Below are 144,179 nucleotides of genomic sequence, written 5' to 3'. Positions count from 1 at the left end.
TACATCACGTCATGTACAGGTTCTCCAAATTTGAGGTATGTAGAGCCCCTACAGAATTTCTTATCATGTTGATTTTGTTTTTCTATTATGTTTGATTCATTTAGTAGCACACCAGATGTGTCCTCAAAGTGGTTTACTGTAAATGATTATTTCCTGGTGGGTGCACTTTGATACAAAGATCTCACTAGTCAACTTCTCTGGAAGTTTCTGGGAACTTGATTTTGCTTTTCAGAGCAGCCGTTATTTTATTTTCCGTCTGAGCAACACGTGAGTCTCATTGCTCTCTTTCAGTGGTGTGTGTGTGTGTGTGTGTGTGTGTGTGTGAGTGTGTTATCTGACCAATCATCCACCCACACTTCACTTTACAACATAAACGTACCTTCCACCCTCACCAAAAAACCAAAATGTACCCACAGCACACTCACCTGATAAGCTTCTATCTTTGAAGCAACCCGCCCATGGTCAATGACCTGTGAAGGCAGGAAGTGAAATTGGATGTCAGGATGTGGGACATGTGGCCTACTGCGAATAAAGCCTCCGCTCTCCAGGTGCGCTGTTGCTCCGTAACCTTGGAGATAAAAGACAATAAGAGAGGGAGAACAATGAACAGTGTCATTGCCAGATTTGGAACGCTCATTTCTCAGTAATTCATGGGGCCAATATAGTTTAATATAACAGTAACGTTATATGACTGTAGCAGGGTAAACATGTCATGTTCGTTAATACTTTGAAGGAAAAAAAGTGCCTGAGTGGTCTATGAAAAAAAAATCTGTCCTCCCTGGCCACATTATGTACCTCCATTTTTAAGAAACCATTGTGCCATAGGAAAAACAGCCATTCAGGCCATGTACACACGTAGCAGGGTATTTTTTAAAACGGGTCGTTCCCTCCTCGGGGTGTAGAAAAAAAATAGTGTCCACACCACCACGTTTGTAGAAAAGCAAACATCCACAGCTAACCGCATTAATGCGATTTTAAGTACGTTCATAACAATTCCAGACCTTAAGGTAGCAACAGTTCCCCAAATCCTATCCAATCAGAGCACGCCTCCGTCTGGCGACGCCACTTTCGTGAATTGGGCCTACAATGAGATGCATGGCAAGCCTCTATGTGGCAGTAGTTAGCCAAATACTGCTCATCTCTTGACATCACTTTACCATACGTCACACAAGCACGGACCGTCAGCCGCTGATCTGTATATAAGCGGATCAGTGCTGCTTTTTATTATTATTAACAGTCAATGAGTACATCATGAACAGAGCATAGAGGAAAACAAAGAGAATAAATACAAAATCTTAAAAGGCTTCACTTCTTTTTTTAACAACTTTTTTTTCCCACTCACTCACCGCACACATATACAAACATGGTCTCCCCTTGAGGTATGTGATTGAGAGTGACGTGTGTCGAGGACAACGTAAAATTTTGTTTACTAACGGACACACGCGACCGCGGAACCGGAGAAATATGCAAATCTTCACTTTGGCCGGAGTTTTTAGAAACCTTCGCTTGTAATGAAAAAAATCTCCGCGGACGTGTGGATGACAGGGCAAGCCGCAGAAAAATATCTCCAGTATGCAAAAAACCTGGCTACGTCGTGTATACATGGCCTCAGAGACAAAGCGTGACTGAGGTGTCAAAATTAGTGCCCAGTCATCATTTACCAACAACTATTCAAAAAGCTAATAAACAAACAGCTCGTTTTGATTTTTTATTGATTGCACCTTCAAAAAAGTAAAACAAAAAAAATGACAGCATTTACAAATAAGCCATCCTAGCTATGGCTAATGCCATTATGCTAATGCTAGCTTAAGTGCTGCTAGTTTGTTGAAGCTGGATAAGCACTCTTTGTGACTATTTATCACGACTGCGCTTTCTTAATTCCATGCCATGAGAATGCGAGGGACTAGTAAAGCGTAGCTACATTAAAATCTTGCCAGCAGCTTTAACAATAAATAATAATAATAATAAACTTAATACAACATGCAGCCTTCTGTCACTTTGTTGTAGTTCAATTGTGACACGGAATTAGGATTCATCAATAATTTGATTCGTTTTCATCAGTTCCGCTACGGCTGTGGTCAATCTGAGTGACTCATGCCTTTGACAGGAACTTCCTCGCCCAATATAGCCACCATTTACGTGGCCTACTCTATGCTACTATGCTGCTATTATCTCAATTTGTTCAATTCTGGAGTTGTCTCAGTTTTAGTCTTTTGTAAATAAAATCTTTTCTACCTGCATTTGGCTCCACCTGCCTTTATCTCCACCACAACATTGACACATTGTACTAAAAAAGACCCAAATCACTACATAAGAATTTGACAATTGTATGAGTAATTTAATCATATCCATTCAAAATTCCCGCCGGAATTTTTCTAGTTTAATCATATAATTATGCACAAGTGAGTCTTACCAGTGAACACAGAGAGCCACTCCAGACCTATTTTGACCATGTGGAAAGGTTTCTGAGCTTTGTACAACGTGATAGGCTGAGTGCACCTCTGCTGGACGTACAACTCCAAATGATCCTGCAGGTTGCTCCCCACACCTGAAAAAAAAAAAAGTGATCGTTTCAAGCTCTGTAACGGCGCTGCCGTGAGGACAAACGGTAAGAAACTTGTGCGGATACATTGAAACGGGCTTTTGTGTGGGCGGGGACCGAGTCTTTGAATGTTGTGAAATGCACCTGGTAAGTTTTGGACCACAGGGATGCCATGTTGCCTGAGCTCATCGGCCTTTCCCACACCGGAAAGCATGAGAAGCTGCGGCGAGTTGATGGCGCCGCCGCTCAGGATCACCTCTTTATCTGCAAACACCTGCAATGTGATAACAGCTGATTTGTGAGTTTGTAAATTGCTAAATTATTTGTATATACAGTGTGTCTTGAAAGTATTCACTGTACTTCACTTTTTCCACATTTTGTTTTAAAATCTTATTAAAAATTGGATTAAATTAATTTCACTTGTTACCATTTTATACACACACAAAAATGTATACACAAATTTTATACAAAAATGTTTATACACAAAAGTATATGAAATAAGAAAAAAAAAAGTATATGAAATAAAATCCTAATATATTCTGGCAAATGTTCTAAAATTTCTTATCATTCATTTATTTGTTTATTTATTCATTTAATTTAAAAAAGTACATATTTTGCCACAAAGCCATGCTATAGATAGTTTTCATGTGACGTCTCACACCGCCATGTTGGAGGTCAACGCATTGTTTAGTTCCGGTGTTTATTGATTCTTTAAATGCACAATCCTCTGAAGATCAACTGCCAATATGGCGGACTTACATACTCATGATTTCTTAGTTTGTATTTTTAATAAATTTGAAGAAGAAAAAAAAATCCAAGACATTTTTCATATGACCGTGTTTGTGTTGTGCGTCGATTTTTTTGTTTTTGGACTTGTCAAAATGTGGACAAAGTGAAAAGAAGTGAATACTTCCCTGGGCACTGTAGCAAATAAATGGAACTTTATCTCCCTCTGACCCGTTTTGTCTGTCCTTTCTGTACATATTCCACGCCCACAGCTCGGTGGCCATCAAACAGGATCTTGGTGGTCAGGCAGCGCACTTCTGTCTTTAGATTAGGCCGATCCAGGACTGGTCTCAAATAGGCGCTGGCTGTGCTCCACCTCTTGCCTGCAGATTTTCGATGCAGTAAACATGAATATGAGTTGATAAACTGTGAAGCGGGGAAAAACAACAACAATGTGTTGAGCTCCTTGTTAAAAACGCTTTTGTGGTGGCGGCGGACTATGAATTCAACGTAATACTTAAAGATCTCCTAGTTATAGTAGTTGTTTGGCTCCATGACCTTGAAAAATGGTCATGTCCATCCAGCCCAAGCCTTCTTGTTGGTATCCATTCATGTCTTCAGTGAACGGGTATCCCGCCTGCTGCCCTGCCTCAATAAAAGCTTTGTGAAGAGGATGGTTCGTCTTCCCCCGGGACACGTGTAGCGGGCCACTATCTCCGCGGTACCTGCCGGGAACACATTGAAGCGGTTATACAATCGATGCAATGATGATGACATGTCAAATCGGTAAAATTACCGAATGAACAATACTGAGCTCTCCAGGAAAAAAAAAAAAAAAAGAAGCGGTTATACAATGTGAGCATAATTTGAGTGAAATACTTGATGGACTTTAGCTTATATTTGATTTAGAGCACATGTTGTTGTCGCATACCTGTCGCCGCCCAGTTCGTGGCGCTGCGCCTTCCTGAAGTAAGGCAAGCAGTGGTCGTAATCCCAGCCGTCTGCTCCTTCCCTCTGCCACCGGTTGTAGTCTTCAGCGTGGCCGCGGATGTACACCATGGCGTTGAGCGAAGACGAGCCGCCCCAGACTCGCCCCCTCGGCCAGTACATGACCCGGTTGTCCACGTGGGCCTGCGGCAAAGTGTGGTAGGACCAGTTGTACCTGTTGGGAGAAAGATTAGTAAAACGGTAGGTCAAAAAAAAAGATATATTGAGTCTGGAAAAAACAACAACAAAAACAGGCAATGTATTCCCATTATTTCTTACATAGAAAAATTATTACAAATCCAAATGTTAAACAGCCTCCTAGAAAAGATTGTGTTATCTCATATTTTATATTACACTAGACACTTTCATAATAGCTTATATCATATTTATATCATACTTCAATATGACTGATATTTGTAACCCAGCAAAAGATACATCCAGTTTTTACTTCTATTGTGGTATGCAGTTTCTTAACATTGATTGAGATGTTTATTCAATTGGTTAGGATGTGACAATGAGTCATGTTGCTATGATGTCAAACTGTTCATGTAGCTGATGTTATCACCACCCGGCCTACATCGCCTCTACTGGAAACACAAGCCAGATCAAGATTCATCATCACCAGTGTTGCCACAAATACATTACATTGAAAATGTCATTAAGTTACTTTATGGATTAGTTGATTTTAAAAGTAACTAAATTACATTACAAGTTACTTTATTACTTACTTTCTGCTTAACATAAAAATGACAACTGCTTTAATCAATACATTATTGTACATTATAGGAAGTGAATTTTGTAAGATTAATGTTTAAGCATAATGTTTTTATTCCCAAAAAATATTTATTAAGACTTTTAAATTTAACATAAATAATATATATATATATATATATATTAGGGGTGTGAATTGCCTAGTAGCTTGCGATTCGATCTGTATCACGATTCATAGGTTACGATTCGATTAATCCCGATACAAATCTATAAATCAATTATTGTGATTTTTTTTTTTTTTACTCAAATTTAGAAAATACTAATCAATAAACTTGTACATGTACAGTGCAAGATTTGTATGAAAATGTACTTTAGGCTTATAACTGTGGTCCACCGTATTTAACAAACAAACAAATCAAATTTTAAGGCTTAATGTTGCATTAATATAACATTCTTCCATGCTTAAAGTGTGAACCCTAACTCTAATTAAGACATTTTGTTGAATATTTCCATCAAAAATTGATCTTTAAAAATCGATTCGGCTGCATATTGAATCGATTCGAGAATTGTGCGCTGTAATATCGCGATATATTGTCTACAAAACGAGAACCAACCTTCATATTGTCGTCTTTAACTGTCACAAAATCAACATAGGGACTGTATTTCCAGCTTGAAAGCATGAACGTCTCTACTTCGTAAGCATGCATGAGACATCAACGTGCTGATAACAGGACTTGGCATATGAGTGATGTCACCCCCAGCCGATGATTGGGCATAGATGACATCATCTGTTATGATTCCTGTTACATAGATACAAGTCTTTTCCCTGTACTTCTTTCTAGTTCCAAAATCTAGAGTTGTTTTTGTCTACCTTTTGGTTCGTCAAAGGTTGTGTTTTATATCTCTTTTATTTGATTACTTTTTTATTAGTTTGGTAACTATGCCGTGTCTTCTGCAGTCGTGGGCGATTATTGACTATTGTTTGCAGTGAGAAGAGACAAATTACAGTGTTATATTTGGCCGTGTGTCTGATGTGGCTCACTACAGTGGTCGAAAGAAAATCATTACTAGTGTCACTTCTGAAGATAAACATTTGATTCTACGGTTTGCTAGCTTTGTTTAATCACAACATAATGCATTCAATCTAAGAATAGTAACTTTAATTACTCAGACTACTATATTAGGAATAGTAACATATTACATTACTAGTTACTCAAAATGGCCGCTATTATTGAGTAACGTGTTAATAATGAGTTACTGGCATCACCGATCACCACACCATGATGAACTGAAATCGTACAACTTGGAATGTATGTAATAACTGACTAGCGTACTTGTCGTCACAAAGGTTGTAGGTGAGGGCAGCTGGCATGTGGATCTTCCACGACAAGCGTACGCTGCCAAGCAACATGTCTTTCGGCCCGGCTTCCAACAACAAGACGGATTCCTGGGCATCCTCCGTGAGGCGGTTGGCGAGAACGCAGCCTGCCGACCCCGCCCCGACGATGACATAACTGTACGATTTCTGATGGGCTGCCGACGATGCTGAAGATGATGATGACGCCGGATTCCGAAGAGGGTCTGTGGTACTGACACATCTGTAATGGTGGGTGACAAGACCAGGGCGGCGGGTCCTCAGAACGGACTGATGATCAGGCAAACGGGTAAAGAAGCTCCTGCCGTATGCTGACCATCTCCCACTCATAATTTGTCTGGCTCCAGCTAGGCCAGGCATGACCAAACACAACATACTGCTTCTCGCTGGGTTCTTTTCATGTATCGGTCAGCTGTCTGTGGAAGACAGCAAACATCGGAGCAATGATTCTCAGAGTGCGATACAACTACAGGCTCCCTTTTGTGGTATGCAAAAGAATCACTCAATTAAATATTCAAACTTTGTATAACGTTTGTACAGTGACTTAAACTTTTTTTTTTAAATCAGTACAGTACATTAGTTAGGTACAGTACATTTTCCTATATTTAAGCGCAGTGTTACTGTTCAAACATGCAGAATAATAATAATAAAACCTTTTTTTTATAACACTGTGCCTACTTTGCTGCTGTATTTCACTGATGGTGATATTTGAAAGTATTAGACAACACATGTAAACAGACTTTGACTAAAACAGTGCGGTCTAGAGAAAAAAACAATATGGACAAACTGTGTATGGGATGACTGTTTCTTGTAACACATTTGTTAATGAATGAATGTCTTCTTCTTTTTTTAAATGCACGTGCACGGTATAAAACGTCACTTTTTTCCAGGTTAATGAGTTCTTGGAAGTGGCACTTCTCAATGAAATTGTAGGAGTGGATTAAGTTGAAACCCAGCAACCAATAAATAGTAAACTCAATTCCATGTCCAAAAAACAAAACAAAAAAACATGTGCGATTGAACATGCGTGAGACTCAAAATCAGAACTGCTCAACTCTTAGACAGATTTGCTCGCCACTATTGCTCCATTTGACATTCAGACAATCAAATTTGTGGGAAAGTAAGACCTTATTACATTTTGCACATGACCTTATTAAGCTTCTGACCTAGATGGTCACTCATTAATTTCACAGGTAACAAATGTTTAACTCTGTCTGCTCTTGTTTGGATCTAAACAGGATTTTATAATGTCCTTTGCAGGACTAGTTCTTAAAGCAAAAGCTACAACAGCCCGGTGAATGATATTCTCAAGTGCATATAGACAGTGGCACATGTGTGTCATATGATATAACCAGTTTACAATTTCAACTTCAATTCAGCCAGCAGCTTCAAATGTCAAGTTAGTCTATTTATGAATAGGAAAGTTGTGGGGGAAAAGAAAGAAAAAACACAGTTCAGTATTTCATTAGTTAAATTTTTTTTTTTTGAAAGTGTACACATAGAGTCCAATTTCGCAACATTTAGCTTATCAGTGTCTGGGTTCATAGTGTGTTTCTTATTGTGTGTTTCTTATTGGCTGACCTATTTAGAATTTAAGACATACACTTTAAAATAAAAAAAAATGCAACCATTCGAAACCATGTGAATTAGGCTTTATATACTCAATGATTCTCTAAAGTTGTTGTCTGACTTATTAGTTTGACAGCCAAAGGCACGCATGCAGCAGAAATTAAAAGTGTCCAGTGGACCACCAGAAGTGCCTCAATCCCACAAGGTTAGGGTCATCATGCAAAATCACGTCAGTGTCATGCATGACAAACAGACAGTAATCAAATCCGAGCAGTTGCAGAAATAAACAAGCAGCCAGCTTACCGTTTGCAAGGCGAGCGGAGCACACGCCAGAGCGCCTCGAGTGGGCGGAGCCTAGAACCGAACCAGCGGACTGCCTTTTCTCTCCAAGCGTATAAGAAGAGAGAGGGAACATCTCAAATTGTGTTTCCACACTTTTAGTCATGCGGAGGCTTCAGCTGTTTGTCTTATTTTACCTTTCCGCCCTGGTGACGTCAAACGACATTGTAAGTTGCCTTACTTTGTGGATTGCTCCATGACAGGTCTATTAAAATTATATTAAAAAATAATAATGAGCCACATTGTGTTGTGTCTTTACAGAAAGTGAAGTGTCATGAAAATGATGGTACGTATGTTTTATTTTTCTTCTATGTATACAGTGAGCAAAAAAAAAGAAAAAAAGTGGGGGTAATGATAAATGTTTTACTGCCACTTGCATTCAATTCTCATTTTATTCGGCAAAATGGGGGGGGGGGGGGCTTCATATTGACTTCTTTCTGCCTCATATTGAATTCTTAAACAAGGCCATATGGAAATATCTATAAGTATTGCTTCATATTCCTCCATGTAGCTGCTGTTACTGTTCTTTTTATTTTTTTTAAAGAATACTTACCCCAATTATTTATTTTTTTTTGAGTCATCTCTCAACATACTGTACGGTGTCCTTGAGTACCAAGAAAGGCACCTCTAAATATAATGCATCCTTATTATTATTATTATTATTATTATTATTATTATTATTATTATTATTACTTAATATCAACATTTTGATAATAATTACGTTTTTGTGCAGAATTAATCATAATTATATTCCAGTGCATCCATTACAATATAATCAACATATAGTGTTACATCACTTGAACGGTGAAATAAAATGTCACTTAGGTAACAGTCGCACCATGTCAACAGAGTTACTCAGATTCTTTATTTTTTCATGGTTATGTCACCTGTTTCTGTTTGCATGGCCACTTATATAATATTGTTGTTAAGATATCAATCATAATTGGCCAATAGGTCAATTACTAAGTGCTTATATTCCAGTCACATCCACTCGACTAGGCTGTTTGAATGACAAACTAGGGTCTGAGCATGGTGGGGTTGCATGGCATAGAAAAGATTGTCATTGTGTTAAAAAATTTAAAAAGTAAACCATAAATGCAGATTAGGAGTGGGTGCCTTCATTTTGTGATTGTTTTTTAATCAGTTCTCAGTATTAAATGTATGACATACAAAATCTAGACTGGCAATATCAGATTGCCTCTCCTTGTTAGTTGCATGTCTTAACTGTAAATGGAATAGAACCCCATATGTAACTTCTAACATGTATGTGTTGTTCTGTTTACTTTGATTTAAAGGTGCTCAAAAAACAACAAAAAAGCTTGGTGTGACCTAAGAGTTTTGCACAAAGTAATGATCTGGTCATGCTTTTTGACAAACATATTAAAACTGTACATGTTCTTGCTTTTTCCATAACTACGCGTATTAAAAAAATACTACCATTTGAATAATATTTTAAATATTTTCTCCGCCAATAATTTTTATGAACAGAATTTCAAGGCGCAGCCGAAGCATTGAGGGTGTCCGGTTTGGTGGCCTCAGCATTGCATCTCTGCTTTTTGCAGATGATGTGGTGCTGTTGGCTTCATCGAGCTGTGATCTCCAACTCTCAATGGAGCGGTTTGCAGACGAGTGTGAAGCGGTTGGGATGAAGATCAGTACCTCAGAATCCGAGACCATGGTCCTCAGTTAGAAAAGGTTGCCCTCTCCGGGTCGGGGATGAGATCCTGCCTCAAATGGAGGAGTTCAAGTATCTTGGGGTCTTGTGTACGAGAGAGGGTAGGATGCAACGGGAGATCAGTGCAGCGTCTGATGTGATGCGGACTCTGTATCGGTCCGTTGTGGTGAAGAAGGAGCTGAGACGGAAGGCAAAACTCTCGATTTGCCAGTCAATCTATGTTCCTACCCTCACCTATGGTCACGAGCTGTGGGTCGTAACCGAAAGAAAAAGCTCCCGTATACAAGCGGCCGTAATGAGTTTCCTCCGCAGGGTGTCCAGGCTCTCCTTTAGAGATAGCGTGAGAGGGGGGGGGGGGACTCAGAGTCGAGCTGCTTCTTCTCCGCGTGGAGAGGAGCCAGTTGAGGTGGCTCGGGTATCTAGTTCGGATGCTTCCTGGATGCCTCCCTGGAGAAGTCCCACCGGCGGGAGGCCCCAGGGACGACCTAGGAACACGCTAGAGAAACTATGTCTCTCGGCTGGCCTGGGAACGTCTTGGGATCCCGCTGAAGGAGCTGGTTGAAGTGGCTGGGGACAGGGAAGTCCGTGCTTCCCTGCTAAAACTGCTGATCTAGTTTTGAGAAAGTGTGACAGATATTATTGAATGCATAAAATATAATTGTCTCTTTCTCCAGATTTTCCCACCTCAAGTGAGAACAGTCCGTCTCTGTTGGCAAATTTGAAAGTTGAGCTGGTAAAAGTGTCAGGAATAGACATGATCAACGTAAGCTGGGCTATCAACATTGATGGTAAGACTCATTGAGTTGCTTTTGGACTTAATAATAATCCCTTGTTGCATGATATGAAGACGAGGTAATTGGACCATGCACATTCAAAGTTAAGTTTTATAAATGAAGGTAAACTTCAACATGCAATAAGCCATAATTCATCGATGTGAAATTGAGTATGCTTTCCTCTCCAAACTCTTTATTGAAATCTGATGCATCTCTGCCATTTCTTGTCTCTGTGCAGCTAGTGTAAAATATCTGACTGGCACACGCATTAGGGGGAAGGAAGTCTACCTCTGTGAATACTTTCCACCTTTCTCTGAAATGAAGCTCACTGGGATACATCAGGTATTACAGCACAGATCAATTTACTGAATAATTGTGAAGTTTGAATGTTGTGATCAACTCGTGGATTCCTTAAAAACGTATTATTATAGTCGTCTACATCTGCTGCCACAATATCAAAGAGCGTGTGCCTCTCCTGCGCTGAATTTAAAGGGAATGAGCTAGTCGGCTTTGGTCACTCCCACAACGTCGCAAGCACACCTTTCGCCTGCCTACAAAAATAACAAAAGAAAGAAAACTTTACCCATGCACACAGTTAGACTCTACTTTGCACTAGACCTTTGCTGAGCACAAAAATACAGCTCTTAATCTGTTCGGTCAATAGCACTGTGCGTGTGTAAGCACTTATTGTTTGTAAAAGAGATGTGAAAGTTGCAAAAATGATATTTACAGTGTCAGTGTGTTTTCTGTTTGTCCCATTTAGAAATGGTTTCATTACTTAGTGAATGAAAACTATGGCTCCATGATCCAAGTGGCCAACCTTCCTTTGTCGCCACTGGGGAGCGGCCTTTCTTATAAATTTGCAAAAATCGTCACCACTCAACCCACTCAGCGTAAGTACACCTCTATCCACTACAACAATACTGTAACCATTTGAAATTATGACAAAAGTACAAAAGAAAAGGATGTTGTCATTGTGTGGCAACAAACCAGTGCCGTGCGTGGGAATCACAGTAGTTGACCGGGATGCCGCATTCATCTATTGTGAATCGGCAACAGAATGCCGCCAATTTTCAGCATTTTTGGTGGGCTTGGTGTTGCGGTGGCTGTGGATGTGGCGGCCGTGGCTCGGGGTGTAGAGACGGTCGTTCAGTAACACAGCAAGGCACTTCACACACATTGCCTCCAGTACTACTCACACTGGTGTATGGAAGGTGCGAATGTTTGGTGGTGGTCGGAGGGGCCGTAGGGGCACACTGGCAACCACGCTTCTGCCAGCCTGCCCCAGGGCAGCTGTGGCTACTTAAGTAGCCACCTCAGTGTGAATGTGTGAGTGCATGAATAATGTATCCATTCCATTGTAAAGTGTCTTTGAGTGTCTATAAATCCAATGCATTATTATTATGCCCACCCATTCCCATATGGATTCCTGGGGCAACTGCCTCACGCATATATATACACCCAGGACAAACAAGCAAATGGCAAAAATGATTTGGCCTCCTTAATAAAGGCCAAAGTATCAAAGCATGGCATCCAGATTGTGCAATAAAAAGTTTGAGATTAATGGCTGTGGTGGAGGCGGGGCCTTTCATTGGTGCAGGTGGGTCAAGTTATTAAGTCAATCATTTATTATTCTTTGACTTGCAAGGACACAAAACCGAACTGAACCGTGGAATTTATATAAATAGAATAATAATTCAAATGATCATACAATAATAATAAAAATAACTAGCTGTGAAAAATATACACTGTTAATTATTACTCCAAGACATAATACATTTTTCTAAAACTGCATACTGAACTGAACCGAAAACCATGAGCAAAATAAACAAACCAAACCGTGGAATTTGAGAACCGTTATATATATATATATATATATATATATATATATATATATATATATATATACATACATACTGGTATTTATTTATGTTATTCATGCATAGTTTACACATATTTGTTGTAAACGCAGCACACATTTGTTTCAGCATTTGAGATTTTTTTTTTCTTCAGGTCCCGCACCAGAGCCGACTAATTATCCAACAGGTGAGGAATCTGAAAACCATGTATACATAATGATAAAAATAATAGTGATGATGATGATGATGATGATGAGGATGAAGACCATGAACAAATGTGAGATATGTATCATTCCAGTTGACATCACAGATATTGCTCCAGGAAACCACTTTACAGGTATCACACAAAATAGTTTGGAAAATCTTTTTATTGCATATTGTGCCGGAATGAGTACATTTGAGTGATTTTGCATTTGTTCACTGGTTCAGATCCTAACAACAACTTCACCAGCATATTGGTGAACATTTATTTAGGACTGGCTGCTTTGATGATCCTAACTTCTGGATATGTTATCTGTAAGTTGAAAATCTCAAAACTTAAATTTTCATAAATGGCAGAGACCACACCCAATATTACATATTTTGTTTGCTGTGTAATAAGTGACTTACTTTTGAAACAGACAAAAAGTATGGGACAAACATATCAGTGGGGTTTAAAAGGTTACCGACCTCAGCTGAAGTTCCCATCCATGTCTTGTTGGTATACCCCCCTGAGAATGGAGCTTTCCAAAAGGCTGTGATGGCGTTGGCAGAATTCCTGCAGAAGCACGGAGGCTGCAGCGTTGCAATTGACGTATGGCAGCAGAGCAGAATTGCACACGTCGGTCCCATGCGCTGGCTGGCTGAGCAAGTCAAATCTGCACAGCGTGTCCTCATCATCTGCCCATCGGTAAGGCCTACAATCTATGTTTAGGCTGAATACAAAATTATGATGCAAGTGACATGTTGCATCTGTAACGGGAATTTTGATGTTTTCTCTGTACTTATGTGGGTTTTCTTACGGGTACTCGGGAATGATGATGAATGATTTGACATTATTTACTTTCATTGCAGTCAAGCCATCCTCCTTCCGTCCCCATCTCCACCACCACGGGGGGAACCTCGATACCAGCTGCCGCTCATGACCTTTACCCTCTGATCCTCAACATGGTGGCATGCCACGCTAAGAGTGCTCGTGAGCTCGATAAGTTCTGGGTGCTGCAGCTAGGCGGTCAGCAAGGGAAGAGGTCTGCTAACCTGGCACCAGAACTGAAGGCATGCAAGCTTTTTTGTTTACTGAAAGATCTAAAGAAACTGTGCCGCAGTCTGCACACTCAAAGACATGATGGTAAAAAAAGATTGAGGCTTGTCTTTGGACCTGGAGTAATCGACGATAGATGTAAGAGTATGGTGAAGTTAAAAGACTCTGTTGAAAAACTAAATGGACGTTGTTTATTGATTTCCAAAGAGGCAGTGTCAGTCAATTCTGTGATCACCTCAGTTTGAATACTTTCTTTGAAATATTATAGTAATGTGAAGAATCCATATAGTTAAGTAACCCTATAGAATTCTAAGACAATACAAATTATGTATTTGTTAAAGTCAAGTATAGAATATAGTATTCATGTTTTATTGAAATATGCACCTATTTATTCTGAATCAGAGAGTTTTCATTGTGTGGGGCTAGCTACAATATGTGTCTGGCTGCAATTAGTAAACATACATAATAATTAAAAAATACATATTACATGCAATAAAATAAAATAATAAAGATACCATCTGTACCAGAATGGCTATTTTAAAGTACTGTACAGTAGGAACAATACGAAGAGTAAGTGTTGTATCATTCCGTAAACTGGATAATACGTTATTTTAGGCGAAGTATGCATGCGTTAATGTTTGTGTTGATGTTTTTCCAATAAAGTTGGTTGAGCGGTCCCCTTGTGCTTTTTTTTTCCGGGGAGAGGGAGGGACTTATTTAGCACCACGTGACCAAACACGGAAGTACCTCGCCGGATCATTCGAGTGAAATCTTGATTGAAGGATTTGTGGGTTGCCTTTTACACCGTTTTGGGTAAGTTAATCGATCGAGTTAGCAACGGAACATGACCCAAGCAGAGAAAGAGCAAGATAATGGAAAAGAAAAAGAAAAAGAGCGCGACAAAGAGAAGGAGAGGGAGCAGCGAGGAGTGAAAAGACCCATTGCTCCACCGACCATCCCGGAGCCCCTCCAGGAGGTGAGCTGGCGAGTCATCTTTTTTAATTTTAATTTAATTTTTTATACATATAGTGCTGTGCCATTTAAAGTATTATTCTATTGGCTTTATGCTTCATAATGTATGTAACATATGACAGTGGAAAGTGCAACTCGCGACCGTGGCGTTATTAACACCACGCTCTAACCAGACGGTGGACTTCTATCAAGGGGGGAAAAATATAAAATTAAGGTTGTTATTTAATAGTTGTCGGTTAATTTGTTGCTTTTTAACAAATTAATTGTTGCACCACTAACTTTTTTTTAACAGCAAATACAGAGCAATTTTGTAATCGTCATTCATCCTGGATCAAGGACGCTCCGCATTGGCCGAGCAACAGACAACCTTCCGCTCACCATCCCGCACCTGATAGCACGCCGACACAAGCAAAGTGGCCAGCCCAAATATGAAGACGCCTGGCTGCTCAGGGATGGTCTAAATGTACGTGAGGTGTATAAAGACTGTAAATATTTGCTTTGTTGTTCCCATTGACTTCATTGCATGCTTCCTCGTGCTCTGCTAGAAACCTGAGAGTAATGAACAGAGGCAGAATGGTCTTAAAATGGTTGACCAGGCCATTTGGTCCAAGAAGATGTCCAATGGAGTGAGGAGGACGCCAGTGTCTGCTGAGCAGGTGTGTGTGATAGACTCCAGCTCACCTATGACCATACCGAAACATGCATGCATGCATCGGTCATGTTTTGAAATATGCAGGGTTCCAGTGGAAAATCTTGATACGGGTCTCCTGTTTCTGTTTAGGCGAGGGCATACAACTGTCAGATCCGTCCAGCCGTGCTAGACAGCAGTTCCAGGGTGAAGTGGACCAACACATCTCACCATCCCCCTTATTTGATAGGAGAGGAGGTAACTACAAGAATCTGCATGAGAATGAAGAAGTTCGGCATCTGCTCACTGTCTCCTCCTCTTCCCGCCATCACAATGCAGGCACTGTATGTGAAACCAACAGACTGTTACAACATCCACTGGCCGTTGGTTCGAGGTCAACTCAACGTGCATGCGGGTCCCGGAGGCTCGCTGACTGCTGTCCTGGCTGACCTTGAGACCATCTGGAGTCACGTTATTCAAAAAAACTTGGAGATTCCGCTCAAAGACCTGAAGGTAGAAACATCAGAATTATTATTATTATTTTTTTGTTTATAGTGATATACAATGTAGATGAAAGTTCAAGTCTTAATTGGTTGTGGATTGTTGGTAGAATGCCCCAATAAAATACTTTTCTCCTGATAGTGTATTTAATGAGGGCAACAGTTTACCAACCTCAAATCTGCCCCAAAGGTCTTTGAGAAAGCTAAATCTTTCACGTTATAAAAAACAAACAAACTGTATTAATGCCTTTACTTCACATAATATTTTATGACTGTTGACAGTATTACAGGTGCATCCTTTTGGTGCCTGACATCTACAACAGGCAGCATGCCAAGGAACTGGTCTCTATGCTGCTGCTTAATATGGGCTTTTCAGGTATTTCACTTTATGCTTTCAGGTCAGCTTCCGCTTTACAAAAGCGTACAGTCGGCTTATTTTCCCCCCATGTGTGTTTGTGTGTGCAGCAATCATCGTGCACCAGGAGTCTGTGTGTGCCACATTTGGCAGCGGGTTGAGCAGCGCTTGCGTCGTAGATGTTGGAGACCAGAAGACCAGTCTTTGCTGTGTAGAGGATGGAGTTTCCCATCGAAACTCCAGGTCAGGATATTTGTTAAGAACATTTTTAGTCGTGGAATTCGATTGCACCAACGTTCATATTGAATACGGTTATGATGCGTCGTCAATCATCACGTAATTGGTCTGAAAATTGTGATTGACTACATATAACATATCTTTGTTCTTGTATTTATGCCAGTAAAATACAGTGAAAGGCTATTTCAATCCAATTATTTTAATACTAGCATACCTAGAACAAAAAAAGAGACTAACATTCCCTAAGTCTGGCAAAGTGAGTACATCAGATTTGGTACTTTGGGTCTTTTGATCCTAGTAAGAAACAAAAGTTACTTCCTAAGTAGCTCACATTTTTGACCGAGTAAATATTTAATGATGGAAAAAATAAAATTTCAATTCTATCATCTAAAATTTTTTTTCAATTCTATCATCTATCCCTTATTTCCGGATGATTCATATTTGTTATTTTAACCTGAGAGCGCTATATAAATAAACATGACTTGACTTCACAGGTTGTCTTTGGCATACGGTGGCGCAGACGTGACTCGCATTTTTTTCTGGCTCCTGCAGAGGGCAGGATTTCCCTACAGAGACTGTCAATTGTCCAACAGGTTGGACTGTCAGCTACTACAACATATAAAGGAGACACTCTGCCATTTGGACCAGGTATGTGCTTTAAAGATTGCAGACCTGTGTGTTTTTACACTGACTACCCTCACTGATCAAGATGTTATCATCTTGATGATAATATGCAATAGAAAATCACATTTGATGCACTTGTGTTTGAATATTATAAGAAGCAGTACAAACACAATGTAGGTCACCATTGTTGTTTACGTTGCAGTATTTGTTTATCTTCCTATATGCAAATCAATTAAAAAAAAATTACCTGGTTCCCACAAGGACATATCTGGACTACAAGATCATGAATTCCAAACACGTTTCCCAGATGCCCCAGCTTTCCTCTTCCAGGTTCGCTTAGGGGATGAGAAATTACAGGTACTCAAGTCAACTCTATTTTGTGTTGGTTGCCACGTGTCTACTCTAGACTCCTCTTGGGGGGTGTTTTATTCTTTCCCTTGCATGAAATAGGCACCTATGGGACTGTTCTACCCCAGCACGTTTGGTATCGTTGGTCAGAAGATGACATCACTGCAATACCGGTCCCAAGGTGACTCCGAGGACCCTCACGATGAACTCTATTTACTGGCCACACACAGCAAACAGGACCAGGTAAAAGATAACTATTGTATATTATTATTAATAAATGGACACACTTGTGAATCAGTCAGGGGGAAGATTTATGATAGAATAGTCAAGATACGTGATAAGGTGATCATTGTTAGGATGTAGAAAATCAGATTTTGCTTACTACAGACGCTCCCCAACTTACGAACGAGTTACGTTCCGAGCGATCGTTCGTAAGGTGAATTTGTTCATAAGTTGCTTCAGTGCTATATTTTGTATTATAATTTATGTTTAAAGAGAATACGTACAGTACTGTACTACGTATGTTAGAGAGAGAGAGCGAGAGACACACACAGTATGTACATGTACGTAATAAGATAAATAAAATGAAGTTTAACTTACTTTTGGAAGATGTACTCGATGCTTAAGGATTTGATGGAGGAGGAGGAAGAGGAGGATTTTATATCATGAGAGGTTCTTCGTCGTCGCTGGAATGGGCTTCAAAAGTTACTTCCTCCTCCGTAACTTCAATGTAGGAAGAAGTTGAGGGTCGAGGAGAAGATGATGAGGGTTGATGAGTATCTTCCTTGGAGGATTTACTAGAAACTGGCCGAAAGAAGCGATCTAACGACGATTGCACAGTTTTCCATCATAAATGATGCGGTAGCACTGTATGGCATCATTCAATTGATTTGCAACCTTTGTGCAACGTTCAATATTTGGGTCTTGCTGCTCGAAGAGTGCGATGGCTTTATCTATGAGCGACAGGCGTTTCTTCTTCTTCCTCCTCCTCGACACGTTGCTGAGCCTCCAATGCTGGGTGAGCTCTCACAGCGCCAAGCGTCGGTATTAGCGGCGGAAAGAAGCACTACAGTACTCGGAAAAAGGTGCGCAATACAAAATCTAACTTACAGCATCTCTTTCCGAACATTTTTTGACATGCGCGCAGACATGTTCGTATGTACCGTTGTTCGTAACTCGAATGTTCGTAAGTAGGGGAGCGTCTGTACTTTTTAATACACTTGGCGCTTACTCACAAATCTCAATGTATTGCTAGTTAAATATCATTTCTACTGTTCCTCATTATTTATTTTGTATCTTTTTCCAACAGTCCTCCAAATCTGCTTCAGACCGCAAGACGCTGTCAAGACAAGGCGGCGCTTTGGACGGTGATGTGAGCGGTCAAGGGGGCATTGGGGAACACTCAGAACTGCCCAGGGGGAGCGGCGGCGGCGGCGGAGCAATGCAAGGGGAGACGGATATTGGGGCCAGCCAAGGGGAGTGCTTGATGGGAGTGGGGGAGGCGGAGGAGCCCCTCTCCACACATCTCTCCAGGAAGACTGCAATCATGAACCAGTTTGAGGGCAAAGCACTCGGCCTGGATAAAGCCATCCTGCATAGCATTGACTGCTGTGGTAATTAAACATAGAAAGGACGACATATACATACAGAGGGTTTGTAAAAAATAAAAGCGCTGTCTTGTTGTCTTTTGAAAGCCTCGGACGAGACCAAACGAAAGATGTACAGCTCCATCCTGGTGGTGGGAGGAGGCCTCATGTTTCATGGCGCTCAGGAGTTCCTGCTTCACCGCATCATCAACAAAATGCCACCTTCCTTCAGAAGGCTTGTGGACAACGTGGAGGTTGTCACAAGGCCAAAGGTAAACGTGGTCATGAGTCATATGTAAAGTACAATTTAAAAAAAAATGCAATTTATGTAGAAATTCCCCATGAATGGTGAAAAGCTGTGGATTTAATGAAATTGTTGAAATGAAGAATGTGAGACTTGGATTAGTCACGAAAACGTAGTAGGAAGAAAACCTATAAATTTGGGAATTTCATTGTGAACATTTATATATTTGCACACAGTATCACCTATTCACAGCTGTCCTAATGCACTGTTTGTTGACATGCTGTAGGACATGGACCCCAGACTGATATCATGGAAGGGGGGAGCAGTGCTGGCCTGTCTGGACACAACACAAGAAATGTGGATCCATCAGAGAGAGTGGCAGCGGTTTGGCGTTCGAATGTTACGTGAGCGGGCTGCTTTTGTTTGGTGAAACTACACCAAAGCAGAATCTGGTGAAAATCTAGGGACAAGACAAAAACAATAAAATTCATTTCAAATAAAACTAGAACACTGTTGTACACTTGAGTTAAACGTTTGGACAGCTTCTCAGTCAATAACGCTAGATTGTGCACCCTGTTAAATATTGGGAAAAAACTATGCATCAATCAGGCTATGTTCACACTGCAGGCAAATGCGACCCAGATCGGATTTTTTTTGCCCAAATGTGACCTGTATCTGTCTTATGTCAGTCTTAACGGCTCAATTCCGATTTTTTCATATCCGACCTGGGTCACTTTCATATGTGGTCTTAGATCAGATAGGTATCCGAATTTTTTCAATGCGACCGCAATCTGAACGGCCAGGTCGCATATATCCGACCTTGACGTCATCAAAAGTCCAATATGCGCTCCACGTGGGCGGGGGCATTAAGCCTGATTTATGCTTGACGCATCCGGGAGGTCCGCACGGCTCGGGAGACGTAAGTGAATCGGCAAAGTTGTTTCGAGTAAGAGTTGCGGCTTTATATTTAACTTTATTTTAATCCCACTTGAAACATGAAGTAGAAAGATGACATTTGTGGTGGTGATATTAGTAATTTCATCTATTCTCATCTATTAGGCGCGGCAATGACTTGACGTCATCGTTAGGGAGAAGAAAAAAAAGGAGAGGTCCCCGTGAGATGAGGTGCTGAACAGGCTCGCCTTGTTTTCACAAAATATGAATGTGGAGCCAGGAAGTTGGTGTATACAGCTTACAGTGTTTACAGCTGTTGAACCAAGATTATAGTATTTAGCATTAGTTTTAGCAAACCCTCTGGCCCGGCTACCTAAATGTCTAGCGGTGTTCATGCGTTTAGTTTAGTTTTTTTCTTTAATATCAGAGAAGGAAATATATATGGTATATTTAATGTATATCAGCATTCTTTTATTTTATTTTTAGAATTTAATATTTTTTCCCAATGCATTACAATGGCCATCAATTATGTGGTTTTTCGTTATGGCAGTGGTCGACTGTACAGTGCAAGTTGTTTAAATATATTTCTCTATCTTCTGATCGAATCGCTGATCGAGCAGTGTTTTTTTTTTTTCAAACTTGCTGATTAACCCCAAAAATCCTGATTGCGTATGGTAAATAAACAAATTATATAGATATATTGCTCCATCTTGTGATCGGATGTAAACTCACTGATCGGCCCCCCCAAAAAATCTTGATAGTTTAATACCTACTTAATAGTGTAATTAATTCTCAGATCATTTAGAATGAAAATGCCAATATTACAGCAAGCCGCCGCTTGAATACATCACACTCAAAATGTTGAAGATAATTTATTTTAATGAAGTGGGGTATGGTATGTAATATCTAACAGCACATATTTCCAACATTAACTCCAAAGAGGGTTAAAAAACAAAAAGTATTTTATGTAATGAAAACAACTTCAGTATGAAAAAGGGGTGGGGGGCGGGGTTTGTGGATCGATGAGCTGCCGGCTCAGCCAATCTGGTTCCTATTGTTAGGAATTCCCAAAAAGGCGTCAAAAAACTGCCGAGGCAGTGGCGGCTCAAGAAGTCGGGCTTCACCACCGTGACCACCAGTCTTCAGTAGCTGAGCCCACGCCTACACCAAGTGTGTAGGCGTTTACCTGCAGAACAGAAAACAGTGTCAACCCAACATAAATGCAACATTATATATTCATATGAATGAAGAATACAAATGTACATCTTTAGTGCTGCACAATCGAATAAGAGCCAATTCAAGAGCTGTATCGCAAATTGTACCAATATAAAACTCAAGCTTGACAAGACTGTAGTAGTAAAAGTAGTAGTTTGTTGTGTTTTAAAACTACTGCATCATAGTGACAACTGTTTCCAATACTTCAACCGAAGTAAATATGGGAAATAGCACAACACTAGATAAAACAGCAATAATAAATCATGGCAAATTAATACTTCTCTATGTAAAGATATTTACTTCTATATATGCCACTCTTGTGTCAGACCTCTTTAGGCTATGCAAGTGTATGTGCGCGTGCGCATGCACGTGTGCGTGCGTATAGCCTTACCTTCCTCATCCTCCTCCCCCCATCGGAGGAGGACTGGGCCCGCCACCAAAGTTTACTCTTCCCATCCGCCTTCGGCTGCCAGGGGGACCTGGAGGACTGCATGAGAGAACAAAGCAACATAAGGCTATATAAACATATACAGGAGTTCACTGTAATAACAGCAGTAATAATAATGACTCTTACATACCCTCTGCCATCAGAAAACCCTGATGTACCACTATGTCCATCTTTTGTCAAGTCAGGGTGAATTATTGTTTTAAAACTGGAGGGGAGGGAAAAATAAAGGATGCATGAACACAGTTTTATAATGACTTTTACCAAAAGCATATGTACAATTTACAAATTGTAATAGGCTACGTGTTGCAAATGCAACTTTCAGTCTAAGTCATGGGTGCCCAGGCAGTCAATCACAGTCAACTACTAGAGTGAGCATGTGAAAGCAATCGATGTATTGTGGCTGTATGATAAGGAGGTTAGTTACTGCATGCTAGAAAAGGTGTGTGGGTTTATGAATGTTGACGCTCTCAGGAGCTTGGCTGCTTGAAAAGTAGATCTTCAATGGTTTTAAAAAATAAAAATAAAAAAAAAACATGTTGAGCACCCGTTCTCATCTCTTTACACATGAATTACATCACTACAGCATAGTCATATAGTTACTGATTAGTTATGACTCATAATTGACTTACAACAGGCCAAAAAACTCCACAGCTCCCCAGAACAGGTCGATCAGTAAAGACAGTCGCCATGGTGACTGGCTTCTGCTATCCAGAACTTCTCCTGGCAAAGACAGGACATACAACAGTGTGTCCCGAAAGTCTGGACAAACGGGTAATAGACTCTATGCACAAATAGCCGTGACGTATTACCAGGAAAATCTCATAACGCACCGCCTTTTCCGGTAGTGCCATTGCCGTTTGTTTTCCTTCAGAGAACCTCGACTATTTGTCAGCGTTTTGGAGTATTTTTATATTTTTATGACAGTACGCTGAGTGATCACTGCTGTGTGCCCACATAGACAGGTTATAACTGCCATGTTTTTTCTCTTATGCTGACCACCGGAGACAGTTTGTTGTAACGTGCTGACATTCACAGGGATAACTATAGTTTGTTAACAATAGAGTTGTATTTTGAAGCTTAAACTTTGATGTGTTGTTACTCTGTTTACGAAATTATCGAATGTTTCTGCCTTTTTGACTTTTCATGTGCCTGTGTATATTATTCACATGCTGCCATTTTATTGTATTAAAAAACATGAAAATATTTATACAAGTCATTCTTGCACCGGATTTCCAAAGCAACCATTTTTCAGCAAGGCATTAAGAGAAATGTCACCATGGGATGACATAAAAAAACACACACACACAAAAAAACTGTGAAAAACATCTGGCTCAAAATATTGATCGTCGGATCCCGTCGACGAAGAGAAGGCGACCAGAGTTGTTGGCTGGTTGATTTATTTAACATATTAGCATTTAGCACATTACAAAATATAAGTTGAAGTTAAAATAAAATGTGAAGAAATAAATGTCATAATTTACATGTTCAAAAGGAGTAGGAAGCACAATAACCTATAAACAAAATAGCTTTAGTAGCTACTCAAACGACTTGTATTTACGTGTAATAATAATTTTAAGCAATGAGATCATTACCACAGCTCAAGCCGTTAAAATTACGGCTTTGGGTGATCTAATTAGTAGTTATAAAATTGTGATAGACATAGCGTTAAAGCAAGGAGCGACTCCTGTTCTTTTTTCAGTGGGTTAAAGATTTAGGCTTAGAGTTTTACATCACATCAACAGTGCGCTCCGCTGAAGTCTCCCCACACCGGAATGTTGGGTGCACTCATACGGCGAATTCGGAAGTACTTTGCGCATATAGACCATTGATGCAGTGTAGAATTATTGTACGAATCTAGCACAAAAAAAACAACCAGTGTCACCATTCTAACGACGCTTGATTGAGGCGACATAACATAACACAAGAACTACAGCGAACATACACTGGCTGGTAGAGTAATATTATATGCCGAGTGAGTGACGAAATAAAGGTCGCTGATGTTAGGCAGCACTGACAAGTTAGCAAGCAAGCTATTTAGCGGCTATAGCAACCAGCTCAAATTCCCTACTCGCCTTATACATTTAAGACGTGATGTAATTTGACGGTAAAACAGTTTGATAAATTGATGAAGCGTCCAAAGTGATAGAGACATCGTGTAAAAGATTAAATCGCCAGATGGTACCAGAAAACCACTCACCGTTCGACACGTACACCATCTTTATTAGGGAAACAATAACATACGCACCTATGACGTTCACTTCCGGGTTCATATGTGACGAAATACAAAATCAAATAATTATGAATTTTACGCTAAACAGAAAAATAATATTTGATTAATCTTTTAATTAATCTTGCTAAGTTTTATATTCATAAATGTAAATGTGTAAATTCGAAACTTATTTTTTTTCTGTTTTTGAAAGAGATGGATGTATAATTACAGTCCACCTCTACTTCCAAAAATAAGAAGGCAATCAAGACTTTAATTTTGTGTTCTCATTTTGATGTTTTTGATATTTCTTAGTTTAAGACCCCTGGCATATTTTTTCTTTTCTTTTCCCCCAACTTCACCTGAATGCCACCTGCTCGAAAAAAACGCAGCAGTGCATACAATAGTTTCAAAAACTCAAACTACTTTATCAATCTCATCATCACTTATCGATCCAACATTGACTTAGTGTCAATGATATTGATTATTTGGATTGATCTGCCCATACGAGCCGACCAAGCCAGCTTTGTTTTTTGGTGACTGTTGCAATTTGAGTTACAATCTGCTTGTCCAGTATTTCCAAACCTTTATTGAGCCGACATATTTCACAAAAAATATTACAAAAAAGTGAAATATTCAGGTTCAGACTGTACTTTCTGTCATCCAATGGAAGCACATTTGATTATTTTTCCTGTCATTAGACAGTATATTGCTGGGATAAATAGATGAACAAAGCTACACTGTAAATAATACTGAGACCAATTAAGTGAAATTGGGTAATTTCCTGTGACACAATAATTACTGTTTAGGGTCTATTTCCTATTTATCTAACTTAAGGCAATCGATAGTTAATGGCACAGACATGCTCTCTCTTTTGACATGCTGATTAATTGTATAGGGCATAATGATTAACTCATTCACTGCCATCGACGGCTATAGACGAAAAAAATTCATTTGAACTATTTCTATTAGTTTAACATTTTTTTCCACTTTTGTTAATAAGAGTGTGAAAACCTAGGATAAAAAATATTGTACATTTAGAACAGATATAACATTTGTGATTAATCGTGAGTTAACTATTAAAGTCATGCAATTAATTACAATTAAAAATTTCAATTGCCTGACGCCCCTCATTTTTAAACTTCATTTTTTTCTTAAAAAAAAAAAAGATAATTTTTTTTCTAGGTTTTCACTCTTATTAACAAAAGTGGGGAAAAAAGTTAAACTAATAGAAATAGTTCAAATGAATTTTTGACGTTTATAGGCGTCAATGGCAGTAATTAATATTCAGCGTGAAATATAGAAAATAAAAGCTTCATTGTGGCGAGCCTCAACCATGTACAGTATCTGTCTTCTATAATATTGGCAGAACAGTCAAGAAACAGATACATTTTACTTGTTTTATATACAGTGTTGAACATACTTTGCTTACAAAAAAAAAAAACTGAATTCCTAATTAACTGAAAAGAAAAACAATATCAAAAGAATGCCCTTATGTCGAGAGCATTTAAAAATAATCCTTGTAAATGAGAATATATTTCCACATGAACATAAATTCCACAAACACACACTTAGATTTGGAACTGTGTATAAACATTTGTTTTACTCATTTGGTTCTGTGTGGTGCTCAATTACTTTCTTGTCTTCATCATGTTTGATCTTAGTGTCCAGTAGAGGATTCCCAGCGTCACATTCTCCCTCATCAGAAGCTTTCTCCACTGCACCCTTTTTGGACTGGCCTTTTAGTTTTTGCTTCTTTCTGGCAGGTGGGATGTGTCCATAAGTGTTGTAGACACTCATCACTTTGATGACCGTCCGACTCGACACGTCACACAGCTTGGCCGAGTCGCGCACCGACATGCCTCCCAGTTGAGTGCCAACTATTTGGCCTCGTTTAAAGTCTGTCAACTCACTCATTTCTGGATCCAGCGTTGAATCGAGTGGTTTTCTTCTTTTGAGTTAAGTCCTCTGTGAAATATGGTTGAATTTTCTTCACTGAGGTGCAGATTGCGAGAAGTCAGGATTGAGTGTTGATGTCTGGACGGGGTGCACAAAAGTACACTTGTAAAGTTTCACATTAGCTATAGGCCTACATGCAAGTGCATCATAATCAATTAGTCTTGTTGTTGTTATACATATAACGATTCACTAAACATGAAAAGATTTTTAGGCCATTTCCTAACACATTTCTTGTCGTTTAGCTAGCAGCGATAATGATTAAAAATAAAAATGAAATATTTCTCTATGTATTGCATTGTTATGAGTTCGTACAATTAAACTATTAAAATAAAATAAAGGATATTCAGATTTATTAAGCTGTACCTGTACTTACACAAGTGGGTATCAATAATGAAAAAGAATACCTATTTAGCAGATTACAAGACAATAAAATCAATCAAAATAAGATAAAGTGGGAAAGGCAACATGTGAACACATCCGAAACGTAGGGTAAAATACTCATTTCTGAAGAAACAAATGTTAACAATAGTTTATTAACAATTTTGTTCACAAAAATCCATCAATCAGGTGAATATCAGTTTACTTCAACTGTATTTGCGTGTCAGTGACAGTCGAGGTAACAAAGCCTATATAGCACATTATCTGCCATGTTAAGATACACACTACTGTATTTGAACAAGAACAGCAAACACACGCAATTCAACTGTTATGATGCATCATGCCTATTTACTATTTCAGCGACCTAATTTATGGGGGCTAGCTAACAGCGTCAATCAAAATCCACGACAAAGCCAAAGAGCAAGCTACGCCTTGAAAAATACACAAAAACTCAACAGAGTGAAAAAGCTTTAAAACTTCGCACTTACAAAAGAAGTTGGAAACCATTTTCCGAGCGCTGTAAAATACGGGAAGGAAACATGTACACAAACTACCTCTACCATACCTAACCTTTATCCTATTTTTTTGGTTGTTTTAGTAACCATGGATTTCCCGGCTCTGACTTTTCAAAGTAAGGGCAAGCCCACATTTGACTGGAGTTGGAGTCACGACGGGCAGCAAGTTGCACTTCGACTATATAATATTATAAGCATTTCTTTTTGAGAATGAAAACAGATGCGTTTGCTGTACGACGAAAAAAAAAGGTCTACAACTCTCGGATTCCGATCACGACGTTTTAGTTTCTGAAAAGTACACCGGACACGTTTGACCGAGCAAGTGCCTCTTCTTTTTCTTCTACGTCACAGACGCCAGCAGGCTGCGCACATCTTTGCTGCCCTCCATTGGTCGGATGATTTTCACGCAACAGGAAAGCCCCCCCCCCCCCCCCCCACACACACACACACCAAAAAATTGTTTCTACGACTTTTTTTTTTTTTTTTAAATACCAAATGTTGTTGTGAATGATCCCCTGAAAATATTTTTGGGGGTAATTGGCCATGTAACAAATTATGGAAAGATGCTCATAATTGTATTTCTGAAACACATCTTCCTGCTTTAAACATATACTATACTAAGTGGATTAATTGACTATCCCCTTATTTTGGCTATATAGCTACAAATGATATACTGATCAAAACACACTCATTTGCATTTTTGAAAATGAAATACATAAAATATAAAATATACAAATCAGAAACATCTTTAATTGAAATCAAGAATAACCTTTATTACAAAAACAAATTGTTAAAAAAATAAAATAAATTACTGATGTCTAAAGCATGTTTGTGTGCTCTGCAACACCGGAGCATCATTGACGCAACCTTGCATGAAGTTATACGTCAGAGCCAAAAGTGGACCCAGTGGCTCGCTTTCGACAATAAAAAAGAGCAAGAATGCGACTACAACAAAAACCACAATTCGGATCTGAACGGGGACCATTCGGTGATCTATTTCTCTTCTCTCCAGAGTGGTGGGGCTGGCTGGAAGTTTTGGGCGGTTATACTCCACAAGCCTCCCCGCTGCACCCTTGATTGGCCTCCGACAGGTGGCACTATAACAAAAGGAATGCAAGTGTGAGGAAGATCACCCCCCCCCACCCCAAAAAAAAAAAAAATCATAGGGCATATGTTAGGAGTGTGCCAAAAAATCGATTCTCATAAGAATCGCGATTCTCATTTAGTATGATTCAGAATCGATTTTAACATACAAGCAAAAAGTCATGATCAAGTTATTCCAATAAAAGTTTTTTTTTTTGCAGTGTAGGATGTTAAGATGCTTCTCTGTATACATTCCTGAAGCGTTTTGTATGAACAGTCGTTCTTTTGAGTGATAAAAGTGCCACGAGTAGCGCGCTAATTAGCATTAGCGAGTCAGACTGGAGTAGATCATGACAATTCTTTGCATATCTATAAATTGAAGCAGAAATCATTGTCAATCAAATAATTCTTAATTTAAAATCATTTTGAATTGATAATCGATTCTGAATCGAATTGCAGACCCAAAAATCGGAATCGAATCGTGAGAAAGATTCCCAGCCCTAGCATATGTGTGTAGTTTTTAATTTGGATTTGGGATGATGACATTTGAGACCAATTGTTGGACCTCCCCACCAAAGTTTCTAATGCTCAGTATCAAAGAACTGAATATATGAAACAAATACTTGTACGGTATAAGTACTTTGTAAGATACAATGAGCCACTACGTCCTTGCTTTTGAAGGTGAAAAATGTTTTCACTACTGTTAAAATATTAGGGATAATTGGCTTTCAAACAAAATGTCAGGATGAAGCCAAGATGCATTATGGTTCTCAATTTTTTTTAATCCGAATAATCATTAGCCTTTGAGAATGGTGCATTGTGTTAAATTGAATTTACCTGATCTTTGTGCTTTTCGGTTTTGTGTCAGGAAGCAAGTCCTCTTTCATAGGGTCCTGTGGAGTCGAAGATTCAAATCAAATTACGAACAAAATTGGGTTAAGATGGAGACATTGTTGAAGAAAGGCCCAAAAGTAGTCAGAAGACATAAAATAAGATTTATATGAATTACGCAACATTTATAATCCAATAAAACAAAATGTAACCAACAGTATGTTCTTATAGCCAAAAATAAAACAGATAGGATGGCTGCACCTTCGCTTCCCAATTAGAAAGGGTCTCTTCTTCGGGAGTGAAGTACTGAGATTGCTTCTTATCCGCCACAAGCATGTCCAACTAAAAGACAAACGTAAACAAGACTTCCACTCCAAGTCCAAGTGGGACGATCACTTCTATATGCACTCACCCTGTTGGACTCAGTCCAAAGTTTGTGTACATCGCTCTCATTCAGCTCGCTGTCTGGAACAGGAACCATCCGTTTCTCCACCTTTTTTGTTTCATTATAGGGGAAATCATTGCGTGACCACTCCTGAGGAGACTCTTACCAAAAAACGTACCTCTTCAACCGCTTCAGTGATGCTGAAGTTCTCTGGGGAACAGTTTGAGTCTTGGATTGGTCTAGAGGAGACCTGCCAGATTAAATGGTATTACAGTATTTTTGTCAATAAACATATAACATATGGTTTATAAACTAGTGGATCAGGCACGCGGTGTAACATTTGAAGAGAATATTTTGCTGTTTCAATTTAATTATAACTGAAATAAATCCTTCGAAGGAACCTGATTCACCGATCTCCAGTCTGATTCTGAAAATCAACATTAAGAACACGCGGAAAATTTAAGGATCGTTTTCCAACACATTCCAGTGCATAACCGGTTACCAGATGCTAACGCTCTTAGCAAAGACTTTCCCCCAAGGCAGATCCATAATGTAAAAGTGTACCTTGGCTCCTAATCCTGAGTGTTGATCTAAGGCTGATGCGCTACTTTTCTCTTTGGGAGTCTGAACAGCGCCACCAGCCTGCGTCGATTGAGGAACTTGCTCCGAAGTCAGCTTGTGACAAACGTCAACATTTCTCGAAGCACAAGCTACAAAGTGCTACAATACAGACAAGACGCAAGTCATTGTTTTAACGTATTGGATTTAGCAAGAGGCAAAATACATGAAAACAAAAGGATATGAACAACATTTATTTACCATTCTGGACGAAGATAAAAAACACTGCTGGTAACCGGGTCCATTCTGAGAGAGCATGTCCACCTGTGGATAAACTTTTATCGTGAAACGCTATTTATGCAGTCTCTACTGCAGCTGCATAAAAACACATTTTAAAAGAGTTTTACGATAAAATTTAGCATCATAAAAAACATCGTGTTCCAATACTTGTCTACTTTGCAAATGTCAAAACTTTTTTCTACCTGACTGCATTCTTGCTCTTCCAACTGTTCATTTTCTTCGCTTGATTCCTCTGAACATATAAAGAAAACATCATGAAGGATAATTATCAAGTAATTGGATACTACAGGAAATATTAACTCATTCACTGACATAAATTCATTTTTAAAAAAGATTATTAAAAATTAGGGGCAAGAGGCGCTAAATTTTTTAAAATTGTAATTAATCATATGACTTCACTAGTTAACTCACGATTAATCACAAATTCTATATGTTCTAATTGTACAATAAAAAAATTCTAGGTTTTCATTCTCTTGTTAACAAAAGTGGAAAAAAAAATAACTTTTTCTTTTTTTCTTTCTTTTTTTTTTACTAATTGCTAATTGACATTTATAGCCTTCAATGGCAGTGAATGCATTTTTTTTAAACAAAGAAAATATAAAAAATTTGGGACGTCGACGATTAAAGTTTTTAATCTTAATTAATCGCATGACTTCACTAGTTAACTCGCGATTAATCACAAATTTTATGTACAAAACTAAATGTACAATAAATAAAAAAATCTAGATTTTCAACAAAAGTGGAAACAAATGTTAAACTAATAGAAATACTTCAAATGATTTTTTGACGTTTATAGCCGCCAATGGCAGTGAATGAGTTAAGTGGTCATTTAGCACCTGATTCACTGTCTTCATCGCTCTGGTGGTCCTGCTCTTTAAAAGAAACAACTTTCTCCGCTACATTTGAAGTGTCACTAACGGCCTGGAGCCTCGCCAGGCTTGTCACTTTCCTCTCATACAGAGTCCTGGTCGAGCCTTGCATACACAAACATTTTTACTGCAGATTCATGTAGGCTATTATTCACTGAGAGACGTGTGAAATCCTTAAAATAATGCTCTCACAGTGTTTGCAGAGAAACAAAAAAGATGACCTTACCCACTATTGGCCCAGCTTTGACCCCATACACAAGTAATGCAGCCCGAAGGTCGTCATCAGTCAGCATGTTCAGGTGAAGTTTTTGTCCATCTTCTGGCTTATTTTCCTGCAAAGCAGTATTACAGTGGAAGCTTTTAGAACCAATGTAAGATTCACAGAAACCATCTGAGAATGTGCTTATAAAAACTGAAAAACTTCAAACCATTTAAATTTCTCTTAACTCATTCACTGCCATTGACGGTTATAGACGTCAAAAATTCATTTGAACTATTTCTATTAGTTTAACATTTTTTTCCACTTTTGTTAACAACAGTATGAAAACCTAGATTTTTTGTTGTTGAATTAGAACATATATAAAATTTGTGACTAATCGTGAGTTAACTAGTGAAGTCATGCGATTAATTACAATTAAAAATGTTAATCTCCTGGCGCCCCTAATTTTTATTAACCTTTTCTTTAAAAAAAGAAAGAAAAGATTATTAAAAATTAAACAAAAAAATTGTTGTTGTTTTTTTAAAGAAAAGATTATTAATAATTAGGGGCATCAGGCGATTAAAAATTTATAATTGTAACTCACTAGTTAAGTCACGATTAATCACAAATTTTATATCTGTTCTAAATGTACAAAAAAATTATAGGTTTTCATACCCTTGTTCACAAAAACAGAAAAAAAATGTTAAACTAATAGAAATAATTTAAATGATTTTTTTTTAAATCTATAGCTGTCAATGGCAGTTAATGAGTTAATGACTTTTTTTCCCCTTGGGAATGACAGAGCTTCATTTTTTAATCTGCCCTGAATCTGTTACCAAATCACCACAACGTCGACATTCGGGCCTAATGAGAGCAATTCTCATCCAAATCGGCTTGATTATCAGATTTGAGTGACTTGTACTAACCTATTTTATGCAGTGTGTAAAGACAGGAGTGGTTTTCTTCCTACCTGATCAGTTGGGAAAATGGTCTAGGCCAACAACGGTATTTGTTAAACCCGTTTGATATTTATGATCGCAAATCTTTGTGTTCTAGTGATCAAACGTGACGATAGCCCATTAAAAAGTCACCTGAAGCTTGCATGGTTGCCAAACGCATACAGCAGGAACAGCTGGTTATGCTGACATATAGTATGAAGTGTCTCCCACATCATTCACCACAATAAAAACAACATTTTGAAACAGATGCGTGACACTCACCATGGTGGGCGGACCACCAAGACGTACTGGATTTTAGACAGCATGCACTAAACTGACCCGGCAGGCACGCACGTTCTCCATGATGCTGTACTGTGGCATGCCTGGGCTGCAGTGTGATGACATCGCCTTGAAAGAGGTCTGCTGAAAGCTTTGTGACATGGAGATGACGACCTGACAGCACATGTCATTTACACTCCACCTCGTACTACCCTGCCAACCAGTCGCAGAGAAATTACCATAGTGGAAAGAATGCGCCTTGTCCGTCGTCAAAATACGATCAAAACCTCTATAGATGAGAGACCAATTCAAAAGTTGGCTTTTTTGACTAAAGGATGACAGGTGCAACTACTTAAGCCAGAGCATTCTCGTTTGGTTGATTTTATTTCTCTCATTTGTATTTTGTGTTATTTGCTAGGGTTGTCACAAAACTTCATCAGGAAACCTTTTAAGGCAGTGTCACATAGGAGGATTGGACTCCAGAGTTCTTAAGGAGAAACTGGTTCTTGACACAAAGCATTGGAACGTAATGAACAAGTCCTAAATATCAAAAGCATATCCATGGCAAACCAAAGGTAAAAGTAATTTGTTTTTTGTTAAATTATCTTAAGTTCCAACTCATTTTTTGCCTTTACTCGAAATCACCCAACAACAGCAGGAGGTGATAAACTCAGATGGATGGAACCTTTTCTTCAGTTCTTACTCTTGTATTTAAATTGAGGTGTCACAATCAGGTGAAAACCTTGAAATAAAAGAATATTGCCATTGATACATGAATTAGTTCCTATACATACGTTAAATAAGGAATAGTACACCAACACTAACATGTCAGAAGCCAATGCTAAGCTAAATAGGCTACGGTTAGGCTAGCTTGGCTCCAGGTCATTACAAATGCAGGCCACATGCTAGCATCAACATGAAAAGCTATAATTGCTAGAGTAGCTTGAAACTTGAAACATTTGTTAGCATTAGCTAGGAACGTCACGTGACAGCACAATGTTTAGCATTCCGTTGTTGGTCTGATGTTACAAAGTTAGCTACATGCAGAAAAGAGAAAGAAACACAACTCCCCCCACCCCGTGCTTAGAAAAAAGTGTTTGCTCACAGGCCATGCATATTCAACGCGCAAACAACTTAATTTATTTGCTCAATGAAGAAAACAACCTGAGACTCACAGTCACACGGTGTTCTTCATCCTCGTGAGAGAAAGCAGCTATGCTCCTCAGGTAAAAATATTTCTTGGACAGTAAGTCTGGTTCATTCACTTTCTTTGTGGCCTTGGAGGAGAAAATCATCATATCCAATAAAAGCAAAGTGGCTCTAACTCATTTGACAACAGCTGTGGAAGATGTCTGACGATTGACAACCGCTTTAAAATGCAGGCCAATGAGGCCATCGTAAACAAGGTAACGAAGTGTAAAAGGGAGAACCTTCATAAATTAGAATAATGTTGGGGAAATATTGATAGAACATTCAAAGAAAATTGAAAATGTAAGGTGGAACCACATGACTGACAAAACAGTGATATTAGGCTTTTGGGTGAAATTCTAGGACAAATATAAAATCCAGTCTGTTACAACCTAAGTGCCTAAATTGTAGCCAAGGCAGAACAGCCAGTAGTGGTTCACATGGTTTTCTTCAGATACTGTATAATGACATCCCAAAAGCATGTATGTTCGATTCATTGAAGACTTGAAATTATGGATGTAAATGTGTAGTTTGTACACTGTTGCCTCCCATATTCCAAAAAGATGCATCTCAAATTTAATGAGGACTTAAATAGTCCCACAGTGTGAATGGTTGTCAACGTGCCTTGTAAACTTGTAAAACTGGTGCTCAAATTCAGCCTGACGGATGGATAGAATTTCTGAGTGTTTGAATAAAAACACAAGACATGTTTTCTTTGCTACTGAAACTTTTCATTTAATATCACATTAAAAACGAGTGCAACTTCTAAACAACATTGCTTCAAAATCAGGTGAAAAGTGCACAGGCTTGAAACACGTCTCGTAAACCCTGGATCATGTAGTTTTGATAGACCATGGGTAACTAACAACTCAATACCTATATTTCTTAGGCCAACTCAAATGTTTTTCAATTTATATACAGTAAATAAAAAAACATCAATTAGTCTGCAAATTCTTATCCCGGCTATTTTCTTCACTCAATTATAATTTTACTACAATAAGGTGAAGATAACATAAAAAAATAAAAATCCACTTTCACAGTAACCACTGGCTGAATAAAAAAAATAATTGTTCAATATAAAAAACATAGTTGTACCACAGTTGAAAAAAGAAGGCATTGTAAATATTGGCAGTGCCACAACAATGGTAGTGGGAATATGTATGATGAAATGGCCAAATGCAGTTCTTTTACTCCTTTTCTTCCGTGTGGGACTCGTTTACTTTCTTGTCTTCATCACGTTTGAGTAAGCTGACCTCAGTGTCCAATAGTGTATTCCCAGTGGTGCCTTCTCCCTCACCAGAAGCTTTCTCCACGGTGCTCTTTTTGGTCTGGCTTTTTACTTTTGGGTTCTTTCGGACCAGCGGGGTGTGTCCGTAAGTGTTGTAGACACTCATCACTTTGATGACCGTCCGACTCGACACGTCGCACAGCTTGGCCGTGTCACGCACCGACATGCCTCCCAGTTGAGAGCCAACTATTTGGCCTCGTTGAAAGTCTGTCAACTCACTCATGTCTGGATCCAGTGGTGAATCGAGTGGATTATTTTTTTTCCAGCCAAATCCACTGTGGTTGGATTTTCTTCACTGGGGTGGAGATTGTGTGACTTGATTGTGGATGTCTGGATGGAAGAAATAAAGATGCAAAGATTTATAAAATGGTAGGATAAGCCTCAACACAGGATACTATGCGACAACAAACTGATACCTTGATTTAGGAGTGGCCCAATTAACAAGTCATTGATGGCCAGTTTTGTCTTTTTTTGTGTGTGCTTAAAGCTGGAACTTTTTTTCTCTCCCCAAAAATAACTTTACAATAAGCTTTTTATTTGACTATTTATGACTGAAATGCCTTCTAATTAGTATATTAACGCCTTAGCTGTTCACAATGGGTACTCCTGCAAGCCTCTGGCCAATAGTTTTCAGACTGTATTCGGGTTAGAATTTCCCGCGCCCTGTCTGCGGATGTGACGTAACGTGCGTGGTGTGTATGCGAAGAACGGTATGTGCAGTTTCATTCTTCGTCAGCAGGTGGCAGTAGCGATTCGAAATGGAATATTCTACGTTCAGTAGCTTTAATGATGTGAGCTTAAACTAGCTGACGTAAGGGGGGGAACCCACTGAATTGCATGGAAGATGATCAACCAGCTATTAAGCCTCTTCCAAATGTGGTTAAAAATCCCATAATTATTGGATATCCTCCAACGAACGGCAGCGTTAGTTCACATACAGATTGGTGACATTTGTGTGTCTGCTCAATCAACACCAACAAAACCACAGGAAAGCTTAGCCAAACAGTAAAAACATGAGCATTATCAAATGTGCCCATCATTTAATAAAATATGTGCAAATGTGGGGCTAATTTAGAGGTTATTTATATTTTTCTTTCCTTTTGTGTTCTCACGGCTGATTTTGACATCTGTGCAGTTATTGAATTTGACGTGCAATTTGGGCATCTGAACAGCCATATCAGATATGTGTAACTTGAAATGTATAATTATGGAAATATAGACAGTACAAATTGGAATTGGCCACTAACTCTGCAGCCTCTAACTCTCCATAGACTGAAGAAAACAATAATAATTGCGTAACACAAATGCGTAACATGCGTAAAATTTATGCAAATACATAAATCAGCCAGAAACGTGCTAGTTGACGACAGTAAATCAAAGTCTGCTGCACAAGGATGACAATAAAGGTGGTCGGTTCAAATACATACGGATCGGGCATGACGCAACGGAATAAAACATTAAACAACATTACATTTCCCAGCTACATCCGAAAGTTAGTGTTTGGTGCATCATGTTTTCAAGCAATATTTGAGGCTAACGGGAGAGCTAACCACAACGTTAGCTTCCGTAAAAATACGAATACTAAAGGTAAAACAAAGATAATTCGGCTTAAAAAATAGACAAACTGAATCAAACCGTATGATGACTTTGGCATGTTGTACCTTTTCTACGGCAATATTTGGTCGATAGCATCCGTTTCAACAGTGTAGCTGGAAACATACGTCAACATAACACAAGCGTACATGCAGAGCAGAACCCAAAACAGACTGCTAGTACGACTTCCGGCTAACGCTTTAAAAAAAAATAAAAGTATTGAGGGATAATATTGTTGTGCTTAAAAAAATATAGGGAAAAAATAAAACTCCTTTCGAAGGATAAAGCAGTTACAACTAAAGTAATGTACTCGGACAATATGCAATATTGAAACGCGTTACATACACGATACTAATTGGTTACTGTATGTATGGTATGGTACTTTTGGTACACTACTACTACTATTTATTTTCTAATACTACTATTATTCCACAATTATTGTACTAGCGTACCGCCTACCACTACAATATTACCTCTATCTATGTAGACTCGACCCTAACTAAAACTATTTTATGTATCAAGCACCTGGAAGGTTAACTCACTTGACCACTAGAGGGCAGCAAATATATTTGAATAACTGCAACTCACACAAGGTAGGCAACAAGTGTTTTCTAGCCTGTAATACCTTTCAGTCAAGAAGTCCCAGGTTTGAACAATGACCTAGATTCTCCTGTGTGACTTTGCATGTTTTCTCGTTGTTTGTGTGGATTTTCTTCCAGTATTCCAGCCTGTGACTGGCTGGTGATCATCATCAGTCCAGTGCGTAGGCCTACACTGCCTCTCATGCACCCAAAGTCACCTGGCTGGGACCTTAATGAAGACAAGCACTTATGGAAAAAGGATGGATGTTTGATCAATGTATGGTCGTCTCCACCCCCCCAGAAAATCTTTCTGTTTCTTCAGGCGTGTCTTCATCATGTAGGCCTAGTGATAATATACAAATCTGTATTTTGATAGCGACCTTTCCGCCCTCTAGTCTCCCAGATGTCCAATTGGACTAATGAGTAAAAAAAAGAAACAAAGCTGAGCTGTGGCGCGGATCTTTGATGTAATCGTGCACGTGAGCTGATGGTCCTATGCTGCCGGGTCTGCTGGCCACGACGCTCAAACCAAAGGTGAAAGATCAGAAGTGTTAGACAAAACATGGCTACTTCTCAGTACTGCTCCAGGCAGGGGTTGTGGGTTAAAGTTCATTCATAACAAGATGTAAAAACAGTCTCAGGGAGAGAGCGACAGATCAGGACATTAATGAGCAAATGCAACAATATGTGGGGTGTGCCGCCGCAAGAACAGCTTCCATTATCAGCATGTGGGCCCATAAAGACAGTGTGAACAAATATTTTCACTCTTGGAAGGAACACTGGATCATCATTCAGTGATTGAATTATACATCGTCGATGTAGTGGACCATGCATGTGGGAAAGTTGGGTCCTTGAGAGTCCCTTATCCAGCCTGTTTTCCATGTTTCTCTCCACTAACACACCTGATTCATGATCAGGATCGTTATCAGGCTTCTGCAAAGCTTGCTAATTAGCTGATCATTAGATTCAGCTGTGCTGCAGGAGGGAAACAGAAAATAGACTGGATAGGGGCTCTCGAGGGCCGAACTTGGCCACCTCTGCAGTAGACTAATGAATGTAAAATATATGTACAACATATCATGTTTGATGGAATGTCTATGACAGGTCAACGCACAATACAGGGAGGCCAACTAATTGCTTTTCTATTGATTATGTATTTGAAAGATCTGTTTTCACTTGTATACTTTAAAACGAATTGTCACGACATTTTAAACAACTGATAATGGCTAAATTAATTTTAAAAAAAAAATCCACTGCATTGGGTTCCTACAATGACATTTTTACACAAACCAATAACTTGAAAATGAATTACTTGTAGAATATACTAAGTTAAAAATTAGTCTGAAACCCCAGTGAAGAAAGTAGTCTGGATGAACTAATTTTGAACTTGTTTGTGCTGGTGTAAGGGAAAAAACACAGAAATACTGCTATCTCATCAATATTTTAGTCATGCACAAACTTATCTGGGAGTCATTATGGTTGATTGTTGTTACGTGAGGATTGGAAAGAGCAAGGGTTGTTTGGCCTTGTTGTTGCTATTTGTGTTTATCACATGCGACATGCAGGTTTGTGGCTGGATGCTTTAAGAACTTAGGCCAACTTTTGTGCATTTGTGTGCACTTTAAAATAAGAGGAATTGGACTCGAAGTCATGTAGTATGTTAACTCATTCACTGCCATTGACGGCTATAGACGTCATAAATTCATTTGAACTATTTCTATTAGTTTAATCCCCCCCACTTTTGTTAACAAGAGTATGAAAACCTAGATTTTTTTTTGTACATTTAGAACAGATATAAAATTTGTGCTTTATCGTGAGTTAACTAGTGAAGTCATGCGATTAATTATGATACAATTTTTTAATCACCTTAAACCCCTATTTTTTTAAATAAGTAAATCAAATAATTGTAATTATTTTTTATTCACATTTTTATTAATCTTTTTTTTTAAGAAAAGATTATTGAAAATTGGGGGTGTCAGGCGATTACCATTTTTAATCGTAATTAATCGCATGATTTCACTAGTTAACTCACGATTAATCACAAATTTTATATCTGTTTTAATACAATAAAAAGGTTTTCATACTCTTGTTAACAAAAGTGGGAAAAATGTTAAACTAATAGAAATAGTTAAAATGAATTTTTGACGTCTATAGCCGTCAATGGCAGTGAATGAGTGGTTAATGAATACTGCTGCATGAAGATGATGATTTATTATTATGAAGCACTGCCACATAGGTTATTAGATGAGGTTCAGAACATACAAAATATTACACAAAGATACATAAAGAGCAAAAAATATACTTTACAATTGCACTGTATGAAGGGTGTAATATGATGGGACACATTTCGTAGGACACATTTCGTAGCGTAACAGCTAAATGCTGCTTCAATGCCTCCATTTTGAAGTCCTGTAAAAACACATTTATATTGTTATTTATAAATGTATGATCAATTGGTTTTGCTTGGTTAAAACTGTGCATGCTGCAGATAAGATGCAAAACATGCGCTAACATGACAACTATTATGGCTTTAAGTCAAAGATGCAGTAAGATAGTAGTAGCTTATTGTGCTGCAGAAATAATAAAAGCACAAAAAAAAGATAATGCAGCTCAATTGTGTTAGTGTATTAGTGGCACATCTTAACTTGTCATGCAAACATACACACATTTGGCACATTTGGCATAGCGCAGGCACTTGCACACATGCAAGCACACATGCAAACACCCATCCATCATTTTGACACACAAAAGTGCACTACACACACAGTGATAATGTTTCCCCCACTTAGGCTGTCCTTTCACGAGGTTGTAATGGACGAGTCCATTAGTGTTAAGTAGTGGGTTAGACTATTTTTCACACCCTCGCTTGTTCCAAAAACGGAACCACGCAGTCCCAATAAGAGCTTTCAACGGAATCATCACTTCACATGATGGACAACATGGGAGCAAGTCCGCACACTTATCAGCAGTTAACGCAATTCTCCTCTCCCAACATCCCGTCCACTCTACCAATATTACTTCCACATACTTGTGTAACACAAAAACATAAATCTCTCAAGTCATATATATTTTAATACAGCATAAGAAGTGAATTCAATCGAAATTTTTTGCGCTGCACAATTGTATTTAGTTTAACACAAAACTAGACGCGTGGTAACCCTTTTGTATTTAACTCTAAAATAGTTTATAAAATAAATATACTATTACATAAGATAAGACCTCATTAAATCTTGTGAAACGTCAGCTCCGTAAATTTCAGGTCTCTCTCTCTCTCTCTCTCTCTCTCTCTCTCTCTCTCTCTCTCTCTCTCTCTCTCTCTCTCTCTCTCTCTCTCTCTCTATCTCTCTCTCTCTCATAACCCTGAAGAAAACAAGTGGTAGAAAAAGGTTGGGTAGACCCTGCTTTGGAGAATACTTCCTGCCGTCTAGAGAACCCACTTTGATTAAAAAAAAAAAACGATTTCTGGCAGGACTCATTTTGTTCTCTCTCTCTCTCACTCTCTCTCTCTCTCTCTCTCTCTCTCTCTCTCTCTCTCTCTCTCTCTCTCTCTCTCTCTCTCTCTCTCTCTCTCTCTCTCTCTCTATCTCACTCACTTAACCCTGAACAAAATAAGTGGTAGAAAAAGGTTGGGTAGACCCTGCTTTGGAGAATACTTCCTGCCGTCTGGAGAACCTACTTTGATTCAAAAAACGATTTCTGGCAGGACTCATTTTGTTTCAATTAGGCTTCCTTGTTTGTCAGTTAGGGTGCTTCTTTGATTGGCTACATTCTGTTCATGTCACAGTCCACAAAGACCAAAGACGAGAGTCGCGAGAGTAGTTGGCTTTCTTTTTCCCCACGCACAAAAAGATTTTTGGTCGTAAATAGTGAACACATTTAATACTTAAAAGATCTTTGTGCAGTTTGTCACTCTTTTTTACTCGTGACTGCCACCTCTGTCCCAAAGCGTAACTGCAGCATCAGTGTCAGACTGGTTCATGGTGCGCGTGAGAGTACGCGCACGATCTTAAATTACGTTAAACTACTCCGCGGGAACGTGCATGACGTCACCCTCCACCACTATACCCCTCCCCTCCCCAAAGAAAATGTGGATAGTGCGCGTCTGCACACTCTACTATAAAGGAAAGATAAAAGCTGATAGGTACAGTCGTACTCATCTGGGCATTGGTGGAGCATGCGTGATGTAGAAAAAGCTTTAATATGACCTTTTTAAACGGCACAATGCATCTTTAAGATCATCGGCCTGACCTGTAACTTTGAGAACTGGTGGTGCTTTTGAATGTGAGTCTGCTGACTTCACATAAACTCCTGTGTAATCTTCTTTTTGCATGACCTTCTTTTAACATAAAAAAAAAAGAACGCCCTCGCAGGTATGCCGAATTCCCGTACACGGAGAACTAGGGCCATTAAAGTTATTTTGTTTATTGACAATACATGCCCATAGCAACATAGGCAAGATTCATTATAATGCCATGATTTAAACTTTGGTTATAAGTCCGCCATATTATAGCGGACTATATTATGTGGTAGGGACTGTTATGTGTGAAATGAATGACATGTGGTTAATATTAGACTTCCAAGGGTCTATGGACTCACATTAGGCTCGACTGAGGTGTGAGAGTGGAGAGAGCAGGGTACGCCAATGCAGAACAGGTGGGGTGTGTGTGTGAGTGCCATTAGAAAGCCACATGTGCCGTCTGTTTGACAGTTACCTATTAAGCATTTGCAATACATCTCAGGAAAGCAGAATTGTCTGGGTCTCTTTCATGATGATACAATTGTATTTTTTGTTCCTTTATTTAAATACACAAAGTGTCTCAACAAAGTGAATTATGAAGCTATGGAGCCACAACACTGACAATGGACTATATGCCACGGAGGAGGCCGGACTTCCGACTTCCGACTTCCGGGTTTTCACCCATCAACTTTGTTTCAGTTTCCGGTTTGGACGTGTGGGTCGCGTCCCAGTACTTGCACTTCCGCCTTTGGGCTCCCTTGGTTGCGCGTTCCCGTCGAAGGGTGTGAGGCTGCGAGAGTGTCGTGTCTGTCTCAGTGTCCGAAGCATTTCAGATAGCCGAGAGGCCCTCCCGCCGTTGAGCGGGAGCGCGCAGTTTGGGGGGCGCAGGGGTGGGGGGTGCGAGTGTTGGAACGTAGCGCTGATGGGTAAAACCCGGAAGTCCATGGCATTTACCCTATAAGATTTGGTATTGAAAAAAAATGTCATCATGGAAAAAGCTGCATTGACATTGAAACAAGTATTTACATTGTAAAAGGTTGTATTGAAAAATAAAATACAGACATTAAAAAAAAACACTATTTTTTTAAGCATATTTTTTTGTATCATGATGTCTTTTTCAATGCCAATCTGCAGATTTTTTTTTACGCTTGTTTTCCGAGTGTCACAGGTTTTCAGTTTCAACTCTGGTTTTCATTTCACTTCTCTTCTTTTCAGTTTCAACTTATTGGCAGTGTTTTAACGTGGGAGGCGGGGATGGGGTGGGGCTCTGAGCGCAGAACGCCTTCCAGCTTCAGGAGAGGAGAGCGCGCCCTCTGTTGGCTGAAGGCAAAACTCATGGATACAAGTTCACCAGGAACTCCTAAACCGCCTGTAAGCCACAAGGTTATATGTGGTTATATATGTTACTTGTGGCGTTAAAACCACCATGTTTAAAATTACTTTATGCATCATGTCATGCTAATTTAGCTAACGTGCTGACTGGTTTACTACAGAAACATTAACACTAACGCCACAAGGTTATATGAAGAAAAAACACAGATTTACAGGCGGTTCAGGAGTTCCTGGTGAACTTGTATCCATGAGTTTTGCCTTCAGCCATCAGAGGGCGCTCTCTCCTCTCCTAAAGAGCTGGAAGGCGTTCTCGTGCTCAAAGCCCCGCCCCCAACCCAAACCCCGCCCCCCACGTTAAAACACTGCCAATAAGCTGAAACTTGAAAAAAAGAGAAGTGAATCTGAAAAACAAATAGTTGAAACTAAAAATCTATGACACTCGAAAAAAAGAGTGTAAAAAATATCTGCAGATGGGCATTGAGACAATACAAGACATCATGATACAAAAAAATATGCTTAAAGAAAATAGTGTTTTTTTTTATGTCTGTATTTTATTTTTCAATACAACCTTTTACAATGCCAATACTTGCTTCAATGTCAAAGCAGCTTTTTTCCACAATGACAATTTTTTTTCAATACCAAATCTTATTGTCAGTGTTGTGGCTCCATATGAAGCTCATCAATCACAGCTAACACATACCTGTAAGCAACACAGGGAGAGAGGAAATTACATTTGAACTGTGAGTCTCTTGCTAATATTTTCTAGCATGTGTGTAAAGTGTTGGGGAAGAGTGTCTGACTGAAAAAAAAGTTGAGGCGTAACAGAGTAAAGGTGAGTGGGAGGTGAGGAACGATGGATGGGGAAAGTGAAGCTGCAAGAAGACAATTGTACGGATGTGACCGCTCAGAGGGAGGGCCAAGCTTGCCTTCTTCCGCCACAGAGGTCAAAGGTTAGAAGCCGGCCTTGAGGGAGATGGTTGTGCATCATCATGGCAACCTGCAACTAAGTCGGGGAACTGCCATGCCTTCTTTTAGGAGTCTTTATTCACACAAGTATGTGTCCGGTTGGATGAGAAAAGTTCAGAGGTTACCGTACATCCTTTCATCCTTGTTTGGACACCTGAAAATACAAGACACGCCCAAAATATCCACGGTGTTTGTTTTTTTTAGCCAGAAAATGGGCAAAAGATCAGGATTTAAACTGTTGGAATGTTTACTTATAATTCATACTGACTAATCTGATGATAATGAGTTGATGATGATTGTCATTATTATTGTTGTGATTATTGTATCTGTTCACCTATTTATTTATTATACTGACAGACTGATACTTGAAATAGGGAAACAGCTGCAAGAGGAATCATGTAATCCTTTAGAATTACTAAACATTGTGTATTTTCGACAGTATATCAGTTCCTAGTTATCACACCATTATTGTGCTATTATGGAACAATCCACTTGTTACTCTCAATGGGAAATGTAGTTGAACATGAAATGCAGGAAACGCTTAGTTCATCGCACAAATGTGTGCCATGGAACGTATTGATTGTGTTGTGTTTGTGTGAGTCCAATAAACAGGTCACCGCTCTTTGTACTGTAACAACATCTGACAAGTGGCGAGTGTAAAGCAAGTCAACCGGCACTAATGTCACCTGGCACATGGAGTAAACAAAAAGTTTTACTATTTCTGTGCTTTTATCTCCCCTTTTCCATTTGTTTGCACAATCTTCAGATTTAGTTTTGGGCTAGGGACTTAACTACAACTCCTATACATATAGGCTGAATTGTTGGTATCACCAAGAAAGAACCCACAAACAATGGTCACTGAAATAATGACAAAAGTAGTCATTCATTAAAAAATAAATAAAGGTATTTTATTTTTGAATTACAAAATAATTATTTCAAACAACAAATAAAACTGGCCTGGACAAAAATAATGGCACACATAAATTAACATTTTCCTGTAACTGAATGAGACTTGTGCACCTGTTGGCAGCTACTTTGGCCCAATCCTCATAAGCAAACTTTTAGCTCCTTCCACAGATATTCATTAAATTTGGATTTAGATTAGCTCTCATGAAAGGCCACTTCAGAAAGTGCACTGTATTTTATTATCCACTCTTAAGTGTTGTTAGCTGTGTTTTTCATCATTATCCTGTTGGCGAACCCATGACCTGCCTGCAGCTGAGACCAAGATCCCAGATGGCGCTTATGTAGCCGCCATTGACCCTCTTGTATTATCTGGTGTGATTTAGTACAAGTGCATGATTGTGAAGTGGAGAGGAATTTCATCTTGGTGGAACTGGAGGCCAAACCTTTACCTGTTGTGCTCTTAAAAGGCAGCATGAGCATGAGTGTCTCCAGGAATGTCAAGCTCATGAGTCCTTATGAGATTCTTTGTTTCTCAACATTCGTATCTTCTCCATCGTTCTACCGCACACATACAGACACATGCACGCAAAGACACACCATTCCACTTTGTCGAGGATAATAGTGGTCCTATCATGGTGATGGCTGCCAGACTCAGGCTCATCTTTCACTGCAGGAGATGATTTGGGGGGGTTGTAAAGGGTTATTTGTGGGCATGAGGAAGAAAAAAAAAAGATGAATGACATGAGAGAAAATGAGATGGCTGAAAGAACAAAAGGCAGACAAGGCAGCAATATTGCAAAGGCATTTGAAGAACTATGTAATAGTCTCTCCCAGAATGCTTCACAATCCTGAACGTTGCTTTGATTTGACACATTAACATTTGTAGGAATAACATTAACCAAAATCGTAGATCACCTTGATTGATGATGAGAATTAATAGATTACGATTATGTTTTTTGTTAATTGTTTTTTCCTCTTATTTTATTTGGCACCAAATACTTTACCGGGGAGTAATCCCCCAACCCCAAACACATTTTTGTTCCTGTTCTCTTTAAAATTAACTCATTCACTGCCATTGACAGCTTTAGACGTCAAAATTCATTTGAACTATTTCTGTTAGTTTAAAATTTTTCCACTTTTAACAAGCGTATGAAAACATAGAAAAAAGTTGTTATTGTACATTTAGATTAATCGTGAGTTAACTATTGAAGTAATGTGATTAATTAAAATTTGTAATCGCCCTGACGACCTAATTTATAATAATCTTTTCTTTTCTTTTTTTTAAATAATCTTTTTTTCAAAAACCTTATTTTTTAATGATCTTTTCTTTTCGTTTTTAAAATAATCTTTTTTCAAAAAAAGAAAAGGTTATTAAAATTAGGGCGTCAGGCGATTAAAATGTTTAATTGTAATTAATTGCATGACTTCAATAGTTAACTCATGATTAATCACAAATTTTATATTTGGTCTAAATGTACAATATTTTTTTCTTACTTTTGTTAACAAAAATGAAAAAAAGGTTAAACTAATAGAAATAGTTCAAATGAATTTTTGACGTCTATAGTCGTCAATGGCAGTGAATGAGTTAAACATGAACTAACTTTCACATTTCTATCAAATTGTATTGCCTCATTTGTTTGGATTTAGCTGTAACAAAACAAAATGTCCGTGCGTACCAAAATACTTTTTTTTGGTAAGGTTTGTAAGAAACATGTAAATATTTTATTCTTCCCCTGTAAGATTAGATCACCTTGTCTCACCTCCTCCTTCGTAGATCAGCTTTTCCTGTTGACAGATTTAGACTGAGGAGTGGAAGCAAGACCGAAACAGTTCCGCTAGACGGGCAATCTCCCCCTATGTAATCCCTTCTCGTCCATCATTTTTAATCCGTTAAACCCTTTGCTCACCTTTGTGTCAAGGTATGAGGTGTAAACTGTCAACATTCACTACATTTCATAGCGATTCCTGAGTTTTGACTTCCTGATAATCTTAGCGTTGTCAGCCACTTGTCTGTGAAGTTGTCCAGTTTGCTGGTTCCGCGGATAGGAACCTTGAAGTCATGCATATACTTGAATCTTAAAAAAAAGTCTAAGTGTCCTGAGGTGACATTGACAGAGGGTCGGGTTACTCATTGCTGGAAGATAGATTAACACACGACTCCTAACATGACTTTATCAGTTAACCCATTAGCTTCCATCAAACAACCCTAAAAACTCCACACCACAATATCATTTGGAGCAATCAAAATTTATCTAATAACATGACAAATAAATAATAAATAAATAAACACGTAAATAAATAAATGCTACTACTACCACTACTACTACTAATAATGACAGTTTGTAGCTCTTATAATCTCTAAAGGGAAATTTAATTTACACTGCTGTATTTTCCTGTTGCACATATATTACACCATATGATCCAAATTAAACACATGAAAATGTAGAGTTGTCAGGGTGAAAGGTGCGCACAATCAGTGATGCACCATGACTTACTCAAGGGCACCTAGTCAGGAAGCAGACCAGGGTCTATCTGACAAACATGATGTTATTTTTACATTTGTCTTGAACTGTGACCCGTCAGCTCCAGCACCACAAATCCTTTCAGATGAGCCGCTGCCTCCTTAAATGGTACAAAACAGAAAGCTATTTATTTCGCAAAATTTGTCGAAATTAAATGAGAAACCATAATGGGTTGGTATTGTTAGAAACGCGCAAATGCATTTTCCAAATTAAAACGTTTTGTCTGGTGACTAGTACTACATACCCATGAATGTATTAAAGCAATAAATAATTAACATTCTTTCATCACCCAAATCATTCAGTTGACGTAATCCTTATGTGGTCATCTAACCACATCCATAGGCTAAGAATTATTTTTGGCAAGTCTTTGTGAAAATAGAGCATGCAGTTGAACCTGGCAAAAAAGGAGTCCTATGCTATCCTTGATGTGAAGCACCGTGACGTAAGAAAGAGAAATAACATTTTCAGTGTTTGCAGGAAATGGACTGTATTGTTCGTGACCACAGACCAGCACATCCCGGCTGTTTCCAGCAATAGACAGAAAGCAGCCACTGCCGAGGTGCCATATTTTGACATGGCTGCAATAACTTGAACTTTTGTGCCGGCCCACCAAGTTTGATTCTCATTTTGGCCATCAGAGATTGCTGCGTCTCATCTTGGGAATGCAGACTTGCCCAACTGCGGATCCTCCAAAATTCCTGAATCATTTAATCCAGATTTTCCTTTTGGATGAAAGCACGTCATTACTTTTAAAGGACAAGGCCTGATGAATTGCTTTAATTGCATGAATTGTTGTGTATACTTAGGGAAATGGACCAGACAAAAGAGGAAATATGTTTTCATCTCCAATGAAATTCTATACAACTCCAAATCAATTGTTGGAAGTGCATTGTTCCTCCCTTGCCAGCCTGTTCACATTTGTGGTTGTCAGTTGTCATCGTTGTTTCAAATGGCTTGTTGTCTTTATTGGAAACTTTTGAGGAAAATGTTTGGATGAGTGGAGGAGCCTCATTGATCATAATTAAAAAAAAATGGGATATCGTCATTGTCCGATGACAGTATCCCATGTCTACTTGATAACTTGTATTAATTATTTTTGTAGACCTCCCCACCCCACCCATGTCTACAGTATGGCACGGATTTGAAAATCCTTCTGCGTACACACTCTCAGTCAGCATGTATTCTTCTGCTCTGCTGTGGTCTGCACAGTGTGACTGTTAATGCCATTATTATATCTAAATTCTTACATTTCAATCATCCACAAGAACATTGTTAAAGAAGATGAGGATTTATGGTGGAGTGATAGTTTAGCGGATTAACTTGCTGATCTGTATGAAAAAACATTATACTTATAAAGTATTTCACAAAGGTGAGCACACTCCTCACATTTCTGCAGATATTTAATTACGAGTTTATCTCTACATGGGACAACACTGAAGAAATGACACAATGGAAAGTAGTGTACAGTTTATATAACAGTAAATTTGCTGTCCCCTCAAAATAAAAAATACAGCCAATAATAGCTAAACCCCTGGCAACAAAAGTGAGTACCACCCTATGGGAAAATGTCCAACTTGAACACAGTTAGTCCTTTTACCTCCCTGGTGTCATGTGACTTGTTAATGTTACAAGGTCTCTGGTGTGAACAGTGAGCAGATGTGTTAAATTTGGTATTATAGCTCTCACAGTGAGGGTTGAACTCAGTTTTTGAGATACTGTATAGGCTTAATTGTTGGTATCCTTCAAGTCAACCCCCAATTTCTTTGGACAATATTATGTTCTATGAAGCCCCACTGGTCTAAATATGGTATTCTGGTTAATATTGAGTTAGTGGAATATGAGTTAAGCAGCAAAATCCACCCATTTTTATCCATCTCAGGGGGGCGACCATTTTGCCACTGGCTGTCGACCAATCACAGCTCAGAAAACTGGTGAGCTGTGATTGGTTGTTGCCTGAGCCCTGAGCAACTGTGATGTCATCTTCAGTCAGCAGCCAGTGGCAAAATGGCCGCCCCCTGAGATGGATAGAAATGGCTGGATTTTGCTTCATAACTCTTATTCCACAAATGTAATATTAATCAAAATGCCATGTTTAGACTAGTGAGGTCAGATATAACATATTATTGTCAAGAAATGTTTAAGGTTGACATGCGCTTGAAAGAAAGAAAGAAAGAAAGGAAAAAAAGAAAGAACCCACAATTGTCACTGAAATAGTGACAAAAGTAATAATTCATATAAATGCAGGTGTTGTTTTATTTTTGCGTTACAAAATATATAATCCACTCTATGGAATCCAAAACAGTCTTTAAAGTCCAGAAGGTCAGATGGGAAAAGAGAACCATGCATGAGTACTGTAATGTGGGTCCAGTGGGCTTCACGGCTCATAAAAGACAGTGGACAGGTGCTGGCCATGTGTATGTCGTGGCAGGCAGTGAAGACACCACACACACCGTTTGAACATCCCCCCATGCATGTGTTTTTGGATGAAACACAGCACAGGTCAGCAGGGGTCGCGTACATGCATCTTTCTAGGCGTGTGTGTGTGTTTTGTGTGTGCATGAGGCCCTTATGAACAGTGACATGAGGCAGAGGGAGATTGAAGAGTTTCGACGTTGCTACATTTCTACAGTGGGTCTTTGGAATTTTTTTCCTTCCATGCCCCGTGCTTTTATTCTAAAAAACCTACACATGGACCTACATAGGTGAGCGATAGAGACTACAGTGTATGCTGAGTTACATACAAAGTCGGGTTATATTGTTGTCATGAAAATATGTAAATAGGCCTATACGTATACGTGCAGTATATGTTTTTGTGAAGCCCAATACTTAGGGCTGAGGAATTGGTTGTGATTGAATAGAGAAGCTAATTGATCATTAAAAATGAACAGTAAATCAGAATTTTCAGATTTTTTAATCAGATCATGTGAAATTGTTCTATATGCAAAGCTTTCTACAGTACAGTATGCAACAACAGCTGATATCTAGTGATACCTATTAGTCGTTGGCGGAGGGGAGTGGGCACAGTGGCCGCCGGGCATTTTTACGAGGCTGCGCGTCATAAAGCGCTTGCCGAAAAATGCGGAAGCAGTCAGCAAAAGGTGGGCATCTGTCCGCGATGGGCCGTTGCATTAAAATAAGTTCTCACCTCTGCAAAAGAACACCCTCATTTTTGCTGTTGGCCAGTGTATGGCCAGCAAGGGATCTTAAAGTAACTTATTTTAACCTAGAAAGACAAAAAACTTTGGACTATGGTGTAGCTAAAGCGCTATATAGTAGGCTATAAGTGCACACTTTACCATTTACGATCAAATAAGATTTTTCATTCAGATCACATGTTAAAAAAAGTAACCCAATCGAGTTGATTCAGAATTCTCTGGTTAACTCATTCACTGCCATTGACGGCTATAAACGTCAAAAATTCATTTGAACTATTTCTATTAGTTTATTTACTTTTTCCCCCCACTTTTGTTAACAAGAGTAAAATAGTATAATATAATAGAGTAAAATAATATTTTATTTTAATTCAAATGAATTTATGACGTCTATAGCCGAATGAGTTAAACATGAACTAACTTTCACATTTTTATCAAATTGTATTGCCTCATTTGTTTGGATTTAGCTGTAACAGAACAAAATGTCCTTGCGTACCAAAATACTTTTTTTTGGTAAGGTTTGCAAGAAACATGTAAATAGATGTCAATTCCATATATTTTCTTCTTCTCTTTAAACTAAACGAACTTTTTTTTTCCCACTTTTGTTAACAAGAGTATAATAGTATAATATAATAGAGTAAAATAATATTTTATTTTTAAAGAAAAGATTATTAAAAATTAGTGGCGTCAGGTGATTAAAATTTGTAATTGTAATTAATGGCATGACTTCAATAGTTAGCTCACGATTAATCACAAATTTTATATCTGTTCTAAATGTACAATAATTTTCTTCTAGGTTTTCATACTCTTGCTAACAAACGTGCAAAAAAAAGTTAAACTAATAGAAATAGTTCAAATGAATTTTTGACGTCTATAGCCGTCAATGGCAGAGAATGAGTTAAACAGTAAACAAATAGCAAACATGGATGTTAGGTGCGAGTCAGCGCTCCACCAATTGTCTGATTTTAAAACAACAAATAAAATCAAGGAGAAATAACACCAAACGCTCGATGTCTTCCACTGTTGAATACTTTGTTTACTGTGTGGCCTTGGTTTCCTCACAGCATTGGCACCTTACACTGTGTTGACACATCAAAATTTCACGCTTTAAGCGTAGCTAATGCAACGCTTGCCAAATAAACTCTTCTGAGTGGGAACTGCAAAGTAAGAAATATTGCGCACACACATTGTGGAATAGCGCAAGGTCTGAAGCAGTTCCGATTTATTTCATCCCCCTCTGTGCTGTCCGTTTGACTCTCTCAGAATGTAATTTAATGTAAGCTGCTCACATGTCACACATGATTTAATTCCCTTGTGCCTTTAGACCAAAAGGAAGTCTTGTAAATGGGGGAGACATAAAAAGGTGAGTGAATGCAGCTGTACGGACCAGCACACATGCGGCACACAAATTCCAAAAAGATAAAAATTGAATATAAGATTTGTAGATTCATATTTTATCATGTGTTTTATGAATTCGTGATAAGTCATGATATTTTTTATTTATTTGGATGGAGATGTGACTGGAAACATTGCAGGGGAAATGGAATGCCACTGAGATTGTACAGTTGTGGATTTTACCATATTATTTTGAAAAACTACACCTCTAGTGACAGTTAGGGGTCTTAAAATGTTACTTCAAACATTTTAATTACTTTTTATGATGGAAAATTAAACCACATGACAGATTATTTCTCTGCTTTATATACCCAATTGGGGGAAAATGCTTTTTAAATCCAATATCCATTATAGTCATCCTAAGAGGGCCAATTGTGTTGTACAATATGTTTGCACCAATACACACCAATAGATAAATACAAATATATAATGAAACTTCATTAAAAAAAAAATCTATTCCAATCTATTATTTCTCGGCAATTGTCTCTACTACTTATTTAAAAGTGTGTACTTATAATAACATGCATGTGAACAGTGCACGTAGCAGTATCACATCGTTTCACTGGCCAAAAAGCCCATTCACGTTCACACACAGGCGCTTATCAAACCCTTGTACTGAAAGGCACGTTTGTGAGTCCCTCTCTCACAAGCGATGGCATGTGCATCCTTTCATGCGTGCGCATGAGTGCGAGCCACTAATGAATTACACCCGTGAAGGATTGACCTGAAAGAAAGATGGGGCGAGAGATGGAGCAAAAGGAAATGCAAGAGAACCACAACTGAATGTAAACCTTCGCCACAATAAAACAACCAAGACTGAGGGCCTCTTCCTTTTTTTGTGGCTCCCAAAGTAATTCTTGACCAAATCAAGGAGGAGGCTGGAAAAACTCCCATGATTAAACATTTAGTTCTGGGTCTTCATCATTGGCCTCCTGAAAACAACAAAACTTGTTTGATGCTTTCCGTTTCAGTTTTGTTCAACGCACGCATTGATCAGCTGTTGCTAATTGGCAACACATTCCGAGCGCTCGTACTCAGCTGGCCTTGTTTGAATTTGAGAAAACATTGTCTGTGTATGTGAGTTTTATATTTCACATAGAAAGACATCGTGGTTCTGACAATTGCTACAATGATTTTGAAACTGTTATTAAAACCCTGGAGAACCCACAGGGTCAAATTTGTCAAATTAGCAACTCTGAGCTAGTTAAAAAAAAAAGGGTTAAAATTGAAAAAACATATATTTTGGTGTTCAGTGAACTTATAGCAGTCATTTAATGTATAATTCATAATTTTCCAAAGAAGAAAAGGGTTCTTGGGTTCTCCAGGGTTAATAGTTAACATGAATAGATTCACATAAGTCAAACTCCCAAGCTATGGCTACCGTGACCAGGAAGAACTCGAGTTGCATCTTTTTATGTGTGTGCGTGTGTGTGTTACGGGAAGTCTCACCTTTTCATATGTGGCATTTACCCTGTAGACGCACACATTAAAAGTATTTCCTCATCTAATGTAAAGTCTCCTACATTTTTAATAAAATGGTTAATATTTTATAAGCACACTTTAACCCTGGAGAACCCAAGAACCCTTTTCTTCTTTGGAAAATTATGACTTATACATTAAATGACTGCTATAAGTTCACTGAACACCAAAATATATGTTTTTTCAATTTTAACCCTTTTTTTTGAACTAGCTCAGAGTTTCTAATTTATCAAAATATATATATATAAAACATACTCCTAGGCATTCTGCAACATGATATGAAATAGATTAACAAAAAAAACACAATTTTACCATTTGATGGTTTGCTGAGAAGATGGTTTTGTTTGGATAGATTTCCAGCTCAACAAAACAGCATGTTGCCAGCCATCTTGTCACCACCACTCTGGCTCATGTAAGTGCAATATTCATCCACTAGATGGCCCCATGCAGGGGTCAGAAGTGGCACTCTGGACTTTTGAAGTTAAATTTGTAAAAAAAAAAGAAAAAAAAAGGTATTTTTTATTTGAATTTGAATTTGAATTTATAGGGGCCAAATTTGACCCCGTGGGTTCTCCAGGGTTGACATGTTAGAATGTGAAACTATTCACATTCTAACGTGACGTACTTACACTTCTGTAACATCGACCTGTAAGTGGTATTCAAATCTTAGTCATCTTTCTTTTGGTTAAGACTGCCATGTTGTTGACTGGACCTGATTTAATACCATGCAGTGACAGAAGACAATTCTGAATTAAAATGTAAACATCTGTGGATAAAACTTTAACAGTACAATCGTTATTGTTTTCAGTTGATGCAACTACAGCTTTCTCTCTGTGCAGCTGTGCACTGGAGGAACGGAGGTGAGGCACTTTGTAATTGGCTGCCGTTCAGTTTCAGTAAATGGCTTAGCCAAACTCAGTGTTGAAAACGCACATAAGGATTCACAACTATAAATATTGACATGTTCAACATTTACGACTGAATGTTTTCCTCGCAGCAGAAATTTCTCTCTTACCGCACCCCACAGCACAGGATCATCTTTCAAAAACATTTGAGAATCAAACCTTTGTTGGCTTTCATTGCAAGGGAACTTTTTCCAAATTTAATCCAAATGTCAGTCAGTATATGTGTATTTTGCGTAAAGCTAAAAAAAAGTTTTCTCCAATATAACCTTACCTACTGTATTTCATTCAAAGTACCATGAAAATGTGGTGTTCAAAATCAGTTTTAATGACAACCTCACTAGTCACTATTATGTTGATCTTTTAGAAAGGCCCCCTCAATTTTACAATCACAAGTGAGGTAGACCACCATGACGTGTGGTCCGTGTGATCAGCTCTCAGTGGGCCTTAAGTGTGTTAACACCTGTAAGATCCGATAATACCTTGGTGTAAACAGGTTAAAACGTTGAAATGAAAAACAGCAGTCCCTTGAAGTGTTTTTCAAAATATGTCAATGATCTTTAACCTAAAGGTGTCGTGCTTGCACATTGTCCTTGTGTGTCTCCTCTTACTTGAATGTTTTGGCTTCGTTAAGCCACTTTGGCAGCTGTGTGTGTTGTGCCTGATTTACACGGTCAGACACAACACCAAGTTCGCCGGCATGCTGTAAGAGTCGTGTGAAGCAAACACAGCTCATGTCACTGATATTTTCACCCTGACATCGCTTGCCTAGCTGAATAAAAAGGGCTTTCAGCGCCCCTTGGTTTCTGTCACGCCTTTACCTCAACCCCGCAGCTTGCACAGACAGAGTGGATTACACCTGACGGCAGCGTGTATTAAATGTTGCATGAAAGTGAGAAGCGAGGGAAGGTGTTATTCTGAGGGTTCCTTATACTCGACTATTTTTGTAGTGTTTGGTCACATTTATCTTATAAGAACATGACCGTAGCTGTAGCTTGCTATGCGGGCTCGAGGTTTTTACTTTTTTACTTCTGACATTAGTGGTACTGGTAAAGTGTTGAAATAATTGTGTTGCTACACTCCAGGACACACATTGAGGCCAATTCTGGGACATAGCTTTTAAGACTGATGAGACAAAGATGGACATTTCCCTAAGTGCGGAGAGGCTAAAATCTTCCAGAAATTTAAGGATGTACTCATGATGCCAAACATACAAGTTTGTCCGTGAAAGTCTCTTTGCTTCTGGGACAGGTTCATTGATCATCTCGATGGCAGCAGCCAAATGAATTCAGAAGTTGACACAAATATGTTCTCTGCCGTTTTAAAGAAAGATGAAACCAAACTGATTGGGAGCTTTTTCATCATGTAGCAAGACAATGACCCAAAACACTGCCAACACAACCAGATAAATTGTATAAATCAATCAGTGTGAAACAAATGAGTCCCCTGAATACTTTTAGCAGTTAGGCGAGGTTAGTTTGAGTGTACAGGAAATGAATAGTTGAAAACACACCTGCGTGTGTTCCTGCTGTCATTTAATCCATTCCCTTGCTCCAGTCCTCTGACCATTCCACTCGCGCATTCCTCCACCTTCCCAGGATCCCTGGTGGGATGGAGTGAGGGTCACCCAGCCTCCACCTTCTTTGGCACCTCAGCGATTTGATGAGAGTTGATAAGAGTGGCCAGCTAAAATATCTTGTTTCAATGACGCAATGATGCATTTTAGTAGGGGTGTTAGAGAAAATCGATTCGGCAATATATTGCGATATTACAGCACGCAATTCTCGAATCGATTCAATATGTGGCCGAATCGATTTTTAAACATACATTTTTTAAGGGAAATATTCAACAAAAACATCTTACTTAGGGTTAGGATTTACACATCAAGCATGGAAGAATGTTATATTAATGGAACATTAAGACTTAATATTTCATTTCAGTGCTGTTCAAACATGAAACAGACTGCAACCTGTTTGTTAAATGCAGTGGCTCAGTTATAAGCCTGAATTTTCAGATAAATAAATACATTTTCATACAAATGTTACAGTGTACATGTACAAATTTACTGATTAGTATTTTCTCTATTTGAGTAAAAAAAATCGCAATAATCAATTTATAGATTCGTATCGGGATTAATCGGTATTGAATCGAATCGTGACCTATGAATCGTGATACGAATTGAATCGCCAAGTATTCGGCAATTCACACCCCTACATTTTAGGATTGTTGTTGCTATGGCAGTGGTCTGTCCCATATTTTGCCTCCCACCATTAAAGTGAAATTCCACTAAAAGTGGGTAAATCGGAATTTGGATAATTTTTTTGTGTGAAAATATCTTTACAAATGCATAATTTCAGACTTCAGGAAACATTAAGGAATTTGCTGTCCGTGTGTGTGTGTGTTTAGCTTTTTTTCTCCTTGTTTTTTTCTGGATTTCAACCTCAGCAATGAAAGTAAAAAAAACATAAATCTCAGATTTTATGATGACGTCATAGAAAATGTCGAGAAGGCTTGTTTTCTGCTGATAAAGTGGGGCCACTTAAGGAAAATAAATGAATAAATTTAAAAAAGAATCCGTGTATGGGTTAATTCATGATTGCCAGGGTCAACTTTATTGCAACGCCATCCTAAGACTTTTTAAATTATTGTAGAGTACTGAAAAAACATCAGTGCTGTCATCAGTGACTTGTGGCTGTCGACTTAACTTGAATTACATGAGTGACTATAAAAAAAAATCTAAATTTGTGCAACATTTATACTTTATATCAGTTGTTAAAAGTGCAATCTGGAGTTTGTCACTTTTTTACTCACAACTGCCACCTCTGGCCTAAAGCATAACTGCAACCTCTGTGTCAAGCTCGTGCATGATGCGCGTTCGAGTACGTGCGCTCTTAAAACTTTTTGTTATTTTCGGTTTTCTTAGAGTCTGAGATGAAGTTTGTGCTCAATGCCGTCTTCTTTTTTTTCCAGTTTCCATCCCAAATGTATCGAACGCTAGCTAACACAACACTACATGTCCACGGGGACGAGCATGACGTCCACAAAGTCAGCTGGGATGAGGACAAGTTCTGTAAAAAAAAAATGGATGAATGGATTATTGCTAAGAATGTCATCATGTCATTTAAAGGTTACTGGAAAAATAAACAAACTCTGAATATCGACCAATGGTCTAACCTCCTCATAAATCACATTTTAATGGAAAAAATATCTGCCTCAAATAAAAACCAAATATCAAAATTTATAGAAACATGGTCTACGTATATAGAATTTTTTAACCTAATTCTGGTTACTTAATTCTGTCTGTTAGCGAGAGCCACCACATCGTGATAACTTACATTGATGTTTCTGCATTTGGCAATTTATTATTATATTATATTATTAGTATGGGATTTTTTTTTAATGGGCTTTAGGTGAACTGATGAATACACACACGCACGCACGCACGCACGCACGCACACGCACGCACGCACATGCCCATGCTCACCCACATACAAAATATATATATATATATATATATATATATATATATATATATATATATATATATATATATATATATATATATATATGTGCGTATATGTATATATATGTATATATATTTAAAAAAAAAAAGAGAAAGAAAAAAAAAATCATGTCATTTAAACCAATGTTTGTACAGCAAGTAACACTTTTATGATGATAGAAACAAATGATTTCTGCAGTATTTCTATTATTGTCTATGGGAAAACTGCTTTCACATCCAAACCAGCATTCCATTGCGTTCAACCATGAAGCTTCCACTATAAAGGGAATTTATTTATTACTGCGCTCAAACGAGCTAGACCAGATGCATCATATCAATATTCTTAGCTGATCTTAAAAGAAGTGTAAAAATGCGCGAGTCACAATCATCATCCTCACAAGGTGCTAGCTGTGTCGTGCCAGTCTCACGTTCTCAATTAGCTCTTTCACATTTGTCACTCTGCTGCTTACAATTGTGATCTTATCCCACAGCGAACATGTGTTTCTGTGTAGCGCTCCCCTTCACACATCACACTCACGCTATGAACGTACAGCTGTGACATTTTATTTATGATCCAGCATTGGCAAACAAACACATGCACACCTACACACACGTTCGCACACACTTGCTGAGGGACAAAGTGCAGACATGGAAGACAGGTCACGGTGTTGTGGGATGTATTACGATTGCTGTCAGTACAAATACACACATAAATTCACACAGACACACACAGGGACATAATAGTGCATGCATGGGAAGGCTTGAATTTTGGTGTGCTTGATCACACACCACATCAATAATGTTTATTTGGGGGCGTTGCAGCAAAATCTGGGCCCCAAACGTGAAGGGAGCTGGAGGGTTGATGATGTTGGAGTTGGAGCTGACAGTCTGACAGATATTAAACAAACTGAATATTGTTTCTAATCAAAGTGTCAGTGGGGTTGACTATTATTGCACACTACCTGCAACAATATTAGAGCCACCATGTGAGGAGATCACAAGAGCTGTACCAAAAAAACAAAAAAAAACAGCATAGTATTTTAAACATTTGTATGCTTCCAAATTTTTGGGAACAACTTGTGTGTGTGTTTTTTTTATGTAGAGAAGCAAGAAGAAAAAGTCACATCTGGTTTGATTTCTACGGAAGAGGATTCGGGTCGGTGAAGAGAAAAAGAAGTTTGGCAGGATTCTCACTTTATTCTCAAAATGATCACTCTAAAGTCAGAATTCTAACTTTAAAGTGAGAAATTCTCTTTAAGTGAGAATTCTCTCTTTAAAGTCAGAATTCTGAAAATGAAAGTGAGAATTCTGATATTAAAGTGAAAATTCTCACTTTAAAGTTAGAATTCTGACTTTAGAGTGATCATTTTGAGAATAAAGTGAGAATCCTGCCAAAGTTTTTTCTCTCTCTCTTCACTGGCCCTAATCCTCTTCCTTAGATTTCCCTATCCAAGTTTAAAGTTTTCTATCTTCTATTGCCACATTATTTGCTACGCTGCTTGAAAAGCAGGCGTCTCTGAGTCTTCTTCTCACTGTTGATGTTTCGACCCGTTCTGCTTAAAGTATAGTAGCTGTCAGTTGACTGCCTGTGAGGCAACATGTCCGAGTCGAAGCTGTGCTCATTTTTGAAGCAGGACCTCCCAGCACTCCCTCTAATTTGATTAGAGACAATTTGTGTGGTCCTTTGAGAGGATTATAGAAAACTGCTACATGGAAACTAGCAGCTTCTTGGCAGGGAAAAAGATTGCACTACAACGTCATGATAAGTGATCTTGCAAGATATTCCATTTTCTTTCAGCAGCGCGATAGCTTTGTAGTGATGCGTAATAAAAAAGCTCGCAATCTCATCAACCAGAATGAGACCATCTTTTCCCCATGCAAAGTGCAAATAGTGGTTCGTTAGAGTCTATCAAAGTGTTTTTGGCTAACAATTTAGATGACGCTTTTGTCGTTAGGTCATTTTATGGTCAAATCTTTATCCAAATCAGGCAGAACACAGTATCAGGGGAAAATAGCAAAAGATGGCACAACCTCGAAATTCAAACCTCATTAATTTTGAAATAGGCTAAATGAAAAATGTGCCTCCAAATTCATACAAAAACTGCCATCAAGCATAATGTTATCATAATGTGCAAAAAAACTTCAGGTCAGTGAGGGTGTTTTGCTTTGTCTGCGTTTTTAGTGACTTCACCACAGAAAATGATAACAAAAAAAAAAAAAAGCATAATGATGATTATAAAACCTCATATGGAATTTATTGGAATGAAATACAGCAATAAAAGTGGCACACGTATGTTTACATTAATAATGGGAATGAATTACTGTTTAGAATTTTAAAAAGCGCCATGTGGCTACTTTATAAAGTTACCTCTTCTTCAGTAAGCTTTGCTTTCCACCTCCTTAAAGTCTATGTCAAGTGAAAATAAACTTCTCTTAAATAGGCACACCACAGAGACAAACCCTGCCAAATTCGAATAATTTAAAAAAATCGGCAAAAAGGAGGCTTCAAAATGATGACTAATCAAGCTGTTGTCTCTGCTCACGTTCGGTGTGGCCGTGTCTGCTAGATGCACTCGAACCACGCCCTGCTCAACTATCAACTGTCAATTAAATTTCACTACTATGACATGAAAAATGAATGCTACACATTGCCTAGCATCTTTCTTATGTCTGCATACCCTTACATGTTTGAGCAACAAAAGTAATAATAGCTAAGTAACTTGCAATTGTGCCCGGTAACCAACCTACCAACCAATCATAGGAACGGATGGTGAATTTTTGACCCTGTAAAAGATAAAGATGCCAATGATGCAAATCTTCAAAATTTAGATGTACTGTCAACATGCTGAACTGCAGGTAACATCACCCATGGGAAAGTGCAATATCACTTTATTTACATAAACTTGCTGTGACTTCACGCAGTTGCACAGTTGTATACGTTATCGCTTTACTGTCGAGCGTTGACTGCACAATTTATACCCACCATCAATGAACCACACGCTACCGTCATAACACTTCACTAACCAGTCTACACACACATGCAAACATGCGCACATGCACATACGCACACTCAGAGTTGGTGTTGATTACATATAAACAGCCAACTCGGTGAGGGTCGCTTGCAGCCTGCAGGTAAAGTCAGACGAGTAATTGGTTCCATATTGTATACATGTGTGTGCGTGTGTATGTGTGTTTGCCAGTCGCCAACACAAACCTGGTCATAAGTGAAACAACATTTGCCCATCCATTGCAGATCCATCCATTCCCCCTCTCTCTCTCTATCTATCTATCCATCTATCTATCTATCTATCTATCTATCTATCTATCTATCTATCTATCTATCTATCTATCTATCTATCTATCTATCTATCTATCTATCTATCTATCTATCTATCTATCTATCTATCCATCCCTCCCCATCTCTCTCTCTCTCTCTCTCTCTCTCTCTCTCTATCTATCTATCTATCTATCTATCTATCTACTGTATCTATCTATCTATCCCTCCATCCATCCCTCCCCATCTCTCTCTCTCTCTCTATCTATCTATCTATCTATCTATCTACTGTATCTATCTATCTATCCCTCCATCCATCCCTCCCCATCTCTCTCTCTCTCTCTCTCTATCTATCTATCTACAGTATCTACAGTATCTATCTATCTATCTATCTATCTATCTATCTATCTATCTATCTATCTATCTATCTATCTATCTATCTATCTATCTATCTATCCCTCCATCCATCCATCCCTCCCCATCTCTCTCTCTCTCTCTCTCTCTCTATCTATCTATCTATATTGTACCACACATCTGTTGCCACACAGTAAAAGTTCATATAATCAAACAAAACATACTTCAACTGTACGTTAACCTTGTAAAGCGCACCACATGTCGAGCCTCACCGGGCTGTAAATTTGGATTCCAGCGCTGCCACTTAGGGACTCATATTTGACCCGACCCCGGCTTGAAACTGACCCGCATGTCTTCTGGTAAGCTGTAACTTTCAGGCTTGTGGACACGCACGTGTCAAAACAACATTTATCACCTCTGAGATCCCCGTCAGCACTGCTCATTTCTGTTCCCACCAACAAAACCCTCTACCATTTTGCACAAGTGTGACTGTGAAAGCAAAAAGCAACTGGCTTAGGGAACAGGTGTGTATTGGTAAAAAAAAAAAAAGACAAAAGAAGCATTTTGATTTAGTTTTTTTACTCTGGCTCGAAGTTCTAATACAATAAATTACATGACAAGCTTATACTGCACATCTCACAACGATCTAAATCAGACTTGACTGGGCTAAATCCCCTGGAAGCAAATTTTCATGTGCCTAAACATGACTTTTCTGCTTCTTCGTGGTCATATATCAGCTACGGTGATCTTTGAAACAGCATACAGGAAGTAAAATCCCACTAAACCTTTTCCAAACCCTTTAGAAATTCTCCCTGAGGACTGAACGACACACCCTGGGAAGCATTATTGTGTTTCTGAGGGTGTGATTAATGAGGAAAATGTTTGGCGGGTGACAGACCTGAAGGCCTGCAATCAACACTGCCCGGCGCAGATGGTTCGCTTGGATGTCTTGAGTGTACAGTACGGTAGAGACTCAGCTATTTTCATTTATGTCCACAATGAGAGAGAAAACATTGAAAGGTTAAAGCCCACTCCACCAGAATAAAAAAAGAAAAAGAAAATGAAAAATTATTGTGGACCAACTGTTCTGTTTGTGTTACCAGGATAAGGATGTTTGTACAATTTGCAGGACTGCGTCATTGTCATTTTTCTCAGAATAATCAGATGGATTTATAGAATTGTGGAAAAGATCATTTCATCTTTGTCTCGCTCCTCTTGCGCTACACAACAGCACAACACAAAAACATTTCTGCCAGCAGTTTTGTTTTACGTCACACCCAAGTACGAGCTTTGAAATGCTTTATTTCTTTTGGGCTGGTATGTTGGCAAGAACAATCCCGTAGGGAGCAATATTCCTCATCTCCTACTGCAAGTTCTGCTTTGGGAGGCAATTTGAGTTACTTGGATCTCATGTGTATAAAAATCAAATCAAGCTGTTTTAATATTGTATTCCTCATGCCCGCCTCTGTGGTGTTTACATGTTCCCCTTATGTGTGTGTGTTCCTCTGGATACTCTGACTTCTTCTCACATTCCAAAAGCAGTCACGGAAAGTTAATTGAAAAATTCCGTTGCCCATCCACGTGTGTTATGTGCATTTTGGACGACTGCACATGCAGGTGGTTTCAGGTGTTCAGTAAATGTAAATGTACTGAAAGCAGACTTTGGGCAAACCGTAGTTGTAAATTGACTGTAAAAAACAAATGATATAAGCACTAAATCAAAATTGCACGTCTACACCTCAACCAAATGCATTGGGAAATGTTTTCTGCTCAGTCCATTTATTATTTACATATCATGCAGTTCCGAGCTTCACACACTAATTTTTGAACACACAATGAAGTTTTCAAAGACAATTCCCTGACAAAGCACTACCTTCCCTGGCTTGGAAAATTCTGCCATTTGTGCGTTATTATCTGAGATTGACTTTGTCCAAATAAACAAACTATTTAAATTCCACAAATGTTACGTTCTTATAAACATCGTCTTCCTCTAAACAGTTTCTTTGCCCATGCCACACTGTGTGTAAGACTGACTCTTTGTTAAAGCTTGTGAAAGTAGTTGAGATAGATTTCTCCTTTATAGTGCATCCATGGGAATTCTTGGTGAGGCAACAGGCACCCTGCTGAGTGGCCCCGTCCCGATCAGACCTCTGGTCCAACTAGCTTGTGTTTGCGGCTCACTCTGTAATGACAGAGTCTGTTCTCACGAGAATGTAAATGCAGCGACAACAAAAAACACTACGAATATGTATAAAACATTCATTTGCAGTTTTTCCCTCAGTTTTTAAATTCTACTCTGATTTTGTAATCGTATCAAAATATAGTTTTTCTCTGTGAAAACACATTTCAGCCTGATGTGTCAGTGGAGTGTTTCATATATTAATGTTTGTTTATTCTGGAGCGTATTCATGCAAACATCACTTAATCATTTTAGTCAAACGTCTTTTCAGGGTACAATTTCTTGCAAAATGTTGACTGACTACATGCAGTGATGCTAAAAAAAAAAAAATCTGTGAGAGATTTGTATCAGATGAGGCTTCTAATCGATTCTCAACACATAGCGGATACGTTTGCTCTTTTGGCAGATATTTGCTGCTCAGCAGATGGGAGAGTGTTTAAAACACACACATTGAACAAAGTTCCTGAAAGTTTTCAGCTCTGTAAGTGATGAAAGGGTGGGTGATGGCTGCAGTTCAAAAGATGTGATGAAGCGTGAGTGTGTGTATGTGCTTGTGTGTGGATGTAGATTGTAATGTGGAGTGACAGTAGTGTATAGTTGAGTGATGGGGGTTTAATCTATGGTGTCACACAGCTAGATTTGGTGTGGCTGAAGTTGCCTATAGTGACACCACACCCCCCCCCCCCCTCCCACACACACACACACACAATTCACACTTAATTCATACACAAATCATTTCTTATCAGCCTTCAGAGGCTTTGTGTCCCCAAATGAGAGCAGCGCTCCACAGCAGGGCCTGCGTAACCAGTTACTGACCCCATAATTGTGGAATACAATATTCACACACATATCCAGAAAGTGACCACAGCTTGTGACGGCCGCATGTGGTTTCATATTAAAATCAACATGCTAAAACCATCACGCCATTAAGTCATCTGAGCATCTGAGTTTGTTTTTCTGTCTTTGTGGGGACATCTCCTTGACATAATGCATTTCCTAGCCCCTCCCCCTAACCTCAACCATCAAAAATGATTGCCTACTCCTAATCCTTACCCTAACCACAACCATAACCCAATTCAAACCTAAACTCTAAAACCAAGTCTTGACCCTCAAAAAGAGGTCTAAACACTTGTGGGGCCCAGCAAAATGGCCCCACATGGACGGGTGGGCCCCACAACTCTGTGAAATCCCGGAATGTTGGCCCCACTTTGTAACAAAAATAAGACTACACACAAACACACACACACACACACACACACACACACCAGCGATTGGGGTCTGGTTGCAAACGGGGACCACACATGGTCTTGTCATCAGAAGAGCAGCCAGAATAAAATCCCAAAGAAGATACCTGGCCATTGGGCTGCATGGTAGAGGAGTTTTTGTTATGGAAATTGTGGTGGATGAGTGAATTATGAAATCAGACTAAACTTTTTACAGCCTTTTGACTGATGCTGTCACACAAATTCTATTGGAAATTGTGCAGATATTTGTGCTACTGTATATTCTCTTCCAAATGGAATATTCTGTCTGTACAAGTATTACATTGTACGTCGTACATTTGATACCAATCATGCACAGCTGGGCAAATTCCAGTCTGGTCTTGTGTTCTTTGTTTTTAGCTCCCATCATGAATTGTTGTTGTTTTGCGTGGTCTGCCCATATTTCGGTTACTTGTCACAGCAGTGACTGGTTTCTTCTTCAGGGTATTGCTTTCCATATTCTCTCAGATTTGCACTTGTTTCCCCCAAACCCCATTGGCTACACCTATAACTAGTCTAAATGCATTCTTCACAAAACCCCAAATCTCCAAACTGAGTGTAAACATTTGTTTTTTGAATAATCGGTGTGATAGAACACATACACACCTGGCAGCCGCATGTTCGAATACTTTTGCTCATGAAAAATTGATAAGGCCCGTACAAAAGATCTTATCTTTGAAGTTCTGTATCAGAACCAGATGTAAGCACATCGAATGTTGATGTTGTCTCATATTCATCTTTTGATGTCAAGCCCAAACCCAAACCTATTTCCACCTCCAGCAAAAATCAAGGACTTCAATACTTTTGCAGGGAAATGTGCATGGGTTTGTTCTGCAGCACAAACAGTTGGGATGCGAATGTGTAGTGTTTCTGGTCTTCGCATGTGTGTTACAGCATTTTGTGTGTTTTTCGCAATGAGGACCGTGTTAGCGATGTTGCTGCCTGTACAGACGCTCCCCTACTTACGAACATTCGAGTTACGAACAACGGTACATACGAACATGTCTGCGCGTACAGTATGTCGAAAAATGTTCGGAAAGAGATGCTGTAAGTTAGATTTTGTATGCGCGCCTTTTTCCGAGTAGTGCTTCTTTCCGCCGCTAATACCGACGCTTGGCGCTGTGAGAGCTCATTGGAGGCTCAGCAACGTGTCAAGGAGGAGGAGGAAGAAACGCCGGTCCCCATGAAGGAGGAAGTAACTTTTGAAGCCGATTCCAGCGACGACGAAGACCCTCTCATGATATAAAATCCTCCTCTTCCTCCTCCTCCATCATCTCCTCAAGCATCGAGTACATCTTCCAAAAGTAAGTTAAACTTCATTTTATTTATCTTATTACGTACATGTACATACTGTGTGTGTGTGTCTCGCTCTCTCTCTCTAACATACGTAGTACAGTACAGTACTGTACGTATTCTCTCCATTTTATTAAAAGTTTTTTTCAGTACAAACCAATGCAGGTTACTTGTACAAGCCTTAAACATACTTATATAAACCTTCAATATACTTATATAGGCTTTAAACATAAATTATAATACAAAATATAGCACTGAAGCACCTTATGAACAAATTCACCTTACGAACGATCGCTCGGAACGTAACTCGTTCGTAAGGTGGGGAGCGTCTGTATGTGAAACAAAAACAAGGGGAAAAAAACATTTCCAGTTTTACTGGGTTGTTTGTGTAAATGCCCTAAATGGGGATAACAGCTAATAGTGGGGGAAAGGGGAGGAAGTAGGATAATAGAAGAAGTGAATGAGTGAGAAACTGTTTTGGGAGGCCGCATATCACAAGATTCTCATCAATTGAACCATTTGGAAACCATGAGCTGGCTCCTGGTTTTTATAATCCTTTAATCCAATTTTTGTGAAATGAAATGGGTTTAATGTACATTGTACATCTTAGACGTGAACATACTGATCATTTATGAGCTTGCATATATACTGTATACTAAATTAGGACAAAGGTGGATTTTTTTTTTTGCCTCACTTATAAAGGAGTTAAGAAATCAATCTGTCAGGCTCATTTGGATTTTTTTTTTTAATCTTCAAGGAAGAAGTTTCATTTTACTCCCCAGACCACCAAGAGGCAGACAAAGAGGGCCACCTTAATGATAATCCTGAGCCAAAATGGACAGACTCTTGCGGGCAAATCCCAAAACGCATGGCAAGCTTTCGGGTGATGTGAATTTTTCAAGGTAGAAAAGTAATCTTTTGAAAAGATAAGAACATCCTTTCTTTGTTTGGGCCTTTAAACTGGTAATCCCTTTAAAAGTGGACCAGCACTTAGGCATCTCTCTTTAGCTTCCTGGTTTAGGACGTTAATGTAATCAAGTGGATATTCTCCACAACAGGCATTATGTGGGTGCCTTGGCAGGGGAAGTGAAGCATTTTGTCAAGAAAAAGTCACGGCGCACATAAAGAATCATGGAAATTATGAAATTGTGCCCATTATTTTTGTAGACCATTTTCCACATTCCATCCACATTCATGGTGTTTAAAAATAATTTCATTGACAAATACATTTGTAAGGCATCAAATGCATTCCTAACTACTTGTAGCCGGTGATGCTCAAGCCCTAATTTTTAAGGCCATTTAGCCATGTCAGAACCCTGAAGAAAGTAATGTTGACAAAAGTAGTGACACTTCTACTGTGGCTCGTATTGATGAATTGGATGATATGGAGTCAATTCCGTGTATCAGACTTAATTAAAAAGCTCCAAAACGCTGTTTTTTTTTTAAAACAGTGACTGCTTTTTTTTTTTTGCTTGCTCAAAGTCAAGAAGGTCATCATATGTGACATGAATGATTTTTTTTAAAATGTGGGCAAAAGACCAAAATGGATCAAAAAATGTTTTGCGGTTTGCGTTTGGAATCATCTCAGCAACAAAGAGTAATAAGAGATGACTGTCAATGAGAAGAAAAGCCCTTGGATTTACAAAAATGCGAAAAGGGACTCAAGTTAAACAGAGCAAGAATGCCACAGAAACAACATACGGACAAACCACACAGGATATTAAGTTTGTGTTCAGCAGGTGAGATTGACACAAACACGCACGCACACATATACACGCTGACCTTAAGAAAAGCAATCTCCCAGCAGAAGCCAGTGTGGTTTTAACCTTTGACCCCATGACATCTCGTCTTGGTTACCACGCTGTTAATTTAACCGCTGAAAAAACGTCTCATGATCCTTGAGGTAAACTTGTAACCGGCCACTAATTATTTGTGGTCAAACCAAGTGAAAGGAAATACCGACGTGAATATAGGTCACATTTGATTTAATAACGTTTGCTGCTAAATTGTAGTGAAGTTAAACAAAATGAAAAAGACAGGTTTCCAACGGCTGCTTGACATTACTGTAACTTTTTTTGAATATGCAAAATGTAGTTTCTGTTATTTATTGGTCCCCTACACAAAACTGAATTGTATTTGGTTTGGTTGATTTGGTTTTAATGTGATGAAGTTGAAATAGTCATTATGTACAACTACAAATAGAATAACATATTGACATTTCTGCTCAATTGCTGCTGTAAATAAAAACAGAACAAGCATATCACCAACCATCTTTCTGACCACTTGCACAATATAATCATATCCATCCCACATTTAGTTATATTAGAAATAAATTAAAACAATATTCACAATATAACAACATAGCATGATGATGCAACATTGTTCTACTGTACCACTGCAAACTGCAAACACCGTCACGGGACACGGGAGTTGGGGAAAAGAGTCTTTATAGACAAAAATGCAATGTAACAACAGAATGAAAGGTTGGATTCAGATGGCCTTGAAGAAAACACTTGACGGAGAAACTTTTACTGATAAATCTTGAGCTGACTAATAAATCTCGGGCAGGCTGAATGCGGAGAAAGCCTCTGCTAAGAAAGGTTTAAGTACTGACAAAAGTGCCATTCAGTAACTCTTGTTAGAGCAATGCAAAATTCTATATGACGAAATAAAGGCCTATAGGATAAAATAAGAGTGACTAGACTGTATAGTCTTGTACAGTAAACTGTACTATACTGTATGGCATTCAGTATCTTGCTTCAGAAAACATGAACCAGGATTGAGGGGAAAACTGGATAACCAGTGGCTAAGCATTCAAGCTATTTTGCCCTTTTAGGGTATGTGCAAAGCAGTCTATAATTATTTCCATTTTATTTGGGATGGTAGAAGGAAGCCAAAGGTCCTCCGAGGTGAAGCCGAGTGGTTTCAGTAAGCTTCTCTTGAGACCAAACCCCTGACCTTCATCGCTGGCTAGACCTTTTTTTTTCTTTCTTTCTTTTTTCTTTCTTTCTTTCTTTGTGTGTGTGTGTGAGCGAGTAAGAGAGAGCGAGCGTGACCTCACCACAGTGGATCCCCATCGCTGTTCATTGACCCGTCTGAATGAGAACGCATGTTGTCAGCGCAGGGCAGAACTTTGAAGGCGTATGTGTGTTTCTGTGTTTCTGTGAGGAGCTTAGTGACCAAGGCTAATCTGCGAGTCCCCACGGAGTCTGAGGGACCCACCAGTAGACTGACTTTGTGGAATTAAGTGACACAATAGGGCGTGTGTGTGTTTGTACGTGTATGTGGGTGTGTTTGCAGAGCAGTCTGCCTCTCCGACTGCTCCATTGAGACGAGCGCAACCCTTCACACTGAGACGTAAACCCCCACATCAAGATGTTGAGTCTGCATCTACCACTAGAAATGGAAGCGCTAAAAAGAAACTAGATCTGCTCATATGTGTTTTTTTTTCATTTGTATTTGAATTTGTGTTCAAGGATTGTGTAACAAAACAAAACTAAACCAAACCAAACCATATTAAACTAAAATGATCCCCCATGTTTTAGATCGTTTCCCTCCTCCAACACGCCTGATTGAAATGATCTGTATCGTTATGAGCTTGCTGATGAGCTGATCTTTCCAGTGGCAACCTGTGAAGCTCTGGTTAACTCCATGCCCAATAGAATTAAGGCAGTGCTAGAGAATAATGCTGGCCAACACAAAATATTGACACCTCGGGCAGTTTCACTTATGGGTGTACTCACTTTTGTTGCCAGTCAATGATTATATAGGTATTTGAGTTATTTTGAGGCAACTATAAATTTTACATTGTTTTATAAGCTGTGCAGTGACTACAGACGCTCCCCAACTTACGAACGAGTTACGTTCCGAGCGATCGTTCGTAAGATGAATTTGTTCGTAAGTTGCTTCAGTGCTATATTTTGTATTATAATTGATGTTTAAAGAGAATACGTACAGTACTGTACTACGTATGTTAGAGAGAGGGAGCGAGAGACACACACAGTATGTACATGTACGTAATAAGATAAATAAAATGAAGTTTAACTTACTTTTGGAAGATGTACTCGATGCTTAAGGAGATGATGGAGGAGGAGGAGGAGGAAGAGGAGGATTTTATATCATGAGAGGTTCTTCGTCGTCGCTGGAATGGGCTTCAAAAGTTACTTCCTCCTCCGTAACTTCAATGTAGGAAGAAGTTGAGGGTCGAGGAGAAGAAGATGAGGGTTGATGAGTATCTTCCTTGGAGGATTTACTAGAAACTGGCCGAAAGAAGCGATCTAACGACGATTGCACAGTTTTCTTCTTTTTTCATCATAAATGATGCGGTAGCACTGTATGGCATCATTCAATTGATTTGCAACCTTTGTGCAACGTTCAATATTTGGGTCTTGCTGCTCGAAGAATGCGATGGCTTTATCTATGAGCGACAGGCGTTTCTTCTTCTTCCTCCTCCTCGACACGTTGCTGAGCCTCCAATGCTGGGTGAGCTCTCACAGCGCCAAGCGTCGGTATTAGCGGCGGAAAGAAGCACTACAGTACTCGGAAAAAGGCGCGCAATACAAAATCGAACTTACAGCATCTCTTTCCGAACATTTTTTGACATGCGCGCATGCGCGCAGACATGTTCGTATGTACCGTTGTTCGTAACTCGAATGTTCGTAAGTAGGGGAGCGTCTGTACTTTCATTGTGTTAAAGTGTCAATTCTTCAAAAGTTGTCCATGAAAAAAATAAATAAATTACAGTATCTGCGGAAATGTGAAAGGTGTACTCACTTTTTTTCAGATTGCAGCAGATATTATGGTCATCAGATGACAATCATGAACATTGCAGGACTCTCATAATGGTAAAAAAGCCATAATTGTATACAAGGTTGTCATTGGACAGTGGCAATATCTTTCTCCAACTTTCCACAAAGTTGGAGAAATAAGTTGTGTAATTTTGCTGACAAAGCAAAGAATTAAAAAAAACTCACTAGTGATGGTAATTTGAGGTGACAAGCATTTAAAAAAACATCCCTTGAGGCGTTTTTGGAAGCAAAGAGCCAATGATTATAACGTGACATTCAAATCCACAAAACCATCTCATCGGACCTCTTACGACCATAACACAAGTGCGTGTGTGGACGGAGGTTTGGAACTTTAGGGCTCCCTCAGGGCTGCTTGTGGGGAGCCAGTGGGTGTGTGTGTGTGTGTCTGTGTATGCATGCAAGTGTGTTTGTGTGTGAGGAGTCATTTATAACAGAGTGAAGAAGGAAATTAGCCTGAGGTCTGAGAAAGGGCTTTGTGTGTATGTATACTTGTGTGGAATGGTGGAAATGTGTGAGCGTGTGAGTGGGAACCATATGTTTATTTTGTGAGGCCGTTATGTACGGAATATTTCACTGGTTGTTTTTCTTATTTACTCAAACTGTCAGCTTCAAACTTTTAAAGTATTATTGGTCCTAATATTTTTTAAACAACAAACAGACCAAATTGGAACACTGAGCTTTGAATGTTCTACCCACCGACTGTGTGGCTTTTATTTGACTACTTCGGTTTCCTCGCATTTCAAAATCAGTCTAACTCTAATAAAAACAAGCCCTCTCTTAGAATTTAAAACAAGTTAAAAAGAAATAAAAAATAGCTTTAGACTAATGGAACATCCAAATCTATGTATTGCAACAGTGGCACAGTGGCTTAAAGGTCAGTTACACTTTCCTATACGCAGGTATAGTTGCCCTTAATATACGAATCACATTTAGTCTTTTCTAGGATGTTTTTTTAGTAGACAATAATACATGTGAACTTACGACAGCGTATTAAGGCCACGTATAAATGTATATATTTTTAAGAGGGCGGGGGCAATATTCCGCAAAAAAAAAAAATCGTACATTTGCGAGTTTACAAAGTGGCAAATTTGCGTAGCTATAGTCTAATCATGTGAGGATTTGTTGGCGGTTAATGGGACACTGTTTATAAAATGAAAAGGCAGGTTGGAGACAAATTCATTCTGAAATTTAAATTTTACTTGTCATTTACCGCAGCTAGAGCGTCAACACTTCCTGATCCCCTATCAGCTGACTAACACTAACCAATCAGATGCTAGCATACTTTAGGTAAATGCAAGTGAATGACGGAGAGAAGCAGATTCGACACACACAAAAAAAAAGTATGAACGTGTAAATAATAATTCTGGAAACATAAATATACAAGTAAAAATACATTTTAACAAATTTAATTAAATGCTTGATCGTTCGTGTGTGGACCTTCCCAAAACGAGGCGCCTTTGTCGCTGGCCAGAGGCCGGACACAACGCTTCAAAGAGCAAATGCTTAACATGATATGGTTAATCTCTGCTAAAGCAATTTTTATCTCTTTATTTGGAAACCCGACCAAAAATTATTGGCACAAACAGTCGAGTAGTACGCTACGTCTAGTTCTCGTAAGTTTCTGAGTTTTTACTTTATAAAGTGGCAAATTTGCAAGTTTTTTTCTCGGAATATTGCCCGGCCCTCTAAAAAGAAAAATATTTATACGTGGTTCTAATACGCCATGTATAAACTACCCCTCCCCCTCCCCCCCCACACACACATTTTTTAAAAGTCTATCCAAAAGGACAAAAAGCAGAGATGAGGTCTGTGTTTTGAGATCAAAAGAAAGATAGACCAAATGTATTGAATAGATCAACATTATTTATATTTCAACTTCAAAGAAAATCCAGCGCTAATTTTAATTACATTTCTGCTGCAACTTTTGGCAGGAATTTCTGTTTTACATCAGCTAAAACAGTTTGGACTTCACATCCTTTCTACCTTGATTGGACTGGCGAGTACCTATTGTCAAAACGTACTAAAATATGTTTTACATTATGTTTCTGATGTGTGTGTAAGAAAAAATAGCTCTTAACTTTACAAAATAGAAATGCACTGAAGATTATGCTAAGGTTATTTAGCAGGCCAAGAGCTGAACTACAGAACAATTGTGAATAAAAGATGGCGCACGTTAGAGGGTGAGCGTAATTCAAACATGACTGGCCTTTTTAAAGCCCCATAAACTAAACGTACTTTAACGACTGTTTTGACAAAGCAAGCACCACTGTTATATTTAACGATGCATTCACCCATCTAAACATAAACAGGTGACTTAATGAGCAGTTTTACACATATAAACGTAAGAATGTTTTTTCCCCCTACCACATCGGACACCTACAGATGAGGCACAGAACAGCACTTTAATACCCACCTCCCTTACAGTGGCCCCAAATAGTACGGCAAAAAACTCACCAGACACAATTCTTTGTGGAAGTGAATCCTTCAAGAGGGCAAACTGATAAGACAAATGATATGGAGCTCATTTTTATGTCAATGTACTTACACCAAATATTTTGTCTGGCCCAGCAAAGGTCAACTATAGATCAAGTAAATTCACTGTAAATAAAATTTCTATAGGGTTTTGAAAAACATTTACGTTTAGGCAACATGATCCACATTCTCACAGACCTTTAAAAATGAGTGAAAACAGTTTTATATGCACGTCAATAGTTAGTAGACGTTGTACATTAGAAATGTATACACCGGTAAAACATTCCCTTTTGAAGTCATCCCCCTGGAGTCTAATGCACTTTCCCAGACCTTCCGACTCGCCTACCAAAAAAGCAAATATGAAAAGATGCCTCCTTATAAATTCCAGTCTAGAACAAAGGCTCAAAATTTAAGATGCTTAAAGAAGTTAGTCTTTGTCAAGAGTAAAGTGAATATTTGCAGTGGGAAGGTGCTTTCGTGAATATCTATCTCTTCTGGGACAACTTTCCTAGATGTTGGTGTGTGTTGGTGGGAATTTTGTCCATTCAAACACAGATACCTGTTTATCATTTTGCATTTCTTGCCTTTAGGACTGCAGTAATATGTTTTGTGTTTGATTTGAAAAAATGGGCTTAGAAAACTAAAAAGCCTAACATATATTAAATACAAAACATTTTGAGCCCTCTATTTCATGAGTATATATTTTTTCCCCCATTAAAACCCTGATGTACATGATCTGACACATGCATTGCACGGATAATCCATTAGAGGGCAGTATAACCGAGCTGATGGCTTTCCAGCGACCTTGCAAGATTCCTCCGATTGAGAAAGAGACCCCAATACTTATTAATAGCGGCAAATGTTCTTTCTGATTTTTGGAAATACTAATATGTTTGATATGACTGTTTATCATTATATCTTTGACAGTTATAAATGTACGAATTTAAAGCATTGTGACCGGATGTATCAAATATGACACAAATCAAAAGTCATATGTGGAAGTTTGTTTAAAAGGACCAATAAATACTCTGTTTACAAAGAATCATAATTTTCTCTCATATATTTCATGGTTCAGGCTTTATGGGGTGAATAACGGCCCTCCTTTCAGTCATCATAAAGTAGTAATTAGCCATTTCATACGACAGGATTACTATAAATAAATAAATAAATACTTCCTCGAATCTTTGTAAATGACCCAAGGAATAACCCAATAATTTATTGGTGAATATCAGTGTAAAAGTAGAGTAACAGTACATGAAAAGTTAAATAAATAAATAAAAGTTGATTTGAGTTGAGTTGAATGTACTCTTGTACACTACTGTCCATAAAGTTTTCCCTCACGGTTTACGCTCCAATCTCTTCTTCTACTTCATGCTTTTATACATTCTAGGCACAAGTCTTAGTGCTTGGCTGACCCTCCGTCAAATGCCACAACCCCCACACACAACGCCACGTTCAGCTCCTTGTTGACACACATAGTCAGGGAGTGCCGGAGTGCATGTTGAGTGGAGTCAGGTTTTTATCACTGATGGGTTCTGCATGAAGGATCACTGGTTCACAAGGAGCCAAAAAGCAGTTTAAAAGTCGAAGCTTTCATGCACACGCATTTGCAGTATCTTTGCATACAGTTCAATTTTGGGATGACTCAAGTTTCTGTGCAAGTTGCAGCTCTAAAGTGGTGGAACAGGATGCAACGTCTCATCCTGAAGATGCTAAAGGAAGATATTGTTGCCGTTAAGATGAGTTCCAAAGGCAAGCACTTGGAACTGATTTTGAAAGTGTTTATGGTATACTGAGTTGAGATCCTTTCAAAAATTCTGATGTGCTCACGGGGTCAACAGCGACGAAACCTAACTTCTCAGAGCTTTCCGACCTACCAAGACAATTTCCGTTTTCTCTTCATTAAGTTGAAGAAAATTCTTTGCCATCAAGTGGGACATTGCACTGGATGAGATCCTCCATCTGTCTTAAGTATTCAGCAGAAGTGTGTGAACAGCATAAGAATGCTATATGTTATGCAGTTGGATTATGGAACCAAGTGGGTGCAAGTATAAATTAAACAGGAGAGGCCCAAGAATGGATCCCTGGGGAACACCACACAGAAAGATCATATGATCTGATTTGTGGTCACCAAGATAAATTGAAAAGGATTTACGGTGTGTAAAATGGCATGGTCGGCCGTGTCAAAAGCAGCATAAAGATTGGCACCAGCTATTTGGAACTTCTTCTACATCTCTCCAATATGACTGAAATGTCTCACTCCCTGCAAATTATTTTCTTGGGAAAATAAAACATCTAAGCCAATCTATTCTTTGCATAAGCATTCATCGGGTCAACAAAAGCATGTAGCAAAATGTGTTATGGACATTAATAATAAAAAAAATGTAACAGTTAATTTCACAATGTCAAATATGTAACATATATCCGAAATTCTCTGTTCTTAGATCATGCCATCCGGTGCCAATTACTAAAATAATTAGATATACAGCTCCAGTGTGTTTATATGTCACACTAGCAGACTATGACGCACAGATGGTTTAAAAAAAGAAATATATCCCCATAATGAGAACTTAAACCACATATGATTTACAGTCTGTGTCCAGTCCAATCCCTCTTTTTTAAATCCCCACCCGCTGATGCTGGTTTTCATTTGTATTTCCACTCTCTTGTGAACACACATATGCACACACACCTACACACGCGCACGCTCAGCCACAAACTTTACTGCTCTTATTAATGCACCCGAGAAACCCGGGTCACGAGGTTTATGGTCGGAAGTCAAGTGGGACAGAGCACTGAGAAGGTCAATGGACCAGAGAAGTGGAGTAAAAAAGTCAGAGTGCAAAAAAAAAAAAAAAAAAAAAGTAAGGTAGGTAAGAAAACTGCACTTTAAACACAACCATCCAAAAATCCTACTTTATTCTAGGGCTCAAAATTAGGACATTATCTTGTCACTCAGCTCCTCTAGTACTACAATGACACACGCACACACAACCAGCCTCCCTCTACACTTTGACAGCGATGATGGATGTCTTTAAGGATGGTGCTAATCAGAAAATAAACATTTGGGACCATGATCTACAGGTCAACAGGTTACAGACCATGGCCAATGCGTGAGTGTGTTTGGACATTATTTTGACCACAAACTGATCAAGGGTCCAAGGGATCGGTAACCTCCAGGGCAGACTGTTGACCTCGACATGTTGTAAGAACCACCCGACCATCATCACGTTGTCCTCCTTGAGTGGACACACACGAGCATGCTTTTTGTTTGTTTTCCATCCTATGATTATTGTTTGAATGTCTCCTCTTGCTTTAGTGGACGGTAAACAGGACAGGCCTGGCAGGAAAGACGAGAACAACGGACAGGAAATGTCCTAGAAGCACATTAGCACACGCACACATACAGTATTTAAACTGTATCACTAATAAGATGCATTTATGTTATTTTTTAAAATATAAACAAACAATAAATCCCATAAAAAAAAATTCTGTCATATTTCTTCAATAGGTTAGCTGGTTGGTCCTCACAAAAACTGCTTTAAAAGTCTTACATTTTGGAAAACTTTTGTTAGAGGAGGACAAAGAAACGCAGATAAAATAGCCTTTGTCAGTGTTTGGGGCAAGATTGAGGATCCAAGTGCAAGATGGCAGATGCGCTCAAAAAGGGGTTGTTTAATAAGACAAAAACAAAAAGGCAATCCAAGTACTAGTTAAAACAAACGCAAACAAACACATGGGCATAACCAGACTTAACTGAAGACCAGGAACCGTGACAGTGACAACACACCCACAAAAACAGCAGACTATACAGTATATACTCACACTGATTGACACAAGACACACCTGGGAGAGACACAAGTGGCTGAGGGCACTGATTGGTCAACACACGGGGAAGGGAAGACACACAGGGGGAGATGGTTACACATGATGAGACAAGGAACACATAACAAAACACTAGGTGGGTTTCCATCCACCTATTTTTATTCGAATTTTGAAAAAAATGCGAAAAACCAACTGGGTGGAAACGACATAAATAAAAAAAAAAGCCCAAAATTTGCAAAAAAGCTTGGAAGCGCATCGAAAAAAGGAAAATGCGCAATTTGGCGATGGAAATAGCTTTGCCGAATAAGCGACTACAAAACCGGATATACGTCTCCCGTTTTGACCGATACTACGTCACACGCACGTTTGTAATCACAATATAAAGTAAGATATATTTGGGGAGACGAATAAACACAATTCTTTTTATGATTAATTAAAGAAAAAAAAACATGAATTCAATTTTAAATGGCTTTATTAACTTCAGCTCTCAATGTAACGACACACTTCATTTACATGCGGGAGGGAAGCCAACAAGACAAACTACTTCCGTTCAGTCCGTCAAAACCAACATTCCCACCTGGAACTCCCCATTGTCCCAAAGTTCCGTCACTACAACGTCACCTCGCGGTGCATATTCGCAAAAGAAGAGCGGATGGAAACGGGCATAAGTCGCATGTCCGTCTTGCGCATTTTCACAAAATTTGCATACAAATTTTGAAACATTTGGACGGAAACCTGACTAATGATCACACAGACAAAGACAACAAGAACAGCCAAAATCAAACAAAACCCAACCAGACAGTACCGAAACATAACAGCCTTATGGTGTGGACAGATAGTGCCGCCATTTTGTAAAAGGTAGAAATGTAATTGATTACTTTTATTATTTATTATTTACTTAAAGTTATTATATTTTAGTACTTTTAATTTACTTTTTATGATGCCTATGTTAGTGTGTGTTAATGGGCAAACAAAATATTAAGAAAAATTCCATGTAATAGATGTGGTTCATGTTCCTTTTTTTCACATCACAAACTGAGCTTTAAAGAAAAACACTTTTACGAAGGCCATGCATTTGTTTGGGCCACAGCCTTCTGCTTTGGATCACATTGCCTTCAATAAAACACCTCCAATTTTTTATTTTTTATTTTTTTCATCATTGTACCTTACCCACATAAAATTGAGATTAAAAAGGAATTACATACATACATAAAACAGGCCGAGCATATGGACGGTAACCTGACCTGATCTGAACACTGAGTTGACATTATGCGGGGTCCACCTCAGATAAATAGATAATATCCTCATGTAGGCGAGTGAAACATAAAGACTCCCTTATTATGTGATCCAACACACACAAACACATCCACACAAGCTCCATGTGGGCCCCTTGTGGGAGTCTGGGCCCCAAGCCTCAATTAAGAGTGATTACACGCTGACCTTAGCGGTGAACTCCCACACGCGGGACTCTCGCCTGTCCTGATTAAAGTGTGACCTCGCCACTGACCACTAGACGCTAAACACTACCAGATCAGGTCGGAACTCGGCTGACACATTGGGGGGCACCACATGGGGACCTGTATCATTTCAGAAATGCTTATTGAGTGGGCAAACTGCATAAGGAAGTCATTTTAAAGACCTTTGTTCTGCCTCAATGGGATACACTATTCATACAGCGGAAAGAGTTTTGTACAATAATGACACTTTGACCTGTTAAATATCCCTATAAAACTTTCTCTAGAGTAAAATTATAGCTTTAAACATACTTAGTGGTCATGTTTCACATAGTTAAATTCTGTTTCATTTAGCTTGTGTAATAACATAACATTATTAACTCTGTCAATATATTTGTCAGATAATTTGCTCAAATAATCCATTTTAATATCGGCCAAATGCAGCTGTTTGTTAAATTTTACAAAAGAAAATGAACAAAAATGTATATTTAGTCAAATGCACCAAACTCCATATACGGTCAACAAAAAGGCAAACTGAAAGTGTATTGTCTTCCCTTTGCAAGCTTTTCCTGACGTTGGTCAAAAGATCAACGTTTTTTTTTTCTGGAGAGCTCAGTATTGTTCATTCGGTAATTTTACCGATTTGACATGTCATCATCATTGCTCTCTCTCTTTTTTTTTTTTTTTTAATTTTATTTATTTTTTTATTTTGTATGTGGGTGAAAATGTGTATGTGCGTGTGTGCGTGCGTGTGAGTGTGTATTCATTAGTTCACCTAAAACCTATTAAAAAATCCCATACCGTTCACCTAAACCGAACACTTGCAGCCAGAGTCGTGAGGCCGTCAGGAGACCCGAGGAAGGACCAAAGAAAAGAAAGGAAAGTGAAATCTAGCACCGACCAGACACCACCCGAAAAATCAACGGTTCTGACGTGTACAGTAGGACCGCAATTTGCAGTAGCAACATTCATGAGAACAACCTATGAAGTTCGACAACCTTTTGCAATCACAGCGTAAAGTACTGTAAGTAGCCGCGGCCCAGCATTGCATTTAACAGTATTCACATTTCATTGGAAATAACTGTTTGCAGCCGTTGACTGTTTGCAACTGGACCAAAACTCTCTTCAACAAAGAATCTCATCCGGCTGTTTTGTGTGTCCCAGGCTTTGTAGGATTGGGTTCAAAACTGATCAATCTATCAGTTTTAACACACTCAAGTTCCATTAAACATACATTTGACTTTGTGTGCATGTCTGTTTATTATCTTGGAAACATTGCCCTGAGTCTTTTTTGCAAATCAATCTGTTGAGAGTTAGGATTGAAGAAATAGGAGCACAACAATCATTTGTTTCATTTAACACCAATTAATAGAGCAGAAAATAAAGTAGAGGGAAACCTCAATTTAATGGACTGATTGGGGAAAGAGGTCGTCTCTTAGAGCCAATTGTCTGGTACATCCCAAAACTTTTTTTCAGTACTGATAGTTTTCAGTAGTGATATGCTCTACTTGAGTAAAAGCACAATTACTTGTGTAAAGTAAAAGTACTCACTCAAATAATTACTCAAGTAAAAGTAAAAATGTACAGGCTCTGAAATATACTTGACGAGTAGAAGTAAAAAGTATTTTTACTGGATGTTTCCTACTATGTCAATTTGAAAGATAGGCATTAGCTAATGGTGCAAAAATGGGTATATATCGGCCAGTTGACTCTGACTTGCCCTGCGGCGAGTCCACAGTGTTGACTTGTTCTAATCTAGCCAATGGCACGTCATGTGATAGCGTGTTGTAGAGCCAATCACAAGCTGGGATGTAGGTTTGTCCGCCTTTTAAAGAAAATGGTTGATTTTATTTTTCGAGGTGAGCTGTCAGGGCAACGCAGTCAGAATGTCACGCGGGGACGGAGAAGCTTAAAGCAAGTAGCAGGTGCGTCACCATTTGAAGAAATGTTTTCCTTGTTATTTGTTTTTCAAAATAAGTTTATGATTTAAAACCTTCAGTATTTTTTTTTTTTTTAATCAATAAACAAATGTCGCATCTGCGGGTACATAACTGTATATATTTACCTTCAACACTGGCGTGCAGTTCTAAAAACCTCGGGAGAACGATTCATCCATTCCGTTACAAAGCCATCAAACTTCTCAACATCTTCATTGTCTACAAACATATTTCCTAACTGTATGTCACTGTCGACCCGTTACACTGATTCGAATTCCTCCCGTGCCGTCGTCAATCTGCGTCAACCATAAATGCTCAAATAAAATTCCAGGACATGCTACGACGCCCACGCCACCCTCTCGTGCATATTCTGATGAATTTAATCGGCTAAGAGAATAAGAATTGGTCAAAACAAAACCAAATGACTTATCCGTTCTCGCGGGTTTAAAGGGAGAAGAGCGCTGGATTGCTCCAAGCTTTAACGGCGCTCTCGGCCTTAATGGGTTAAAAACATGGTACTGTAGACAAAATAAATTGTCAAAAAGAAGTTTGACTTTTTATTGCTATTTTTGACCATTTAGTGCACAAACATGATACATAAACCATGCAAAACTTTATTGTTGATGAAAATACACCGCGAGTCTGATATACCGTGTTCTCTCATTTTCCGCTGGGGTTAGGTTCCAAAAAATACTTGCAATAAATGAAATTCACAAAGTATTTATAGCTGTGTTTTACATTTATTATAATATTATATTTGAAGACTCTAAAACCCTTCACCACACAGTTTATACACTTTTCTCATCAAGGCATGTACATTTTCTCACATTTTTCTCTTGTTTAAACATTCTCAATGTTCATACATTTTATAAAATAGGTACATTACTGTAAAAAAAGAACAGCCAAACAGTTAGGCCGTGAAAAGTGAACTGCGTTATAGCAAGAGAACACTTTTCTGAAATATGTCCTCTTTTTTGACCTTATGGAAGTGGCCACCCAAGTCCAAATTCACAAGCATGGGTCCTCCGAAGGCCGAATTTGTCGGCTGCGTGAAATCAATCAACAACACGCACACACTTACACATGAATGGGGTATCGGTCAATTCGACAAGCAGCATTGACAATCCATTTACATGTAAGTCCGTGCGTGCTGTCAAGTCGCGCCGGGAGTGACATCATGCAGCCGACAAATTCGGCCTTCGGAGGACCCAGCCTTGTGAATTTGGACACAAACAATGTATGTCCTTGATGGAAGATCGCCTCTGCCAACATGGCCACCACAATGACATATTTTAGCCTGCTAATCTACTGTCTGTAAGTCTGTTGATCCATGACGAGTGCATGCAGCGCAACCTGGAAACACGTAAACAGTCTCGCTCTGTTTGGGCAATTAAATTATGGACAATTCTGAAGCTAACTGACTTGAACAGCTAGCGTGAATGCTATTTTCTGTCTGTTGAATCCAGGGTCTATTAGTTCCTTGTGTGTGACGTTTTTGTTTGTTGGCCAGTCCTCAAACATACGTTTAGGAAATAACTTTTTCTTGAAATTGTGAATAGTCAACCACAAGAGGAAGTCCAGTTCCTTTCACTTCTTCCTCAACCACCATGACCTTGTTAGCTGAGGCTACACAGACCACACCGATACAGAGTTTCAATGCTGGACTTGATGGTCTGTTGGGGCCTGCCATGAAGAATTAGTTCACACAATTTAAGTGTTAAGAACTTTCTCGGAAGCTATGCTTTTAGTTGTATTTTTTCTTTCTATAACTTTGTCTTCTATTAGAGACACTTTGCACTGTCAATGTCACCTCCAGTTTGCCAAGAAAGATGAAACATTTATGAAGTCTCAAGATAAGTAAAGAATCACACCAGCTGTCTCCTCGGCCTTTAAGAGTGCTCTCTGTACCCTTTCTACTCTTCTTCCCGCAACGGGATTCAATGTATGCCATTTCCCAGTCTGCACTCAAGCACCTCACTCTGATTGGTCAAAGTGACACAATGACAAGTTGCTGGGAAGGGGTCTTGTGTTTGATTTCCACAGATGATTGAAAGAGTCTTATCCTTCCTTGGAGGATTTTGGGAGTCTCAGACAGAAGAATTCAATCAGACAATTGAGCGCAACTCTACGACGGAGGGGAATTCAAAGAATGATTGTTCCTGTCAAAGTCTATTACATTGTATGATTTTAGCAGGGTAAGACATTTTAATGTCTACACAAGGATTTCAAGACTAGCCTAAGGATCATGCTTGAATCATACAAGCCGGACATCAAAAGAGCCAAACCAAAGAAAATGACCAAAAGAAAATGGACTTCATTTACTCTAAATATGTTTTTCCAATCATCATCATCATCATTTAAATCAAAGCCAGTACCTTAGCTGCTGTACCTTTTCCGCATCCAATTGGGCAGATGCAAATCTGGTTGTGACGCTAATGGTAACGCAGTACACACAATGAGTGACACTATCATATGCATTATGCAGTGATTGCATGAGCAATCACAGTATAATTTGACTGTGAAGAAAGACGGGACTTAGTCATAGTACAAACCAGACTGAGAGGGAGAGGCCGAGAGACTTTATTGATCCAGAGGGAAATTAAATAAATGTTAAAATAGGCCAGAGTGCAGCTTTTTTGTCAATCCCTATAAAGTGGAGGTGTCCGGGGAAATAAAAGGACATATGGTCTGGCTTGTCTGTGCTGGCTTTGGTACAGCGCCACTCTCATTCAGCATTCACAGTTCACACACATTTCTGAGGAAATTGTAATTCTTCTTTCCATCAACAACTTCCTCTGATGAATGATCGGAGCAATCTAGCGAGAGGAGTGCTGTTTGCGCAATCTCATTAAGTCCTTCTATAGGTTTCCTGTGGCCTCTGATTGCATTCCCATATCACGTTTATGTCCTTGAGTCTATGCTGCGAAGTACTGTCCAACCAGGAGTCGTGACAATTTAAGACCACTTAATCTGAGACTGTACGAGGCTTGATGTCTGTCACCGGCAGTGCTAGTTGATTGTCCCGAGAAATATGAATCTATTCCTGAGATATTATGACTTCTTTGTTTTTCTCAAAACATTCTGCCTGCTTTCTTGAAGCATTACAACCTTTTTACTCGTTTTCAATTTTTCTTGTAATTTTATTCTTGTTTTATATTCAAAGTGGTCTTCATTGTTCTTGTAACAATCAAAACCACAGGAAATCGAACGCTTCCGTTTGTTCCACAATCACAATAAAAAAAAAAAGTGGATAAGAAGTCAATAGTAGCATGTTTATTTAATCAGTCAGTCTGTGTTTACTTGAAACTTAAAAACAATAGCAGTGGAATTAGACCAGATTTCCCACTGGGATCTCGTTTGTCCACAGCAATAACTTCTTTAATACTCTTATTACACAAGATTGTGAGGCACAATGGGATCAAAACAGAGCTGGAGTATATTTGTGGTTTCCGAAAAGACTATGTCGTGCCATTCACTTATAAATGTCACCAAGCCTAGGAATAATATGTTCCTCATGGAGAACAGAACATGCTGAGAAGTGCAAGTAGGAGGTCTTTCAAATGAGTCGTCCACAATGCTTTAAGACACATGAGTCTTCTCCAGCATCCAGCGTTGCCACTAATACTTTGACACTCCACTCATCTTCCACCTTCCCAAGCAGCACGAAGCGAAGGGGAGCCTGGTTCCAGCTTCAAAACAAGTTGTTTCCAAGACTCATGATTGTGGTAACACTGACACTTTGAATAGCTTCCCCCTCACCCTGCCACGACCCCTGTGTTCACTTGGGCTTGAGTGTGAAGAGATGCATAAGAGCGGGGGTGTTACGGACGTAGGCCTACCCCACAACTTAATTAAACTACTGAACACGTCCCCCCGTGAGAGAGAAATGTGGGAGCGTTGTCATTGTTTGCATTGTTAAAATTTGAAGTCTGAAAAATGGATTTCAATTTGAATGCATTACAGGCACAATAGTCTTGGGGATAGCACGTTTGGAGGTTTTGTGTGTTTTGTGTTTTGCATGGGTTTTCGTTGGCTTCCTCTAGCACCCAAAAAGTGTGCATGTTAGGCCCATTAAAGACTCTAAAATGCCCATAATTGTTTTGTCTCTATTTTCCCTGTGGTTGTCAGGCAACCAATCCAGGGTGTACAACACCTCTCACACTACGTCAACTGGGATAGGCTCCAACTCGGTTACCGTACTGAGGACAAGAGCTATAGAAAATAGATGGATGCCCTCCTATTCCAATCTAATCAATTCCATCCTATACACCCCAAGTAGTTGGCGTCCAGCTGTCAGATTTTAATATTTATCTACCAAATTTGAAGCCATATGTCATGAGCATATTTAATTCATTACTATGTGAAGTTGAAGGGTACGGTCACAGAACAAAAGTTATAAAAATAGTAGAACAATTCAAAGAATTCAGTCCTTCATTATGTGCACATAGAATGCAACGCTGTAAATTGGGAATTAAAATTGGGAATTAAAATTGGGAATTAAAATTGGGAATTAAAATTGGGAATTAAAATTGGGAATTAAAATTGGGAATTAAAATTGGGAATTAAAAACTCACACCGGTCAATATATCAGGGCTGTCAATTATTTGAGTTCGCTGGCAACATTCACCCCAATTTGGTTTCAGGGCTGAACCATTTGTGGCTTAATAAACTATAAATAACCCCGATTACAAATCTTACCATTGCTAAGATGTAAATAATTACAAACACAGGTGGAATATATTCACATTTATTCATTACGCAAGTTATGAGAGCAATCTGATTGCAATTTCAATAAAATTATGAATCAGTTTTCAAAGTGTATCCGAAACAACTCATTAAGATCTAGAAATAACTCAAAAATTATACTAATTTCTACATCTTGACAACCTCATCACACCATACAAACCAAAGTGGTGGCTATTCAGAAAGTGTGTGCAGTTGTCCGTAGATCTTGTAAAAATATTTACAGGTTGTGGCAGTGCATGAAAATAACATAAAAGGCTTACACCAAGCCAATCTCTTTTGAACTGAAGCTGTTGACTGACATTTTGCAATAAAAGATCATTTAAATAGAAAGTATTAATTTCATAGAACTGTAGCACAAAGGTGTTATATTTTTTTATGAAGTACTTACTTATGCGTCTTTTTGGTCTTTACAATTTCATTAATATCTGCGGTCAAATCATGAGTAGCAGTGAATGTCTGAAAGTAGTCAGTTACTCTGACGTAAGTGTGTTTTGTCCACTTCAAAATTAGTTACTTCTGGAGTTGTTTTTTTCTAGTTACTTTTATTGATAAATGGCACTTAATGTGTTCTCTATTTAAAAGGGCCTTACTAAGGCGGGACAATTCCCGGTGAGTCGTCCTCACATTCGTTTTGAAATCAGCCCATAAATAAAGAGCATCCATGTCATCTTATGTTGACTGTCTCATTGTCAATCAACTACAACTCCAATTACCCTTACAGACCGTTATATTATATGTAGTACTGACTGCCTGCCTTCGTTACTTTTTTTTTTTTTCTTTTTTTTTTTTTCTGGGAGATCTCAGTATTGATCATTTGAAATGTCATCATCATTGTTCTCCCTTTTTTTTTTTTTTTTTTGGATGTGTGTTTGTGCGTGTGTGCGTGTGTGCGTGCGTGTGTGTGTGCGTGCGTGCGTGCGTGAGAAAAAAAATAATAATAATAAATAAGAATTCCCATACCGTTCACCTAAACCGAACACTTCAAAATCCAGCCAGAGTCGTGGGGCCGCCTTCGTTACTAAGGGTGTCACAGAGTTACAATAATTTAATATCAATAGTAGCAAAACTTTAATTCACAAATATAAATAATAAACAGTCTAACTATATTAAAACTTGTCTGTACAAAAATAACACATAAAAGAGGCAAAACACAATCACAAGAGTTACTCGTTACGATGTGGGTTCAGTTGGTCCATTTTTTGACTTAAGCAATATTTTATAGCTTTTGGACAATTATTGTCTAACGGTTGCATTTTTGTTGAGCAAAAGCATTCACACACCTCCTGACTGGAAAGTTATGAAAATGTATAATATCAGTGCTCTCATGATAACGAATAGAAAATGCCCACACTTTGTGGAATGAGGCAGACAGATAAAAGGGATAAAATCCAGAAGAAGAGCAGATGCCTGTTGGATGGTTTCCAAAGCACTGTAAATTCTAATGATGTTGCTCTTTGCTTAACTCTTTGACTGCCAGACGTTTTCAGAAAAGGGATGCCGTGGGTGCCAGCCGATTTAAGCATTTTGACTGATCTTTCAAGGTCCACAGAAAGTTTTGTTTGGACTATGGAAATACACATACTACTAAATGAAAGATTGGACTCTTATCTTTCATCAGAAAAAAAAGTTTGTTTCTACTTTATTCCGTTATTCAGTAATCAACAATAGAAAATGGTTAGTTTCACCCAAATGCTCTGTTTTGAAACAAAATACGGAGAAATCAAGCTTTTTGTGAAACTATATTATTTCATGCACTCTAGTGAATTTGACACTTTTTTTTTCCATGAATGATGCCACAAACACCTAAATAGTGCTTTACTTCTGTAAAACACTACCACCAACAATGAAAAAGTGTTTTTTGATAGCAAAATACGTTTATTTATATTCAACAGTGTAACAATTTGACAAAACAATTTGGCAAACTATTTACAAATGTGTGCAACTGTGGTACTATTTACAATTGTGTGGATGTTTCAAATACAGTTTTTCTTTTTGTAACACTCCCCTGCGTGCAAGGGGACGCAGCAGGATTTGCACAACAGATTAGTTTCACTGCGATTGCAGACGCTACACTTTCTTGCTGGCTTTTTTTCCCGGGGAATAGCAAGTATATACTGCAGTGTGTGTTTGGCCATGTTGCCATCAAGTCTACTCTCAGGATCATGATACGGTGACGTTACGGTGGTGTTACGTCTGGCTTCCTCATGTCCTTCAGTTCCTATACCGGGTGGTAAGAGATGTTCTGATCCATCTTATCCGCTCCATTCATGGTGGCATCGTAGTCCATAATCAGTGTCTTCTCCGTGATCAGACTGTACCCACTCCTCCGATGAATATGCAATGGACTCGGGGCACTCTTCGTCGTCCGATTGAACGTCCGCTTGAGCGTCCGCTTGAGCGTCCGCTTGAGCAGAAGTGCTCGGTTGTGCTCCGCGTTTTCCGGCGTTAGCATCACTAGCCGCTGAGGCTTTATGACGTGATCATAGCCGCCGCGTCAACGCTTCCAACTTCGGCGTCAACCTCGGAGTCACCATCATCATCATCGTCGTCATCAATGTGCTCTTTAGCACTGGTTGATGCTTCTCTTCTTTGAAAAAAACGATCAAGCGTGAGCTGCTTGCCACCGGTCGCCATTTTCGCTTTCTCAGCCATTGTCCCCTCAACACTCTAGTTCCACCTCACGTCTTCTTCTACTGACGCCTACCCGATCTTGTCCAAAGAGAGTCATCGCTGCCATCTAGGGGCCAAAAATAGTCATTATACTAACTAGATCTGCTTGATACTTTCAGCACAGCTGGCCAAGGCTTTCCTCCACCAGTTTCCGAAAAAAAACCTAAAAAAACTTGGTGAACATCTTTTAATGTCTTTGGCGCTCCTCCGTAGGATTTTACTAAACGTTATTTAACGTTTTTGGCAGTCAAAGAGTTAATACAAAATCGCACCCATTCTCGGCATCATCCTTGATGCCAAAAGAACTGGGAAAACAACCTTTTTTTTTATCCAGATCTGCATCCATATGACATCCTTACACTGCGATGCATTGAAATTGTGATTTTGCAACAAACAAACACAAGTTGTGCAGAGAGAGCGAGAGAGTGAGAGAGAGCGAGAGAGAGAGAGAGAGAGAGAGAGAAACTGAGTGAGCGAGAGCAAGGGTGAGAGAGAAGAGCTAAAGGGGGGTTAGAGAGAGAGGCGTGGTGCTTCTTTCCTGGCTCCCAACATACTTGTCCTCTCTTCTGCTGCACATGTGTTGGAAGCAGTGAGGAAGTGCAGAGCAGTCCTGACCCAAGTGAGTCAGTCAGTTCATCATTGCGCTTGGAGAGACGCGCACGCCACACGCTCTCAACCAGCATCTGCACATCCACAGTCTTTCTTTATTTTAGGGCGCTAACACTTCTCATGTAGACTCTTCATAATACGAGGACCACTCCTGGGTTTACGTTCTTGGAATATTCAGCCTGATGCTGAAGAGGGCAGGTTGAAATTGAGGAGTCAGTCTAGCCTGAAGAAGAACATTTCATCCAGAAGAATGGCAGGATTTACTCCAATTTTCTATCTCTTGGTGCTCCTTGCCACTTGGGTCTCATCCAGCAGCAAGTCAAATGTGCCACGGCTCAGACTCTCCTATAAAGGTACATTACCCATCTATCTATCTATCTATCTATCTATCTATCTATCTATCTATCTATCTATCTATCTATCTATCTATCTATCTATCTATCTATCTATCTATCTATCTATCTATCTATCTATCTATCTATCTATCTATCTATCTATCTATCCATTCATCCATCCATCTATCTATCTATCTATGCATGTGGCTGGCTGTCTGTATTACGAATTAAAATCTTTGTCCTATTGTACAGTTTCTAACAAAATTTGGGTTTTGAAGGTCAATTTGGAGGTAATTAAAGATGGTTTGATGTATGATTAAACATATATAAATAAAATGCAGTGTAACAGTGTACCATTAGGATTTATCAAGTGTGCCATGAGAACTTGACTCACTCAAGTTGAAAACTATCTATTTACTTCAAATAATGTATGTTTGCTTACATATCTAATAATAGTGTAATGATAGATATCTAATGATGTATAGTGACTGGCAGAACACTTAAATGCAGTTCCACTAGATGGCAGAAGGTACAATTAAAGTGTACAGTATTTGTTTTTTTTCCCCTAATGTACAGTAAAATATGTGCCCTGACTCAGTAAAGGTTGGGAGACTTTAATGTGCATTTTTGGCTTCTGTTTGTGAGGACTTCCTGCGGTGGTGCTTTTACTGTACAGGTTAGAGGGGGGCGGCGTGCTTGTTGGATGAGAGCTGGAGGTGATTTGGCAAAGGTTCGCTCTTCTGCGGGATGTGATTGTCTCATTATTAGAATTTATTCACAGCGGCGGGCAAGCACCCACGGAGGATGTTGGCTAATTTATGAAGTGTGATGGGGGACTGTAAAATAACTACAAACTAAATACCCAGCTCATTTCTTCCACACGAGCGACTGTTTTCAGCCTAGATGTCTTTACGGGCGCTCATTGTGTGATTGCTGAGTGTCAAATGTTCAGTGCTGGTTGCTCCAATGTTCAAAACCAGTTTTACGCATGTAAAACTGAGTCAATGCTGAGATTTAGAACTTGTGTTAGAACAATGCTGATTATTAAGTTAAGCACTGTCAAAATTAGGGCTCAACGAGCGATTCTATTATCTGGCAGAATAAATTTCTGATAAGTGATTCATTGACTGAATAATTTAATAAGATATTGTGAATAAAACTTTACTTATCTTTTGGTGCCATTAACTTCATTAATTTGTAAAACTTCATAACAGAGAGAAAAATGTACAAAAATAGGCTTTTATTGTGGGTTGGGGGTTGGACATGTCTGACTGTCATTATCCTTGTCTCATGTTGTAATGTTAATTTTGAAATAGCTAATATCAGCTGATTAAATCAGGCCGGCCAATTGATCGATAAGTCACTTGTCAATATAAGATCAATACTGTGTTAGCGTAAATCTATGAATGAATGCTTCGAAAAATAAAAATAGTGAATGCTGCATTTACATTTACATATATTTAGTCTAAACACTTAGCAGAAAGCAAAGTAGTGTACTCTGACATCATACAGGTTGTTGAATTTTGGTTTGGAAGAGCAGCAATTGAAGCTGAGCCAGCAGGCCCTCTCTCAGGTGCAACATCTGTTGACCTCTCAAATGGAGAAGAATTTCAACACATTCCACATTTTGTTCACTTTTCACTTCCTGTAGAGATGGAATAGCCAGCTGTCTATGTATTGTATTGTATGTGTCAAGCCCTTTGTCCTCTTCCTGCATCTAATCGGAACCTGCTTTTGGCCATGACTCATTTAGCTTTCTTAAGATAAGCGTGCAAAAGATGATGCATGCACGCTTGTGTTTGTTTTCAAGGGCTGTTGACTTTGTTGTTGCCAAGTCGAGCTCATTGTTTGCTTCCAGTCAGGACAGAGTGGGCGTGTATAGTCTTCATAGGCGATAGATATCACACAGGATTTCCTTCTGTTCCGTGACATGATTTCAGGAGAACAGTCACGTCGTCTTCCTGTCGGAGGCACTGTGACGGCCGCACTCAGGGGGACAGGGAAAACAACGTGGCAGTGTTACTGTAACTGTAAACCTACAGTATGAAGATTTAAGCATAGCATGTATTGTTTCATTAATTGGTTGGCGTGAACTCTACTCACTTCACAACAAGCAGCAGTTTGACAGATAGTGAACAATTCTTGAAAAAGGAGGCATCTTAGCCAAGATAATCGCCTGTATTAATGTCCGTAGGAAAATCCACCATCTTAATGCTAACACACAATATAAAATGCCATCGATAGAGTAACAAATAGCACTTATGTTATAAATCTTTAAGCAAAAGATATTTGAACAGTAACAACACAAAATAGCAATACTCACGGGCATACATTCTTTATCCTCAGTGAAAAATCACTAATCTTACTTCAGATTAAGGAGTTAGTTGTGAAACTCTTCTTCATGTGTATGTCTGCATTCTACTGCCCCTGGTGGTGGCCAGGTCATGCAGACCAGACAGCATAATATGGCTCTGGAACAGATTAATGACATTTACATTAATTTCAGTGGAGAAAGGTGATTTGAGACATGAGTGATTTGAGTTATGAGCATGTTCATGAAACAAATTAAACTTGTAAGCCAATGCATCACGTATTCTTTTAGCAACAGGAACTAAGAAAGTCACTGATTGTGCCTGGCTTTTATGCAGGCAAGTGTAGGTTCTGTTTGTGCTCAGTGATTGTGTGAATTGTTGTTTGTCTCAGTATGTGCCCTCCTGCAGTACGTTTTGGCTTTTGCCCTGCAAATTTATATAGAAAATTGACACATTGATGGACTAAGAATGGAAAAGTCAGAAGAAGCTAAAGCACATTAGTGGCCATGGGCACTTTGATATTTGAATGAAAATGAATGCATAGATGACCACTTCCCATGACGCTTAGCAGGCTAAAGTTTCACTTGTGTACAAGACTGATCACAGCTGAATGGACAAGGTTCCAAAGAAAAAAGAACAAAAACAGTTAATGCGTCCATGGGATTCAGTTATTTAATTAGCCATGGTGTCTTTTTTGGCACCCTTCTATTTTCCCAGCTTCACAAAGGCCAGTTTGGCCAATGTGTGTGCATTTAAACACCTTTTTTATTTATTTTATTTTTTCTCTCCTAAAGTCTAATTTTCCTTGAATGCCACTCTGATGGAGAGTGGTAACATGTATTTCTTGATCAACAAAACATAATCCAAAGCTAAATAAGTAAATTCAATGAATGTAAATGCTAATGGACACACACACAAATTGTTCTGGAATATTAGTAAATAGAATAAAAATAAAAACTTTACTTCCTGTACAGGCTATGTTTAATCTACATTTTCATATTCTTAATTTTCAAACAAGTGGGGGAAAAAAAGTTAAAAACACTGTTAAAAGTAAAACAATAAAAGACTCCTTTGCCTATAAAAAAAGTGATGACTTTTCTGACTTACTGCTGTGAAGTTATTCCTTTGATACTAGTAAAATGAGATTTTGTGTGATATGTTGACACTTCATGTGAATGCGGTCCAAACTATAGTTTTTTTCTGGACAAACTCAGAGAGAGAAAAAAGACATGCGTGACCAAGCTTGTGAACATTTTTCCCCACTTTCAAGTAACCATGAACAATCTTTTCCTTCATTCTAAAAATTTGGCATTTTTGTTACTAGCTTCTTGCAGAATGTAGGAAAAACCTCTGCCTATAACATTATTATTACTGGACAAATGCTTCCTGAGCTCTTGACCTATAACACTACAGGTTACACACTTTTAATAATTTCCACCTTGACTGAAGTCTGCTTAGCTCAGTGTGATTTTCTTGAATCATATGCGCCTCCTCGGTCTTCTTTCTTGCCTCACCTCAGGGGGAGGAGTCCGTCCCTCTATCTTCCCTCGTGCTCATGACAACCAGGAATAGCCTACAGGGTGTTTGGATTCCCGGGAGGATTAGGAAGTAATTTAGTGACAGGAAAAGGTGTCATTATCTCATTTCAATCAATTAGGGTGCAGAGGGGGGGGGGGGGGGGTCGGACAGGAAGAAAGCAATTTTTACCTCGGCAAACCTGCAGTCTTTGTGCTTCTTCCTCCAAATCAAGAGCCACAAAGATGTTCACATGTAAGTCACATATAGCACCTAGTGGTCAAAGTAATAAGAACAAAACAAAGAAGAAAAATCTGATCACTGCTACTTTGAAACAATCCATGTTTTCCCAAATAGGATCCATTGCAGGATCCGTAGCTATCACAAAACTTAAAGAAACCGTACTCACGTAGTGTTTTAAGTAACATTTTAACATTGTTGAAGTAGTAATTTGCAGTGTTAAAACTGCTAGCAAGATTTGAATCAAGCCTAATTTATCAACCTGGAGTTGCCTGGAGAGCCAAGCCTGTCACTAAGCTAGCATTAGCACTGTAAACAAACAGATGTTAGGTGTGACTGTGTTGGTAGCATATTTTACTATAACACTAAAGGTTGTCATAAATGTGATAAAATTACCTGTCAAGAAGAATTAATGCCAATTTAGTGCCACTGTGGTCCCTTCACTCGGTTCTGTCTGTTAGTCTTTTGCCCATTTCAGTGCGAGGAGGCAGGGGTGTGCTTGCCAGTGCATGAGAAATGATTGACACCTCGTCAATCACGCCTTTGAGCTCTGAATGGTTATTTTTCTTGTAAATCAAATTAGAGCCAGACTGGGCTGATTTTTCTCACAGGTTATTTTACCCAACCATGAGTGTCCAGTCATACTGAAAGTTCTGATAAAAATGACAAAGGTGTTAGTCTTTTTTAATTGCCATTGTCACACTACACTAAAATTTAAAAAGTAAACTCTCTGGGATTTATTTTCATGTTCCGTTTTGTCTAGCATGAGGAGCGGTGTAAAAATCCACAGGGGCAGGAGAAAAGTTTTGGTATTTTTGCAGACCCGTGCCAGCTGGTGCAGCGTAGCACGTTAAAGTGTGGCTGTGGTGCTCAGAAGGAGAAACATAGGCTATATGGTTTATCAAGAAAAACTGTATCCAAATACACTGGTTGTATTAAATAAAGTCATCTTATAATAACACACAGAACTTATTTGTTAAGACACCATGACAGAATCAATACTGACCAAAGGTTCGTCAACATGTCACTGACGACGCCCAGATGAGACGCGACAGACAAGTTTCTGTGCACGCTTGTATACAATCTCCCAATAAATATCCAGTCTAGATGACTGATTTACATCCATATGGAAGCGATCTGGCGTATCACTCCATAATAACTAATTGGTGTGAGTGACGGACTACGATGAAAACACATCCGCCCCAACATGGAGACGAGCATTAATATTAACCAGCGGAATTATATTGGCAAATACCTGATTAGACACAAAAATGGGAACACCATTTTCAAACGTTACAATCTTGCTCCATTTTGCCGTTATGTTTAGCTGCCAATTAAAGTGGATTCTCCCATTCCCTTTAAAAGCTGCGTGTGAGGGGCATGCTGGTCAAGCAAAGTACGTTTTAAAGGAACTGCAAGCAGGCCTCCATGACCTGCCAACTTCTTTTATCCACTCATCCTGTGTCTATTTGTGGGCACACATCATACACAAGCACACAGGCTGACCTGAGGCACACGCACACACACACACACACACACACACACACGCATACACACGCACACACACACACACGCATACACACACACACACACACACACACACACACACACACACACACACACACACGCACGCACGCACACACACACACACACACACACACACACTGTGTCTTATACAACATTCACTTTGTTTCCAGCAAACGCGGGGGGTCACTTGAAAACAGAAACGCTCTCACCATTGGCCCTTTTGAGCCGATCGCATTCGTTTTCAGAGTCAAGAGTTCTGTTAGTTTTGTCTCGCTGCCTGTGATTGAATTAGCGTGTTTGCTCCATTGGCATCGCCCACAAACCGATACAAAGACGAGTGTTGGTTGTTCTTGGACTCAGCGGGATAGCCTGCCGGATTTGACTAGAATGTGGCAGCCATTCTTGTCCTGGAGCGCCTTTTTTCTTCTTCAGTCAGCCTTTTTTTTAACCTCCCCTCAGTCATGTTATGCTATAGCGCGATGACAGCAATTTTTCTGTCTTTTTTCTTTTCCACTAGTTGATTTTTTAAGTACTCCCAGACCTCTGATTGAAAACTCTAAGATAGAGGAAAAAAATTATAGAATGTGCCAAATTCGCAATAAACAATAGGCCCACGAGTGCAACCGTATACAGTAGATCCAGATGGAACATGGATATTCTGGTATCCTCGGAATGACAATTAACTATGCTAAAAGGTTAACAAAACAATTACTTGTGAAATATTTAAAATCTTCAAATTTTTCTTATGGACCACTCCAGGTTTCTCAGGGAACACATTTTTGGAAACAATACTCCATGTAGCAGCAATAAATGTCAGCATATTAAACACAAACAAAACAATTGTCCACTGAATTTAATGGATAAATAAAAATTCCTGTATCCACAATGCGGATCTTTCTGAAATCATCAATTTCTTTGTCGGAGGTAATAAAATAATAAAACAAGACATGTGCACCAAGAAAAATTAAAAAGGAATAGAAGAAAATATAAACCCATGATACCAGCACTGTCTATGAAGTGGACATACAATAACAAAACAACTACACACCTAATCGACATACCGTACACACTTTTGCATCATTTTAACTCATTCACTGCCATTGACGGCAATAGACATAAAAAATTCATTTGAACTATTTTCATTAGTTTCACATTTTTTTCCACTTTTGTTAACAAGAGTATGAAAAGCTACAAAAATGTTTTATTGTACATTTAGAACAGATATAAAATGTGTGATTACTCTTGAGTTAACTAGTGAAGTCATGTGATTAATTACAATTAAAAAAAAATTGCGCCTGATGCCCCTAATTTAAAAAAAAAATATATATATATATATATATATATATATATATATATATATATATATATATATAAATATATATATATATATAATTTGAAAATTAGGGGCGTCAGACAATTAATTTTTTAAAATTGTAATTAATCGCTTGACTTCAATAGTTAACTCACGATTAATCACAAATGTTATATCTGTTCTAAATGTGCAATTTTTTTTTTTACCTAGGTTTTCATACTCTTGTTAACAAAAGTGGAAAAAAATAAACTAATAGCAATAGCTCAAATGAATTTTTGACGTCTATAGCCGTCAATGGCAGTGAATGAGTTAATCAAAGAGCTATTAATCAGCTATACACGTGCATCATGCATTATTTGGAAATGCTAAATTTAATGTGTGGAAGGCCAGAATCAATGAAAGCACTGTACTCCCCCCAAGTAGTTTAGAGTGATTGCGACATCACCAATGGGGGGCCTCACACACTAAGAAGTCATTTGTCCAAGCTTTCTGCACTTGACACACCCTGAACACAACACTTCAGCTTTTTCCCTGATTTATTGTTTCTTTATTTGGATTGGATGTGCAGTGTTAATTCAGCAGCTTGTTATGCCTCTCATAGGACACTGTGTGTGTCCAATTTTTTTGTTTTTGTTTGTTTTTGACACCACTCAACCATGCACTACAGTTTTTAGTACGTCCATCAATGAGAATGTTGTCATACCATCTGTTCCACACATGACCTCCAATTTGTTTAAATTTGGAAACTAAAAATAATGAGTTCCAGGGCCAAATTATTGCCATCATAAAATTTAGGTATGCATTATTTATGTCTCTTTTGTCAATACTGAAAGGGAACTGGGACCATAATAAAAATAGAAACTATACAGGAACTCACATACTGCACACAAAAAAAAGAAGACCAACATGAAAGTATTAAAGTGATGGAGATGGTTAATAATGCCAAGACACAAGATTTAGGAGACATTGAGGATGAGACTGTAGATTGTTAAGGAAGTGGAGATGACTTAAGAGATGATCGGTAACCAAAAAGAATCAGAGACATATAGGAGAAGGGTAGAAAAGAGAAAAAGAAAATAGTTTCCGAGAGGTGGCGTCAAGCAGGGCGGGTGAAAATGAAAATAGAGAAGGACAGATGTAATGATAACGACGCGCACCAAGGGTGATGAGCTAAGAGGCTTGGCTGCGTTTTGCTCGGCACAACAGACTAATCAGAAGCCTCCTGGGATGACAGAGAGAAGTGTTGCACGTGTGTGCGTGTGTGCGCATGTGTGCTTGACTTACCAGACGAGTAATAGTGAAAACAGCATGAGTGACAAGTATTTGTTATCTATTCTTTCTTTTAATAAATCATTTAACAATTAATACGGATCAGATCTTCAATCCACTATTCAGTGTCAAAGGTGAGCTGGAGCTCTCGTCTGACATCGGATGAGAGATGAACATTTGAGCTGTTTGTCAGTCAATCACAGACAGTATAGACAGCTATATATATGCATATTCACATTCTATGGATATTTTAAAGTTTCATTGAACATAATATAAAAGTTGAATGTGAAATCGTAGAACATGACAACCACCACCAGATAAAAACCAAATTTGAAACAAGCACATCTGACTGCAATCTCCACATGTAGCAATTATGCTCCACCTGAATGAGTCTTAAAGTCCTTTTAGTGCAGTTTTGGAGTCACTTCTGATGTTTGCCTGTGTTTCTGCATGTGTTGCCAAGGAAAAAGCATTGGATAGAATAGCAGTAAAAACAGTTTTCATCCACTTAATGTGCCTTATGTGGTTGGTGCTCTACCCTTTTTCCGTTTAAATGATAAAAACAGCCTTGAAATAAACAAAAATCAAACCATAATATTTGTTGCTTATTTTAACACGTCCACATCATCATGTCTCGCTGTAATGATGTGTTTGGGGTCAAAGAGGTGTTAGCCGTGAGAAACAGTGACAGGTTGCCAGGAAATCCCAGGATTTACTCTGTCATGGCAAGACTATCAAGTGTGTGATTAATTTCAACAGTCTTTGTGAGGAAAAACAATTCCCTTTTACTTTTTAAATCATTTAATTTGGTCATATGCATTATTTCTTTTAGGGTTTTCTTTTACTAAATCAAGCAAAAACTACTTGTTAAAGGAACACTATTCAGTAATTGGACTATATAAATCGCATTCATCATCGTTAAAACATCTAAACAGGTTCTTAATATTTTTATGATACATTTCCTTGGACAGCTCTATGTTGAATTGTCCAGCTTCCTGGTTAACTTTTTTGCATGAGTTAGCTACAAAAAAAAAAAGGTGGGATGTTAATATGAGACCAGGTTGCATGCACATGGTGCAGAATGTGTCAGATTCCAAAAATTCTTGACGTTCTGCAACAATAAACAACCAAGCTCAAGTAACCTTGGAAAGATATTGTCAATGAACGCTTTGTTTGTCAGCGTGCATGTGCGTGGAAATCCAATGTGAAGGAGGAAATAATTGGAAAGGACTCGAAATTTGCTTAGCTTAGAAATGACAACAAAAGAAACTTTTAGAAGACATTCTGATGGGTGTGAGTGATTTTGCCTTGCATTTCATATTTTGCAGGCATACAGGATCAAATTAAATCCATTTGTGATCTCCCTTATTTTAGCCTACAGCGTGTGTATGTGCATTTCAGTCTGCAGCTTAACACAGTTTAGGATCCTACCAATGCCCAATTTGCACACAGGTCATGTCAGCATGAGATTTGGAAATGAACCTTTCACTCCCTCAGCAAATCCGTCAACTCCCCCCCAAAAAGTGCACTTCTTGAGAGCATCTGCTTTTTATCACTTCATGGAAAATTATAGCCAGGGAATTAATATAGTTTCCATGAAGTTATACTCAAAGCAGTAGAAATGTTTTCCTTACGTCTAATCAGAGTTAATAACATTGGAATAAATACAACAAAAACATTGAGAGAATTCAGACCTCCATCAAAGCTTATAAATAATAATAATAATAATAATAATAATAATAATAATAATAATGCAACCCTTTGTTTGAGGTCATGATGCTAGTTGTAGGATCGACAAGACAAAGTTTTCAATGTGAATTATTATGAAAAGAGAACATTCCATTTCTTAATCATTTTTAACGATGGTGACAAAAAAAATTCAGAAAATGGCTACGAATGTGGAGGAATTCTTATCCAATCCTTACCATTGGTAAAAGAAGGCAAAAGTCAACTCAAATGAATATTTTACACAATAATAGTGCATCAGATTAGCTTTTTATGGGGGAAATGTGGGCACTTTTTTTGCTATTTGGCATAAATGTAAGGAATCTATTCTTTTAAATGTAGAACTTTCCTATAATGTAACAAAGTGGATGAAGGTAACAGCAAAAAAAAAAAAAAAAAAAAACTTTTTTATAAGTACACTAGCCTAAAGAATGCAGAAAATTGGATTACCAGCACCCCCAATACATCAGAGCTCTTCAATATGTCTTGAAATAAATATTTACTTATTAAAGATATTTCTCTCTATAGAACATGATGACTTCAAAGCAGCTGTTAGGGTCGAATTTCTACATATTGTTGCTTTAAAAGCTATCTGGTTGCAACATGATGACAGTTTTGCTATCCATTCACTAGGAAAAAGGAACAAAGAGACCAACACATGCATGTCTAATTGAGAGTCACCAGATACTCATCTGCACCGTTTTGAACTAGCAGAAAGAAAGAACGCCTTCATTTCCACATTAAAACACGATGGCAAATGTGGACTATAAAATTCATTCTTATTATACTCCAGTAAGACTTTTTTCTACCATTTGAATACAAGCCTCCAGACTAATCAGTCGCTGAGAAAATGGGAAAAAGCATCTTGTCTTTCATGAATTTGACAGAACCCAGCACAGGCTTGAGGCCAAGAGGACCACTGTAAACAAATCCTTTGAATAAACCTTGTGCATATCTTTGAAGTGGCCAAGTCTGCGCGATACCATCGCCGAGCTTTGACACATCTGCGAAAACCAGCCGCTCTTTTGTGTGTCACTTTCGGTTTGTCCTGGTGGCCTGCGGGGACCTGAGGTACATTGAAGACAGATGTAGAGGTCTCCCTCATGGATGCTTTGAGACTCCCTGTATATGGGCCCAAGAATATCAGAGGGATAAATACGAGAGTGGGGAAAGAGGAAAGCGACAAGGAGACAGATGGACAGACACGAGGGATAAAAGCCAAGACATATTTGTGAAGGTAAGCCGCTTTGAGGGGGGAAAATAAAACCAAAAAGGAAGTTGAAGATGGATAGACAGAAGGGAGAAAAGCCTTGATGAGTATCAAAGGTTAAATGGATGGATGAATGGACGGAGGGATGGACGGATGGACACAGGACAGTGAAGACAGGATGATGTGAGACTTGTTTTCACAGTGAGGTGATGAGCTGTTAAGATGACTATAACAAGCTACAGATGGAAGCTATTAGCTCATTTTGTGTGTGTTTCTGTATGTGTGTTAATGTGTACGCCAGTGCTGTGTTTGTCCTTTGCAATTTAAAAAGATGACAGATTTGAACGGGCTCCATTTCTGTGACTGAGCTGGAGTCTGTTGACTCGCACTTCTATTATGCTTATTATTAAATCATAATGTTTCTTTTTTTCAGCAGTCACACAAAGATTTTTTTTCTGTAGAAAATTAAAAAAAAAAATCTGCAAAATTTATTATATTTTGACAACTCCCCCATTTAGTTACAATAATGAGAAAGGTGTTAAAAGGTGCAAAAACTGAGCATTATAATTATGTTTAGAAATACTTTTTTTGTTGGTATTATTGAAAACTAAATTCCCACTGTGACACCTACATACCTCAGACTGTTGCTACAGGTAAATGTGCTGACAAGTTTGACAAGATAGTCCGCGCCACACATCCTCCCATCATGGCCACCTGTCATCCCGAAATTAGACTTTTTCCACACTCCAGCCCTGGAATGAGCAGAGAGTGATAAGCATGACAGGCGAGAGAGTGTGAGTTGCTGGGCGTAGAGACCAGATGGCTTCTCATGTTAGCGTAGATATGTGTGCAGCGAGGCTTATGGACTCTGTACACAGGTTCAGGTTAAAGGATTACTCAACAGGAAGTCCACCCCTCACTACGATCTGATATTGGCTCTCAAAGGGGGTGTGGCCTGGAGGACCGTTGGGTTGCGAATGGGTAGAGGGTTGGGCGTGGTCTGGCTGTGATTGACAGCAGCAACTCACGAAGAAGCCGTTTAAGGAGGCGTGTTCGAGAATGAAAACTACGTCATGCGGAACAAGTGACGTGTAATGAGAGGACAAACAGCCAAATTGGGTTTATCTCAGTGTTTAACCTTAAGATGGCACCAAACACGATTTTTGCCCCAAATTCAAGCTGTAAACAAACATGTAATAAAATGTCAGAAATAATGACCAGGACACGTAGACAGCATTTGTAGACACCAGTTGATACAGTTTATCAGCAAAAAAAAAAAGTGATGTCATTCTATAAGGGCACACCTCTTTGTTTGGACACAAGAGATTGTAAAGCATGAATCTTCATTCACTGTACTTGTAACAAGCACACCCACAAAAAATAAAAAAATAAAAAAAAACTTCTGCTGTTTGTATTTATATAAAGATAAGTACAATGGCGTATTAGGGACACACATATATATATATATATATATTTATAAATTTGAGGGGGGTAATATTCCGAGAAAAAACTCACAAATTTCCAAGAAAAAGCTCTCACATTTGTGACATTATAAAGTGTCGGATTTGCGAGAAAAAAAGTGTAAATTTACAAGAAATAAACTCGTAGGTTTGTGAGCGAAAAAAACTCTGAAACTTGCAAAAAAATACACACACACACATAGCATACTCAGATGTTTGTTCCAATACTTTTCAGTCGGGTTTTCAAATAAGGAGATAGTAATTGATTTAGCAGAGATTAACCATATCAAATTTTGCACTTTGAAGCATTGGATACAAATGACTAAATCGATGTGTTGAATCTGCTGTTCTCAGTCATTCACTTGCATTTACCTACAGTCTGCTAGCTTCTGATTTTTTTAGTGTTAGTCAGCTGATTGGGGGTCAGGAAGTGTTGTCGCTGTAGTTTGCTGTGTAACGAGTAAAGTTTAGAAATTCGTCTCCATCCTGCTTTTTCATTTGATAAAGATTGGTCCATTAACCCCGCCAACTAATCTTCACGTTATATAGCTCCTGGTGGACAAAAGCCAGCACCTTGTCTGGACTGTAGCTACGCTACGTCTCACAAGTTTCTGAGGGCCTTTTTTTGATTTTGCCTGCGGTTTTATTTCTCATAAATGTATTATTAAATTAAGATAAAATAAATTAAGATGTTTTCTTCTCACAAATATACAACTTTATACTATCACAAATTTATTTCTTGTAAATATGTTATAGTTTTTTTCCTCAGAATATTACAAGCCCCCTAAAAAAATATTTATACATGGCCTTAATATGTCGATGTAGATACGATACAAGTACGTAAATTCGCTAAATTAATTTGCAAGTAGTGAATTATGACTACGTGGTGAACACTGTAAAACAATCCACAATAATAATAACTATGCAGGCACTTCACAGAGGACAACTAATCCATCCATTGGATTTTATGGAGAAATCATCCATTCCAGTCCTGTAGGTGGTGGTAATGTGGATTCAACTGCCACATACAGCTTTTTTTCCCCACTGCAACTCTGTTTGCCCAATGTTATAAGACAGGTAGGGCCCTATTTTTTGTGCCTGTTTGGTATTTTGGTAGATGGGTGCAGATAGAAATGAGCGTTTGTTTCGTTGTGCGCCGTTGTGGGAGTGAACACAGCATTTGTCTGCCATCCAATGGAATTCAGCATTCAGCTTTCACAAAGTGGCTTGTAAAGTAACTGCAAGAGGATGATGTCAATTTGGAGTGGACATTTGGAGACCGCCTTCTTGCCCCCGTGTGTGTCTACATTTTGTAGTATGTGGATACAGTTAGGCCCAAATAGCCATTCTCGAAACTGTAGTGAAAAATTTACAGGATTGCCACACATATTTTTTCGTAAAATGTTACTTTCCGTCACAGCGATGAACAAATTCAGCTGTGACATACTTGTAGATAAAGATGAAGAATATAGAACAGAGCAACATCACGTTGAACTGTTCCTGTCCTCATTATATTTGTTCTGTTTGCTGCTGTCAATTTTGGCACATCCACCATCAACTTCAACAGCTTGTGGCTTCATCTGCCTGCTCGTTATTGTCAGACTCAAAGCCTCCCTCCTCGCTCTGACCTTATGATTCCCTCCGCTTTATTCCTCACATCTCGTCTTGTGCATGGCCTGTTTTCTTCTGCCAGCAGCTCCGATGTTTTTATGTCAGCTTTTTAAGACTGCTTTTATCATCAGTAAGCTTTATGAAGGCTTTGATACGCGGTGGTCTAGATGGACAATGCTGTTGATCTTCTGTCATGACTTTTGGTTGTTGCACACAATCATTAAGTAAACAAGTTTATGCGCTGGTAATGAGGTCGATAGTTCGTTTTTGTAGACGTGGTGTGTGTGTGTGTGCGTGCATGTGCGTGTGCGTGTTTTTTGAGCGGTAAAATGTCAAACCCCCAAAACCCCCTGCTGCGCCCAGGCCGCCAACTGAATGCCGTGCTCATTGGATATGCTCTGACACCAAAACTCTGAGCAACCCTAAACTTCTGATCCTAGAATTGCCCCTGCTAACCACATTTCCACCATGTTGTCTTGTGAAAGTGAAAACTCATGCACATATTTTAATTGAACTCATTTGAACTATTTCTATTAGTTTAACATTTGTTTCCATTTTTCTTAACAAGAGTATGAAAACCTAGAATTTTTTGGTGGGGCATTTAAAACAGATATAAAAAATATATATTAATTGTGAGTTAACTAGTGAAGTCATGCGAATATTTACAATTACAAATTTTAATCGCCTGCTGCCCCAAATTGTTAATCTTAAAAAAATATATAAAAAATATATATATATATATATATATATATATATATATATATATATATATTTAATCTGTAATCTTTTTTTTTTCTTAAGTAAAGATTATTTAAAAAATTAAGGGCGTCAGGCAATTACAATTTTTAACCGTAATTAATCGTATTACTTCACTAGTTAACTCACGATTAATCACACATTTTAAATCTGTTCTAATACAATAAAAACAATTCTAGGTTTTCATACTATTGTTAACAAAAGTGAGAAAAAATGTTAAACTAATAGATATAGTTCAAATTCATTTTTGACGTTTATAGCCGTCAATAGCAGTGAATGAGTTAATTCATTTTGGTGTATCATAGGAGATTCCATGGAAAAACCTAGGCCTATGGCACCTTTCTGTACTTTTACAGATTCTGGGCACTGCAAGTAATAGGATACGGATGTCATCAGTGATTTGGAAAACCATGTAAACATGTAACCTAAAGTACCCATGGGTGCTAATTAAAGTGATTTTCTGCGTATCAGTCCTGTGATTGACAGGTGATCAATCCAAGGTATTCCCTTCCTCTCACCCTCAAGTCAGCTGGGATAGTCTCTCTTCTTTCAGTGATCCTGAGCAGAATGTGTGACAAAGACAATGGATGGAGATGTTTTTGTCTGCAAAGCTCCATTGATGGACAAGCCGTCAATGAAGACATTTGGCCCCTGTGCTTCAATCAATCAGTGCTCCACTGAGTGGCGAGGGACTTCTTTTTCCGTGAGTGTTTTGTGTGTGTATCATCCGAGTGACGAGAGATCGATGGAAAGCTGATCAGCCCAAAGACTCTGAGGGTTTCACATACCAATGACAGCTTCTCTCTCCACGCATCCTTCCCCGTCCGTCCCATGCAGCCTCTGTGATGGTGCCAATAAAAGCTCTGCGTTGTTTTCTTTGCAAAGGCAGTAGTTTGGATCATGTTAGATTATACAAATGTACTTTAAAGAAGCATAAGGCCACACAGTAAAAAGAAAAAAATAAAGCATTATTATAATTATTATAATAATTATTATTATTATTATTTTTATTATTAATATATTTTTAGTATAGTGTGCATACAGAATGTATGTTTATGAAGGCTGGAAATGTCTGTGTGAATAGCGTTGATAATGTGAAACGAAATTTTATGCCTACTGCTTTTGTGGCTGACTCATTCAATTTGGTTGACTTTTTTCACATTTGGATTTTATCATTATGATGCAATAGAAATGATCACTACAACATCAAAATTGTCCAAATAATACACCAAAGATCACAGTGACAGCTTGTTCCGGACACATAAATTTGGGGTTGGATTAGCTTCCACAAAACATGTCCATGAACATAATAATAATAATAATAATAATAATAGTAATAATAATAATAATAATACATTTTATTTCAGTTTTAAAAAATTATTATGTGTGTGTGGGGGGTGGGGGGGTGGGGGGGTGGGGGGTTGTGCGCGTGCGTGTGTGTATGTTGTGGGGCCCATACACGCATGTTTTTTCAGGTTTAACAACCATTGTGGGGACCTTCATTTTGTTGGTCCCCACAAGTTCAGACCTCTTTTTGAGGGTCAAGACTTGGTTTTAAAGTTTAGGTTTGAATTGGGTTGTGGTTGAGGTTAGGGTAAGGAATAGGGGTAGGCAATCATTTTTGATGGTTGGGGTTAGGGGAAGGGGCTAGGAAATGCATCATGTCAATGAGATGTCCCCACCATGATACAAAGACAAGAGTGTGTATGCGTGTGTGCGTGTGTGTGTGTGTGTGTGTGAATGTGAATGCGCGCGTACGTACATGCATGCATAGTGTTCATAGAAAAGTGAGAGGAGACGCCCGTGTCTAGTTGAACTTGAGTTCAACTTGCTCACTGCCACTCCTGCTGAGTTTTGCAACAACCTTTTGGACTTAAAAGCTGCTGTCAGATTGGGTCAGGGGTGACCAGGTGCATAAGATCTCTCCGGCACTCCCTTGACTAGATAAGTGAATATGTGGGAGCTTGTAATCTATTTTGTGTGTCCAGCACATTTCTTTTTCTTTTTTTTACTATAGCATGATTTAGTATTATTGGATGTAAACTGCAAGTTTGATATTATGACCTCGTAGTGGGAGTTATGTTTCTTGGTCTTGGTTCATTGACCTTCAGTGTAAGATTTACGGTGGGGCTTTATCAGGCAAGGAACCATATTTGGTGAATTGAGTTTATTTCTAAAATACACCCTTAAAACACCCTTAAAAATTATATTATGATAATATATCAGTAAGTCTTGATATGTTCTCCAGTAATTATGTAGCTATGTAGAATGTCAAGTCACGGTATTTTAGCACTTTAAAAGATGTGGCATTTGAAATGAATGGATGGATTTAAAAAATGACCACAATCAACCAACATAATCTTATATAGTAATGTACCCCGGTAATTGTTAAGTTTTGAATATTTTAATGATGTCATCAGTGTGTCTAAGACATACCACAGGTTAGATCTGTGGTTTTTAATAAAAAATATAAATAAATAAATAAATAAACATGTTCATAGATGACAAGTCATAGATGACTTTTGTTTATTTGAAAAGGCTGCCCAAAAAGTACTCAACATTTCCAACAAAGCAGAGCTCTCTTGAATTTTCTGGAATGATTACTAGACTGCAGCACCAGTAGTAAAGTAGTATTGCATAAGCACTCCTGATTTGGTGAGGTAAGTAAAATGTCAACATCTGCGTGCCCACAGGAAGTCTGTTCATAAGTGTAGCGATACATCGGACTAAAAAGAATTACTGTACATGTAAATCTGTTATTGGGCTTGTACTGAGTAAAGACCAGATGTGCCCGGGCTTGTATAAATGTATGGGAAAAAGTTCAATCACAAGGATGCCCTTTGTTGTGAGTGCAAAGATGAGGAAAATAAAACATTTAAAGGAAATTAGTGACACATGTGCTATTGTAATTTGTAACCTCAACTTTTGCGATCTGAATGACCTGCATGATTTAGAATCACACATTGAGGTTTGATAGACAAACAGTTTCAAGTACCCAGTCTGGTACCTTAAAGTGATACAAGTAAACTAATACTAAACAAAAAAAATAAAAAAAAACTTTGGCAGACGTAAAAGTCCCCTTGTAGAATATTACTTGAATATAAGTTAAAAAAAAAAAAAATCTAATAAATTATCAAAAGTGTACATTTAGTTTTTCTTTTTTTCACTTGAATTTTCAATGTTCTATTGACTTTACTTCAGTGGTGTACATTAGTCAAAGATCTGTGTGTTGGCTAATAAGCGACATTAGCTAACTCATGTTAGCCTGACTATCACGTAGCCATATGCTAACAAACTCTGGATAACTAAAAGTACATTGACCTTGATTTTAACTATCATACCTCAATGTACTTCTTCAGGTTGGGCGGCGAGTTGTTGAATATCAAAATTCTGAATCAATATTTCTGTCACTTTAGGAAACGTAAGAGGCACTCATGAAAAGCATTCATATTCCTTAGGGGTGTGCCAAAAAATCAATTCTCATAAGAATCGCAATTCTCATTTAGTATGATTCAGAATCGATTTTAAATGTCCCAAAATCGATTTTATTTCAATTATTTTATACTGTCTTGCCTTTGTCTGTGTGCCTTTATTTGGAGTGCTGTTCACGTTGTGCCCGGTTTGGCCACTGAGGGGCAGTGTGGTTCCACGCGGTCTAATAATCACTGTTAAGTTGTGGCCACATCAGAGAGTAGAAGGAAAAAATCACGATCAAGTTATTCCAATAAAAGTTTGTTTTTTTTCCAGCGTGGAGCCGTTATTTTGAGTGATAAAAGTGCCGCGAGTAGTGCGCTAATTAGCATTAGTGAGTCAGACTGGAGTAGATCATTACAATTCCTTGCACATCTATAGATTGAAGCAAAAATCATTGTCAATCAAATCATTTTGAATCAAAAATCGTTCTTAATTAAAAATTGATTCTGAATCGAATCGCAGACCCAAAATATTCATATTCCCTAATATTCATATTCAAACAAGCCCACAGGTGTGTAATGTTATCCTATTATCACCACCACCACATAGTTCACCATTGTAGTCTTTTTGGTCATCATCTGCTGCTGGAGATTTTGCGTAAGCAGTGGAGTCAGCAGCAAGTGCTTTCATCTTGTCAGTACTCACTTTGGTAATTTGTTTAGGGGTAATGCATCAAAGTACAATTTTATTTTTGATCTAGGAAATGTAGTGGCGTAAAAGTGAAAGTTGCCAGCAATGCAAATAATGAAGTCAAGTACAGATACGTGACATTTTGTTATTAACTGCCTTAACAATGTATTTGTAATCTGGTACAAGATAATAATCCGCATGTTTGCTCTTGCGTATGCAGATCTACTGTCCACCAACAGGTCATTCATCTTCAGTGGACATCATGGCCAACTCTCACTCTCAACCGTCTATCTGGATGAGTACCGTGATCGTCTCTTCCTGGGGGGTAAAGACGTCATGTACTCTCTCCTGCTGGGACCAGGCAGAAGCGAGTCCAAGGAGGTAACATATACAAATTACTCCATACTACACTGTGTAATAAACCAAAACAACCGTAAGCCATATTATGACTTTGTTTTAATGCTGGATCATTGTCCCTTGTGAATCTCAACAAAAGTTCGGTAGCATAAATCCAAATATAAAAAAAAATGGATGCCACATGACTCATTGGAAGGAAGAACCATGTGATTTCTCCTGGTCAATTACATAGGAAAGGTAATGGTGATAATTAAGGATGTAACTATCACTTATTTTTAACTGCGATTGGCTGGCAACCAGTTCAGTGTACCCCCCGCCTACTGCCCGAAGCCAGCTGGGATAGGCTCCAGCACCCCCCGGGACCCTTGTGAGGACAAGCGGTTAAGAAAATGGATGTATGGACATTTTACCAAACGAATACAGTAATCGGAAGAAAATTTATTTTGCCTTAAAGTGCATTACCAACCCAGACACCACCCACCCGCCCTTATGGTTGGGTCCCGGGTTTGAAGGATTACATCTTCCTAGCCATGAAGCCTGAGTGTATCGTAACAAATCTACTATGAAAATTAAATCATTATTTTTTTTAAACACACACACACAAGATAAAATCATTAAATATGATCGTATTTATTTTTGCTGGACCCTCCCCGTCCCAGTTTTGGCATCTCTCCAGGATTCTTGGCCTCCTCCAATGTGGAATCAATTAAGTGACTAAAAAGATGTTTGATTTTGAAACTTAACTGCTTGAACATTCATCTTGGGAACAACTGCTGTGTTTATGTCACTGCAGGGGCACAGTGGGGGGTAGCTAACCTCATTTCTAGTTCCAAAGGCCCAACATGATAGTCATGTCCTCAAACAATTATTAGGAAATAGTACATTGAGACCACAATCTTTATCTGCATACACGTGTCTGCGGGATGCACTTATGAAACAAGATATATTACACATCTTTCTTTCATTTGAACTCGAGAGGGCCAAACATTGTTATCAGCCCTGAAAAAGTAGAAGAGTTATTACACCTGAGTTTTACTTCATGTGGAGTGTTTTACATCTCAGCGGGAATGAATGAGTTCAACTTCCTGCAGCTTTTCCAACTCAACTTCCTCTACTCCAAAAATCCCGTCATATTTTGAACGCATCAGTCAGCAAGCGATGCTAAACAACAAAGAAGGAGGTCTCTGTAGACCATAATAAGAAAGCACATTTTACTGGAAAGAAGACTGAGGACAGAAAAACATGCTGCAGTCAAGTGGAGATTAATATCTAAATTTTTTAGCCATCTATCCTCAAAACTTACAAATACATGGAGCCAGCAGTGATTTATGTCACCTATATGATGTATATTTGCCACTCCTGAAACGCCCTGAAATAGTACGGGGTAGGGATGTGAATTGCGTAGTGCCTGGCGATTCGATCCGTATCACGATTCATAGGTCGCGATTCGATTTGAAGCGATTAATCCCGATACAAATCTATAAATCGATTTTTGCGATTTAAAAAAAAAAATCTAATTTATAAAATACTAATCGGTACACTTGTACATGTACACTGTAAGATTTGTATGAAAATGTATTTATTTACATGAAACGGGTTTATAAGCCATCGTATTTAACAAACAGGTTGCAGTCTGTTTCATGTTTGAACAGCTTTAAAATCAAATATTAAGGCTTAATGTTCAATTATTATAACATTCTTCCATGCTTAAAGTGTGAAAACTAAGCCTAAGTAAGACATTTTGTTGAATATTTCCATCAAAAAGTGATGTTTAAAAATCGATTCGGCCGCATATTGAATCGATTCGAGAATTGCGCACTGTAATATTGCGATATATTGCCCAATCTATTTTTTTTAACACTCCTAGGTGTTAAGCTGTCTTGGCCAATGTAAAAGTATCAATAATCAATATGTTCCTATGAACAACTCAATATACAGTAGAGCACAATGCAATATACTAAACTATGATTTATAAAGTGGAAATGGGTACACTTGTTGGAGCAGAACAAAAGCAGCAAGGTTGTTTTTCTTATTAAAGTCACAGCCCACCGTACTTTGCGCTTTTTTTCTTTTTTGCCATTTCCGTAATTCATCTCATTGGCTCAATTACGCAAAGTGTGCAGCCGCAAACTAAACAGATCTGTTCAGCGTAAAAGTCGATTTCCTCCTATAAATCAAGCCACCAATGTTTGGATACATGTAGTGTGTGGACCACAAGACCTTGGTTTCATACCTCTAATCACAATTACAGCAAAAAGTTAAATAAACATGGATTCAACCGTTTTTACCATTGGAAGCTGTTGTTATTAATGCCATCGAACCATTACATGTTTTACATTAAAGCTGAACATGTGGTTATCACGTTTGCCTCCCAGTCAAAAATTTTGGACTCAAATCTCAACTTTGACCTTTCTGTGTGGAGTTTGCATGCCTTGGCTTCCTCCCACATTCCAAGAAATATATTTTCCATAGGTGTGAAAGTGAGTGTGATCAGATGTGCTTGGCCTCCTTCCCAATCATTGGTTGGGATCAACTCCAGCTCATCCGTGACCTTGATTTAGAATGAACAGTAGAATGTGAGTGTGAGTGGTGACCTGTCCAGGGTGCCGTCAGCCTTTTGCTCAGTCAGCAGGGATAGGCTCCAGTTTCCTACCACCATGATAGGAAGTTGAAATGAGACGATTCAGACAGAGAATGCGCGCAGCACATTGTGAGGTATGTCTGTTTTGTAATTGAGAGTTTCGGGGTTCAAATCTGGCCTCAGGCCATCTAGCATGCCTAACCCTAACCCTAACCCGTTTGCGCTTCCTCCCATTAAAAAAAATAAAACAATTATGGATGTTTGAATTTAGTTTGTAATGTTAATGTTCAAAAATACATTACATTTGCTGATTTTTGCTAATTTGAAAACGTATATTGATAAATTGATTGGTCAGGCCTTAATAGACATGTAAGTTTTATTGTGCGGTGCATTTTAATCAAGACAATGGGATTTACTGCCAATTTTTTATCTGAGTTATTGTTTGAACTCAAAGTTGGTTTTAAAAATAAATAAATAAATGACATTGTTTTGACCCAATTAGTTATATTACTTTAACCATAAAATTTGGGTCAAAATTGAATAACACATTTTTTTACATTGATTTGAACAAATTTTTTGGGCCCAAATTGACCCAAGTCGGAGACGGTCTTTTTTTTTTTTTTTACTCAGTATTTGGGTCAGATTGTACCAAAATTGGGTTCAATGTGACCCAACTGTTTTTAGAGTTTGTGCTTTCTCTCACATTCCAAATAATATGCATGCTAGGTTAAATGAAGACTCTAAAGGTTAGGCTTCAGCTCACCCATGACCCTAATGAAAACCAGCACTATATAAAATGGACGGATTAATGGATAAAGCAAGTTAAAAAATGTATTTTGCAAGTCAACAGCTATGAGAGCGCGGAGAAAACAGCGCGTATCTAAGCAATGATTTGTTATAGATTTTAAGGGTGTAAATGTCATGAATTACAAGTGGGACTGATCAAAGTTCTTCTTTTCAACAACTTGATTTAGTGCACACTGGTGCTTTTGTTAGAACTCCGATTTGTTTAAGCATCTGGCATCAGAACAAAGACTGCGGCTCTTAATGGTTTTGGCTCACACGAATAGTTTGGTTGCCAGATATCAGGACAAGGTTGAAAAGAGTGAAAGGACGAGATGTGTTTGTGACTTTCCTGCACTTTGCATCTGTTTTAAGCTCTGGACAGATGTCAGCGATCAAAGGACAAAGACTTGTGACTGATATCACTGAGGGTGGTTTCAAAGTTAAAGAGACATTGTGGTGACATTTTGAGAGTTAAACAGGAAGGAAGTTGGATGACTCGTGGAGGTCAGCCATATTTCTCGGGTGGAGTGGAGATCATGGCGGAATATTGCAGCGCAGCAACAAGCCAAGGAAACCGCGCCAGATCAGAACTATTCCAAGTCCATTTTTAGACTAGCTCCAAATTCTAATGTCATGAAATTGTTGTATTCATCTTATATTTTTCCATGTAGTGGATACAGCTTATATACTACTAAGCTAAATGAGACCAAATAATCAGATGGTCGTACACATGTAAATTTATGTGCATTTTGTTATCCGACACACTCGGAAACTGCACTGAGGGTTACTTTTAAAATGTAATCCGTTACAGTTACAAGTTACCTGCTAAAAATGTAGTTAGTAACGTAATCCAAGTACCATAATATTAAAGTAATGTAACTGGATTAGTTTTGGATTACTCCAATATTGAGTATGCCATGAAGATAAAATAAAAATAAATATTACCACAATATATATTCTATACAATGTCTCTCTCTTTATCTCTCTCGCCCTCTTTCGCACTCTCTCTCATCGTAGAAATTGTAATCCCTCGAAGTAATCCCCATTTTTAATAAATGTACCTGTAATCCGATTACATGTTTTTCCTGTAACTGTAATGGAATACAGTTTAAAAAAAAAATCTGATTACGTAACGGCGGTACATGTATTCCGTTACTCCCGAAGCCTGCATATGACCTAATAATGACCCCACTGTGGTAGTTTAAAAAATCATTTGCCTGACATGCTCACAAGCAAATCTATGTGAGTGCACTCACACGGCCGTGCACACATGAAACCCGTTTGTGTTGTCGTGCGCATCAGGACTGTTTGCTTTCTTCCCTGGGTTCTGATGTGTCGGTTGGAAAAACAAAGAATCTGGTGGTGTGCAAGAAACTGCAAGGTTTCACAGCCCATTGAAGGTCAATGTTGAGACAGCTTTCATCTGCCGGGAAATGTGAAATCTGATGTCTTGTATCAAAGTCAGAAAGCATCATGTGGACCAGTCAAAGCAGTTTGTGTCCAAATGTTACATGGTGCTCATGAAAGTCACATTCTTGTGGCTTTGGGCTTTCCCAAACTAAATATGCATTGTTTGGGAAAAAACTAATGAAAGCTTTATTTATAAAGAGCTTCATATGTGCAGTATTAGGATAACTTTAATGTTTTATTTTTGATTGTACAGTATAATAAACAAGGGCCAGTCATACATTGCAATGAAACCATATATTTACATTTCATTTGTATGATACAAAAATCAAAGGCACAGTTTATTTACCAAAGATGGTTTCTGACTGAAAATGGATAAAAAGGTAGACGGTTAGATAAATACTTTAAACATCTGGTGTCCTGTAACAACAGTTACAAATATTGCAAACATCACAGAACGCTAACAAACGTTAGCGTAAACATAATTGTTTTGCTTTTAGTTTACATGCCAGTAAAAATGTTTAAAAACAGGTCTTCTTCTTATTGAGAAGGTTGATGAATTAATTGAGCCCAGGTGTGTCCCATCAGCTGCCAGCCACACCCTCCTGCCTGACCTGCCAGGAGAAAAACAAAGACCTGCCAAGCACAAAAAACAATCACGGCATACCTAAGCTTATGATTTTCAATTCAGCAGAACTTCTGTTTTCTCAGCATGCCATTGGTACTTTATCTCAAAATAAAGCTCCAATATAACAAATCCCTACATTCAAAATAAATAAATTAATACATAATTAATAAATACATAAATGAAACCCAAAAGTCATAAAACTAATTCCACTATGGCTGTGCTTCATGGAGGAAAACAAAGTGTTGGTCATTCTGGAGGCAATACTGTTCTGTTGCTCTTGTTCTTTTCTTTCTTTCTTTCTTTCTTTCTTTCTTTCTTTCTTTCTTTCTTTCTTTCTTTTCACATTTCAAAATGGTAATGATGCATTTCAAACAACAAAACTTGAACTTGCCTTAGTTTTCACGGTACTGTAAACAAAATGACACGAATGAATAGAAAACAGTCAATTCATTAATTTCCAGTCTTAACACATGGATACTTTTTCCCAGTTATGGCCACATGTTCTGCTATAAAGTACAATTATTTTTTGTTGTTGTCAAAAGTCAAGTCTACCAATTAAATAAGAACCACTGTCCCGCGGTCTTTTCCCCTCACAGATCTATTGGCCCCCGTTACCTGGCAACCGAGAAGACTGCATTCAAAGAGGGAAGGAGCCACAGGTACGTAAGTCATTAACGTTTAACGTGTGTGTGTGTAAATGATGTCCGTGTAGCTTCGTAAACAAACACTCTCTGCTCAGTGGATTGAGTGATTGATTGATTGATTGATTGATTGATTGATTGATTGATTGATTGATTGATTGATTGATTGATTGATTGATTGATTGATACACATTTTCACAGCAGATGGACATGCCATTAATGAGCAACAAAAACATGCTTCTTTAAATGAGAGCAAATTATTCATTATTCATTTAAAACCGATCGGAATCCATTCATTTCTATTCCGTATGTTTATCCAAACGGAATAAGAGACAAACTAAAGGTGAGTAGAATACATTATGGGACAGAATATGCCTCACTGTAAGCGGTTTGGATTGGGTTGCTGTAGAATGTGCCACCGGCATCCAAAGTTTCCTAATGAAAAGAAAGCATGGAGAGCTGCTGTAAATGAAGATGTTTATTGGTTTTGTGCACGAGCCAGGGGGGTTGCAGGGTATCTCTTAATGAGGTCTGATCTGAACAGGGAACTAAAGAAAACAGTGGTTTAGGGACTAATATGTTACGACAAATAAGACATTTGCGGAATAAGAATAATAAGATAACCTTTTTTTTATACTGTGTTTTAAACATGAATACCTCAGTAATTTCATTTATTTACCCTCTTTGCGATTTACATCATCATTCCATCTGCTAGCCTGAGGAGGTTAGCTAGAGATGGAGGAAAGCCCTCAATAAGTAAAAACAGAAAAAAATACAAATTGATCTGACGTACAGTGAGTCTTAAATGAGATTTTAGGATTTTATTATTATTTATTTTCATTCCATGACATAAAAACTAGGTAGAAATTGACAACAAAAAAGGGGACATTCTCCTATTTTACAGAAAATTTCAAGGTCTATAGTGGTTTTAAAAGCACATGGAATACAACAATTGATACTTGCAGACATTGAGACCGTCAACTCTCACTTCATGTTGTGAGAGTCATAAGCACACGGTGACTTTTTGGACCCCACCTTGCACTCACTACATGACATCTACCAGCCACCTCCATCTGGAACATGTTTGAGGTGTGTGTGTGTGTGTGTGTGACTGTGGACATGTGCATTGTGTTTGAAGTGGCAGGTGTGTCTTGTGTGTCCCATGTCAGTTTTATGTGGTATTTCCTCTGAGCGTTTGCTCACTGGGATTTGGTGCGGGGAACTGTGAGTAGAAGCTCCTGTAATGATTTGGAGCAGCAATGTCAGCAGTTGGCCCATTAAAGTTATGGAATGCATATTGTAATGTATCATGTGCAGATTTAAAAAAAATAAATAAAATTTATGACCATCAAGTTCCCACAGCGGAGAACACACATTCTGATAATTGGTATACATTTGAACATTTCTCCTCTTTTTCTATTTGAGCTAGCTCGTCATTTTTTTCTTTGACATTCAACTGATACTCTTTCCCAACAATGACAACCTAATACCACTTAAAAACTTCAGGGGCAACACCATTTTTTTTTTAGAAAAATACTTCCACAGTACGAGTTCATATTTGGTGAGCATCAACTGAGTAACTGTGTGTTTTGCTTTTCATGGCTTCTTTGCGATAGCCTCAATATTGGGTGTTGAGGGAAAAAGTTGAGAAGAGGAAAACAAGAACATACATTGGAAGTTGTGTGAGGAAGGATAACTCACACTCAAAGCAGTAAAGCCCTTTTCACACTGCATTCGCTCACGGGGAAAGAATCACAAGGCAATGCAAAATTACCGGTTTCCAGCATGCCCATATTTGGTGCTGACCTAGCAGGAAGTAGAACGAAGATTTTGCCACTGGTTAGACTGCACCTCGACAAGATGTATATTTCATTTTTGCAAAAGAAAGACCTGACTTCGGTTCTTTTTTGGCGGGATTAATAGTTTAATCATTCAGATCATTGTGAATAAGTCCGCCAAAATAAAGCTAAATCGCTACACCGGCTGCTTTCCAATTGGAGGCGCTTGTCTCACTTCATGGCAACGCCGCTGTTGAATAGAACATTTTCCCCCAATTTTTTTTATAGGTTTTCATACTCTTGTTAACAAAAGTGGAAAAAATGTTAAACTAATAGAAAAAGTTAAAATTAATTTTTGACGTTTATAGCAGTCAACGGCAGCGAATGAATAAAAAAAAAAAGAAAATGTAAAAAATTTGGGTCGTCAGGCGATTAAAGTTTTTAATCGTAATTAATCGCATGACTTCACTAGTTAAATCGCCATTGATCACAAATTTCATATCTGTTCTAAATATACAATAAAAAATTCTAGGTTTTCAAACTCATGTTAACAAAAGTGGAAAAAATGTTAAACTAATAGAAAAAGTTAAAAAGAATTTTTGACGTTTATAGCAGTCAACGGCAGCGAATGAATTAAAAAAAAAAAGAAAATGTAAAAAATTTGGGGCGTCAGGCGATTAAAGTTTTTAATCGTAATTAATCGCATGACTTCACTAGTTAAATCGCCATTGATCACAAATTTCATATCTGTTCTAAATGTACAATAAAAAATTATAGGTTTTCAAACTCATGTTAACAAAAGTGGGAAAAAAATGTTAAACTAATAGAAATAGTTCAAATGAATTTTTGATGTTGTGAATGAGTTAACCATGGAAAAGATTTACTTGTAGACATTTTTTCCCCAAATTTGAACAAATTGGATGTCGACCAGCAACCAAAACTCATTGTGTTTGTCTAAGGCTGAACTTTTGCCACAAATTCCAACTAAATTCTCATGAGAACGTTTTGCGTGTCATACAAGTCCATATATGTTTGCGAGAGAGGTTTGACTGCGCAGATGGCTTCTCGCATTCCCTGGCGTCTCCTTGCTTTCTGTTTTTCGGAGGGTTTTCTTTGTCAAAGCTGATGGATGACTGCAGTCTTTTGACTAAGCAAAAGACAGCAAGGACCCACACTCCGACACACCTTTAATCTCATTTGTTTGCTGTCTGCATGTGTTGAACAAAACTTGACTTTGATGAAAAAGGAAAGGGGTGGATAAGGTTAGAGGTCTTCACATTGTTTCTCTGTGCGAAATACATGCCTCACTGACATATAGACAACGTTTAGTTTCAATCATTCTGTTGAGGAAAACAAAAACACGGTTCTGACAATTACTTGGTGAAAAGATAAATAATGTAGAGGATGGATGAGGGTGGTCTGTGTTATTGCCAACTTTAGGAACAGGGGAGAGACTGAGGACAATAATATTTGTCACCCTCTGCTGGTAATCCAACCACGCCCAACCTTTGACCACCGCTAGCCACAAATGCTGGCATGGCATAGGGCGTAGCGTGCTTTACCGACAATTGGCAGCAGTAGACGGTTATTTCTAGTCGAACGATCAATAAGGATGCATCGATAATGAATCTGCTTGAACTATGAGGGACCAGCAGTGCTTTAAGTCGAGCATAATCTACGAGTCCAGCCCACTTTACCACAAATGATCAGTAACTACTGGTTCATTCATTGTATCACAGAGTTCAAAGTTTTGCTTTTCTAAACAGTTTACAGTGCTTGCATATAAAAAGTCCAAGCAGAAAGTTTGAATCTGTGATCTTTGATTTTGAGAAAATGGATCTCTTCCACTTCATTTGGCGTTGTTACTAAATGGTTTCACTGGAAGAGTACTTGGAGCAAAGAGCGGAACTGGCAAGCAAGCCCCACGCAGCTGTGGAAGTGCTTCCATATTTGTCTTTGATCGTGTTCATCCATTACGACCATTTGACTGTCATGTGTGTGTGCTCTTGACTTATGTATGGGGAAGGAAACCACAGACCTGGGAGTACAAATGATTTGTGCCTATATTAAGTTAAGTTGGTCTTGACAGCTAACTGCTAACAGCTGTTAGCAACAAGCTAGCCATGCAGCCCAAAATACTTGATTCAACAAATTGATGCATAGTAGAAAGCTTCCACTTTTAATTGAATCATTCTCAGCCCTTTCTCACTATATGTCTTTATGTTGGTGTTTAAGATACTTGAAATACTTGTAGAAGCCCGAGCCATCTCCTTTGACTTTTCCCCATGTGAAGGAGGAATAGCTCCTCTCGTCTCCAAGTCATTTGTCAGAGCTCCTCATTCTAGCCCTAGTGATCGAATGAGCTATGATGTTGTGGGCTATTTATATCTCTCAAAGGAATAAAAAAAAAGTTAGGTGTTATTAACCCTTTACAAGCCAGGAAGTGGCCTACTAGCATGTAAACCAACAAACAAACACTAATTACTTTTGTTACAGGTTCAACCTTGGAGGGGGGGGGGGGGGGGGGGGCTATAGGCATGTGACCATGCTTGCGAATTTCCACAGCCTTTCTTCGATTTTTGCCAGTTGCTCATGTCATGTGGTATTGATAAAGTCATGATAGAAATGATGTGTAACTTATGGCACCAAGATCCTGTTTCTGAAATCTAAAGACCACATTTTTCCATAAATATGGTTTCTTTCTTACATATGGGACACATTTGTCCCCATTCCCACTGACTTATACTTTATTTCTCTCAATTATTACATCATTTTGGAAGCAGCACTGGTTCTGTCATCAAGTATCGGATAAGGTTGTACTGGAAAAGTACTTGTCGGCAAGGCAAGCCAGCTTTATTTATCGCACTTTTCATGCACAAGGCAACTCAATGAGCTCTTCACACAAGCAAAGAAACAACACCTAAAATCATTGACTAACACAATAAATTACAACATTCAGAAGCAAAGCAGACAATAGAGGTAGCTTGTGATATTTTGTTCACATGGTTTGGTAAAAAAAAAAACAACACACAGGAATAACCTAAGATTTGTAAAACCTTGAGCCTAGCTACTCATCTCATGATTCAATGTCTATTTTCCAATTTTGGAAACATTCATGTTAATGCTACTGCTGTGGTGAAAGAAAATATTGAAAGGGAAAAAAATATTTTTTAACTTTCTTTATGGCCTCAATAAAACCCACCCAGATATATAAAACCGCAAAACCCAGAGTGTATAGAGCTCAGGCATATTTCTTTATTGTCAACATTTCATCCCACTGTAGGCCACACAGAGCTCAGTTCCTATTGTAGGGTTTGTTTCGTCTATGTCTCTAAAGTATCTTGTTTGACGAGAACAGAAGCTCAGCCATTTCTCTTGATACAATTATTTCACTAGATTTGTGAATAAATCATGATCATGAATGGTGAATGATTGACAAAATACATTTGGTCAAGTCTTAATGGGGGAAACAAAAATTTTTTAACTTGCGATATTTGCCATAGATACCCATCGTTATCTTCATTGAAAAACAGTGCTATTCTTTCAATAATAATGACATTTCTAGGTGACCCCAAACTTTTGAACGGCAGTGTATATCAAAACCATGGTGACGCTGTCACATTAGTGATGGTAAAAAAAAAATTTTTAAATGCCGCTGAGGACTTTCTATCATATTCCATCCAATAAAAAGTCTTTGTTGGGCCTTCTTACCAACATGTGGTATTAATAAGGATCATCAAAAAATACCACTGTTCCCTTGGTAACAGTGAAAATCAGCTTATCTGCATTTGGAGGAGATCTACCATTTCACTTTGTGTTTTGATAATACTGCACGTGTGTCACGTGTAAGAGTGAGAAAGCAGATCTTAGCTTCAGAAGTATATACAGTAAGTTTCTGTCGTTGTGTTTCTGCATTTTGCAGACGGAATGTGCCAACTTTGTGCGCCTCCTGCAGCCATACAACCGCACTCACCTCCTGGCCTGCGGCACTGGAGCGTTCCATCCTATGTGCAGTTTCATCTATGTGGGCCACCGAGGAGAGGTAAGATACACTCACGGCTGTGTGCTGTATCCACATCATCACACTGGAAGGAACAGATCTACTATAAAGTAGCGTAGCTAAATGTAAACTTGAGTGTAGATGAATTATAAATCCAAAGTTGACTTTGTTCATGTTGTTTGTGGACTAATATTACTCATCATATATTACTCGCCATCCTAAAACCAGCATTAACTGCACAGACTAAATTTTCAGTAGCAGTTTAACTGTAAAAAAATTAAGTTAACTACTGAAAAAATAAATAAATGAATAAAAAAAATACCCCTAAAAATAAATAAACAAAAAATGTTTTTAAATAAATAAATAATATAAAATACAATAAAAATATAAAAAATAAAATAAATAAAATAAAAAAATAAAAAAATAATAAAATAATAAAATAATAAAATAATAAAATAATAAAATAATAAAATAAATAAAAAAATAAAAAAAATAAAAAAAGGTCTATAGTGCATTAACCTTACGATCACTACTCATATTCCTCTTTTATAAATACCCTATTTGAGGCAAACAAAAACAAAGAAAAGGCAAAGCATACTGCCAGAGTAATTTTTTTGCTTGATGAACTTACTCCCTCTTGATTGTGCTTTGAAGTTTTTAACTAGCTATCAGCCTTCTTAAATACGTTTTTAATTGTCCTAAAGTAACCATGCAAACTTTTTTGCAAAGAGCCTTAGAAGATCACCAGTTTTTCCTCTCAAATCCAAACAAAAGACAAGAATGGATGAATGAGGGCCATTAATACGGTTGTGGACCTTGACATGACATCCCAATGCGACACAGCGGGAGCCAGTCAAAGTGGGCACGAGGAGAGTGGAAAGTAGCAAAAGATCCGCAAATAGGAAATATAACATTGCGGTGGGAAAGTGCTCAACTTTTAGTGTTGTGTGTTTCAAGTGTGGATTTAGTTGTTACCCTCAATGTGTGTGTTCTTCCTTGGCGCCATATATTCGGCCGCAATCTCACTATGTCATCGTCACTGCATCCAAGCACTATTTCACCTCCGAGAGACATTCAAAGTCCTCCACCACTTACAATAAAGTCAATTCTACTGTTACTGTTGCCAAATCCATGCTCAGATGTGAAGTTGGGTCAGTCCAGCTTCAAGCCTTAGGGGCACACGTAGCACTGCAATTGTTGTTCTTGTGACTTATCCCAAAATACAATTTCTTCAGATTTTCTTTTTTAACTCATTTACTGCCATTGACCGCTATAAACGTCAACATTTAATTTGAACTATTTCTATTAGTTTAACATTTTTCCCCCACTTATGTTAACAAGAGTATGAAAACCTAGAATTTTTTTTTATTGTACATTTAGAACCGATATACATTTTGTGATTAACTGTGAGTTAACTAGTGAAGTCATGCGATTAATTACAATCAAAAAAATGTATCGCCTCTTGCCACTAATTTTTGATCATCTTTTTTTTAATGAATTTATGCTAGTGAATGAGTTAAAAACCTCCTACTGACATTAAGGACATGCCCAATGTATTTGAAATCAATTTGTCCTTTCAACTCTGTGGCAACTGCGCTTGAATTACATGTTTACAACCAAGTTAACTGTCACTTTTTCAGGCCTGCGTTTGTTTAAAATAGCTTGCAAATGTGTTATCATGTGCAAATGCCGTTACGTGTGGATCCATTTTTTGTTTGCTCTGAAGCACGCTTGAAATACCCGCATACATGTGCACTTAGCCTAGCAGCAGTTCAAACTCAACATCAGGTAGTCGGTCAGAACACAGCCTCCCACGGGGAGTGGGCTCGTTTATTTAACCAGTCGTTAAATGGCGTAGAATACACACTCGAGTGTTTGCCTGACCTCTGGAGGGAGCTGAGGCTAGTAGCGTTCCGACTGGACCCTGGGTGGGATGAACTTTAGCCCCCAGGCGTTTCATCTCTGTTAGGGTCAGACTTACATGTACTGGTTGCGTCTTTCTCATGCCAACACTCTCTTTGCGGTGGCCCGGCGTTGCTTTCCTGCGATGCTGAAACGCTGTTATGACGTTAACTTGTCAGCTAGATTCAGGTGACAGATTGTGGGCCAGCTTAAACATGGCCCCATTGTACTTCTTTGTAGGTATGTTTATTGCTTTTCAAAGATAATAATTAGAGCTATAAGATTGATGATAGTGACACAGTGTCTCAAGCCAGTCATACATGTGAAAATAAACAAATCCATAACAATCATGATGAACAATGATAAAGACGAACACACACACATCCTAAATAATGCGTTGTGTATACAGTATTTATGCCCTACATTCTTTATTCTTTATTCCATCCCATATAGATATTCGCTTGATTTTGCCAGATTGTCAGTCTACCTCACGTTTAAAAAAAAAAAATTGAATTCTGTCTAGTATTCTGTCTTTAATTCCAAAAGACAGCAATGTTTATACAAGCGTTGAAAGATTAAATTAGAGAAAGAGCTTCCAGCACTTTTACTGGAGTGAAATTTTAGAAGGCAGACAGTGTGCCATTGTTTGACTGGGAACGCAACAAAATGTCAATGTCATAATGTATACAATCCAAATGTTTGACTTTTACTGATTTTTTTTTTTTAATCGGGTGTACAGGTTTGGACTTCTGACAGTTCTACTTCAGGGCATCAGATTATGTCCATGTGCATAGTGACTGTGTGTGTGTGTCAGCAATCACTGATATTGGTGGTCCCTGATATGCTGTGCTTGGCAAAGAAGAAAATAGCACTTTTTTTTAGGTCCTCAGCACTTGAGTGTGTTTGTCTTGGCGGGGCTTGTCCAAATGAAATCAGCTGCACCATTTCCCTGCATGACAGTGATGATATGACACACACTCACACACCAATAATAATTTTTTGGAACCATGAGAATACATTTTGAAAGGAAAGGAGCTGTATTTGCAGTTTTTATGTCAGCCCATGCTTGCATGGATTTGCAAGTTAATTGGGAATACGAAGATAGCCCCAAATGTTTGTTGTCTTTTATTTGCACCCTTTGTTTACATCATGACCTTCTTTTCTGTGTTGAATTCATCGACACGTTCCATTGTGTTGCTCCGCAGTGAGGTTTTACATAAATGGCGCAGCTGCCACAATCCCACCGACACATTTTGCGCCGTAAGCCAGATCACGATTTGTCCGTCCGAACCGTTCTGTGGTGAGCTGAACTAGTTGAATTGTGGCTGTATGACACATTCCAGAAAAGTGAAGTAAGCACCACCAACTCGGAAAAGTGATTCGTAATGCTGCTGCAAGGGGCAAATCAGTGTATTCCATCACTCATCGTGCAACAATGGTGCCGCCCACGGGGAATGCAGCGCGAATCCGAGTATATTTGACATTTGGGACCTGTGAAAGTGAAAATACTTTTAACACTTTTAGCTCATCAACTAGAGGAGGGTTTTTCTCCATATAATTTACTAAATGTGCTTGAATGGGTAATTGTCCTATTATTGTTATAAGACAGCCTTCAATGTCATCATGTGACCTGGGATCACTCCAGAGTGGAAGACTCGCCCTGCTACTCACAATAGTCCATTGTCTGTTCAATGAAGGGACGGCGAGACGCTCACAGTTCACTTGGAGGACACGTCACTTAATAACGTGGACTTGTATCAAACATGAGGGCTGGACGCATTTCCTGTCACCATCTTTTTTCTTTCTTCCCGGAAAACTTGAATACATTGGACTTGAAATGGATCATGCCTCGCCAGCACAAATGACAACCGTGATGAGCGGGAACAGACATTTTGTCTAAAATCATACCATGCCAAGATGTTTGTCATTTAATTCCAACGAGATAGTGGTTGAAGAACAAACACATAATATTGTATGAGACACACCACAGTTGGAATGATGATTTAAAACTGTAATTTAACAACTTTGTCAGCTGAGTGGGTAATTCCCTGAAATTCTCCCCTTGCTTCAGCATGCGCTTGCAATTGAATTGAATTTATGACAACAAAAATGTTCTTTAACCAACAAAGCAGGGCTACTACACTCAACGGTGCTTTCAGCTACAGTACAACCACTTAAGGCTTGACATTTTGGAATTATTGGGAAAACAAAAATCTTTCGAGGTCGAACCTTTAGCAATAGGATTAACTGTGCATGGGTTTTGCTTTGTTGCTATTTGTGGATGTTTAAAATGCCACGAGACAAGAAGAAGTCACGACATATTACGTGAAGTAAACAGATTCATTTCAGTAAGAAATAAAACTCCAGCTTCACCATACATACACATTGCGATGAAAGTCAGTTAAACAGGAGGTTTTGTGATGGCGACAGACTGACACCTAAATGGATTTTTGTTTACGTTATAGACAAAATGCTTTTAAATATAAATAAATCAGGAAGTTAACTCATGCTCTGGAATGGATTATGTCCAACCTCAGAGTTTTTCCTGTACTACTTTAAAATGCAGGAGACTAATCCAGAAAACATCTGATGGGATTCATTATGGTTGGGTGCAACTCTGCTTTTCTAGTTCTTTTTTAGTTTCTTCAAATCTAAAAAATGAGAGCAGTTTGAGGTGGTTTGCTTTTCATGGGGTTTTACAGTCAGATAAATAAAAATAAATAAACTACATTTTTGACAGCAGAATCTTAAAGAAGAATATTTTGCAAATACACAGCTTGGTCAGTCACAAGAAACATGATGGCCATATTTACTGCCTCAGTTCACTGTGAAAGAATATTGACAGAATATTAATGGCCCTGATGCAATCTGCTTTTACATACATTATCAGCTGTTGTTTTTGGTTGATGCTCTATTTATTTTTATTTTTATTCTTTGACCTCATCCACTCCTCAGTAAAAAAAAATAAAAAATCTTCATTGGGAAACGGGTGGGAAACTCGTCTGAACTCTGGCAGCTACACTGATCCCACACTTCCTTCTTTCTCAGACGGCATCTTCGTTCTCAGACGGACAAATAGACAGACATAAGAGTTCATAGGAGGGGCAGAAAGACCCAAAAGAGTGGAAACAAATAAGAGCCAATCCTCCCTTTGTGCACATTGGAACGCAGAGGCAGAGGAATATATTCTTTTGAAGAGATTAAGTCTGATCAACGGCTTTGTTTCCATGGACAGCAATATGCTAGCCATTGAGTTTTGTTAAATAAAACTGTACTGTACAACCATATAGCTACAAAAGAACACCATAAAAAAGAATTTCCCTTTACACCTTAATATTCCAAGTATATCCCGTAGTGCATGATATTCCATGATATGATTATATAAGGACCGATCAGAATTGACCAATTCAACATTGTGTTTGTATCTCCCACAGCATGTCTTCACTATGGACCCTAATAATGTGGAGAATGGACGAGGGAGGGTCCCGCATGACCCCAACCTTCCTTTTGCTAGCACATTCAGCGGTATGTCCATCTTCTTTTGCTCACTGCATGGCCTTAATGCCAAGTTGTACACAGAGATGGTGATTTTTTTTTTGCGTGATTTTAAAGACGTATTTTTCCTTTCATTTTGATCCAAAGCTATTGAATTTCGAGTTTCCACTGGATTCAGCTCAACTGTTCTGCGTGCTTGATTTTGGGATGTTTGTAAGAAAACCCACATTTATGTAGGCTATATGCCACATTCTTCATGGAGATGCAAATGAGTAAAAATTGGGCAAACAGTTATTTGTAAGAACTGTTGGTGAATGAAGTCCATTGTTGGAAGAGGATGTTGGTTTTTGGAACACTAATGGTGGGGGAAAGCTTACTCAGCACTAAAGTACATTTAACATGACCACAGGGCTCTTGCTGTTTGGGATCCTCTTACATTTACGAAATATTGTCAGTCTGTCTTCTCTCCGAGCTGCATGTGGGCGAGGAGAAGTATACATGTGTTACATGTGTGCGCATTTCCAGGTTGACGTGATTTATTAGGGTAACATCTGCTGGTTTGTGTATTCTTGATTATATAAATGGGATTCATCTTTTTGGCCACTTATTCCTTCTAGCCGGGATTTTGTGCTCTGCTTTATAAATGAGGCCCATGTAGTGGATTTCTCTGGAGGGTAATCCCTCAGTGGTTTTTCAAGTGGCTCAGTCCCAGTCTGGTTCTCCAATGACTAGCCTTTGACCCAGATGTCTTTTAGAAATCCAATCATCAACCTGCTGGCTGGCCTCCGATGGGCCAACTTCCAATCCTTGATGGCCTGTTTACACTGAGCTGACAAATTTACATTGTACTTCTCTTGAGTTAAACGACATGGATCCCATTTTACAAGTTTGAGGATAATCTCTTAACAGTCCAATAAAGGACTTTTAAATAGTATATAAATGCAACAGCTTGGTCTCTGTAATCATTATAATTAGAATTCCGAAAAGATGGACTAACACAATCTCATGACAAGATTGAGAATCAAAATGGTCTTGCATGGTAATACAATGATTAAACTCTGGACTGTTTTGAGCTCATTTCTAGTCTGTGACTTTTCACGCCACTATTGCATATAAAACGTAAAAACAAAACAAAAAAAAACTTTTATTTTGAAAACAAAGAATATAAAATCACAAATCCTGTCTGCCCTTTTCACATTGTAATTTGTCAAATGTCAACATCAACCAAAATGGATCTGTCATGCATGCACACCATGAAATGTCCTTAAAATAACAAACACAACATTAAAAAAAAAAAACTTTAATTAACAGCATTTTACAGTTTACTTTCACACATGAACGCAAAATAGTGGTCTTTTGCATTTTACTGAGTCTACATTGTGCAAAGGATTTAAAATACCACTATATAGTCATCATTGTTTTTTGTTAAGAAATATTTTGGATTTTTTTTTCTAATGAATTTTTCAAATATGTTTTTAATTTTGCTGCTCATCTGTTTAAACAGGGGTGTCAAGCCTATAGCCCGCAAAGGGGTTTCATCCAATTTGTGAGATTATTTTGTAAAAAAAAAACGGGTAATGTCAGACCAATTAATCAGCCAGCCACAAGCAAAACATATAAATTTGTAATTCCGCAAGCAATCCTCAGATGAGCAATGCAAATTGTTCATGGAATTGCCCTGGATGTCATTATTTTACACATAACATAAAGTTACGTTTTTTTAAAAAAAATAAAATAAAAATAAAACAGACCAACTTAAATCAAACATAAACATGCTAAATACGACACACATTCAACTACTGGTAACACAAACACATATAACTTTATTAACTGCGTCACACAATGCATTCTGGGAACAATATATATGCAAAACAGGTAGATATAACACGCCTGGAACTCATACGAGCAAAGTGTTGCCTCGGTCTATTTGCATTTGTGTTATTTTTTTGGAACAATATATTCACAGTTTAGTCCTGCAATTTAAGGCTTGTCCTCAAATAGCAAACAATATGTGTATAATTGACGCCGATTGTTTTTACGTTATATATCATGATTTCATCGATCCGGCCCACTTGGTAATATATTTTCCTCCATGTGGCCCCTGAGCTAATATGAATTTGACACCTCTGCATTAAACAAAGATTGATTGACTGTAAACAAACAGAAGAAGTCTCTAAGCCCGTTTTGGGTTTGTGTTGTTTTTTGCTTCCACCTTTTCATTTTCTGACGATGTAGTGACACACAAACAGAGCTGTTTCTCACGCTGTGTTACTAAAGGCTTCTAATTCTCCAGACATGATCGCTTAGGGTATTTCTGTATTTTATTTCTTCTCCCCCCCCCGAGTTGTGTAAAGTTAGTCTGTCTCGCATGGTCTCAGTAGAGGATGCACACTCAAAAGTATGTTAAAGGGCGGGCTTTGGAGGTCTCTCGCAGTTAAGCTCCCTATCGGATGTGTTTCCTTCCATAGTTCGATGTCATAAGCCTGGACCACAATGTTGAAATGTCACCAACGATTTCCTCATTGTGGTAGATTTCTTCCTCTTGACTATTTGCCTTTGTTTCACTCCTTTCCTCTCTTTGTAGGTGGGGAGTTATTTACAGGACTGACAGCAGATTTCTTGGGAAGAGACTCTGTGATCTTCAGAAGTATGGGAGGTCGCTCCACCATGAGGACGGAGACTGACCATAAAATCCTTCATGGTAATGTTTTATCAGTCTGTCTTTCATTGCAGCAATGGAAAATGCAGGCTTTCAACAAGACTTTGACAATTCTTCATCTTCGGAAAGAATGAGTGAATATCTAATTACAAGCTACAATCTGATCTGACTGCATTTGATAGATATTTTCATTTCTCGCCATTTCTCAGCTACACCAATTAAATATGATTCATGAAAAAAATAGTACAACAGGGACTAAGCCGAAAGTCAAACAACAACAACAAATGTGTAGAAGAAGAATGAAAACGATGCAAATCAGCAAGATACTGAACCCTAATTTGTTCCCAGTGGACCTGACAGCGCCTTCCATGGCAGCAGCATCCCATTGGTGCATGAATGTGTGCGGGAATGAGTGAATGTGATCAAATGCTATATAAGGACACTCCTAAAAAAAAGAATGGTTTGAGAAAAATACTGTGCAAACCATGCACAAACAAACAATTGGACAAACTGTTGTAATTAATACATAGGATACATGTATTAGCCGGTTCACCCATTATTTAATGCCACCGCATCCCCCACAAGAGTAATATTTCATTTGCTGATGGGATCAAAGCAAAAGACAAACACTCAAGTTAATGAACAGATGTTTTTATTATTAATTGTATTTTGTCTCTCTTTATTTTCACAAATCACAAAGGAAACAAAACAATGTAATTTTTGAAAATAGAGCCTCGTGACCAATCCCAAAAACAAATCCCTAAACTCTTGTTATGAACCCTTTCTCTAGACCCAAAGTTTGTAGCAGCGCACCTCATCCCAGACAACGACGACAGAGACGATGACAAAGTGTATTTCTTCTTCACTGAGAAGGCGACAGAGGCGGGAGACAGGGAGGAGGCCATTCACACACGTGTTGGACGAGTGTGTGCGGTGAGTTTTTTCATTACAAAATTCCTCCGTGAATAGCAAAAAAATTGATGCCACCCTAAAAATGTTTAAAATTGCCTTTACTAACTCAACTATAAATATACCACAATGATCCCCAAAAGTTAAAGACGCAGTGTGTAATAAGTGACCACTCGATGTCGCTTTAGCATAGAATGCAGCCGAAATGCATGCATTTAGAAGCAAGCATGCACAGTACGGTGGCTCAGAGAGACCACACTTTGCAATCCTACCATACCGGCGAGCGACGACAAAATACAGAGCGAGACGGATTTAGCCGGAGCAGCTAAAAAAAGCGGCTAGCGGGAGTTCGTCGGAGCCCCTTGTGGCTAACAAGGGCGGCTAGCGGGAGAAGCTAGTTAATGAAACAGAAAAAAAAAAAAAAGCTAATAAAAGCATGTGAGAGCCATTCGGTCCGTTTGATGCAAGCACCACCAGGACTAACTACATTCGTGAAGTTGTCGTTTGGGCAAAGATGGCAGCCTCTATAAAATCCGACTACAGCCATGTAAAATAATTAGTGATTACTAGACTTGAGATTATATTTAAAAAAAATAATAATTATGCAATACATCATATTTCTTTGTATACTTTTGACATAAATAGTTAATTTTTAAAATGAATGAAAAATTAGTTTACAGGGTTTTTTTTCTGGCTCAAATTGAGGCAGAGGTGATGGGTGACTACCGATACCGTCTTATTCTAAGGTATCGGTACTCGCAGCGGTGACCGATACCATTATCGGCCACCCTCCTGCGGCCGTTTTTACGATCAGGGACAAGAAATTAGAAATTATATGAATAAAAAGTTGCCATTAACGTCATAGAATTTTATGAAAAAAATAATATATTGGAATATATAGGTCTTTCTTTAAATTTATCTGTCATTTATGCGTGGGGAATTTTATTTACTAGTGGTATCGGTATTTGGTATCAGTAGCAGTGATTACTCAAGAGTTTCGTATTGATTGGGAAAAAAGTGGTATCGAACATCCCTAATCCTGACCATGCGCCATGACGCGCAGTTATTATGTAAATTCACTTTCATTTTTTACAGGCAACATATAATAATTCCATGTTTCAATAATAATAATAATAATTTTTCAATAAAAATATGACTATTGTCATGTTTAAGTATTCATTCATTATCAGTCACTTAGGCTGGAGCTGGCGCAAAAAAAAGTGGAGGTGGCCGCCTCTGAATTTAGTACTCAAAAAAAAAACCTGAGTTCACCACTAAATGACGCTATGGATCATTGACTGTGCCTTGAAATGTCATTTCCAACTCATATTATATCATTACCCTTAAAAATAAGTAGCTTGCAGATGTTTTGATTTAAGAAACAACAACTAAACAGTCAGAAGTGTGTGTGTGTCTCTTTCCCACATAATTTCTTTGAACCAAACCATCTGCCTTGTGTGTTTAGGGTAAAGTAACGAAGACCCGGTGGTCAGGTGTACACAGCCTAATCTAGCCCTTAGGAACAAAACATCTGCAAGGGAAGTGATTTTTGAATTGTGAACTCGAAGCCAGGATCACTTTTTTGGGCTTTCTTATTTCCTGGTTGATCCCCGTCGGGCCTCAAATTTCGAATGTTAGCCAAAACCTCCCTTGTGATATACAGTGTAGTGTCACGCTCATGCATAGAAACAGACACATGATGATCAAGAGAACTCTAGAGAGAGCAATTGGTTATAGGGCCAGAAAACCAAACTCTCTTGTGAGCTTTCAAATGTTGACATTTCCCTAAAGGGAAATAAAAACCTTTAAAACATTTACAACAAAATGAAGTCGTTCTCCTTCCAAAGCACACACAGCTGTCACATTTCACATCCACAATCACCATACGCTCTGCGGGATCTTTTACATTCGTTCACGCTACATGCAGCGCACACAAATATGTAGGTACGCAAACTGGAAAACAAATGAAAATATGCACACACAGTGTTAGCAATACCTTGGAGACTGGGCAAGAAGAACTATTTAACCTTCGAGTCCAGCTGACTTGATCAGACTCCAAATGTGTATTTCTTCTTGTGTGATCTTTCTCTCAAAAGTTAGTGATGGGAAAATGAAGCTTCACGAAGCACTTGCGATTTATTTATTTATTCACTCCTGTAGATGGTGCTTTTGGTTTAAATATAGATCAAAGGACATGCAGATTTTCCCGCACAGTGGTGATCATTGCATGTCTGTACATGCCTTGTTACAGAACAACTGGAAATTCCTCGGCCACTGTGGTAATGATACTCCCTCTCTAAACTTGACTAGTTGAGTCTTGTTAAGGGTTCGTTGAGTCTTTTCTCACCCATGTGAAATTGTTGGAGCTTCTCAAATTCAATTGCGTTTGATTATTTCATAGATTCTGTGTCTGCTTTTTTGTTGATGGCAGAATGATGTTGGAGGCCAGAGGGTGCTGGTGAATAAGTGGAGCACCTTCATCAAAGCCAGACTGGTTTGTTCTGTCCCGGGACCTCATGGTATTGATACGCACTTCAACCAACTGGGTCAGTCACACCTTACTTACCAATTGACCGACTGCACGAGCTTCAATCCATCCTTAATTTACACTTTTCTTTTGACCTAAACAGAGGATGTTTTCTTGCTGAGGACCAAGGATGAGAGGAATCCAGATATTTATGCAATCTTTAGCACAATCAGGTACATTACATGAAATGTTCTAAACATTTTGATTTTGACATTGATTTCCTTGACATTTCCATCACTCTCACACAATACATTTTCAAGTTTCTGCTTTCTACTGTACTTTAAGAGGATTTTTTTCTCTCTCTCTCCTCGCCAGTAATGTATTCCAGGGTTTTGCGGTATGTGTTTATCGCATGGCTGACATCAGAGAGGCATTTAACGGGCCATTTGCTCATAAAGAGGGTCCAGATTACCAGTGGGGTGCCTACGAAGGCAGGGTCCCTTACCCCAGACCGGGAGTGGTAAGTAACTCAGTCCCATTTTTGGAATAAACATGATTACAAAACGTGCCAAATTTGCTCTGTAGGTGATGTTTTAATTGCTTAAATGTTTTTTTCTCGACCCACTTGAGCACATGGATGTCCTACTTACACAACAGAATATAAACACAAAAAGCAATCGCTCATTACTTTCTCATTACTTTGAGTGTAAAAAAATAACTATTGAATCATCAGTATAATAACCATTTTCATTCCGCACATTTACTGGCATTGTGCCCCCAACACATTTAGCAGTTGACATGTAAAAGTTAGCTCTTGTGTAAGCATTACATTTGTATAAGGGCCACTCGATCTGTGCCACTGTGGAGAAGTGCAGAGTGGGTGGCGGGTGGTTATGCAACATTGCAAATGAGGTGTAGAAAGGTTTGATATGGGTAAAGTAAACTTACATCGTGCAGCTGTGATCATTGTGTGTGCTCCAGGGCCTTTCAACCACATCGCTGTCATTTCAATTCCAACACATAAACACAACTACTCACAATCACATGACACCTCATTTGCAGTCAGTCGGAACTGATTGATATATTATATGACATAGTTGCAGATACGCCAGTGTATTCGCTTTGCAGGCAAACAAAGTGTCTAAGGACCAAGGAGTGAGGAGCAACACAGATGATCTGTTTTACACAAAATTCCTATCATTTCAGTCACAATTGTTTGTGGTTTTACACAGCGGCAAAGCATCCCATAATCAGATTGTTGATTGTGTGACAGCAGAGTTGTTGTTGTTTTTTTTTAAAATAAGGCTATTACACATTTGCCACACTAAAAGAGAATTATTTATTAGTGACAGCATGATGGCGCTTCCCAGCAACAAGATTCTGTATTTGAAACCTCTCCCCGTCATGTGTCCCACACAAAAAAAGCATGGTTGGTTCATTGAAGACTCTAAATTGTTCACAGGTGTGAATGTGATTTAAAAAAAAATTCCGTCTGTAGGTAACTTGTGATTTACTAATGAAAAGTCCAGTGTGTACCTTGTCCCACTCTCAAAATCAGTTGGGTCAGCTCACCAGTGACCTTTAACACGTTAAGCGGTACAAAATTAATGAGGGAATTATTTAAAATAAGCTTATTTAAGGCAAAATACCAAGCTCAAATGGTAGAAAACAGGCCCTGACTGGGCCATTTGGTGAGCCGGGACAATTCCCGGTGGGCCAGCCTATATTTTGGGCCGCGAATTGGCAGGCAGAAACCCTCACACATAATCAGCCCACAAATAAAGAGTATCCATGTCATCTTATGTTGCCAATCTCATTGCCAATCTACTGCAACTCCAATTACCCTTACAGGTCGTTATATTAAATATAGTACTGACTGACTGCCTACTACCTTGTCTGTACAAAAATAACGCATAAAAGAGGCAAAACACAATCACAAGTGTTACTAGTAACAGCGACAAGCATGATGGGAAAGCCTCCTATGATTACCGTTGCTCTCTTCAAGTTAGCGTCAGTCAGCTCAGTAGTGTGCACCAGAAGTGGTGTGAACACATTTCAAAATAAGAGTACTAACAGGAAGTACAGTGTTGGCTGCCTTAATCTTGCTGGTTTAACTTCATTTGGTAAATGTGTCTTGTGAAGTGTAAAATGTCTTATCCCATTTAATGTACATTTGCTTATTGGTTTAATTTTGTCAATTTTTTTGCCCATTTTATGTTCACATACTTGTTCAAATAAACAAAGACCGTGCTCCTGTAAGAGCGTTCTTTCGTGAATTACATTTTTGATCAAATGCAATATGAATATAGTTGGAGAGAAGGCTTGTCTATTTTACATTGATACACAAAAGTGTAAAATTGTGTATGTTCATTAAAATGTGAATTAAAGTGGGCCGGTCTGAGCTCTCCAGGGCTGAAAATGAGTCCCAGTCCGACCCTGGTAAAAAAGATAAATCACATAAAGGTGTTATAGTGAAGTGGAGCTAGACCTATAACCCTTGAATATGATGTTTAAAAATAAAAATAAAAATAAACGATCCAGAAAAATAAGACTATAAATGAGATGCATATTATGACATAATTCCATTACGACAAGTCGCGTATCTTTGTTTGTTTGTATAAACATGCAAAAGTCTTTCACTGGTGGAGTTTGTGGATGAAAGGCCAAATGCCAACATTATACACTTTAATAAATGTCAGCGCAGTCAGACATCAAGACACTAAAAAAAAAAAAAAAAAGTAGTGATGTTTATATATCTTGATAAGTAAGTACAAGTAAGATTAATAGTTATTAAAACTGCTCTAGAATTATTAGCCATGACAGACTGTTACGTTTGACAAAATTGGATAATAATGAAGTTTAATGCGAAGGCCTTGTTGAATCAAAGTTGTCTGTGCACCGGAACATGTTCAGAATGCATTGAGATACATCCAAGATAAACACGGCGAGTTAATCAAAGTTTTCTGGAATGAAAACAAACCGGAATGTGGGCCGTCTGCTTTTCATCCCTGCTGGCTTTTGACAGCCGAATAAGGAGATATGATGGACGTGCCTCAGCCTCAGCCTCAAACCGAAATCTTTCAGGATAAAAAAATCTAACAGAGGAGAAGACAGCATTTCTGGCAGGCAATGACTCATTAAAAAAAAAGACCCTTATTTTTGCTGACATATTTTGGTTTTAAAAAACAGTTTGAACACAATCATTTTTGATAGTGAATGCATCCATCCACCTACCAAGCCATTTTCTATACTGGGTCAAGGGTAGCTAGAGCCTATCCCAGCTGACTTCAGGAAAAAGGAAAACTACTGTACACCCTGGACTGATTGCCTTTCAATCAAAAGGCCACATGCTGTCATAAGATTTTCTAAAGCACTGCAAATGGACCACACTGTAAGGACCTGAGCTGGTTCCAATCATTGCGGTATTCTTGCCTCTCTCGTGTTTGTTCAGTGTCCCAGTAAAATCACCAACCAGCCCGGCAGGGAGTTTGGCAGCACCAAAGACTTCCCCGACCACGTGCTCCAGTTTGCCCGCAGCCACCCTCTGATGTGGCGACCGGTACAGCCCGCATTACGCCAACCCGTGCTCGCCAAGGCCAACGTTCCTTACAGGCTCAAACAAATCGTGGTGGACCGCGTTGAGGCAGAGGACGGGCAGTATGACGTCATGTTCATCAGCACGGGTAAATTAACGTGTTTGCTCTTTTCCAGCTGGCCATTCATCTTTTTATTGAATGAAGACATTGGACCAGAGCAAAATGAGATCCAGAACTTGAATGATGCGTTTGCTTCTCTTTAAGATGTTGGTACGGTCTTGAAGGTCATCGCTCTTCACGGAGGAAACAGCCTGGAAATGGAAGAAGTCACATTGGAAGAGCTGCAAGTTTTTAAAGTGTGTTTGATTTCAATTTAGTCCCGTTATTATCCTCCCAAAATGCCACATTGTTTCTTAAGCATTCTTTACCGTCATCATTGCAGGTGCCAACCTCAATTACATCAATGGATATATCAGTCAAAAGAGTAAGTTCACATCTGTGTTTCATCAAGTCTCCTCAACTTCTAATTTATTCGGAAACCTCTCAGGTTCGATTTCAGAACTAATCCATTCCAAGGTCAAAACGTCCTTAACATAAAGCCTTTAATAACTAAATAAGTTATATAAATACGTTAGCTGTTGATTGCACATGATTTTATTTTTCTCTTAACTATTTTTGTTGTGGATGATCTGTCTGGAATAAGTGCTGCAAAAAGCCAAAGTTCAAAACAGTTCATTATTTTATGCTCACCAACTCTTCTGCCGTCTCTTAATAAAATAATAAATAAAATAATAAATAATATTATAATACAATTTATTTAATAAAATAAAAATATAATTGTAATAATAAATAAATAAAATCTTTCTTGGTGACGCAATAAATATGGCAACTACCGTATTTTCCGCACTATAAGGCACACCTAAAATCCTTTCATTTTATAGCCTTTATAATCCGATGCGCTTTATATGTGGATCAATATTGGTAAGTAAGCGCCATATAGTGGATGCTTAACGCTACCCCAGCCGCTAGTATCCTTCTATTCTATGCGCCTTATAATGCGGTGCGCCATATATATGAAAAACGTTTTTCAATAGGGCATTCGTTGAATGTGCGCCTTATAATCCGATGCACTTTATACTTAGTGTATAAAATCATCCAAGAAATCTCAAACAAACAGCCCAATTACGGGGCCCGATGCTGACATTGTCGATCCCTTCCTCTGTTCATCAGCAAGCCCTGTTTGTGGGCTCCCCGGCCGGCGTGGCTCAAGTGAAGCTTCATCGCTGCGAGACCTACGGGAAGGCTTGCGCCGAGTGCTGCCTGGCCCGAGACCCTTACTGCGCCTGGGATGGCTCGTCCTGCGCTCGCTACATCCCCAACAGTAAATGTCGCTTCCGAAGGCAGGACATAAGGCACGGGAACCCGGTGCTGCAATGTCTGGACCAGAATTTTAGTGGTAAATGTGACTTTGGCTATAGTGACATGGAAAAAATAAGATATTTACAAAAATGTGAGGTATGCACTCACTTTTGTGAGATAGGGTACACACTGTTAACACGAATAAATTAGCAGGACTAAAAAAATTAAAATAAAGGGATTACAGCAACTCAATTATTCTCAGTTACTAATTTATCAATGTTAGTTTTAAAACTACTGGATTAAGTTAACAGAAGTCCAAACCATGTATCCTCATGAAGGTTGTGGGAATGCTGGAGCCCATCCCAGCTATCTTCAGGAAGTAGGCAGGGTACACCCTCAACTGGTTGCCAGCCAATCGCAGGGTACACACAAACGAACAACCTGGGGACAATTAAGAGTGTTCAATTAACCTACCATGCATATTTTTCGGAATGTGGGAGGAAACTGGAGTACGCGGAGAAAACCCGCGCAGGAACGTGGAAAACATGCAACCTCCCCCCAGTAAGGCCGGAGGGTCAGATTCGTTCTCACAACCTCTGCACTTGGAGCCACCATGCCGCCTGATATGAGCATGTTTTTATAATCTAACATAAATTATTATTAATTTATTTTAACCAGGTAAGGAAACTGAGAACAGGTTGTCATTTACAATGTAAACTGGACAGTAAAATAAGACTAAAATGAAATTACAAATTAACAAGTAAAATAAATTATCATAACATATACACAAGATATAAAACAAAACATAAAATATTGCATCACATACACAAAATTTGGTTTTAATTTGAATTTAATTAAATTTATTTGTAAATATGACCTTTTTTGAAATAATAGAAACAAGATTTTCATCACGAAATAACAGTTTTTAGGTTATCCATACCCAAGAACTAGTATAGTTCAATTTAATCCAAAATTATTTGTAAAAGTTACCCATAAAAGCGTACAAAGTTACTCCAACTTAATTTTTTTTTAAAGGTTTTTATAAACTTTGAGTACTGTGTACTTAATCTATTTGATTATTTTGAACGTTTGAGTTTACAGTGTTAAAACTGCTGGGAACTTTTTAATCTGAAAAGCATGTACAAAATACGGACTAGTGGGCTACAGCAGCATGTTTGTTATTGCTAAATACGACCACACATTCACACACACACTGCCTATTTTCCTTCCTTTAACAAAATGTCCAATGTTTATGCCTGGAATCAGAGGACCTGGAGGATATGGAGGACCGGGTGGTGTACGGCGCTGAGAACAACAGCACTTTTCTGGAATGTGTTCCCCGCTCCCCACAAGCTTCTGTCATCTGGTTGGTCCAGCGTGACGACCGCAAGGAAGAGGTGGGTTCAAATGTTGTACATGTACAATCAGGACTGTCCTGTTAACATATTAAACCTGAGCATTACGGCGTGCTGTTGACAGTCTAGCCATCGGTATACAGAGAAAATTAAATATGCGGTCATTCTTGCTATAAACCGCAAACAATTCCTCTTTCTGAATTTAGCATTGTTTTTGAATCTCTTCATTAAATTTTTTTTTTTCAGGCGTCTGCTTGGATATATTGGCCTTTTATATATTGCAGCCCCAAGACGCTAATACACAACATTTTGACCTACTTTGATAGGAAAATAAATGTCAGCCCTTGACTAAGTGGCATTCGAGTTAATATCATATGATGGCAGGAAGGAAGAGGTGCAAAGGGGTGCTGAGATTCGGGGTGCCGTGTAATTTCTGGCAAGTGCTTGCCTTTAAATCTGAGATGGGTGTACAACGTCGCCACGTGCTTGCCTTGACACATGGGTGAAATTGAGCAATTATATTTGAAAGCAGAATTCTCTTTTAATAAACAATGTCTTGTTTGAGACTATTGACCACATGCCATGAAGAGTTAAAATCACCGTAATGGCGGCGGCAGTGCTTAGAACATGATATGGCCACGCCCACAACGATCATTCAAAAGCGAGCGCCTCAGTCAGCCGTTTGAGGCATTAGCACCCCTCTCAGTTTCCCCGTAAATAAACACTGGGCCGCTGACAAGGCTGCTGTATTTGTGTTGGCACCACCGGACGGTCGTAGGACCTAAAGTATGGAATACGAGCTAGGGGGACATACAAGAGAGAAGAATGAGGTACGAATGAATAGACCACAAGAATGACTTGGTGTTGAGGTATGGAGAGTGTGAGAATAAAGGAATATAAACACTGACCAATTTAATGGCAGATTCTAGCTGAGAAAGCTCATCTGTTGTTATCATCAGAAAAATGTTCTGTGAACAGCCAATGATTGTCAAGACTAAAAAGTCAGCCAATGAGGATACAGAATTGCAACGTCCAGATAGAACAGTGGAAGAATACACACCCTGACTGACAATATCAAAACCTCTCCTCCATTCTCAGGTCAAGATGGACGACCGGGTGATGTTGACAGAGCAGGGCCTCCTCTTCCGTCACCTCCTCAACCAAGATGCCGGCATCTACATCTGCCGCTCCAGAGAGCACGGCTTCACCCAAACCCTGGCCCGACTTACCCTTGAAGTCCTCCAGGGCGACACCTTGGACGAGTTGATGGCAGGGGACAACACCGGCCTTTCGGACATACTTAAAGACAGATCGGCCGGAGGATACAGGAACTGGATGCCTTGCAGCTCACACAACAGGTTGAGTCCCATCAGCCAGTCACGTATGTGGTTCAAGGATATCATGCAGACCGTCGGCCCGTCCAACCTGCCCCACGTGGAGGAGTACTGCGAGAGGATGTGGTGTAACGAGAAGCTGAGGAGGAAGCACAAGAGCATGGTGGAGAAGTATCGGCAGGCCCAGGAGAGCGCCAGGAAGGCCCGCACCAAGAGTTCTGGTGAGCGGAACCGGACTCCGCGGGACCTACGCGCTCGTCAGAAGTGATGGAGGAAACTTGTGGGGAACTAAAAGAGAAAATGAAGACAAATGGGGACAGTAGGACCAGCATAGCTGGAGCTGGATTTGTGAGAAAGTTAATGGTAGATTGGTGGATGCTCGGTTGGGATTATCCCCCCCCAAAAAAATGTTAGGGTGGTTGTCTGGACTCTGGACTCTGGACCTGGCCCCAACATGATGAAATGGAGGCACTGTTTCAAATACACTTGCATGATGTCTGTAAGGAAGGACTTAAAATTTAGCACGCATCAGAAGTCAGTGATGGACAAAACCTTTTTTTTTGTATACTATACAGTACGTGCCGTTGGTTAATTGACCAAGACCCGTTTCAACAGTGCACATCATATTCATGAGTCTTAAGTGGACAATATATACTGTACAGATAATGTATGTCAACATATACAGTAGGTTGGTAACATTGGACTGTTCCACTTTATTTATAGGCCAAGCCCTTGCATTGTTACTTCACTTTCCAGTCCAGTTCTGTTTAACTTCAGCACCATCTTTAACCACTTGAACCCAAACCACTGACATCATGAGCTCTACTAGCTAATACTGAAAGCTACATCAAAACGACATGTTGATGTTTCAACAGATTATGAGCACATTGCTTTGTTTTCACTGCTGAGCACTGAACTTTCCATTCAATTCCAGTTGAAATCATTCTTCACTAATCTTTTACTTATACTAAAAGTGATTAATTTCATATTGGCCGATTTGTGCTTGTTACCACCAAGCATCCCATGTTATTTATTTCAGTTTGGTACGCAAGTGTACAATACAATGTGACATCATCCAAAAGTATCCAAAACCAATCAATTACAAATCATAAATATTAACTCATTCATTACCATTGACGGCTATAGACGTCAAAAAATTCATTAGAACTATTTCTATTAGTTTAACATTTTTTTTGCACTTTTGTTAACAAGAGTATGAAAACCTAGAATTTTTTTATTGTATATTTAGAACAGATATAAAATGTGTGATTAATCGTGAGCTATTAAAGTCATGCGATTAATTACCATTACAAATTCTAATCGCTTGACGCCCCTAATTTTTAATAATCGTTTTAAAAATCTTTTCTTTTGTAAAATTGAAAATTAAGGGCGTCAGGTGATTAAAATTAGTTGTAAGTAATGGCATAACTTCATTCGTTAACTCACAATTAAAAAAAAACAACAAAAGATGATTAAAAATTAGGCGTCAATGGCACTGAATGAGTTAGTCTTCATTGGTTTACTTTCCATTAATTACTTTTATATCCATGGATTAAACTAACTCTTAAAATGTCAGTTGTGGAATGTTATTATTATTATTATTATTGTCAACATTGTCATAATAATCCATTAATTGATCATTTGGTCTAATGTGTTGAAACGGTTCCCAGAATGTGTGTGTGTGTGTGTGTGTGTTTTTTTTTTGTTTTTTTTAAACAGAAACATTTCGATGTGTTGTTTTTCTTATGGACAAGTAGACATGACATCATCAGAAATGTCAAGTGTAGCGCCCTACCCTTTCATTGCAATAGTTACAGCTTACGTACGTGTCATTGTGTATTTATGGACAAATGCTCCAATCTGGAAGCCATCTCACTCCTTGAGAGATGGAAGATTTTATTGTACAACTGAAAGACTTCAAGTGGAAATAGTGAAATAATAATATAAGCATGTTTTAGTTGAAATTTCTGTCATTCACACAATTCTTCATTTTAAAGCGCAGGCTGTTTTCTCCGTGGTACAAGAACACTAAAGCACGTTTGACATGCAGTGTTTATTTTTCTTGTCTAGGGATGGGGAGGCTGACTATTAGACTCCAATTAAGGTGTTTTCTCTGCAAATATTGCTCCTTTAGGGGAAAAAAAAGAGGCTGCTTGTCGGGAGGATGGTGAAAGTTAAAATGTGATGTTTTGAAACTAGTTTAACTGCAAAAAAAAATTCAGCTGCAAGTATGTCATAATTGTGTGCTAGTTGTTAAATTATACCTGATGCACCTAAACAAACAATTTAGACATCTGGTTTGTTAAGATAACTTGTTTGTTTTCGCCCTCCTTTTATTAAAGTCTTACCCCAGTGGAGCTTTTGAAGCTTTTGTCGTTTTTATATGAATCGAATTAGTAGTAGTTTTTTGTTTGTTTGATTATTTGTACAGGTTTTCAAAAATATCTATCTACACTAATTTTAAAAAAAAGAAAATGACTGTTGGTAAGGCTTTTTAGCCAATCCGTAGCCTGGGGGGGTTGCATGGTGAAGAGAGAAAATGCACAGTCATATCTGTGAAAAATACACACTTGACTATAGAGTTAACAAAACAAAACATACAATCTAATATGAAAATAATAATAAATGATATCAAATAAATATGATGGTCTTGTGGAAATTGAAAGTTGCTGAAACTAATGATATTGTGTATATAATGGAAGGCAACCACTACACATTTGTTGTCCCTAATTGTTTGGTAGAAGTATGAGCCAACTGAGATTTGATATGATGTAAAACATGTTTTAAGAATGAATATTATCGGCATATTGTTGTAAGAACTACTAGCATTTATATTCATCAGTATTTGTGTATGTTCAAAAAGTGACTGTAAACTGTCAGATCTTGTGGTATTAGAGTAAAAAAAACAATAATCTTGACATCATCTACCATTTTCACTTTTTTTTTTTAAATACAAAAAGTAAATTGCACATTTTGCTTCACTTTTAGCCCATTTTCACTTGATGTTTTACTATCTGTCAAAAATGAGCAATGATTTTGATTCAACCATAGTTTTACTGTATTTTAAATGTAAGCTATCCTGTTTGTATTATCTGTGCTGTTATTAGTGAGATTAGTTCAATGAGCTTCACATGAACATTTTGGAAGAATGTATGTTTTTTTTTTTTTTTTGCGAGACAAGGCTAATGGCTAAAGTGACGCAGTTAAAATGAGCTACATTTATGAAACGGTGACTATTGCTCAATTAAAAACAAGATGTGCTCAATTTAATACCAAATGCAAGAAATACAATGGTACCTTGAAATTTAACTGACATATAAGTTGTACAATTCTTAGTTAATTAAAAAGACAACAAAAAGCACCTCAGAGATAGATAGATAGATAGATAGATAGATAGATAGATAGATAGATAGATAGATAGATAGACAGACAGACAGACAGACGAGCGGACGGACAGAATTACTGACTGACTGACACATTCTCTTGTGCTAGCTGCTAGCTAGCTTGCTAATGCCTGTTTAGCTACTATTTGTGTCACAGTTAATGTTCAAAAATGAGATTTGACCAAGTTTATTACCCTCCTAAAAGTTAAGAGAATATTGAAAGAGTGTTTTGATTGTTTTTACACGATGATAAACTTCTGTTTACGCTTGTATGACATGATGTTGATGTTAAACTTAAAAACATTGCCTGTACAGTAAATAAAGGTTTTATGATGGTATCATTTGGACTCTGTAATAAGTTTTGTTTTGGCAACCAGTTCATGGTGTCCTACCCCGTTTGCTGCCCGAAGCCAGCCGGGAGAGGCCCCAGAACCCCCACCACCCTTGTGAGGGGCTGGATTTGACCAAATCCAGAATCAAGCAGCATCACAAATAGCACTTTTGAGGTAGCAATGAGCTTATAATTGTCAAACACCTGTAGCAGTAGTACAGCAAAAACAATTGTCTCCACCTTATCCATTCATCAAAGCATGCCTCTAGGGACCTTTCTTTGTACACTGGGGCACTGAAGTGATGCTGGAACTGAAAACGGCCTAGTTCTAATAGACTGTTCCCACCAAATTGGAAGCATAAAATCGTCCAAAGTGTCTTGATAAGATGAAGAATTATGATTCAGGGACGACTAAGGGCTTTTGTCCAACTCCTGACTTATTAACAAAATGATGAAGCGGTATGTCCCAAGGCTGCTGTCCTTACAGTGAATTACCACAAACCGGACTGAACTGTTTCTACAGATATCTTTAGATAAGGCTTTCCTGACCAGACTGCCCATGTAAGGCTGTGTTCCACTGTGCTTTGGTTTCAGTCTACACACTGAATGCTGTGGGAGGAAATCAATTAAGAGGTGCAGAGTTTCATGTTTAACTGTTTAAGATCTAGGAATGCCAAGGGGAAGCGAAGGAGAGTTGATTTTTAATGCGACATGTTCGGATCCCCTCATCCTCCGGGAAACCAAAATGAGGACACACTTCTTTGAGTGTCACAGCTTTTATGACATCCCGAGCTTTCAGACATTCATTGCATTCTCATTATTACAAAGCATTATTCATTACAAAGACTGCCGAGATATCCAACGACGTGGAAGCTACTGTGTGCACAAAAATTTATTCTACTAGCACATGACTCACTTTGAACAGGTTTGTATCTTTACTTCAAGACTGAGAAACTTCATCCATCCAAACACGTCCAAACTCCAGACAGAGTCGAACCCAGATCTCTCCGAGGCAGTTTGTGCTAACCAGAGGTGGGTAGTAACTTAAAATTACATTTACTCCAATACATTTACTTGAGTACTTTTTTTTGATTACTTCTAAAAGTAGTTTTACCACACAATACTTTTTACTTTTACTTAAGTAGATGTGTTCAGAAGTAACGCTACTCTTACTCCGCTATATTAGGCTTCACTACAGTCATTACCCGCCGCCCCATTCATAGATTTACCATATTTACCGCTTGACCGACTGTGTGGGAGCATTTCCGTGGACATGAAGTGACGTCCACGAATCAATTGAGTCTTTTGGACCCCAGCCCCCCAGCCAACTCACCACCGTTCGCTTTTGGAGGGAGCTTCATCTTCGCATATTAGCTGTCAATCAAACAATTAACTTTTAAGTGGGTCGTTAAGCTGCCACCATGGCAGAAGTTAGAACACAACGAGCTCCCAAATTATTTTTTATTTTATGATTTGAAGATGTCAGCATTTGCTCATAATTTTATGTTTTTGTTTGTTTTTTTAAATAAATCAGACTTCATGTTCAAGCAGTTACTCAGTACTTGAGTAATATTATTTTGAAGTAACGTACTACTTGAGTAAATTTTTGGGCTACTCTGCCC

At 38.5% G+C, this 144,179-nt stretch overlaps 7 protein-coding genes and 1 long non-coding RNA gene across 11 annotated transcripts in view; 3 read left to right on the top strand and 5 right to left on the bottom strand.

Annotated features, from left to right (window-relative positions):
* Window positions 1-8,273, bottom strand: part of chdh (choline dehydrogenase) — a 12,346-nt gene extending 4,073 nt beyond the window's left edge. The window contains exons 1-8 of the mRNA XM_077545271.1: window positions 8,214-8,273; window positions 6,301-6,757; window positions 4,200-4,430; window positions 3,827-3,993; window positions 3,500-3,651; window positions 2,687-2,816; window positions 2,414-2,548; window positions 426-568 (exon numbers count right to left, since the gene is read on the bottom strand). Coding sequence (XP_077401397.1) covers window positions 426-568; window positions 2,414-2,548; window positions 2,687-2,816; window positions 3,500-3,651; window positions 3,827-3,993; window positions 4,200-4,430; window positions 6,301-6,716 — 1,374 coding nt within the window. The 5' untranslated portion in view covers window positions 6,717-6,757; window positions 8,214-8,273. The remainder of the gene's footprint in view (window positions 1-425; window positions 569-2,413; window positions 2,549-2,686; window positions 2,817-3,499; window positions 3,652-3,826; window positions 3,994-4,199; window positions 4,431-6,300; window positions 6,758-8,213) is intronic.
* A 78-nt stretch (window positions 8,274-8,351) lies between these two features.
* il17rb (interleukin 17 receptor B) lies at window positions 8,352-14,365 on the top strand. The gene is made up of 10 exons (XM_077545283.1): window positions 8,352-8,416; window positions 8,511-8,535; window positions 10,599-10,712; window positions 10,936-11,039; window positions 11,461-11,590; window positions 12,711-12,743; window positions 12,855-12,893; window positions 12,986-13,072; window positions 13,177-13,445; window positions 13,610-14,365. Exons 1-10 carry the CDS (start codon window positions 8,354-8,356, stop codon window positions 14,039-14,041), a joined length of 1,296 nt encoding a protein of 431 aa, XP_077401409.1. The 5' UTR covers window positions 8,352-8,353; the 3' UTR covers window positions 14,042-14,365.
* Window positions 14,366-14,517: 152 nt separating this feature from the next.
* On the top strand, window positions 14,518-19,815 carry actr8 (actin related protein 8). Its single transcript, XM_077576999.1, has 13 exons — window positions 14,518-14,772; window positions 15,061-15,231; window positions 15,314-15,424; window positions 15,550-15,654; window positions 15,736-15,909; window positions 16,179-16,272; window positions 16,362-16,494; window positions 16,983-17,136; window positions 17,374-17,469; window positions 17,563-17,703; window positions 18,770-19,073; window positions 19,155-19,318; window positions 19,577-19,815. Exons 1-13 carry the CDS (start codon window positions 14,641-14,643, stop codon window positions 19,718-19,720), a joined length of 1,923 nt encoding a protein of 640 aa, XP_077433125.1. The 5' UTR covers window positions 14,518-14,640; the 3' UTR covers window positions 19,721-19,815.
* Window positions 19,816-21,786: 1,971 nt separating this feature from the next.
* Window positions 21,787-24,121, bottom strand: selenok (selenoprotein K). Its single transcript, XM_077577011.1, has 4 exons — window positions 24,045-24,121; window positions 22,477-22,567; window positions 21,978-22,052; window positions 21,787-21,886 (listed from the first exon to the last, which is right to left on the bottom strand). The coding sequence occupies exons 1-4, from the start codon at window positions 24,115-24,117 to the stop codon at window positions 21,787-21,789; spliced, it is 339 nt and encodes a 112-aa protein (XP_077433137.1). The 5' UTR covers window positions 24,118-24,121.
* Window positions 24,122-27,652: 3,531 nt separating this feature from the next.
* On the bottom strand, window positions 27,653-33,672 carry LOC144060595 (lamina-associated polypeptide 2, isoforms beta/gamma-like). 4 transcript variants are annotated; one of them, XM_077580294.1, is made up of 12 exons: window positions 33,523-33,574; window positions 32,351-32,560; window positions 31,158-31,263; window positions 30,899-31,036; window positions 30,245-30,294; window positions 30,024-30,086; window positions 29,769-29,924; window positions 29,383-29,454; window positions 29,232-29,312; window positions 29,081-29,161; window positions 28,826-28,881; window positions 27,653-28,002 (listed from the first exon to the last, which is right to left on the bottom strand). In XM_077580294.1, exons 2-12 carry the CDS (start codon window positions 32,351-32,353, stop codon window positions 27,714-27,716), a joined length of 1,095 nt encoding a protein of 364 aa, XP_077436420.1. In that variant the 5' UTR covers window positions 32,354-32,560; window positions 33,523-33,574; the 3' UTR covers window positions 27,653-27,713. The 4 variants fall into 4 exon arrangements, with proteins under 4 accessions (XP_077436420.1, XP_077436412.1, XP_077436437.1 ...); XM_077580286.1 differs by lacking the exon at window positions 32,351-32,560 and having other exon boundaries at window positions 33,523-33,672; XM_077580311.1 differs by lacking the exon at window positions 30,899-31,036.
* A 578-nt stretch (window positions 33,673-34,250) lies between these two features.
* LOC144057649 (uncharacterized) lies at window positions 34,251-36,607 on the bottom strand. The gene is made up of 2 exons (XM_077575469.1): window positions 36,485-36,607; window positions 34,251-35,153 (listed from the first exon to the last, which is right to left on the bottom strand). The coding sequence occupies exon 2, from the start codon at window positions 35,044-35,046 to the stop codon at window positions 34,723-34,725; it is 324 nt and encodes a 107-aa protein (XP_077431595.1). The 5' UTR covers window positions 35,047-35,153; window positions 36,485-36,607; the 3' UTR covers window positions 34,251-34,722.
* Window positions 36,608-88,223: 51,616 nt separating this feature from the next.
* On the top strand, window positions 88,224-142,564 carry sema3bl (sema domain, immunoglobulin domain (Ig), short basic domain, secreted, (semaphorin) 3bl). The gene is made up of 16 exons (XM_077576926.1): window positions 88,224-88,626; window positions 107,870-108,030; window positions 114,005-114,067; window positions 119,750-119,869; window positions 125,164-125,254; window positions 127,809-127,925; window positions 128,674-128,816; window positions 131,224-131,338; window positions 131,423-131,492; window positions 131,635-131,779; window positions 134,711-134,942; window positions 135,060-135,151; window positions 135,238-135,279; window positions 136,026-136,251; window positions 137,421-137,551; window positions 138,608-142,564. Exons 1-16 carry the CDS (start codon window positions 88,524-88,526, stop codon window positions 139,109-139,111), a joined length of 2,355 nt encoding a protein of 784 aa, XP_077433052.1. The 5' UTR covers window positions 88,224-88,523; the 3' UTR covers window positions 139,112-142,564.
* On the bottom strand, window positions 92,472-93,153 carry LOC144052151 (uncharacterized). The gene is made up of 3 exons (XR_013294168.1): window positions 93,072-93,153; window positions 92,628-92,708; window positions 92,472-92,493 (listed from the first exon to the last, which is right to left on the bottom strand). It is a non-coding gene; the product is annotated as an uncharacterized LOC144052151 (long non-coding RNA).
* Window positions 142,565-144,179: the final 1,615 nt, after the last annotated feature.

This window comes from Vanacampus margaritifer, chromosome 1, assembly GCF_051991255.1.
Source record: "Vanacampus margaritifer isolate UIUO_Vmar chromosome 1, RoL_Vmar_1.0, whole genome shotgun sequence".
NCBI classification, from domain to species: Eukaryota; Metazoa; Chordata; class Actinopteri; order Syngnathiformes; family Syngnathidae; genus Vanacampus; species Vanacampus margaritifer.
This window is presented reverse-complemented; position numbering and strand designations above follow the sequence as displayed.

Coding starts and splice junctions, on each gene's coding strand:
- il17rb (XM_077545283.1), top strand. CDS start 8,354: ATGCGGAGGCTTCAGCTGTTTGTCTTATTTTACCTTTCCGCCCTGGTG. Junction 8,417..8,510: donor TGGTGACGTCAAACGACATT/GTAAGTTGCCTT, acceptor GTGTCTTTACAG/AAAGTGAAGTGTCATGAAAA. Junction 11,591..12,710: donor CACCACTCAACCCACTCAGC/GTAAGTACACCT, acceptor TTTTTTCTTCAG/GTCCCGCACCAGAGCCGACT.
- sema3bl (XM_077576926.1), top strand. CDS start 88,524: ATGGCAGGATTTACTCCAATTTTCTATCTCTTGGTGCTCCTTGCCACT. Junction 127,926..128,673: donor TGACCATAAAATCCTTCATG/GTAATGTTTTAT, acceptor CCCTTTCTCTAG/ACCCAAAGTTTGTAGCAGCG. Junction 131,493..131,634: donor GCAATCTTTAGCACAATCAG/GTACATTACATG, acceptor TCTCCTCGCCAG/TAATGTATTCCAGGGTTTTG.
- actr8 (XM_077576999.1), top strand. CDS start 14,641: ATGACCCAAGCAGAGAAAGAGCAAGATAATGGAAAAGAAAAAGAAAAA. Junction 15,910..16,178: donor TTCCGCTCAAAGACCTGAAG/GTAGAAACATCA, acceptor GACTGTTGACAG/TATTACAGGTGCATCCTTTT. Junction 16,273..16,361: donor GCTTAATATGGGCTTTTCAG/GTATTTCACTTT, acceptor TTGTGTGTGCAG/CAATCATCGTGCACCAGGAG.
- LOC144060595 (XM_077580286.1), bottom strand. CDS start 33,645: ATGATGATTTTCTCCTCCAAGGCCACAAAGAAAGTGAATGAACCAGAC. Junction 31,264..33,522: donor ATGAAGAACACCGTGTGACT/GTGAGTCTCAGG, acceptor ACTGCTTTGCAG/GAAAATAAGCCAGAAGATGG. Junction 29,313..29,382: donor TCACTGAAGCGGTTGAAGAG/GTACGTTTTTTG, acceptor GAAACAAAAAAG/GTGGAGAAACGGATGGTTCC.
- LOC144057649 (XM_077575469.1), bottom strand. CDS start 35,046: ATGAGTGAGTTGACAGACTTTCAACGAGGCCAAATAGTTGGCTCTCAA.